This window comes from Protopterus annectens, chromosome 5.part0, assembly GCF_019279795.1.
Source record: "Protopterus annectens isolate FY-2018-M chromosome 5.part0, PAN1.0, whole genome shotgun sequence".
Lineage (NCBI taxonomy): Eukaryota > Metazoa > Chordata > Ceratodontiformes > Protopteridae > Protopterus > Protopterus annectens.
Genome location: NC_056735.1, coordinates 592,905,988 through 593,050,166, shown reverse-complemented (window position 1 = coordinate 593,050,166; position 144,179 = coordinate 592,905,988).

Sequence of the window (144,179 nt, the reverse complement as noted above, 5' to 3'; positions counted from 1 at the left end):
GACAGCACATAGAATTTGAAATATTTAACCAGTGATGGATGCAAGGCCCACACATGACAGTAGATGCAGACAGTGCGGATATATAATATAGTATGATTTCCAGGCCAAGCCCTTCAATTCGTACAACAGTAGACAAAGGATTTAACTTCAAGATAAGTAACAATCAACAATATCAGATGTAGTTCAGCAGCCTCCAATTATACCCTGTAGTCAAGCCCTAGGGCTTACATTCATTACTTGTGGTAATGTCAATGTATCTGTCACATGTATGGACCCTGACCAACAAATGTTGTGGGAGTCCACGTTATGACTGGGATGATAGCAGGAATGCTAGCAATAATTAATGATAGGCCATTACCTAGCAACCCCTAACCGTATCACAGCAGGACAAAGCCTGCCATATATGTGGAGGACAAAGGCAGGAATACAGGGCCATACTTGCAATATTGCTGTTACACACCCTGGAACTTGCTGGTGTTACAGTATGAGTTGCAATATACCCTTATGCAGGAATAAGACATCAGGAACACAAATGGATGTAGCCATGTACTAATAGCATGCAACACACACACTGCCAGTGTAATATCCGACACAGGACCTGCGTGCTGGACAGACAACACATGATAGGCACACCTCTGTCCAGCAAGAGGATAGGCCCACAGTAGTGAGCTATGCAGACAGACTGCATTCCAAGGTAAACTAGCATGTACACACACACACACCCTGTAACACCAGTACTATACAAAGCATAACACCACTCTACTTACAGTCTGTCTGTATGTCCTGATCCTCCTACATATATGTGGCTGCCCTGAGTGTGTGGGTTCTCCTGTAAGAGCTCCTGCTGTCTGTAACATTGATGCCCACACACAAGAAGGATGTCCATCACACAGGGAATGTACAGGGAATATGCCCACATGATGTAGGGATTCATAGTGGGCGGTTGCCATGACAGTGATAATTGGAAGTACTACACATGTGTACTCATAAATAAATAAATAAATATATATATATATATATATATATATATATATATATATATATATATATATATATATATATATATATATATATATATATATATATGGCTATCTGGATAAGTATATGTCCATATATTTCCACCATATGTCCTGGACATGGAGTGTAGCCCTACTCCAGCCCCTATAGTCCCAAAGTTGTAGTGCAAGGGGATGTCAGATATGTGTAGCAGGTATATTACTACACTATTGCTACTGTCATTGGGATTGTCCACACAGACATGGTGTGTGTGGAAGGTGACATCTGCTCATAACATGTGTGCCATTGGCTACTGACAGACATCCTAAGGATATCATTGTAAAGTACCTGCATATATAGCAGGATCAACAGCCATGTCACAGCACAGGGTAAGATACACCTGAGAGAAAGTGCAGAACCACAACCAATGTGAACACATCTGCAGCCACATATGGTACGCTAGCATAATATTACAGGATATGGACTATCTGTTCTACACCATCCTCATATGTGCCACTCACAGAATGACCCTACATATACTGGGCTGCTACACAGATTGGTCTGATGGCTGTCTGTGGTATGGGACATGTGTGTGTGTATGGCCCTACAAACATGTATGGCAAAATGGTACCATACAGTGGGGCAGCATGTAACATCAGATAGAAGTGTGGCTAGAACAATGACATCTACCACAGTCTGTACACAGGCTAAAGTACATATTAACAATACACACACTGCTGACATTCACCATCACTACATAGACCTCAGTACTATACAAACATCCACAGAATGTCCAGGTTATGTCATGAAACGTAACCCCTACTGTACATGACATGTGTAGCAATCTGATATATCACTGGCTTGTTATCAGATATGATGACACTATTTATGGAGTACAGCACATATGCACCACTTCATGCACAAAATATGTACAAAGGTTGACAGAGGTGTGGCTTATAGCACATACACAGGGCCAGTATAGACATGTTGCTGTGATACCCTCATAAATCTACCATTATAATGGGGTTTGGTGCAACATATGTCCAATGAGGGATATGTAGTCAGTAACTGTCACAGCCTTCACCATATACAGACTGCAATCCTCACACTACCTTCTGCATTCCACAGATAGATGCATCATGGCTAACACATGAAGCCAAAGGCACAACAGTGCCCAGTCTGCAGATGACCCTGCAGATGAGGATTCCTCATATACATGGAAATGATATGGCAGGTATTGCGACATGTACGACAGGCATATTCAGACAAACACTGTTAAGCCAACATTACTCCATATGCAGTATAACAGCACTTATAGTCTGTAGTCAGGTCAGGCACATCCCCCCTCCTGTTTGTTGCCCTCTTTCCACAGTGTATGTTGTTAGAGGTAAATCCCCACTCCATCTGAGATGCTATTTGCCAAACAACAGATCTAGTTCCTGCTCACAGTGACAGAAAAGGGCCAACACCACCATGATGTTCCCAGGTACTGGAGTGCGTTTCCATGCAATTGGCTATGGGAATGTTACCACAGCTGTTCCACATGCAATCAGCTAGGGGGGCTGCAATTCATGCAGAGGCCATCAGCTGATCATGAGCATCACTTAAAATACACATGTTGCTGCCTAAGCAAAGCAGGCGTGGGTCTCCACATCCACCAGAGAGGGAGTGTGGGGAGACAGACATAGGTGAATGCATGTCAGGGAGGGGTGGGAGAGTAAAACTGAATCATGTTTGTGTCACACACCTACCAGCATAGGGTATCCAACCCCCGACAGATATGTAGTACTATCATGGTTCAATGCAGTTATTGGATACGCCACATGGGTTATCTGCCAGGGAGGACTCAGAACATATATGTGATGGTGAGTGACATCTGCAACAGGGATATGGTAGATATACAGCAGGTGATGTACACATGCCTGCCTGCATGAACAGGTGCCAGCGTCAACACAGTCACACTCACACAGGGATGCACACACATTAACACACTTGGCAGGGCCAGGAGTGCAACTCATCCCTAGTGGGATTGCCACAACACATCAATGTGCAGGTAACACATGCACCACATGGGTCATACGGAGGTCGTATGGGCAGTGAGTATGAGGGGGTGTCAGACATCAGACAGCATGCTTCACTGTGCCCTGGTTGCAGTGAGTGTGGATGTGGACATATGCACCATACAACACACGAACACACAGGGTGCCAGTTCTGACATTCATGGGTGCATGTCTGCACAGGTGTGTGGTGGTCAACAATGCCAGCAGGCTATACACGCGTAGGTGATGGGTATACCTTGGCATCAGGCCACATGACAATGGTCTGCATTGTGGCTCAGGCCTGTAGTTTTTGCATTTGCCCACACATGTGGGTAATGCATCCTCATCCAGTCACCTGGGTGACTACTGTGTGTGGCCAATGCTGTGCATAATTTGCCATGTATGTGTTCCCTAGTCCATGACTTGTATGGTGTCTAGGATCTGCACACCTCCCACATGCATGTACAGTGACATGTGAAACTGTACCTGGGGTGTTTGGCCCATGCTGTGAACACAGATTATCATCAGATGTGCCAGTCTTGCCCACCTGTGGCAGGAACTGGTAACGGTCAGCAGGTTTACCCTGCACCTGCATTGACAGCATAATAACAGCATTCCCTGATGTCAGTGTCATCTGTCCATACAGGGCATGTTGTCAGGCATGGTGTGTCCATTGTGAGTCACATGTGAAAGCACAGTGGGGTTGCTAACTGTGATTGGCTGGCCTTGATGTCACATGTATGGGTATGGCTTTGCACCCCAGCCTCTCAGCTAAGTTACATCTGTTATCCATTCATGGTTGACATTGTGATATATAATAGGGCCACCATAAATGAAAAAAGCAAAACCCCTCCGCATTGTCCACAGGTGTCACACACTCACAACCACCTCTACATAGGATGCAACTTACCAACACACATGCCTGTCATGTTTGGGAGTAGAACCCCTACCTAACTAGTTTACTACATTACAGCACCATGCAGTTATAGTGCATGTCACAGACATTACTGAAGTACATTTTCCCCAAAGGTGTATTTCACAATGAATGACATCAGCAGGATTACAAAACTAGGGCATGTCAACTGCGCTGCGAGTGACTAGCCTAAAATGCAGACAGTGATACACACACAAAAAATCCACAACTGACATGTGTGGGTATAGAACCCCTGACTGAGGTCTATATAACACTACAGCATGGAGCTGTTATAGGACACACCACAGGGATTGCTAGAGAAGCCCCTCCTTAAAGCTGTATTTCACAATGACTGACATCAGCAGGATTGCCAAAGGAGGGCATTTGTAATGTACTGCGTGTGAGTAGCCTATAATGGATTGCTCCATACACAGACACTGACACACATGCAAAACATCCAGAACTGCCATGGATGGAGATGGAACCCTACCACCATTCTAAATCACATTACAGCAGGACGCAGTTACAGGACGCACTTCAGAGTTTAGTGAGCTACAACCTTCCCAGAGGTTTATTTCTAGGTGGGTGACATCAGCAGCCTTGCCAACATTGAGTATATGAATTCTAAGGAGGTGAGTACTCTAAAAAGCATTGTTCTTGACTCAGTCAGATACACACATTCACAACTGGCAAGTCTGGGGTTAGAATACCTACCAAACTACTTTGTCATACTATAGCAGTATGCAGATACAGGACACACTACGGAGATTACTGGGCTAGTACCTTCCCAGAGGTGTATTTCTAGGTGAGTGACATCAGCAGCCTTGCCAAAGTTGAGTATATGAATTGTACGGAGTGTGAGTAGCCTAAAAAGCATTGATCTCTACTCATTCAGACACGCACACACAATTGCCAGGTCTGCGGTTCGAACACCTACCTAACTACTTTATCACGCAACAGCAGTTCGCAGTTATAGGACACGCTACAGAGATTACTGGGCTATTACCTTCCCAGAGGTGTATTTCTAGGTGAGTGACATCAGCAGCCTTGCCAAAGTTGAGTATATGAATTGTACTGAGTGTGAGTAGCCTAAAACGCATTACTTTCTATTCAGTCAAACACACACAGTTACCAGGTCCGGGGTTTGAACACCTATCTAATTATTATTATTATCACACAACAGCAGTATGCAGTTACAAGATGCCTAAAAAGCATTGCACTCTACTCAGTCAGACACACACAGTTGCCAGGTCTGGGGTTCGAACACCTACCTAACAACTTTATCACATGACAGTAGTACAAAGTTACAGGATGTGCTACAGAGATCAATGGGCTATCACCTTTCCAGAGGTGTATTTCTAGGTGAGTGACATCAGTGGCCTTGCTAAAGTTGAGTATATGAATTGTACGGAGTGTGAGTAGCCTAAAAAGCATTGCTCTCTATTCAGTCAGACACACACACACACACACACACACACACACACACACACACACACACACACACACAGTTGCCAGGTCTGGGGTTCAAACACCTATCTAATCACTTTATCACACTACACAGTGACAGGATGCGCTAAGGAGATTACTGGGCTATCATCTTCCCAGAGGTGTATTTCTAGGTGAGTGATATCAGCAGCCTTGCCAAAGTTGAGTATATGTATTCTACGGAGTGTGAGTAGCCTAAACAGCATTTCTCTATACACAGTCAGAGACAGACAGGCACGCACACAGACACACACTCATACAATTGCCAGGTCTGGGGTTAGTACTACTACCTAACTAGTCTATCACTACAGCAGTACGCATTTATGGGATGTGCCATGGATATTACTGAGCTATAGCTCTCCCAAAGGTGTAATTCACATTGGATGACCTCAGCAGACTTGTCATAATACTGCTATGGGGAGGACAGTGTATGCATGGGCCATACCCTATTCATGTAGGGTTTGACATGCTGCATGCGGGCACGCACGGGGCCATATGTCAAAGGTACGTGCCTACAGCTACTAGATGGCTACTTCCTTGTACAGTCTTCTTGCACAGCTGGCACGTGCACCACATAGTCTGTCATGCTGACAGATACTGGTGGCTAGTATCTGCAGTGAGTTATATCCACACCTGATGTGTTTGGGGCCCTTTGGCTGTGTGCCAGTTGAGACAGGCCCGGATGGCTCCTTGTCATGGTCACCCTCTTCCACACATCTATGCCCGTGTACCTTTGGCTTATTATAGTGTGTTGTCCTTGCATATTTGTCTGTATTCCTATCCACTGTGTGTGCAAGGCAGGAGTGGTGCATACTAACATGTGTCTTCACTGAGAACTGTGACTGCCAGATATGCCTGGTCCACTGGTGTTTGCAGACATTGCCTTCATGTGTTTAAGTGTGTGAGCATGCCCAGTATGACAGTATGTTGTTGACTGACATTGCCGTCATTCCTTGAAGTGTTTGAGCATACCCAGTTTGGCCATCTGTGTTGCATGTGTGGATCAAGCCCAGGTAGTTTGTACTGTGGTGCTAACCTTTGTGTTGTACACCGAAGGTAGCATGGTGTGTCTGCAGGGTATCCATCGGTCATTTGGCATTGACTGTTGCTACATTTCTGCATAGCAAGGGGGGAGACACCTGACTGTTTCTACTGTTCTACAAAGGAGTGGGGGGCACATCTGACTGTTACTATAAGTGTACATTGAATGTGGGGGGCTCACCTGACACTTGTACATATTTGCTAGGACTGTACTGGTATGTCTGGTACTCCATTTCAGTCTGTAGTCTTACCTATCCTGCTGGCTAGAAGCATACCAGTGTACTACAGATCCTAGCTTTGTTTACCTACATATTAGTTTCTGACTTCCTAGCCTTCGCAACTTACATCCAACTGCCTGGCCTGTTTATGTCTGTCTGTGTAGGCCTGGGGCAGGGGTTACCCACAGGGCACATTCAGAGGTCATAGTACAGCATTTGTATTCGTCTTCACCTGTCCTGCTGGCTGAGACTGTTGTTGGGTATGTGAACCTTCCTGACTGGCATGTGTGGCTCTTATGGGCACACATGTCACTCAGGCCATTTCCTGCAATGGGTTTTGTCACCCTGTGTAGTACTGGCTACTATGGTGACTACAGTATGTGCTACATATGTCATGATGCCAATACGGGTGTCTACTGTCTGCTGCCTTGACATTCGGCCACCCAATTCCCTTGCATGGTCACATCCATACCATAGCTACAGGCAACAACACATTCTACTCCATTTGGCAATTGGTAGGTTGATTGACTTACCTTGAGGGTGTGTCAGACTTGAGGATGGTGCTGGAGGGCTGCCCATGTCAGATGCACATAGTACACTCCCTATACATGGTTGGGCACAGGTAGTGTCATGTTTGGCATCCCTTTACTGTCTGTGCGAGTCAGAGAGAGGTGTCATTCCCTGGGTCCCTGCTTTGTCAGTGCATATGCTATGTGTTGCCTCTTTGCCAAGGCCAGGACATACTGGGCATGCCTCCTTCTGCCTACTGGGGCAGGCTCAGGTTGTTCCTCCTCCAAGTCACTCTGTGCCTTTACAGGCCTTTGCATTGGTGTAGGGCTGTGTGGCCCTGCCCCATGCTGTTCCTTCTGCAGCTGTTTCCACAGGATCATATTGTGTAGCATAGCACATACCATAACATTTTGGGTGCATGTAGCTGGTGAATACTGCAGGGCTCCACCAGATGTGTCCAGATACTGGAACCATGACCTGAACATCCCAAACACATGCTCTATTATATGTCTGGCCTGTGCGTATGCCTCATTATGGCGTTGTTGTTCAGGTGTGTGTGCATTTATGATGGGTGTCATCAGCCACAACTCCAGTGGGTACCCAGCATCCCCCACTAGGTGACCATAGGGGATGTCCACATCGGCAAATTTGTGGTACAGCTGCATCAGTTGCCATATGTGTGAATCATTATAGCTTCCAGGGCAGCCAGCACACACATTCATTATAATGCCCTGGGCATCACATTAAACTTGGCAGTTGATGGAGGGGATGTCACTGCGGTTGATGTAGGCCCTACCCTGATCACTGGGTGGTGCTTTGATGCATAAGTGTGTGCAGTCTATAGCACCCACTACCCCAGGGTAGTCTGCTATTTGGTAGAAGAGATGCATATTGCTGGTCAACACCTCACGTGTGTTAAGGAAATATAAGTGCTCACTGGCATGTGCTGATATTACATCCAGGAACTGTTGGAATTCTCTGGATGCTGATGCCTGTGAGATGCCCATGATATCCCCAGTTGTGCTTTGGGAGGTACCTGTGGCTAGTATACCTAGGCCTACACATACCTTGACATCCACTGCGATGGGTTCTACTTGGCCAGTTTGGTGTTGCAAGTGTGGCCTGCACAGCTCAATGATTTGCTGTAGGAGGTCTCTGTCCACCATATAGCACTCCACTATCTCCACCTCATGTAGCCCCTGGTAGGTTAACCTGGGTCTGTAGACTCTTCTCTGTCTCCTCACTGTGGGTTGTTCAGCAACATTCACATCCTCACCACCCTCAGCCTCTTGCACATGTTGCTCTATGTTGCCTGCTGCAGCCCTTCTCATTTTGCAGGTTTGTTTGTTAAAATTTCCCTGCTTGTATACACCGGTGGGGTAGAGTGTAGAAAATCAGGGGAAGGTTTTTCTTAGTTCATAGTAGTGTTCTGGGCTGGGCTGGGCTGGTCTGCTGCTTGTGTAATTAGCTGATTCTGATACATTTCACCTGGCAGCTCAGCTATTTCTCCTTGATTACCTTCCTACTGCTGTTTTCCCTCCCCATTGCCTCCCTGTTCAGATGTGCACAGAGCTGCTATTTCCTGGTTTAACTTCTCTTTTCTTCCTGTACAACCCGGTGGGTGGCGCGCACACCCGCTACACTTTCTAAAGGGTGCTAGGCAAGTTTAGACACACACACCTAGCTTAGCTGTGTTAAGCTATGGGCAATCCCAAGCCACAGGGCTCCAATCCACTTACAGTTTGCCTAACACACCCCACCATGATGTCATCTATATCCTAGTCTTGCACCCAGGTATTTATACTCTTACACTCCTGGGACCTGCCTCATACCCTAGGGAAAACTGAGATTCACTATCCTTCCCCTCATTTGCATGAAATTGCCTGCTAATGCTTAGTTTCATGTGTCACACTGTGCCTCCCCCCTTAGCAACCACTACTCACTGGCCAGGTTGTCTTTTGCCTGCCATTGACTTGCATGGCGGAATACTGATTTTGGTTAGAGTGTTGTTTTTAGGTTTATTTTCTTTTTCCCCACCAGTCCCGTTTGCATACCGCTGACCTATGCTTCAACGGACGGATCGGCGGACATACCATAAAGGTTGTATTTTGTACATTTGGTATTGTTTGCAATGCCAATGGCCTTCTACTTTGCCATTGGCATGCTTACTCAATGCTGTGCAGCCTTTATTTGGAGATGTCATAGCTCTGTTTTGCAGTTTGCAGTGCCGTACTCGGTTACTAACCGAGTACATTTCTGCAGATTACGCTAGTCCTGCACACACTGATTCCTGCTTCCTGGATGGCAGTTTTACATCATTTGCATGGTTTTCACCTACAAATGGGGTGATTTGCATATGGGGGCTGGGAACGTGCAGCACAAGTGCTACAGCGCTCGGGCACGTCATACGTGCACGTACGTGAATTGCTCGGCTGCCATATTAGCAGCATTTCATCTAAAACTACTCAAGCATGCCATGCAAGCTTTTGTGAATCCAGAGGAAAATCTTGTTAACCAAACATCTTTTAGACATATAAATCGAAAAGAAAAGCAATACGCACCGGGTGAAATTCAATACTCTCTTTAATTTAGTGCTTCCATCAGCGGTTGGCTTATGACTTCTTCAGAATAACAGAGAACACTCATTTCAAACATATTTAAATACCCACATTGTTGTCATGTGACTGAATTCAATTAAATTAATCACCTTCAATTAAAATCAACATCAATTAACAATTAAAATCAGCATGCTGCAGCAGGAAAATACACAATTCCCCCTATAGGAATTGTGTTACATCACCCACACTTAAACTTCTTGTATCATTACTTTAAAGATCTTTGAACAATTCAAGACATCTTTAACTGTTGTAAGCAGTATTCCCCATGCTAAAATACATATTTACATATGGAATTCTGCTATCAATTTTAAATAACTAAATATAGACATGGATTCATTAAGCCCTTGGGGGTTAGTGGCATTGCATCTAAGCTGCCACATAAGTTCACGAAATTCTAGGTATATTTCAGATGGACCCCCTCTGTCTTTATTGCCAACCTGTTTAATGCCACTGAATCTAAAATAATGGTCTGGATTCTCTTTAATATGTTTAAATAATACGGTCCTGACATTGTTTTTTCTAATGCCATATAAGTGTTGATAAATACGTTTATTGAAGCTACTGACAGTCTTTCCTATATAAAACTTTTGGCAACATTGACACATAGCTATATACCAAGCTTTAACTGGTGCAATTGAGCCTTTGCTTCAAATGTACCTTCCCAAATCCCTGTATGTAAAAGGACTCATTCTGTAAAATATAAAGACATTGTTTGCAATGCCCACATTTTCTCATCCTGCCTTTGTTCTTAATAGGCGTGTTGGTTTCTATTAGATTTTTTAGGGATTTGTCCCTCTTGTATACCACTGTCGGGCATTCACCTAACTTATTTTTAAACTGTTGTTCCATATCAAACAATATCCAGTTGTTACTTAATATGCCCTTGGTTCTTCCAAACAATGGGCTAAATGTTGATACCACAGAATACTGGAACGAGTCACTTTTGTTATTAATGGGCATAACATTTCATCTTATATTCCCATTACTTGATAAATTTCCCAATAATAATATGAAATAACCTTTGTTTCTCTTGGTAATAATTTCCTGAAAAATGGGGTCAATAAAATTTTTAGGATAACATCGTCCCAATAACATGTATTCTAAAGTCTCAATTTCTTCAGAAAAATGTTGTTATCACTTACCATTCTCTCCAACCTAACTCTCTGACCCTTAACCAAAGATCTTTTTGGTGCACTGGATGTGCACTTAAAAAATGCAAAAGGGTATTAGAGTAGATTCATTTCCTGTATAAAGTAGATTTAAATCTGTGGTTTTGTTTGTCCTTCAAGATGGTAATATCTAAAAAATTAATCATATCATCATTGTTTCCATTGTAAACTCCAGAAATTGTGTACTGGAGTTTAATGAATCAAAATATTCCTGCAGCAAGTCATGAGTGCCATCCCACAGGATGAGGATATCATCCAAAAAATGTCCATAAAATAGACATTTCTTGAATATTTCCATCTTGAAAACCACAGTGGTATCCCATTCACAAGGACAATGTTTGCAAATAGGGGCGCACATGATGCCCCCATTGTTACACCAACCTTCTATCTGAAATATTGCCCCTCAAATAGTATGAAATTATTTTTAAAGTACCAATTCCATTAATGTTTGAAACATTAATATTCTAGAATGTGTTACCCCAGAATATTTACACAAAAATTGTAAAACATGTTGAGCCCTTCTTCATGTGGTATTATGGAAAATAAATCTTTAACATCAGTGGTGGCAAATATAAAATGTTCACTAAATAACTTGTGTTGAATTTTCCTGAGACAATCCCATGAGTCAATCAACACATGTGGAAACTGTCTTAATACATTTTTAAGACTCAAATTAATAAATTTTGCCAAGGAATAAGTCTTAGATGCTTTCGCATTGACTATGGGTCTCAAGTGGGGGTCCATAAGGGATTTATGAATCTTAGGTATGCTGAAAATTGTTGGTGTACATGAATGTTCTTGTTGCATATAATCATGCTCTGCTAAACTTATTTGGTTATTTAATAATAAACCTATCAGTATTGTGTCATTATATCTACAAGCAGTGTTCAATTGATTCAAGGATACCTCCTCATACGTTTCACTATATAAGTGTGTAAGCAGATTGTGTATGTATAACTCCTGAGCCATAGCTACTAACCCACCCACCTTGTCAGGTTTCATTAGCCTGATATTTTTGTCCCTTACAATATTATCTAATAGCTGTTGCTCTTCCTGGGTAATGTTATTGTTGTAACATTTATTCATGGATCTATTACTTAAAATAGTTTCTCTAATCTACAGGGTGCATAGTTTTTCATAAACCTGTAATATTGGATGTAGGGGAGGGTTAAATGTGCTGCTCTTCTTCTACATTTCATGAGGACCAAATTGTTTGTCGTTGTCAAAATATAGCTTAAGATTAAGCTTCCTAACAAATCATTTAAGTTCAAGTAATACATTCTCTACATTAGGATTTCTCGTAGGAACAAAATTCAGTCCCCTTTGAAATAAATCAGCCCGATTCTCTTGTAATAGAGGCTGAACTTAAATTATAAATGTTATAATCTCCCCTTGAGTTACTGATGATTTTATTGTCGTCAGCATCTCTGTCTACTTCTCTGTTAGTGTCTATGCTTATATTCCCTATCTCCTTATTTGTCCCCTCCCCCAGCCCCATTGATAACCCCCCCTCTGTGGGTAGGGGTCCATTCTCCTCGTATTGTAATTGTACTGTCTCTCTCCCACCTCCTCCCTTTGTTGTCTCTGGTTCTGTAAACTTTTGGAATGTCTCAGGGGTTCTCCTAAAGGGGCACTCTGTTTGTCATTGCCATTATTACCCATCCCCTCTTCTATTTCATCCTCATTATATTCAACATTATCCATGATGTTGATGTTGGTATGCCATGCCATGTTCATACTCTTCTATATCTCTGTTAAGTTTTTTATTTTTTTATTTTTAATAGATACAATCACTTTATATATATATGTGCATTTATGACTCACAAATAACCATATAACAGCAATTGTACATAGATAGATAAATATGTTCAGTGTATATATATATATATATATATATATATATATATATATATATATATATATATATATATATATATATATATATATACATACACATATATGTATATATAAATACATATACATATCTAGAGCTATATCAATGGCCATATCTATCTCTCTGAATATGGAGGTTTCACGTATATAATTATGCAGATATACATATATAGATATATATAAATATATATATATATATATATATATATATATATATATATATATATATATATATATATATATATATACACACACACACACACACACACACACACACACACACATATATACATATATATATATATATATATATATATTTAGATAGACATGGTATATAATTTCCACATGGGAACGGAATCCTGACCCACTCTGTACAACATAACAGACCATGAGCAGAGTTAATGGGTGTGGTGGCACAAATGAGAGACACCTGGTAATTACTGCTATGTAACTCCCCCCCACCAGCCCTAACGGATATGTTGTGCAATCTAATATCTAGCACATGCAGTACTTGACATCAGGAGCCACCACAACACAGTTACAATGCTCCAGCAGTAATCCAAGTCACCTGTACATGTCAGAGCAATATCTGTAACATATTATGCAGAAAAGTCATTCTGCCGCAGCGAATGTACAATGTTGAAGGGGTACACATTACAATGGTACAGATATGCACACACATCTATACATTGACAATCATGTTCAGGTATATATATATATATATATATATATATATATATATATATATATATATATACATAGATAAGATATATGAGATATATGTTTATATACACACATATACACAGACAAAAGGTATTAGTAGCCATACATATGTAGAAGTAGTGTGGATATACTAGGTGCAATGTATATCCCTCAGCCACAAGCCCTGTAACTGGTACCTGTGATGTGTAGTGTCAGCCCCACAAAGGGAATACTTGCATTACACATATACCCACTCACAATTCAAAGGACATGACACAACACACAGGTATGCATAAACAGGCAGTCTTTATTTGTGTGCCATACAATAATGTATGCCATTACTGACAGCACATAGAATTTGAAATATTTAACCAGTGATGGATACAAGGCCCACACATGACAGTAGATGCAGACAGTGCAGATATATAATATAGTATGATTTCCAGGCCAAGCCCTTCAATTCGTACAACAGTAGACAAAGGATTTAACTTCAAGATAAGTAACAATCAACAATATCAGATGTAGTTCAGCAGCCTCCAATTATACCCTGTAGTCAAGCCCTAGGGCGACATTCATTACTTGTGGTAATGTCAATGTATCTGTCACATGTATGGACCCTGACCAACAAATGTTGTGGGAGTCCACGTTATGACTGGGATGATAGCAGGAATGCTAGCAATAATTAATGATAGGCCATTACCTAGCAACCCCTAACCGTATCACAGCAGGACAAAGCCTGCCATATATGTGGAGGACAAAGGCAGGAATACAGGGCCATACTTGCAATATTGCTGTTACACACCCTGGAACTTGCTGGTGTTACAGTATGAGTTGCAATATACCCTTATGCAGGAATAAGACATCAGGAACACAAATGGATGTAGCCATGTACTAATAGCATGCAACACACACACTGCCAGTGTAATATCCGACACAGGACCTGCGTGCTGGACAGACAACACATGATAGGCACACCTCTGTCCAGCAAGAGGATAGGCCCACAGTAGTGAGCTATGCAGACAGAGTGCATTACAAGGTAAACTAGCATGTACACACACACACACCCTGTAACACCAGTACTATACAAAGCATAACACCACTCTACTTACAGTCTGTCTGTATGTCCTGATCCTCCTACATATATGTGGCTGCCCTGAGTGTGTGGGTTCTCCTGTAAGAGCTCCTGCTGTCTGTAACATTGATGCCCACACACAAGAAGGATGTCCATCACACAGGGAATGTACAGGGAATATGCCCACATGATGTAGGGATTCATAGTGGGCGGTTGCCATGACAGTGATAATTGGAAGTACTACACATGTGTACTCATAAATAAATAAATATATATATATATATATATATATATATATATATATATATATATATATATATATATATATATATATGGCTATCTGGATAAGTATATGTCCATATATTTCCACCATATGTCCTGGACATGGAGTGTAGCCCTACTCCAGCCCCTATAGTCCCAAAGTTGTAGTGCAAGGGGATGTCAGATATGTGTAGCAGGTATATTACTACACTATTGCTACTGTCATTGGGATTGTCCACACAGACATGGTGTGTGTGGAAGGTGACATCTGCTCATAACATGTGTGCCATTGGCTACTGACAGACATCCTAAGGATATCATTGTAAAGTACCTGCATATATAGCAGGATCAACAGCCATGTCACAGCACAGGGTAAGATACACCTGAGAGAAAGTGCAGAACCACAACCAATGTGAACACATCTGCAGCCACATATGGTACGCTAGCATAATATTACAGGATATGGACTATCTGTTCTACACCATCCTCATATGTGCCACTCACAGAATGACCCTACATATACTGGGCTGCTACACAGATTGGTCTGATGGCTGTCTGTGGTATGGGACATGTGTGTGTGTATGGCCCTACAAACATGTATGGCAAAATGGTACCATACAGTGGGGCAGCATGTAACATCAGATAGAAGTGTGGCTAGAACAATGACATCTACCACAGTCTGTACACAGGCTAAAGTACATATTAACAATACACACACTGCTGACATTCACCATCACTACATAGACCTCAGTACTATACAAACATCCACAGAATGTCCAGGTTATGTCATGAAACGTAACCCTACTGTACATGACATGTGTAGCAATCTGATATATCACTGGCTTGTTATCAGATATGATGACACTATTTATGGAGTACAGCACATATGCACCACTTCATGCACAAAATATGTACAAAGGTTGACAGAGGTGTGGCTTATAGCACATACACAGGGCCAGTATAGACATGTTGCTGTGATACCCTCATAAATCTACCATTATAATGGGGTTTGGTGCAACATATGTCCAATGAGGGATATGTAGTCAGTAACTGTCACAGCCTTCACCATATACAGACTGCAATCCTCACACTACCTTCTGCATTCCACAGATAGATGCATCATGGCTAACACATGAAGCCAAAGGCACAACAGTGCCCAGTCTGCAGATGACCCTGCAGATGAGGATTCCTCATATACATGGAAATGATATGGCAGGTATTGCGACATGTACGACAGGCATATTCAGACAAACACTGTTAAGCCAACATTACTCCATATGCAGTATAACAGCACTTATAGTCTGTAGTCAGGTCAGGCACATCCCCCCTCCTGTTTGTTGCCCTCTTTCCACAGTGTATGTTGTTAGAGGTAAATCCCCACTCCATCTGAGATGCTATTTGCCAAACAACAGATCTAGTTCCTGCTCACAGTGACAGAAAAGGGCCAACACCACCATGATGTTCCCAGGTACTGGAGTGCGTTTCCATGCAATTGGCTATGGGAATGTTACCACAGCTGTTCCACATGCAATCAGCTAGGGGGGCTGCAATTCATGCAGAGGCCATCAGCTGATCATGAGCATCACTTAAAATACACATGTTGCTGCCTAAGCAAAGCAGGCGTGGGTCTCCACATCCACCAGAGAGGGAGTGTGGGGAGACAGACAGAGGTGAATGCATGTCAGGGAGGGGTGGGAGAGTAAAACTGAATCATGTTTGTGTCACACACCTACCAGCATAGGGTATCCAACCCCCGACAGATATGTAGTACTATCATGGTTCAATGCAGTTATTGGATACGCCACATGGGTTATCTGCCAGGGAGGACTCAGAACATATATGTGATGGTGAGTGACATCTGCAACAGGGATATGGTAGATATACAGCAGGTGATGTACACATGCCTGCCTGCATGAACAGGTGCCAGCGTCAACACAGTCACACTCACACAGGGACGCACACACATTAACACACTTGGCAGGGCCAGGAGTGCAACTCATCCCTAGTGGGATTGCCACAACACATCAATGTGCAGGTAACACATGCACCACATGGGTCATACGGAGGTCGTATGGGCAGTGAGTATGAGGGGGTGTCAGACATCAGACAGCATGCTTCACTGTGCCCTGGTTGCAGTGAGTGTGGATGTGGACATATGCACCATACAACACACGAACACACAGGGTGCCAGTTCTGACATTCATGGGTGCATGTCTGCACAGGTGTGTGGTGGTCAACAATGCCAGCAGGCTATACACGCGTAGGTGATGGGTATACCTTGGCATCAGGCCACATGACAATGGTCTGCATTGTGGCTCAGGCCTGTAGTTTTTGCATTTGCCCACACATGTGGGTAATGCATCCCTCATCCAGTCACCTGGGTGACTACTGTGTGTGGCCAATGCTGTGCATAATTTGCCATGTATGTGTTCCCTAGTCCATGACTTGTATGGTGTCTAGGATCTGCACACCTCCCACATGCATGTACAGTGACATGTGAAACTGTACCTGGGGTGTTTGGCCCATGCTGTGAACACAGATTATCATCAGATGTGCCAGTCTTGCCCACCTGTGGCAGGAACTGGTAACGGTCAGCAGGTTTACCCTGCACCTGCATTGACAGCATAATAACAGCATTCCCTGATGTCAGTGTCATCTGTCCATACAGGGCATGTTGTCAGGCATGGTGTGTCCATTGTGAGTCACATGTGAAAGCACAGTGGGGTTGCTAACTGTGATTGGCTGGCCTTGATGTCACATGTATGGGTATGGCTTTGCACCCCAGCCTCTCAGCTAAGTTACATCTGTTATCCATTCATGGTTGACATTGTGATATATAATAGGGCCACCATAAATGAAAAAAGCAAAACCCCTCTGCATTGTCCACAGGTGTCACACACTCACAACCACCTCTACATAGGATGCAACTTACCAACACACATGCCTGTCATGTTTGGGAGTAGAACCCCTACCTAACTAGTTTACTACATTACAGCACCATGCAGTTATAGTGCATGTCACAGACATTACTGAAGTACATTTTCCCCAAAGGTGTATTTCACAATGAATGACATCAGCAGGATTACAAAACTAGGGCATGTCAACTGCGCTGCGAGTGACTAGCCTAAAATGCAGACAGTGATACACACACAAAAAATCCACAACTGACATGTGTGGGTATAGAACCCCTGACTGAGGTCTATATAACACTACAGCATGGAGCTGTTATAGGACACACCACAGGGATTGCTAGAGAAGCCCCTCCTTAAAGCTGTATTTCACAATGACTGACATCAGCAGGATTGCCAAAGGAGGGCATTTGTAATGTACTGCGTGTGAGTAGCCTATAATGGATTGCTCCATACACAGACACTGACACACATGCAAAACATCCAGAACTGCCATGGATGGAGATGGAACCCTACCACCATTCTAAATCACATTACAGCAGGACGCAGTTACAGGACGCACTTCAGAGTTTAGTGAGCTACAACCTTCCCAGAGGTTTATTTCTAGGTGGGTGACATCAGCAGCCTTGCCAACATTGAGTATATGAATTCTAAGGAGGTGAGTACTCTAAAAAGCATTGTTCTTGACTCAGTCAGATACACACATTCACAACTGGCAAGTCTGGGGTTAGAATACCTACCAAACTACTTTGTCATACTATAGCAGTATGCAGATACAGGACACACTATGGAGATTACTGGGCTAGTACCTTCCCAGAGGTGTATTTCTAGGTGAGTGACATCAGCAGCCTTGCCAAAGTTGAGTATATGAATTGTACGGAGTGTGAGTAGCCTAAAAAGCATTGATCTCTACTCATTCAGACACGCACACACAATTGCCAGGTCTGCGGTTCGAACACCTACCTAACTACTTTATCACGCAACAGCAGTTCGCAGTTATAGGACACGCTACAGAGATTACTGGGCTATTACCTTCCCAGAGGTGTATTTCTAGGTGAGTGACATCAGCAGCCTTGCCAAAGTTGAGTATATGAATTGTACTGAGTGTGAGTAGCCTAAAACGCATTACTTTCTATTCAGTCAAACACACACAGTTACCAGGTCCGGGGTTCGAACACCTATCTAATTATTATTATTATCACACAACAGCAGTATGCAGTTACAAGATGCCTAAAAAGCATTGCACTCTACTCAGTCAGACACACACAGTTGCCAGGTCTGGGGTTCGAACACCTACCTAACAACTTTATCACATGACAGTAGTACAAAGTTACAGGATGTGCTACAGAGATCACTGGGCTATCACCTTTCCAGAGGTGTATTTCTAGGTGAGTGACATCAGTGGCCTTGCTAAAGTTGAGTATATGAATTGTACGGAGTGTGAGTAGCCTAAAAAGCATTGCTCTCTATTCAGTCAGACACACACACACACACACACACACACACACACACACACACACACACACACACACACACACAGTTGCCAGGTCTGGGGTTCAAACACCTATCTAATCACTTTATCACACTACACAGTGACAGGATGCGCTAAGGAGATTACTGGGCTATCATCTTCCCAGAGGTGTATTTCTAGGTGAGTGATATCAGCAGCCTTGCCAAAGTTGAGTATATGTATTCTACGGAGTGTGAGTAGCCTAAACAGCATTTCTCTATACACAGTCAGAGACAGACAGGCACGCACACAGACACACACTCATACAATTGCCAGGTCTGGGGTTAGTACTACTACCTAACTAGTCTATCACTACAGCAGTACGCATTTATGGGATGTGCCATGGATATTACTGAGCTATAGCTCTCCCAAAGGTGTAATTCACATTGGATGACCTCAGCAGACTTGTCATAATACTGCTATGGGGAGGACAGTGTATGCATGGGCCATACCCTATTCATGTAGGGTTTGACATGCTGCATGCGGGCACGCACGGGGCCATATGTCAAAGGTACGTGCCTACAGCTACTAGATGGCTACTTCCTTGTACAGTCTTCTTGCACAGCTGGCACGTGCACCACATAGTCTGTCATGCTGACAGATACTGGTGGCTAGTATCTGCAGTGAGTTATATCCACACCTGATGTGTTTGGGGCCCTTTGGCTGTGTGCCAGTTGAGACAGGCCCGGATGGCTCCTTGTCATGGTCACCCTCTTCCACACATCTATGCCCGTGTACCTTTGGCTTATTATAGTGTGTTGTCCTTGCATATTTGTCTGTATTCCTATCCACTGTGTGTGCAAGGCAGGAGTGGTGCATACTAACATGTGTCTTCACTGAGAACTGTGACTGCCAGATATGCCTGGTCCACTGGTGTTTTCAGACATTGCCTTCATGTGTTTAAGTGTGTGAGCATGCCCAGTATGACAGTATGTTGTTGACTGACATTGCCGTCATTCCTTGAAGTGTTTGAGCATACCCAGTTTGGCCATCTGTGTTGCATGTGTGGATCAAGCCCAGGTAGTTTGTACTGTGGTGCTAACCTTTGTGTTGTACACCGAAAGGTAGCATGGTGTGTCTGCAGGGTATCCATCGGTCATTTGGCATTGACTGTTGCTACATTTCTGCATAGCAAGGGGGGAGACACCTGACTGTTTCTACTGTTCTACAAAGGAGTGGGGGGCACATCTGACTGTTACTATAAGTGTACATTGAATGTGGGGGGCTCACCTGACACTTGTACATATTTGCTAGGACTGTACTGGTATGTCTGGTACTCCATTTCAGTCTGTAGTCTTACCTATCCTGCTGGCTAGAAGCATACCAGTGTACTACAGATCCTAGCTTTGTTTACCTACATATTAGTTTCTGACTTCCTAGCCTTCGCAACTTACATCCAACTGCCTGGCCTGTTTATGTCTGTCTGTGTAGGCCTGGGGCAGGGGTTACCCACAGGGCACATTCAGAGGTCATAGTACAGCATTTGTATTCGTCTTCACCTGTCCTGCTGGCTGAGACTGTTGTTGGGTATGTGAACCTTCCTGACTGGCATGTGTGGCTCTTATGGGCACACATGTCACTCAGGCCATTTCCTGCAATGGGTTTTGTCACCCTGTGTAGTACTGGCTACTATGGTGACTACAGTATGTGCTACATATGTCATGATGCCAATACGGGTGTCTACTGTCTGCTGCCTTGACATTCGGCCACCCAATTCCCTTGCATGGTCACATCCATACCATAGCTACAGGCAACAACACATTCTACTCCATTTGGCAATTGGTAGGTTGATTGACTTACCTTGAGGGTGTGTCAGACTTGAGGATGGTGCTGGAGGGCTGCCCATGTCAGATGCACATAGTACACTCCCTATACATGGTTGGGCACAGGTAGTGTCATGTTTGGCATCCCTTTTACTGTCTGTGCGAGTCAGAGAGAGGTGTCATTCCCTGGGTCCCTGCTTTGTCAGTGCATATGCTATGTGTTGCCTCTTTGCCAAGGCCAGGACATACTGGGCATGCCTCCTTCTGCCTACTGGGGCAGGCTCAGGTTGTTCCTCCTCCAAGTCACTCTGTGCCTGTACAGGCCTTTGCATTGGTGTAGGGCTGTGTGGCCCTGCCCCATGCTGTTCCTTCTGCAGCTGTTTCCACAGGATCATATTGTGTAGCATAGCACATACCATAACATTTTGGGTGCATGTAGCTGGTGAATACTGCAGGGCTCCACCAGATGTGTCCAGATACTGGAACCATGACCTGAACATCCCAAACACATGCTCTATTATATGTCTGGCCTGTGCGTATGCCTCATTATGGCATTGTTGTTCAGGTGTGTGTGCATTTATGATGGGTGTCATCAGCCACAACTCCAGTGGGTACCCAGCATCCCCCACTAGGTGACCATAGGGGATGTCCACATCGGCAAATTTGTGGTACAGCTGCATCAGTTGCCATATGTGTGAATCATCATAGCTTCCAGGGCAGCCAGCACACACATTCATTATAATGCCCTGGGCATCACATTAAACTTGGCAGTTGATGGAGGGGATGTCACTGCGGTTGATGTAGGCCCTACCCTGATCACTGGGTGGTGCTTTGATGCATAAGTGTGCAGTCTATAGCACCCACTACCCCAGGGTAGTCTGCTATTTGGTAGAAGAGATGCATATTGCTGGTCAACACCTCACGTGTGTTAAGGAAATATAAGTGCTCACTGGCATGTGCTGATATTACATCCAGGAACTGTTGGAATTCTCTGGATGCTGATGCCTGTGAGATGCCCATGATATCCCCAGTTGTGCTTTGGGAGGTACCTGTGGCTAGTATACCTAGGCCTACACATACCTTGACATCCACTGCGATGGGTTCTACTTGGCCAGTTTGGTGTTGCAAGTGTGGCCTGCACAGCTCAATGATTTGCTGTAGGAGGTCTCTGTCCACCATATAGCACTCCACTATCTCCACCTCATGTAGCCCCTGGTAGGTTAACCTGGGTCTGTAGACTCTTCTCTGTCTCCTCACTGTGGGTTGTTCAGCAACATTCACATCCTCACCACCCTCAGCCTCTTGCACATGTTGCTCTATGTTGCCTGCTGCAGCCCTTCTCATTTTGCAGGTTTGTTTGTTAAAATTTCCCTGCTTGTATACACCGGTGGGGTAGAGTGTAGAAAAATCAGGGGGGAAGGTTTTTTTCTTAGTTCATAGTAGTGTTCTGGGCTGGGCTGGGCTGGTCTGCTGCTTGTGTAATTAGCTGATTCTGATACATTTCACCTGGCAGCTCAGCTATTTCTCCTTGATTACCTTCCTACTGCTGTTTTCCCTCCCCATTGCCTCCCTGTTCAGATGTGCACAGAGCTGCTATTTCCTGGTTTAACTTCTCTTTTCTTCCTGTACAACCCGGTGGGTGGCGCGCACACCCGCTTACACTTTGTAAAGGGTGCTAGGCAAGTTTAGACACACACACCTAGCTTAGCTGTGTTAAGCTATGGGCAATCCCAAGCCACAGGGCTCCAATCCACTTACAGTTTGCCTAACACACCCCACCATGATGTCATCTATATCCTAGTCTTGCACCCAGGTATTTATACTCTTACACTCCTGGGACCTGCCTCATACCCTAGGGAAAACTGAGATTCACTATCCTTCCCCTCATTTGCATGAAATTGCCTGCTAATGCTTAGTTTCATGTGTCACACTGTGCCTCCCCCCTTAGCAACCACTACTCACTGGCCAGGTTGTCTTTTGCCTGCCATTGACTTGCATGGCGGAATACTGATTTTGGTTAGAGTGTTGTTTTTAGGTTTATTTTCTTTTTCCCCACCAGTCCCGTTTGCATACCGCTGACCTATGCTTCAACGGACGTGATCGGCGGACATACCATAAAGGTTGTATTTTGTACATTTGGTATTGTTTGCAATGCCAATGGCCTTCTACTTTGCCATTGGCATGCTTACTCAATGCTGTGCAGCCTTTATTTGGAGATGTCATAGCTCTGTTTTGCAGTTTGCAGTGCCGTACTCGGTTACTAACCGAGTACATTTCTGCAGATTACGCTAGTCCTGCACACACTGATTCCTGCTTCCTGGATGGCAGTTTTACATCATTTGCATGGTTTTCACCTACAAATGGGGTGATTTGCATATGGGGGCTGGGAACGTGCAGCACAAGTGCTACAGCGCTCGGGCACGTCATACGTGCACGTACGTGAATTGCTCGGCTGCCATATTAGCAGCATTTCATCTAAAACTACTCAAGCATGCCATGCAAGCTTTTGTGAATCCAGAGGAAAATCTTGTTAACCAAACATCTTTTAGACATATAAATCGAAAAGAAAAGCAATACGGCACCGGGTGAAATTCAATACTCTCTTTAATTTAGTGCTTCCATCAGCGGTTGGCTTATGACTTCTTCAGAATAACAGAGAACACTCATTTCAAACATATTTAAATACCCACATTGTTGTCATGTGACTGAATTCAATTAAATTAATCACCTTCAATTAAAATCAACATCAATTAACAATTAAAATCAGCATGCTGCAGCAAGGAAAATACACAATTCCCCCTATAGGAATTGTGTTACATCACCCACACTTAAACTTCTTGTATCATTACTTTAAAGATCTTTGAACAATTCAAGACATCTTTAACTGTTGTAAGCAGTATTCCCCATGCTAAAATACATATTTACATATGGAATTCTGCTATCAATTTTAAATAACTAAATATAGACATGGATTCATTAAGCCCCTTGGGGGTTAGTGGCATTGCATCTAAGCTGCCACATAAGTTCACGAAATTCTAGGTATATTTCAGATGGACCCCCTCTGTCTTTATTGCCAACCTGTTTAATGCCACTGAATCTAAAATAATGGTCTGGATTCTCTTTAATATGTTTAAATAATACGGTCCTGACATTGTTTTTTCTAATGCCATATAAGTGTTGATAAATACGTTTATTGAAGCTACTGATAGTCTTTCCTATATAAAACTTTTGGCAACATTGACACATAGCTATATACCAAGCTTTAACTGGTGCAATTGAGCCTTTGCTTCAAATGTACCTTCCCAAATCCCTGTATGTAAAAGGACTCATTCTGTAAAATATAAAGACATTGTTTGCAATGCCCACATTTTCTCATCCTGCCTTTGTTCTTAATAGGCGTGTTGGTTTCTATTAGATTTTTTAGGGATTTGTCCCTCTTGTATACCACTGTCGGGCATTCACCTAACTTATTTTTAAACTGTTGTTCCATATCAAACAATATCCAGTTGTTACTTAATATGCCCTTGGTTCTTCCAAACAATGGGCTAAATGTTGATACCACAGAATACTGGAACGAGTCACTTTTGTTATTAATGGGCATAACATTTCATCTTATATTCCCATTACTTGATAAATTTCCCAATAATAATATGAAATAACCTTTGTTTCTTTTGGTAATAATTTCCTGAAAAATGGGGTCAATAAAATTTTTAGGATAACATCGTCCCAATAACATGTATTCTAAAGTCTCAATTTCTTCAGAAAAATGTTGTTATCACTTACCATTCTCTCCAACCTAACTCTCTGACCCTTAACCAAAGATCTTTTTTGGTGCACTGGATGTGCACTTAAAAAATGCAAAAGGGTATTAGAGTAGATTCATTTCCTGTATAAAGTAGATTTAAATCTGTGGTTTTGTTTGTCCTTCAAGATGGTAATATCTAAAAAATTAATCATATCATCATTTGTTTCCATTGTAAACTCCAGAAATTGTGTACTGGAGTTTAATGAATCAAAATATTCCTGCAGCAAGTCATGAGTGCCATCCCACAGGATGAGGATATCATCCAAAAAATGTCCATAAAATAGACATTTCTTGAATATTTCCATCTTGAAAACCACAGTGGTATCCCATTCACAAGGACAATGTTTGCAAATAGGGGCGCACATGATGCCCCCATTGTTACACCAACCTTCTATCTGAAATATTGCCCCTCAAACAGTATGAAATTATTTTTAAAGTACCAATTCCATTAATGTTTGAAACATTAATATTCTAGAATGTGTTACCCCAGAATATTTACACAAAAAATTGTAAAACATGTTGAGCCCTTCTTCATGTGGTATTATGGAAAATAAATCTTTAACATCAGTGGTGGCAAATATAAAATGTTCACTAAATAACTTGTGTTGAATTTTCCTGAGACAATCCCATGAGTCAATCAACACATGTGGAAACTGTCTTAATACATTTTTAAGACTCAAATTAATAAATTTTGCCAAGGAATAAGTCTTAGATGCTTTCGCATTGACTATGGGTCTCAAGTGGGGGTCCATAAGGGATTTATGAATCTTAGGTATGCTGAAAATTGTTGGTGTACATGAATGTTCTTGTTGCATATAATCATGCTCTGCTAAACTTATTTGGTTATTTAATAATAAACCTATCAGTATTGTGTCATTATATCTACAAGCAGTGTTCAATTGATTCAAGGATACCTCCTCATACGTTTCACTATATAAGTGTGTAAGCAGATTGTGAGCCATAGCTACTAACCCACCCACCTTGTCAGGTTTCATTAGCCTGATATTTTTGTCCCTTACAATATTATCTAATAGCTGTTGCTCTTCCTGGGTAATGTTATTGTTGTAACATTTATTCATGGATCTATTACTTAAAATAGTTTCTCTAATCTACAGGGTGCATAGTTTTTCATAAACCTGTAATATTGGATGTAGGGGAGGGTTAAATGTGCTGCTCTTCTTCTACATTTCATGAGGACCAAATTGTTTGTCGTTGTCAAAATATAGCTTAAGATTAAGCTTCCTAACAAATCATTTAAATTCAAGTAATACATTCTCTACATTAGGATTTCTCGTAGGAACAAAATTCAGTCCCCTTTGAAATAAATCAGCCCATTCTCTTGTAATAGAGGCTGAACTTAAATTATAAATGTTATAATCTCCCCTTGAGTTACTGATGATTTTATTGTCGTCAGCATCTCTGTCTACTTCTCTGTTAGTGTCTATGCTTATATTCCCTATCTCCTTATTTGTCCCCTCCCCCAGCCCCATTGATAACCCCCCCTCTGTGGGTAGGGGTCCATTCTCCTCGTATTGTAATTGTACTGTCTCTCTCCCACCTCCTCCCTTTGTTGTCTCTGGTTCTGTAAACTTTTGGAATGTCTCAGGGGTTCTCCTAAAGGGGCACTCTGTTTGTCATTGCCATTATTACCCATCCCCTCTTCTATTTCATCCTCATTATATTCAACATTATCCATGATGTTGATGTTGGTATGCCATGCCATGTTCATACTCTTCTATATCTCTGTTAAGTTTTTTATTTTTTTATTTTTAATAGATACAATCACTTTATCACTGTTTACAAATATTGCTCTATACTCATCAATTTTGAAGTTGAAACATAAATCAGTAGTAGTTCTATTATTCAAAACACCTACATGTTTTGTGAGCTCATTTAATTTTCTATTATTATCTCTCACCAGTAAGTCCAACAATTCAAGTCCATGTTTGTTAAATATGTTGAGCAAGTCTTTGTGTAGTTCAGACCCATTCTCCAGTCCTTTCGGAAACTTCCATAAACGTAGGCCCTTAGGAATCTGTTGCCTCCTTATACATTCCTTCAGGTAGCCATTCTCTATTTGAAGTTTACGTAACTTCTGAAGTTCTTGTTACTACCACAATTGTATTTCTGAAATAATCTAACCCATCCATAACCTTTGAGTAAAACCCTGTCTCCCTTTAATATGTGCTTACACTGCGTGCACTGCCCACATTTAGTCATTTGTAGTAGTAAAAAAGTAATTTATGCCAGCATTTGTCAGACTTGTATGTGCTTCTATATCAGAAAAAACAAAAATGCTTTTAGAACCCGCATTTATCAACATATTTATGATATAGATAAATGTAACATTACAAATGCATTAGCCAAACATATCAGCCTTCACCCAGGTCACTACTTTGAGTTTATAGTTCTTGAACAGATCATCATAGATGAAAGGGGTGGTCCTATTGCCCATTTACTGGAGTATAAATAACTATTATGGCAAATGAGGGTCAATGCCACCACTAGCCCAGGGCCTAATGATATGGTTTAACTTAGCATTTTTTTTTAAACTAAAAGCAGACTTCTGCATTTAAATATTCCATGTTTTTTACAACCATGACAAGAATGTTATTGATTTTATCTGTTCTTGGTTATGTAAATATAATTCTAAAGAGATATAACACTTATGGTCAAAATTTACATGACTTGCTAGTAAAATGCATCAAGAGAGCCTGTACATTTAAATTTGGATGTACTTTTCACAGTTTTTTTAATTGATTTATTGCACTGGTTATATAAGACTCAGTGTGTAGCTTGATTTTATTCTGAGGAAGTCATAGTTAAAAACTGACGAAAGCGCTCAGTAAAATTTTACTTTTTCTGGTCGTCCAGTTCGCTTTTTATTTTGTTAGTTTTGCTCCTTTTGGTTTACTAATAGAAACCAGGCAGGATGAGAAAATGTGGGCATTGTAACCAATGTCCTTATATTTTAGAGAATGAGTCCTTTTACATACAGGGATTTGGGAAGGTACATTTGAAGCAAAGGCTCAATTGCAACAGTAAAAGCTTGGTATATATAGCTATTTGTCAATGTTGCCAAAAGTTTTATATAGGAAAGACTGTCAATAGCTTCAATAAATGTATTTATCAACACTTATATGACATTAGAAAAAACAATGTCAGGAACGCATTATTTAAACATATTAAAGAGAAGTCAGACCATTATTTTAGATTCAGTGGCATTAAACAGGTTAGTAATAAAGACAGAGGAGGTCCATCTGAAATATACCTAGAATTTCGTCAACTTATGTGGCAGCTTAGATGTAATGCCACTAACACCCCAGGGCTTAATGAATCCATGTCTATATCTAGTTATTTAAAATTGAAAGCAGAATTCCATATGTAAATATGTATTTTAGCATGGGAATACTGCTTATAACAGTTAAAGATGTCTTGAATTGTTCAAAGATCTTTAAAGTAATGATACAAGACTTTTAAGTGTGGGTGATGTAACGCAATTCAAATAGTGGGGAATTGTGTATTTTCCTTGCTGCAGCGTGCTGATTTTAATTGTTAATTGATGTTGATTTTAATTGAAGGTGATTAATTTAATTGAATTCAGTCACATGACAACAATGTGGGTATTTAAATATGTTTGAAAGGAGTGTTCTCTGTTATTCTGAAGAAGTCATAAGCCAACCGCTGAAGAAAGTGCTAAATTAAACAGAATATTGGATTTCACCCAGTGCCGTATTGCTTTTCTTTTGGATTTATTCGGTTTTACTGTTTATCTTTTAGACATATATTTGTAAATAAAGATGTGTCAAATTAGACTAGTACAGATGATGTGAATGTTGTTGTTTTATCTTTTAGCTTTTCCTGGTTAGGGGTCGCCACAGCGGAACTCCGGTCCGCTAATGATTGGCAGTAGATTTTTACGTACTGAGTTGCCAGTTCTGATGCACAACCTTCAATGAAGGTACGCCCATTCACGCATGTCTCCACACAGAAGACGCTCTAGCTGAGAATTGAACAGGACAACGTCTTGCTGTGAAGCGACAACGCTACCACAGCACCACCACCGCAGTACAGTACAGATGATGTGAATAATATTTTTTTTTGCCAGAGCACAAAGTATTGTCTCATTGAATTGTTATTTTGAATCACTGAAAATATTTACTAAATGACTTCACAGTAAAATAAAAAAAAAAAATTGAAACCAAAACTAAAATATACCCCCAGATCCAGCAGGCGCTACACAGTCTGCAGGGACAGTCCAGGAGCTCCAGGAGGCAATATGTCTGCCGTGCGATCCAGGAATAAGCTGCAGGGACGTGCATAAGAGCTCCCGCACTATTCCTGCACAGACGCAGCTCCTGTATGCAAATTACCCCATTTGCAGGTGAAAACCATGCAAATAAGGTAAATTTGTGATCCAGGAAACTGGCAGCCAGCCATGCAGGACTAGTGTAATCTGCAGAAATGTACTCATTTAGTAACCGAGTACATTTCTGCAAACTACAAAACAGAGTCATGAGAGTTCCAAATAAAGGGTGTATATAATGTCTAAAGCATGCCAGTGGCCAAATATATGGCCATTGGCATGGAAAAGAGTTTAACAAAATAACTTTTATTTTTTTAGCTGATTTCAGCTGTTTAAGCATTAGGCAGTGACATGCAAATGGGATCAGGCCAAAAATATAAAAAATAACCTGAAATAAGCATTCTAACCTAAATAACTATTTTGCCATTATACTCACTGGCAGGCAAAGGACAACATGTCCAGTGAATTGTGGTTGTTAAGGGGGGAGGCACAGTGTGGAACCTGTAACTACGCACTCCTTGATCTCTCTCTCTTAAAAACAGGCTGCCTCGTGGTTTTGGCATCTTTTCAGGCTTGCTAGCTGTTGCTGAAGCACCTACCAAGTGGAGAAAACACTGAGAGAAGAAAAGGAGCCACTTTTGTCATTTTAAGTATTTTCTTCTGATTTTTTTGTTAAGTTTTACTGCTTTGCCACCTACTTTTTGGCATTTTCCGGCTTGCTAAAGTTTATATCTGTAACAGTAACAGTACTTGGAACACATCTAAAGCCTGTTTACTGCATTTCCTGTGTTGCACTTAATTTAAAATTGCTTTTTTCTCTAAAAACTGCATTTTACCTGATTTTGGCCTAGCACTCAAGTGTGGGGTCATTTATTGCACTGTTGTGATTATTTTGCTGCTTGTGTATCTCTGCTACCTTTAAACTACAACAAAAAGAAAAAAAAAAACAATCTTGCTTTTTTCCCACTTTCTGAAAGTTAAGAAAGTTCAGTTACAGATTTGCTGTTCTGAACTGTTTGGAAGTTTCTATTAGGCCAGTGCTTGCTTGGGCTAAAGGGAAGTCTCTGTGTTCTCCAGTGGGAGTGGTTAACACTGAACAGCCTAACTGTCCCTGGATGAGTGGTTACTACCTAGAAGCTGTAGTTTTATTGGCCATTTTGGGTCAATTCTAAACTCAATCTCTCTCTCTTAAAACCAGGCTGACTCATGGTTTTGGCATCTTTTCAGGCTAGTTGTTACTGAAGAACCTACCAAGAGGAGAAAATGCTGAGAGAAGAAAAGGAGCCACTTTTGTAATTTTAAGTATTTTCTTCTGATTTTTTGTTAAGTTTTACTGCTTTGCCGCCTACTTTTTGGCATTTTCCGGCTTGCTAAAGTTTATAAATGTAACAGTAACAGTACTTGGAACACATCTAGAGCCTGTTTACTGCATTTCCTGTGTTGCACTTAATTTAATTTTTTTTCCTCTAAAAACTGCATTTTACCTGATTTTGGCTTAGCACTCAAGTGTGGGGTCATTTATTGCACTGTTGTGATTATTTTGCTGCTTGTGTATCTCTGCTACCTTTAAACTACATGAAAAAGAAAAAAAACAAAACAATCTTGCTTTTTTCCCACTTTCTGAAAGTTAAGAAAGTTCAGTTACAGATTTGCTGTTCTGAACTGTTTGGAAGTTTCTAGAAGGCCAGTGCTTGCTTGGGCTAAAGGGAAGTCTCTGTGTTCACCAGTGGGAGTGGTTAACACTGAACTACAACAAAAAGAAAAAAAAATCTTGCTTTTTTCCCACTTTCTGAAAGTTAAGAAAGTTCAGTTACAGATTTGCTGTTCTAAACTGTTTGGAAGTTTCTAGAAGGCCAGTGCTTGCTTGGGCTAAAGGGAAGTCTCTGTGTTCACCAGCGGGAGTGGTTAACACTGAACAGCCTGCCTGTCCCTGGAGGAGTGGTTACTACCTAGAAGCTGTAGTTTTATTGGCCATTTTGGGTCAATTGTAAACTAGATCTCTCTCTCTTAAAACCAGGCTGCCTCGTGGTTTTGGCATCTTTTCAGGCTTGCTTGTTGCTGCTGAAGCACCTACCAAGAGGAGAAAATGCTGAGAGAAGAAAAGGAGCCACTTTTGTGATTTTAAGTATTTTCTTCTGATTTTTTGTTAAGTTTTACTGCTTTGCCGCCTACATTTTGGCATTTTACGGCTTGCTAAAGTTTATATCTGTAACAGTAATAGTACTTGGAACACATCTAGAGCCTGTTTACTGCATTTCCTGTGTTGCACTTAATTTAAAATTGTTTTTTTCTCTAAAAACTGCATTTTACCTGATGTTGGCCTAGCACTCAAGTGTGTGGTCATTTATTGCACTGTTGTGATTATTTTGATGCTTGTGTATCTCTGCTACCTTTAATCTACAACAAAAAGAAAAAAAAACAAAAAAAATCTTGCTTTTTTCCCACTTTCTGAAAGTTAAGAAAGTTCAGTTACAGATTTGCTGTTCTGAACTGTTTGGAAGTTTCTAGAAGTCCAGTGCTTGCATGGGCTAAAGGGAAGTCTCTGTGTTCACCAGTGGGAGTGGTTAACACTGAACAGCCTTACTGTCCCTGGAGGAGAGGTTACTACCTAGAAGCTGTAGTTTTATTGGCCATTTTGGGTCAATTCTAAACTCCTTAATCTCTCTCTCTTAAAACCCTAAAACTCTCTTTTTGCACAGTTTTGCGCACTGAGCAGAATCGGGCAGCGCCGCCTAAACAGGTTTAAACTATTCCACTGTAGACAAAGTCTGCTCTTCACTTTTTCCCTTTGAACTGTTCAAACTCTCAAAGTAATCACTCTATTCTCTTTCTAAAGCCCTGCACTTGCTCAGCTCTTATAAGGAAACACTAACTAACTAAAGCACTACACCTTCCTAGACTTCTCATAAGTATTAGTCTCCCGGTTGGTCCTTCCTGATCAAGTGAAAAATCAGTTCCCTTCCCTAATCTGATCAGTGAAATAAACAGTTCCCTATACTAATCTGGTATGTCCAAGGGTCAATTTCAAGGTTACTCTCCAGTCCAGCTGGTGAATCTGGGAATTTTGAGGCAATGTTACAATTGCCTTATGTACACAGACAACCCTCTCCTCCTTCCAACAAACTCTCATACATGTGAGAGATGCAGTTACACAGCCAAACTGGAGGCAGAGCGCTCTCAACCCAAGACTGGCACAGTCAGTCAGGAGGAAAAGGTAACCACCCACACCACAAATCCAGTCTCACACAAACCTATTGCATCTGCATACCCAACACATAAACACACAAAAACATACTCAGAGGCTCTAAATAAAAATCTGCCTAAACAGCAAAGACCTCCTAAACAGCTATCCAAGCAACAGCCACCCCTCAACAATACCCACAAATCACATATCTCACAAAATCAGTGTGCCTCACAGTCACAGCCCATAACGCTAAACAACATACCAAATACACTTGTTATAGGGGCCTCTATTGTCCAGCACACTGACGTCCCACTCACCAGATTGAACAAGGAGAAGGTCACTGTAAGCTGCCTGTTGGGTGCCAGGATCCGCCACATAACGCAAGCACACAGGTCACTCCAAAGCAAGTACAAGTATGACTCCATCATTGTCCATGCTGGTGTGAATGACCTGAGACGTACCTCCCTGGACTACATGAAAAGAGACATAGAGGAGCTCTCTGACCATGTAACCCAGGCTGGTATGTCTCTGACCTTGAGTAGCATCTTGCCCTCACCAAGAATGATGTCACAGTATAAAGACAAAATGATCAGTTTCAACAATTGGCTAAAGTATTGGCATCATTCAAAGGGGATCCAGTGTCTGTCAGCCTGGGATGACATGCTCGACAAGCCACGTTGCTTCGCAAGGGACGGCTTGCAACTGTCACCCTTAGGCTTTCATATACTGGACAAGGCTCTTGCCACCCCCATAGTGCCTTTTTTAGACAAGGCTCAAAGTACAAAACCACTTCCATAGACAACCCAAAGATAAAAAAAACTAAAGGTAATGCTACTCAATGCCAGAAGTCTAAACCTCAAGATGCATGCACTCGAGACTCTCCTCAATATGGAGAAAATCGATGTCTGTGCAGTAACAGAAATCTGGTTCAAGGCTTCTGAGAGCACCCCAACACTACCAGGTTATAACTCATACCATGCAATTCGGCCCCAAATCTCGGGCTGTGTATCTCTGCTATCTTTAAACTACAACAAAAAGAAAAAAAAAATAAAATCTTGCTTTTTTTCCCACTTTCTGAAAGTTAAGAAAGTTCAATTACAGATTTGCTGTTCTGAACTGTTTGGAAGTTTCTAGAAGGCCAGTGCTTGCTTGGGCTAAAGGGAAGTCTCTGTGTTCACCAGTGGGAGTGGTTAACACTGAACTACAACAAAAAGAAAAAATAAATCTTGCTTTTTTCCCACGTTCTGAAAGTTAAGAAAGTTCAGTTACAGATTTGCTGTTCTGAACTGTTTGGAAGTTTCTAGAAGGCCAGTGCTTGCTTGGGCTAAAGGGAAGTCTCTGTGCTCACCAGTGGGAGTGGTTAACACTGAACAGCCTGCCTGTCCCTGGAGGAGTGGTTACTACCTAGAAGCTGTAGCTTTATTGGCCATTTTGGGTCAATTGTAAACTCAATCTCTCTCTCTTAAAACCAGGCTGCCTCATGGTTTTGGCATCTTTTCAGGCTTTCTAGTTGTTGCTGAAGCACCTACCAAGAGGAGAAAACGCTGAGAGAAGAAAAGGAGCCACTTTTGTGATTTTAAGTATTTCCTTCTGATTTTTTGTTAAGTTTTACTGCATTGCCGCCTACTTTTTGGCATTTTCCGGCTTGCTAAAGTTTATATCTGTAACAGTAACAGTACTTGGAACACATCTAGAGCCCGTTTACTGCATTTCCTGTGTTGCACTTAATTTAAAATTGTTTTTTTCTCTAAAAACTGCATTTTACCTAATGTTGGCCTAGCACTCAAGTGTAGGGTCATTTATTGCATTGTTGTGATTATTTTGCTGCTTGTGTATCTCTGCTACCTTTAAACTACAACAAAAAGAAAAAAAACAAAAAAATATTGCTTTTTTCCCACTTTCTGAAAGTTAAGAAAGTTGAGTTACAGATTTACTGTTCTGAACTGTTTGGAAGTTTCTAGAAGGCCAGTGCTTGCTTGGGCTAAAGGGAAGTCTCTGTGTTCACCAGTGGGAGTGGTTAACACTGAATAGCCTGCCTGTCCATGGAGGAGTGGTTACTACCTAGAATCTGTAGTTTTATTGGCCATTTTGGGTCAATTCTAAACTTGATCTCTCTCTCTCATAAAACCAGGCTGCCTCATGGTTTTGGCATCTTTTCAGGCTTGCGAGTTGTTACTGAAGCACCTACCAAGAGGAGAAAACGCTGAGAGAAGAAAAGGAGACACTTTTGTGATTTTAAGAATTTTTTTCTGAATTTTTGTTAAGTTTTATTGCTTTGCCACCTACTTTTTGGCATTTTCCGGCTTGCTAAAGTTTATATCTGTAACAGTAACAGTACTTGGAACACATCTAGAGCCTGTTTACTGCATTTCCTGGGTTGCACTTAATTTAAAATTGTTTTTTTCCTCTAATAACTGCATTTTACCTGATTTTGGCCTAGCACTCAAGTGTGGGGTCATTTATTGCACTGTTGTGATTATTTTGCTGCTTGTGTATCTTTGCTACCTTTAAACTACATGAAAAAGAAAAAAACTAAACAATCTTGCTTTTTTCCCACTTTCTGAAAGTTAAGAAAGTTCAGTTACAGATTTGCTGTTCTGAACTGTTTGGAAGTTTCTAGAAGGCCAGTGCTTGCTTGGGCTAAAGGGAAGTCTCTGTGTTCACCAGTGGGAGTGGTTAACACTGAACTACAACAAAAAGAAAAAAAAAATCTTGCTTTTTTCCCACTTTCTGAAAGTTAAGAAAGTTCAGTTACAGATTTGCTGTTCTGAACTGTTTGGAAGTTTCTAGAAGGCCAGTGCTTGCTTGGGCTAAAGGGAAGTCTCTGTGTTCACCAGTGGGAGTGGTTAACACTGAACAGCCTGCCTGTCCCTGGAGGAGTGGTTACTACCTAGAAGCTGTAGTTTTATTGGCCATTTTGGGTCAATTCTAAACTCGATCTCTCTCTCTTAAAACCAGGCTGCCTTGTGGTTTTGGCATCTTTTCAGGCTTGCTTGTTGTTGCTGAAGCAACTACCAAGAGGAGAAAACACTGAGAGAAGAAAAGGAGCCACTTTTGTGATTTTAAGTATTTTCTTCTGATTTTTTGTTAAGTTTTACTGCTTTGCCGCCTACATTTTGGCATTTTACGGCTTGCTAAAGTTTACATCTGTAACAGTAACAGTACTTGGAACACATCTAGAGCCTGTTTACTGCATTTCCTGTGTTGCACTTAATTTAAAATTGTTTTTTTCCTCTAAAAACTGCATTTTACCTGATTTTGGCCTAGCACTCAAGTGTGGGGTCGTTTATTGCACTGTTGTGATTATTTTGTTGCTTGTGTATCTCTGCTACCTTTAATCTACAACAAAAAGAAAAAAAAAAAACAATCTTGCTTTTTTCCCACTTTCTGAAAGTTAAGAAAGTTCAGTTACAGATTTGCTATTTTGAACTGTTTGGAAGTTTCTAGAAGGCCAGTGCTTGTGTGGGCTAAAGGGAAGTCTCTGTGTTCACCAGTGGGAGTGGTTAACACTGAACAGCCTGCCTGTCCCTGGAGGAGTGGTTACTACCTAGAAGCTGTAGTTTTATTGGCCATTTTGGGTCAATTCTAAACTCCTTGATCTCTCTCTCTTAAAACCCTACAACTCTCTTTTTGCGCCATTTTGTGCACTGAGCAGTGTCGAGCAGCGCCGCCTAAACAGGTTTAAACTATTCCAGGCTCCACAATGTCTGCTCTTCACTTTTTCCCTTAGAACTATCATTAGCAGGTCATTAGCAGAGCTAAGCAAGGGGGTATGTCTGAGGCTACCTAGCACTCTTTACATTGCCTAAGTGGGTGTGCGCACCATGCACCGGGTTTTAAAGGAAAAAAAAAGGAAACCAGGAAATAGCAGCTCTGTGCACATTTGAGCACTGTGTTTAAACAGGAAGGCAATGGGAAGAGAAAACAGCAGTAGGAAGGTAATCAAGGAGAACTAGCATAGCTGGCAGGTGAAATGTAAAAGAATCAGCTAATTACACAGGCAGCAGCCCAGCCCAGCCCAGAACACTACTATAAACTATGCAAACACCTTCCCCTCTGGTTTTTCTCACATACCCTACACCACCGGTGTATACAAGTGGGGACGTTTTAACAAACAAAAACAAAAAATAATAGGGGCTGCAGCAGCTTTCATACATCAACATGTGGAACAGGCTGAGGGTGGTGAGGATGAGAATGCTGTTAACCAATCCACAGTGAGGAGATGGAGAAGAGTGTGCAGACCCAGGGAAACCTACCAGGGGCTACATGAACTTGAGAGAGTGGAGCACTATAGGCTGGACAGGGACCTTCTACACCAAATTGTTGAGCTGTGCTAGCCATGCCTGACACACAGAACTAACAGAGGGGAACCCATCCCAGTGGATACCAAGGTATGTGTAGGCCTAAGAATACTACCAACAGGTATCTTCCAAAGGCCAACTGGGGATATCATGGGGATCTCAGAGGCATCAGCATCCGGGGTACTCCACCAGTTCCTGGATGCCATGTCAGCACATGCCAGTGAGCACGTATATTTCCCCAACACCCGTGATTTGTTGGCCAGCAATCTGCATCTCTTACACCAAATAGCAGAATACCCTGAGGTAGTGGGTGCTATAGACTGCATGCACATATGCATCAAAGCACCAACTGGTGAGCAGGGTTGGGTCTACATCAACTGCAAGGGCTTCCCCTCCATCAACTGCCAGGTCAAGTGTAATGCCCATGGCATTATAATGAATGTGTGTGCTGCCTTCCCTGGACGCTATCACAATTCCCACATCTGGCATCTGACGCAGCTGTACCAGGGATTTGCCAATGGGGACATCCCTTACGGTCACCTAGTGAGGGATGCTTTTTACGTACTGGAGCCGTGCCTGATGACACCCATCAGAAATGTACACACACCCAAACAAGAACTCCATAATGAGGCACACGCACAGATCAGAATTATAATAGAGCGTGTGTTTGGAATGCACAAGTCATGGTTCCAGTGGTTGGACACATCTGGTGGAGCCTTGCAGTACTCACCAGCTACATGTACTCAAATTGTCATCATATGTGCCATGCTACACAATATGATCCTGCAGAAACGGCTGCAGCAGGAACAGGATGGGGCAAGGCCACACAACCCCCCACTTTTGCCAAGGCCTGAACAGGCACAGAGTGACTTGGAGGAGGAACAACCTGAGCCTGCTCCCGTAGGCAGAAGGAGGTGTGCCCAGTATGCCATGGCCTTGGCAAAAAGGAAATGCCTAACACATACACTGATACAGTAGGGACCCAGGGAATGACACCTCTCTCTGACTTGCACATACAGTAAAAGGGATGCCAAACATGACACTACCTGTGCTCAACCATGTATATGGAGTATACTATTTGCATCTGAGATAGGCAGCCCTCCAGCACCATCCTCAATACTGGCCAGCCACAAGGTAAGTCACTCTTCTTACCAATTGCTGAATGGAGTACTATGTGTTGTTACTTGTATCTATGGTATGGATGTGAGCATGCAAGAGAATTGGGTGGCTGAATGGGATGCCAGAAGATAGTAGATACCTATAGTAGCAGCACCAGATTTGTAACAAATACTGGTGTCACCATAGTTGCCAGTACTACACATGATGACAAAACCTACTGCAGGAAATGTGCTGGGAGACATATGTGTCCATATGACACACATATGCCAGTCAGGGAGGCTCACATACCCAACAACAGTCTCAGCAAGCAGGACAGGTGTAGACAAACAGAAACAAAGGCTGTGCTAAGGCCTCTGAATGATGGCTATGGGTAACCTCCCCCCCAGGCCTACAAAGACAGACTATATCAGGTCAGCCAGTGGGATGTTAGTTCTGAAGGGTAAGAAGTCAGAAACTGATATGTAGGTCAATCAAACCTAAGACCTGTAGTACACTGATATATCTCTATTCAGCATGATAGGTTAGAATACAGAATGAAATGGACTACCTGACATAGCAGTGCAGTCATAGCAAATGTGTAGAAGTGTCAGATGTGCCCCCAATCCAATGTAGACATGTAGTAACAGTCAGATGTGCCCCCCTCCAATCCTATGTAGAATTGTAGCAACAGTCAGGTGTGCCCCCCATGCCTATGTAGACATGTAGTCACAGTCAGGTGTGCCCCCCCAATCCTATGTAGAAATGTAGTAACAGTTCGGTGTGCCCCCTATCCAATGTAGACATGTATTAACAGTCAGGTGTGCCTCCCAATCCCATGTAGAAATGTAGAAATGTAGTAACAGTCAGGTGTTCCTCCCAATCCCATGTAGACATAGTAACAGTCTAGTGTGCTCACCTGAATACGATGTAGACATGTAGTAACAGTCAGGTTTGCCCCCCCACAATCCTATGTAGAAATGTAGTAACAATCTGGTGTGCCCCCCAATCCAATGTAGACACGTAGTAACAGTTTGGTGTGCCCCCCAGTACGATGTAGGAACATAGTAACAGTGAGGTGTGCCCCCCAATCCTATGTAGAAATGTAGTAACATGTATGTGTAGGTATAATACCAGTGGAGCACAGATTACCTGAGGTGGCCAAAGTAGAAGGATAGATTGTAGAATGTGTACAATATGCAGGTATGCGTGTTAGGTTGGTGTGTGTTTCATATTGTGTGAGAGTGGTCAGTATGTATGCATGGTGAGGTATGTCCTGGTGGCCATTGTCTAGTACTGCCAATGACAGGGCCAAGTCTTCACAACTGCAATGCCAAACACAATGCTCCACAGTATAACATTCTAGAAGTAAGCCAATGTAAATGTATGTATGTAAATGTGTCACCATCTGAAAGATGGACATGGCATAACTGTTGGGCCACATATACAAGCAGTACCCAGGGGAAAGTACCCCAGACAGACAATGCATAATGCGTAACCATTAAATTGACACACCCTTGGAATTGTACATACAGGTTTGCAGCACATTATCTGGGCTTGTAGTAGGGAATATGATGTCATCTGGCCAAACACTTGCAGACCACAAAGGTTGTAGGAATGATGTATTGAGAAACAGCTGATGTCCCTGCAGAAGCCAGCATAAGTGGAATGCCCCATGCATATCTGTGAGTCAGATGCAAGTAGTGTCCATAGCACACATGCACCCAGCTCACCCAACCGCCACCCACAGGTACCTCTCTGGTCTTATCCCTGCTGTTGGGAATGGGTACAAGATGACCCCCACCTGTGTATGGCAATAGCGAAAGAATGCAGCATGCAGTGCAGGTGTCCCATGTAGGTGTGTCCCTAGCTGTAAGCAGCACCCTGCCAGCATCCACACCACTTGATCAATACTGACAAAGTACTGGCATGAACACCTAGCACACCTACCCTGTCACCCCAGGGGAATATACTGTATTGCAGTCTGGGACTGTAGGACTGACAGAATGCAATGACTGCTACAGCTGGCCTGCATCACTACCAAATGGCCTACAGTGCTTTGCCAAAGGCCTGTGTCTCACCCGTACTGCCAATGTATGTTATGTCATGGACTCCCAAATAACAACATAAAACAGTCCACAGAACACATATGCAAGGCCATGTGGACAAATCACAGTAACATGTCCACCGTGCCCCACTGCATGAACTGTGGACCAACAACAATATACTGCTGTGATGAGGTGATAACTACAGGGAAAGTATCAGAGAATGTTTGCATAATGTATGGAAGAGGATAGAATAATGGGGGGTGGGAGCATGGGCAGCATGGAATGTGGGAAGTCCGAAACACAGCCATGTGCACATACTATCCCTGGTTGCAAACACAAGAATGGGTGGCTACAAACCTGCTTGTAAAACACAATAGGCGTAATGTCCTGACTTATGACCCCTGTCTCTGGGTAACCTGTGTGAATCTGTACCACTGTGAGGTATCGCCACAACAAGATAAGGCCATACTTTCATGTTGATGGATGTACAGGTATGGCATCCTCTGCCACCAATGTACCAAGGTGCTGAACCAGTTACACAGATCCAGCAGCAAGAGTCTGCAGTTCCCCCTCCAGAATGGCATTAGTTTACAGGAATATGTAGGTGTTTGATCACAATACTGGACACAGCTGCATTCACCCTGTGTACCCCAGGACATCACTGCAAAAATGTCTACCTGACAGTAATTAATGACATAAAACATCACAGTATATAACAATACACATGTCTGAATATCTCTGCTAACACCAGGACCATGTAGCAGAAGTAACGCAGACGCAATTACTTACAGTACCCACTATCCCTTACCCACTTTGACTCCATATTGTCATCTGATCTACAGATATCTTACAGAAACAGTTTGTTAGCTGTAGGTGAAGAACACAAACATCTGTACTGGAGTACAATCTACCTGGAGTGGATCCACACTTTCAATACAGAAGGGCATACTGGGCATGCTCTCACACCTAGAGAAATGTAGGCAATGTCAGACAACAAAATACTGAAAGGTCATACTAGGCATGCTCACACACTTAAAGAAATGAAGCCCATGTCTGGCAACAACAGTGGCCCATACATATCTGACAGTTGCAGATGTTGGTGCATACACTCCTCAGTATGCACCAGTCATGCTTTGCACACACATTAGATAGGAATACACACATATATCCAAGGACAACACACTATAATATGCCAAAAATACACATACATAGATGTGTGGAAGAGAGTGACAGCGACAAAGAGCCTTCCATCATGAGGCCTATCCCAGCCAGCACACAACCATATGATGTATAAATGTCACTCACCGTAGACATTGGCCTCTGGAATCCCTCAGCATTATAGACACTGTGGTGCTAGTGCTAACTGTGCAACATGACTGTACAAGGCAGTAGTCATCTAGCAGATGTATACACATACCTGTGGAATATAAACCTGTGTGTGCCTGAGTGTGGTGTGTCTGCCTCTAGATGAATGGGTTATGGCCCATGCACACAAACTGCCCTTCCCATTGCCCTACTATGGCAAGCCTGTTGATGTCAGTCACTGTGAAATACACCTTTGAGGAAGTAACACCTCAGTTATCTGTGTTGGTGTCAGACACTTTGAAATACACCTTTGGGGAAAAAGTAGCCCAGTAATCTCCATTGCATGTCCTATAACTGTGTAATGCTGTAATGTGATAAAGTAGTTAGGTAGGAGTTCTATTCCCAGACATGGCAAGTGTGGATGTTTGTGTGTGTGTTCTTTGGTCTGTGTTGGGAGCAATGCTTTTGAGGCCATTCACAGTTACTACAACCTCCAGTGCCCTACTTTGGCAAGCCTGCTGATGTCATTCACTTTGAAATACACCTTTGGGGAAGGAGTAGCCCAGTTATCTCTGTGGCACGTCCTATAACTGCATAATTCTGTAGTGTGATAAACTCGTTAGGTAGGAGTTCTAATCCCAGAGATAGCAACTGTGTGTGTGTGTGTCTGTGTTTGTTATTCATATCCTGTGTGGAGTTGGCTGTGAGTATGCAACAACTGGACTCATTGTGGAGTGGGTTTTGCAAATGTCTTATATGGTGGGCCTATTATATGTCACAATGTTCACCTTACAAGGATAACAGATTTCAAATAGCCAAGAGGCTGGGGTGCCAATATATACCCCTACATGTGATATCAAGGCCTGGAGAACAAATTAAGCAACCCTTGTATTACACAGAGGACACTCTCAACCCATGTCTCATACACAAACACACTTGCCTAGGCATCAACCGCTTTGTTGGTAGAACCCTGCATATTGCCAACAGATAGTAACCATGATGTGAATGCAGTGGACTACACCCTGTCCCATCACTACAATAGGCACATAATTTCAGACAGTGCACCTTCACTATGTTCCTCAGTGGACACCTGCAACAACTGTGGTGTCATCAAATGTGACCCACAAAGGACATACCATGCCTTAAACACATGCCCAGTATGGACAGATGCCACTGACACAAGGGAAAACCTGTATCATGCTATCAATGTAGGTTCAGGGTGAACCTGGTGTCCATTACCAGTTCCTACCCATGAGGCCAGGACTGGCACATCTGATGATAACAAGCTGTGTAGACAGCATGAGCCACACACCCCAGGTACAGTTCCACATGTCACTGAACATGCATGTGGGACATGTGCAAATCCCAAACACCATCCATGTCATGGACTATAGAACACATACATGGCAAACATTGCACAGCATTGGCCACACACAATAGTAACTCAGGTGACTGGATGGTGAATACAATACCCACCTGTGTGGGCCAATCCGGACACTACACCACTGAGCCACACTGCAGACTATTGTCATGTGGCCTGATGCCAAGGTATACCCTTCATCTAGCCTTGTACAGCCTTCTGGCACAGTTAGCCACTACACACCTGTGAAGCAATGCACCCATGCATGTCAGTACTGGCACCCCGTGCCTGTGTGTGTGTGTGTGTGTGTGTGTGTGTGTGTGTGTGTGTGTGTGTGTGTGTGTGTGTGTAGAGTATGATGCTTTGGACCACATTCACACTCACTACAACTCCCATTGGCCTACTGAAGCATGCCATCTGATGTCACACACCTTCACATACCCTTTGCCCATTTATCATCTGGATAACCACTGTGGTGCATGTGATACCCGCACATTACTGTATTGTGACAAACTAGCTAGTTAAGAAGTCTATTCCTAGCCCTGACAACTGTGTCAATGTGTGTGAGTCCCTGAGAGTGTGTGGCTGTGTTGACGTTGACACCTGTTCATGTGGACAGGCACGTGTACTACACCTACCTTATTGCTCCTATATCACTGTTGCAGATGTCACTCACCATCAGATATACCTTTGTACAGCTCCCCAGCATGTAAGCTATGCGGTGCATGCAAAAACTGCACAGACATGTGATAGCAATACATAGTCAGTTAGGGATTTAAACCCTGCACTGGTAGGTGTGTGAAACAAACATGATTAGGTTTCACTCACCCATCCCATCCCTGACTTATTTTTTCTCTGTCTATATCTCTCACTCCCTCTCTGGTGGATGTGGAGAAGTACACCTGCTTTGCTAAGGCAGCAGCTTGTGTTTTGTAAGTGATGCTTATGATCAGCTGATTGCCTCTGCATGAATTGCAGCCCCCTCTAGCTGATTGCATGTAGAACAGCTGTGGTAATATTCCCATAGCCAATTGCATGGAAACACACTCCAATATTTAGGAACATCATGTGGGTGTTGGGCCTTTTCATTCACTGTGGGCAGGACCTCAGTTTGGTGTTTGGCAAACAGCATCACAGATGGTATTGGGATTTACCTCTAACAACATACACTGTGGAAACAAAGCCAACAGACAGGAGGGGGATGTGCCAGACATGACTACAGAATGTAGGTGTTGTTCTTCTACATTTGGAGTAATTTAGGTTTAAATATGACTGGTCTACATAATTTAATATCTGTCATGACAGTGTTATGTGTTTGAGGAAACTCCCACCTGTAGGGTTATCTGCAGACTGGGCAGTGTGTGCAGCTTTATGTGTATGTACATGAAGACATATATCTACATATGTATATGTATATATCCGTATTCCTGTCGTGTAAACATCACAGTTGTCTATACCTTCCCAGATGTATCTCACCGTATGTATCTGATATGTGTATATTTAGATATAACAACATATGTGATGCAACAGTAATATCAATAACAAGTACTACACAATTGTGGAAGTCAAAGCATTTGTTTAATACTATTCAATAAATGTAGTGACAGATCTATTGGAAAAAACAGCTGTTTTCCCAGCTGTCATGGTGTAGTGGTTAACTGTTGTGACTATGGTGTCCAGGGTCCTGCAAGGGCTGTGTATTTTGTTACAGGGCAGAACAAGGGCTGTTGGATACAGACTGGTTACGGTGGGTTTGAGCAGCTTTAAGTGTGTTTGCGCAGGTTTGCATGAAGCTAAGCGGTGCTAAGCTACGGTTAAATGTACAGGCACTTACACCGTGTAGGCTTCACTTACCAGTGTACAAATCTGCTTAGCTGTTATATTCCAGCAATGCTGACACCTGCTAAGCATAGCTCAGCCCTGGTAACAAGTGCTCACATCCCAGTCTGATAGCATAGCAGGGTAATGACATCTGTAATAAATGTATGTAATGCCATGTACAATACATGCATCTATGTGCTGTCATTACAGTAGCAAGAGGTGTGAGTGTCATGTCTGGGACACTCAAGTATATAAGACCTGCACAGCACTGTTATCCATGTGAATGTGTTGCATGCAAGGGTAGTAATCCAGTTCACGTGCTGTCACACTGGCATGTAGTGTACCATGGTGGTACTACTGTTTACAGTGCTTTCCCAGGCAAGAGTCGATTGCTAAATGTCATACTGACAAAAAGTACACCTGCAGGTATAGCTGGACTCTGAGGCCTCACTTTCGTGTTCCTGTTGTGTGAGCTGTGTCACAGTATATATCCCCTACTGGATAATGATCTGACATGTGAAAAGTAACTGTAGACTACTGTCTGTACAGCATATGTCAGTGAGGGCCTCCAACGTGTAGTAATGGCATACATATTGGTGTCAGACGTCTATCTGTTGACACATTCATCCTACTGCATAGCTACTTGCCTAGATTACGTCTGTCAGTCCCTGTACATATGTGCAGATGGTAGGTATCCAGCTTGGATATGTACAGGCAACCTATGCTTGACTGACACTGACATGTCTGCCCAGTTGTGTTATAACTGGCACATATAGGAGACAACACCCTGTAAGCACCACATATCATGGGTGCCTCCACTACACTACTACAGTCAACAGAACATGCTTGGGTACAGGTCTCCACCACAGACACTAACCATGTGTTATAATACATGTTGAATATATGTCAATTAGTTCACCTTAGTGGCCATTTGCAGATGGAAACCAAAGGATTGGCTGATGCATGTCAGTCTCACTCTGAGGGTCACCACAGTGGTGTCTGTTGATAGATTGCCTGCTTGCACATGGCAGGTGGCATGATACCACACACATCCCCCACACTACCCATCTCTCCATGGACAATAGCCAGGTACACACCTATGACCACCTGCAGTGATGCACCCCACTACTGACAAATGTGTACATGTGCATTACTGAGGATAGCAGTGACTATGTGTTAGTACACCTGTAGTTGGGAATACCATGAGGGCTTTCACAACCATCGCAACACCCATTGCCATAGTAAGATGTGGCTGCTGCTGTATCAGACATTACATGTACCCTGTTATGCTCTTCTCCCTATGGCTACATGAGCCTTGCAGTACAACACAAAAGTGTTGTACAAATGGGTCGATAGGCATGGGATACCCATTGAGTTCTGGCAAGTGTGTGTATGTGTGCATGTCTGTATATCTGTAGGGTACAGCATTCCGAGGCCACATACTCCTATTACAATACACATTGCCACACAGTAGTGCAGATAGTGTTGTTGCTGCCCATAGGTGAGGCATGACAATGCAACATCCTACAATGCCTGTTGCATGTGCATTAAATTCATATCAATGTAGTACCTCTGTTGGGATGTACAATGTGTTGTATCACAGTTGTGGGCAATGTGTGATGGTGGGTACAATATCCACTGTGGGATGTGGGTGCTGTGTACACTGTCATTACACCATGGTACATCCGGCATATGTCCCATGTACCACTGTATGGTGACCACTGTCACCATTCAGGTAACTGATACCACAATCCAGCCCAGTTATGCATGTGCTGTGTGCAGCCTACCTGTAACACATTGGGCACACTGACAAGTTAATTAGCACTGATAGGCCCAGGTCTCTCAGATGTGTGTCTGTCTATGTGTCAGTCCATTACCATATAGTACATGTCTGGGGATGTTCTGCATGTAAATGTAATGTGGAACACACCTCACCCTAAACGCTGTGTGGTGTATGCAATGAAAGCCACACACTTCAGTAGCACTAGATACTTAGGTAGGGGTCTAGTCCCAGTGTTGCCAAGTAAGAGTGTGCATGTATGTGGATGGATCTACATCAGGTCACTGATTATACATGTCCCAGTAGGTCACCTGTCCATGTGGCACAGGCAATAACTGTTATACAAACTTGTGACATGTGTTCAACTGTACCCACGATATTTCACAGCCATAGTGTAACCACAGTGCCATACCACTTGTGGAATATGACTGCAGACCATCCTCCTGCTGACACATGTACACCTACAACACAAATGGATAACATTATGGAAACTACAATTACTCAGTGTTACTAACAACTATAATGCATCATGGCTGCACAGCTACACTACCTGACATGTATGCATTAAACATTACTCCTGACAAGATGTTACACAGCAGTACATTGGTACACTGTAGTACAGTCACCGTGTGCATCAGAACCATATTAGCCTGTCCCTGCATCGATGCTATGGATGACAGGGATGTGGCACAAATATAATCATATGCACAGGGTGTGTTGTTGGTTTGCCAGAGACCAAGGGTGGGCCATATGTTTGACACCATATATGTGGGTGAGGGGTGTAATTAGTTGAAATGGGTGAGGTGATGTGGTGTGTGTAGGTATGGGGTTCCTCTAGGTCATATAGTGTGTGGGTATGCATGCACACAGTTCTGCCATGTAGCTGCCCTATACATGTGTTTCTTGGACAGCTGCAGACTGTACCTGGCAGGGTGTGCAATTCACCATCTCTGGCCATGGACACGCAGACTGTGCCTGCCAAAGATTCCATGGGCATGTCCAGGTACAAGCCTTGATGTGTTACTCTCCCCTGATGATGACAGATGTCTGATGGAACTGGGTCCTTCCTGGGACTGGCCATGACCATGTGCATGTGGCCTGCTGTGGTATGGTGTGGACAGCACCCTCCCTGCAGTGCTGAGGCTGGTATTGCCACTATGGGAGCACCTTGGTGTCCTAGCACATCTACGTCAACCGCCATCTGTTGGTTTTGCTGGCCTACATCTACACGGCCATCACTGTACTCCCACCACATGTTCAAGCATGGAGAAACCATGGTCGATGAGGCCCACCATCTCACCCAACCATCTATCCATGACCTCGGTATAATCACTGAGGGCACCAGAAAGTTCATGGAAGTTGTCGCTTGCAGATGAGAGAGCAGACCACTGCAGCCTGAGGCCCTGTCTGGTGTACAGTTCCATACATGCCTATGCCCTCATGACAGTCTGAAACATGAGCCTGGTGATACCAGTTGTGGCGCTTCTGCCAGGGGCATGATGACCAGCGGCCCTACCATGAGCACCCCGGTACATCTGCCTATGTGGTGCCCTGCCAGACATCTGGCTATACATGCTGTGACCATACACATTAGGCATAGATACCACTCTCTCCTGTGCACTGCCACCAACCGCCAACTGTCCCTCTGCTATGGCCACTTTTGATGGGGTATGTATAGGCACTGTAACTGGGTGTGGGGTTGGGGTGCTAAGAGGGGGTTGTCAAATGATGGTGCAGTTTCAGCCTCTGACAACCCTGCCTATGCCTCAAATGTACTATCATCATCTTCAGTGTCTGTATGGACACCAACATTAGGTTGCATGCAGGAGGGACCCTGACCCACCTCGCCACCTGTGGGAGAAAACAAAAAATGCACTTTAAGACCTGTACAGCATTGAATAACAGTACAAACACACACATACACACACACACACACACACACACACACACACACACACACACACACACACACACACACACACACACACACAGACATTCCACCTTAATGCCTACCTGTCCCTGATTTTACAGACAGTCCCGTATTTATTCACATAGGTTCCCCATCCTGCATCACACTTGGTAACATACACTCATTAATACCACTCATTAACGTATCATTCCTCTAAATGCCTAGACAAATAATCACAACACAAGACCTGTTATTCGATTACCTCCTTGACTTGAGTGGAGTAGGTTTTACATGGCCTCACTGCTGTCATCTAGAGATCACCCTGGGTATGTCCGGACATCATGAGCGTGGCCCCTATATGTTAGGAGCTACTACGTTCACACCATAGTGTCACGCACTGGAGTGTCATATGTATCTATTGCTCAGTACATGCCAGATCTGCTGCTCAATCAACTTATCATGTGAACAACAGTAATATATGGATACACTCCCTGGTGTTGTCTGGTAATTCTCCAATGCATCTGTAGTGCTGCATATGTGGGTAGTCATTTACATCTCTGCTTATTGCAATATTAAGAGTATAGCTGGTGTCTGCTTTCCCTCCCAATGCATGTTCCATGCTACAGACCTTATTATATTATCAGCTGTCCTGTGATTACATATCAGACAAGTATTCCTGGAGTCTCATGTGTCAAGCCATGTCCATGTACTGCACAATCTCAAAGGGAAGTACTGCCATATGACCAACCCCACAATCACACATGTGCATACATGGAAACCCACACTACATGCATCAACCCCCTCCACTACACCAGATAGCACTTGCAGACAAAATAACCCCCCACCCACACACAAACCTACAGGTGAGGTTGCACAAAGATAGTACACAAAGTCCTCCTATTAACCATCTGTCAACATGCATAACATATGGCACTCAACAGCATGCAGTGCAGCTATAGTCAATCCATGCTAGCAACAGTATACATGTGTGTGATGCATGAGCTGTGTTAGTAGGTGATGCCCCTTCCCTGGAAAACACTGCGCCCATGTACACAGTATTGATCTGCACCTGTTCTGCATCCTGCCATGCACTGTGCACCAAACCTCACAGGTGTACAAACCATTGCTGAATGTGTATTACTGTGTCAGTTATGTCAGCTCTAATGCTCACAACTCCTATGTGTTTGAGTAACACATACCTGGGATGATATGTGTATAGATGTCATTTGTGAATGCCTGATGTCTGGTTTACAGATCTCAATATCAGCAATGCATGTATGGCCAATACAATACTATTACACTGACAACCGTCAGACCTTACTGTGGCAATGGGGAGTGTGCACACCCTTATTGATATTATGCACTCTTCCTTGATCTGCCATAGGACCACAACACCGCATATATAAACAGTACATGAGCCTGATATGTGACATATGTCCTGTACATTCACATGTGGTGTCTAAGAAATGTGTTAGGTGTGCAGATGCTGACCACAATGCATACACTCCATGGGTGCATATGTGTGCATGCCCTTATCATGATGGCTTGTTGCACCTATTGTTATGTGTACTACAGCAGTCACTATTCCTGGCAGGGGTACACTAGCATGGGCCATCTGCACTTGCCAGTATATGATCAGTCTGCCCTACACATGTCCCCCAACTCTGCATGATTGCAAGGTCTACTCATGTGCACATCCCTTGGAGTTCACAGACTGCCGTCACTATTGCTGTGGATTTAGGGTTATGTCTGCCACAGTTCCAGAACATGACTGTGTGCATATACAGCCATTATCAGCATTCATAGGATCCCTGCTTCAGTGCACTGGTGTGTCATGATGACACATCCTCCCCACCTTCAGCCTTTTTGCAGATGCTTGACAAGTATGGCCTACACATGTGAGTCAGTTTGCAGTGTCCCAAACACTGAACACCACATGTAACAGCCTAATCCCAGGTAATAACGTGGACCACAGTATTATGTTATGCCATAGTGTAGATCTGTAACAGTTGCCATTGTAATACTGGTATATACACTGTTGTAGCACTGTATAAGGGTGATGTTTCACACATGTACCTACTGTAGAGTCTATATTAGAACATCAAAGTTTCAAAACTTCGAATGTTCTAATATTGAACCCTATTCAGCGAAAGCTGAAAATATCAAAGCAAAAGAAAACTGATTTTTTTCCTAGGGAAAGAATTCAGTTGTCCGTTTTTGTTGCTTCGGTATTTTCAGCGCTGTGGTGGAAAGTTACGGGTCAGGTTCAGGTAAGTGTGCGATTGAGTGCGGGTTAGGTTAGTTAGGGTTAGGGTGCGGGTTACGTATGTGTGCAATTGTGTGGATGTGAGGTTTAGGGCAGGTTAGGTGAGTTAGGGTTAGGGCACAGGTCAGGTATGTGTGCAATTGTGTGGACGTGAAGGTTAGGGCAGGGTAGGTGAGTTAGGGTTAGGGCATGAGTGAGGTGAATGTGCGATAGTGACAGACCTTAGGGTTAGGGTTTGGGTTGAGGTAAGTGGATAGTTAGTGGTGTGTGTATAGTTTAGTGAAGAGTTAGGTGTCAATTTTAAGTGTATGTGTGTGGATTGCTGTTTGTTTGGTGTGCTTGTGTTGTGTGTATGTGTTTTGGAACAGCAAATTTTTTCCCTAGGAAAAAATTTGCTGTTCTGTATGTTTGATGTTTTCAGCTTTTGCTGAATAGGGTTCGATATTAGAACATTCGAAGTTTTGAAACTTAAGTGGTCTAATATAGACCCCCTACTGTAGGCCATGTGTTCCAGCATTATGATCATCCCTGTGGACACATTTTGCAATGACAGGATGTCAGTTGTCTTGCAGGTGTCTGACATACTCTACAGATACCCCATCATGGTCACCACTCCGGTGCAGTGCATTTAACAGCAACAATACGTGAACATGTACGGCATGCATTATTGGTAGGTGTGTTAGATGTGTGCATGGAATATACCATGGCCATTACATGTCCGGTGTATTGGTAAACATGAACATAAACCATACTCACCAGCTACAGGCTGCTGCCTTGGTGGTATACCAGAGGGACCTACATAAGAGTGGGCGAGATATTGATGTCAGTGGCCACAGCTGTGGCATTTCTACAGGGTGGGTGCAGCATTACAGTACATCAACAGTACAAGTCCACAATACTACCACTTATGCACATCTGTTTATTACTACTACATAGCAACATACTACATATATGACATCTCACATATGCATGATCTACCTGTACAGAAGGCAATGCATATGCAACAGTGATCTATTGATGTGCTCTTTGGCCTACCTGCAAGCTCCACAGCTGGTGTGTGGATAGCACCCACTTCCATGATGGTATCTGCCACTTGCTGGGTGTGTAGGCGGCCAGGTGCCACAAGGCTGGTGAGGAGCTCCTCAACACGAGTCAGGGTGGGATGGATGGCATGACCCCCGCTTTTGTGAGGTGATCCACCCAGACTGCAGCAGCACACCGATGGGCATTGCGAAACAGGTCAGTACAACAATGCCGGACCTGCTCATAACTGCGGTTATGCAGTCTGACATCATTGACCCTGTGGACTAGATCGTTCCACAGGGCAGTCCAATTCTGCTGCTCATGGGCAGTCCTGCTGAACATAACTAGATAGTGCTGTATAAGGTGGTTTAAAATGACCTCATTTTCTGCCACTGAATATCCTGGTAAATGGCCATGGGACATCTTGCCTGAAAGACATAAAGATGGAAACAGGTCTGAGCAACTCATACAGCAAGGTTACCATAGCTCTTAATACACGTCTCTGTCATCCCCCACCATATCAGCAACAACAAACTGTTCACACAACTCAATAGGTATGGCTACAGCTTACCTACCATTTGGACATATATAGTGTTGAACCACACTTTGTGCTATGTGTTTGTAGCCATGTTCCCTGTGTGGACACTATCATTGCTGGCCTGTTACGGACTATTTCACCTGCATGCCATTGTCAGGGCCACTATGGTTCCATATATGCATGGGGTATGCTTGCTATGTGATTGCTGAACATCTGTCATTCTGTGTTATTGGGAGATATCTATGCATGCTGTTGGACATGTTCGGGGATTGTGTGGACTATTACTACCCACATATGTTCTATACCAGTGACACAATAGCATGTTTGGGGAATAGCTTCCAGCAGAACCACCTCTCCCACCTCATCTGGCCATGTTACCAGGCCACATCACATGTGGAACCAACCCTGGGGCCTCCTCATGTACTGGCCCAGCACTACCTTCAGGTGGAACCTCCTCAGGGGATGTTGTCCCACCCTCTGGGGGCACACACAAACATGATCCTGTCACCCGAGGTCAGTTCCAGTGTCTATTCCATAGGGGGCTCCACAGAAACCTGTGGAATGTGCTACAGCACCTTGAGGCACCCAGTGTACATTCACAGGATCCACATGCTCCTTCTGATCAGCCTCCAGGCCAGGCACTTTCAGGGCCATGGAACTGCTGTTGTGACTAGCAATGGGTGGGTCCTTTTTTCCATCGTTTCCATATGGGGGCTCATGATGCTTCCACATCGGAGACCCCACACACCATCCAGGGTGCTTACCCACCACATGTGTCAAATACCAGCCCTGTAGGCTGTCCTCTATATCTACCAACCTGAACCACCTCCAGAAATATACCTGTTATCCTTCCCCATATTCCCATTCCCTGCTTCACAGACAAGGGCAATGTGGTCCCAACAAGGGGTTGACATGTGACATACCCGTCCATGTTGCACACACTTACAGCTGTATATATCTGTGTGTATTGCTATGTGTAATGTTCCCTCACAAATAGCATGCAGCACTTTGATGGTAATATAGGGGACATGTATTTACATACGTGTGTGTGTGTGTGTGTGTGTGTGTGTGTGTGTGTGTGTGTGTGTGTGTGTGTGTGTGTGTGTGTGTGTGTGTGTGTGTGTGTGTGTGTGTGTGTGTGTGTGTGTGTTTGTATATATGTAGACATATATATATATAATATATATGTGTGTGTGTAGATATATTTATGTTGTATATAAATATATATATATATACACACACACACACACACACACACACACACACACACACACACACACACACACACACACACACACACACATATGCATAATTGATATGGGGTACATTCAGACATCAGGTCCACAATCTCTAACTTTCCTTCCTGTACAGCTGCACTGTTCTGCCTTGCTACATCACAGACAGGTGCCACATATGGACGCAGTCTAACATTAAGGGGGTATATATAGGGCCAGATTGCAGGTAAGCATATTACACACCTATGGCATTTCAGCATGCTACAATACATGTTAACCTGAGTTTTTTGCAAGTGGTGGGCTCTGGAACCCACATGTCCATCATTATGGCATTACTTCCACCACCAGCCATTGGCCACAGTAATATACATCCTTTCCATTGCACAACACACACTATGTTGGCTTACATCTTGTCAGTCAGTGCTGCTCTGTACAGTTGAAGGGTATAGCCCACTACCCACAGGGACAGACTCTATTGTCCATAGCAGTTGTTCAGCTGAACATTATTACAACAACAACACCTGATGGCACATATGTATCATTCCACATCATCTGTCCCAGTATTAAGGACCAAGTACTACAGTCAATTACATGCATATATACTTCACATACCTGTTGTGGGAATGAGGTCTGTTGAGGATGGCTTCCTTTTTGGAGTTTTTTTTTCTCCTTGGCCATGGCCTTAGTCTGCTTTCTTTGTTTCTGTTTTGGTTTTGATTGTGGATCTGGTTTCTCTTTCTCTCTCTCTCTCTCTCTCTCTCTCTCTCTCTCTCTCTCTCTCCAGTAAATGGATTTAGCTGCTTGGAATAGATTGCAGCATGGCTTTTGTAGGTGATGCACATGATCAGGTGATGGCCTCTGCACACCAATCAGTGTCCTCCCCTTGCTACCTGCATGCAGCATGCTGTGTAGTACTTCCAATTACTACTGTCATAGCAACCCAATACTATAAATTCCTACATCATGTGGGAGTGTCCCTTTACCTTTCCTGTATGGTGGACATCCTTCCTCTGTGCGGGCAGCAGTGTTACAGATAGCAGGTAGCAATACTTCTTACAAGAGAACTTGTACACTCAGGCCAGGTACATATTTGTATGAGGTTCCAGAACTACAGACAGTGTGTGAGTAGTGTTGTTGTATGCATTGTATAGCACCAGTGTTACATGGTTTTTATTTATTATTTTATTTATTTTACATTTGTTAACCGGGATGGTCCGACTGGATACATGTCCTTTTTCAGCGGAGGCCCGGGGAGAAAAGCTCCAACAGAGTTACATTGATAATTAGGTACAGTAAATGAGCTGAAAGAACTTAACAAAAACATAGGCTATTTACATACAAGTACAAGACTGCCATTACTATTTCTGAGATTACTACAAATGTAACATTAATAACATATTAGCAAGGATGGTAGGCAGTATAATGACATAGAGTTAGACAGGATACCTATTTCTTTATCACAGTATACAAAGTACTTATCATCTTAGCTAGTTGTTTATGTTTTAGTTAATGGCACAGAGCTAGTCTGGGTTTGAGCAAGGACATAGCCAGTGTGACTTGAAGTGGAGTTTTAGACTATTTTTGAATTGACTTAGAGAAGTTGCAAGCGTGTTGTTATTTGGGAGAGAGTTCCATATTTTACCAGTGGTGTTGGCAAATAGCGCGTCACCACCTAGGTTGAGAGATTTAGTTGTTTGGACAAGGAGTCTGTTTGCTGAGCAAAGGCAGCTTATATTGGAGTAGGGAGTCATTAAGTTTTTTAGTGCTGGGGTATTCTCAGGTTGTTTAAGGATTTTGAAGGCCTCTATGAGTTGGGACTGGTGAAGAAGGTGTGGGAATTCTATCCATCCAAGCTTTTTCAGGTTAGTACAGTGGTGTGTTCTGTAGGGTAGGCCTGTAACGAACCTGGCAATGTGATTATAGCAGGATGAGAGCTTGGCCAGATCAGATTTGTTAAGGTGAATGAGGACAGGAGAGGCATATAGTAGGGTAGAGAGAAGGTGTGAACGGGCTGTGGCTTCCCTGGCATTCGGGGTAAGGAAGGCTTTAATTCAATATAGGGTCCCAAGTTTCTTGTTGACTGACTTAATGGCTTGGTTGATATGTATATCAAATCTGAGTTTATTGTCAATGTTTACTCCTAATAGCTTTGTATAGGTGTCTGGGGAGATGATGGTCCCATTATTGGATTTTATAGTGAAGTTTTCAGTCGGAGATCTATTGGTTGGGTAGAAAAGAAGTAACTTGGTTTTGTTTGGATTTAAGATCAGGAGATGGTTGGCAAGCCAGTTTTCGACTTTGGTGAAGCTATGTTGGGTGGTAGTTAGTAGATTTGCAAGAGAGGCATTGGAACATATTATAGTCGAGTCATCTGCATATTGAATGCAGGTGGCTTCAGGGATGACTGTTTGGATGTTGTTTATGAAGACTGAAAAGAGGAGAGGTCCTAATATGGAACCTTGAGGAACTCCTATGGTATTTGGTAGTAGGCAGGAGAGCTTGTTTTGCCACATTACTGCTTGTTGTCTCCCAGTGAGGTAAGCTTGAAACAGTCAAGGGCTGTAGTATCTAGATACAGGGTTTTTAAAGTATATAGAAGTAACTGATGGTTTACCATATCGAAGGCTTTCAATAGGTCCAGGAAGAGAGCGGAGGATATTTTTTTATTATTCCGGTTAAGATTAATGTTTTCAGTAAAAGAGAGGAGGGCAGTGGTTGTACTATGATGGGGTCTGAATCCATTGAGAGTCTGTGAGTAGTTTATTTTGGGTTAGATAGAGCATTAGTTGGTTGTGCATGCACTTTTCCATAATTTTGGCAAGTGGTGATAGTATGGCTATAGGTCTATAGTTGGATAGTTCTGTGGATGAACCTCCTTTGTGGAGTGGAATAACAGTGGTTTGTGTGTACATACTAGTTTAACATGGAATGCAGTCCGTCTGCATAGCTCTCAACTGTGGACCTATCCACTTTATGGCCAGAGGTGTGCCTTTTATGTTTTGTCTGTCCACCACACAGGTCTTGTGTCAGATATATCACTGGCAATGTGTGTGTTGAGTGCTTTCAGTACATGGCTATATCCATTTGTGTTTTTGACTTCATATTCCTGACTAAGGGTATGTTGCAGACTTTCCTGTAACACCAGCAACTTGCTTAGTGTATGACAACACTATTTCGCATATGGGCCTGTGTTCCGGCCTCTGTCCTCCACCTACTTACCAGGCTTTCTCCATATGACATGCTGTCAGGGGTTGTTATGTAGTAGCCTGTGAGTATGTCATGCTGCCATTCCTGCCATCATTCCACTGCTGTTGGGGTCCCCACACATATTGCGGGGTTGCGTCCATGGATGTGTGGGCTTCATTTGCACAATACATATGTGCCCTCCTGCAGTCCAGAGGTCAGTGTACGTAACAGTGGTATATGCCCCTGTATGTCAGTCTATGGGGGTGGAGGATGCACCATAACTAACCTAGCCTGTTACAACATGTGAGGGATATCAGGAGTAAGCTGCCTTAAAGTATCTGGATGTACATTACCATACAATTCACCTTGGGAAAATGCTGGTATACTGCTTCCTGCCATACAGACTGTTCTGTTTGTCAGTGTGATTGTGATGGTTTCAGTTATGCATTGTTATGTAATAGATACATCCCATTGTGTACAGAGTGTAGACAGAGGCTGCTGGACTATACATCTGCATTACTCACTGTTGATTAATTGTTATCCTGTGGCTCAGTCTGTCTTTACTGTTGTACTACTTGAAGACCTTGGCCTGGATAGCAACATATGTTATGCTTTCCAGAATACTGTATTAATTGATCTGTTTGAGAGTTGCATTAATCTGTTTATATGTATTTCAAAGTCTAAACAGCTATATGACATGGCATATGCAACTTTAATAGTACACAAATAAAGCTTTCTCATGTATGCAAACCTGTGTGTGGTGTTATATCCTTTGGCCTCTATGTGGGTATATGCTTCAGGCAACAATTGTCTTTTGTATGGGTGACTCTTACAGTGTCCATTTGTTAAGGTGGCAACTGTAAGAATACTGGCTTTTCCGTATGGTGTGCACCCTCTAAATATGCATCTTCCTAGAAATATCTCTCTGTGTGTATGTGTAGTTACACACAGATATATATATATATATATATATATATATATATATATATATATATATATATATATATATCTTAGGAATGTTTATTGCTTCTACACTGTACATTCCCTATGGTAGCCAGACTTTACTGCATGATATGTTATTGATACCAGCCTGACATCATACAGGTGGGATGGATTACTGGTAACATCTTGTGCCCATCTTGTGTCGGGTCCTGGTTATGGGACTTGCAACAGTTGCTATTGTATTGCAGGGCAGACATGTTTGGCTGTGGGGGGGGTAGCTGGGGCTCCCTTACCCCCATTAACGGTGCATGTGGTCATAAATGTATTTGTTATGTTCTCTTTTATATCTATGGCTATATATCTGTAAATATATATATATATATATATATATATATATATATATATATATATATATATATACATATATATATTTATTTATATATCTATTTAGATATATATATATATATATATATATATATATATATATACACACACACACACACACACACACACACACACACACACACACACACACACACACATATGCTATTGTAACATGATAGCAACTTTTTTGCTGACTGTAATTGGACTTTGTTACATTTCATTCACTGAGGAGCTTTTTTGCCTTGGTATCTACCAAAAATGAGCCAAAAGCTCAGTCAGACTAACACGGGTAACACATGTAAAATAAATAAATACATAAATAAATATGTACATCTACATGTTTAAATACATTTCCTGTACTGTTGAATGACTGTGCTGGATGATATTTTGTGAAAACTTCAGGGTTATGTATGTCTGGCATAGCTTAGTGGTAAATCCCTTTGGCTATGGTGTGCAGGGTCCTGGGGTCAAGCCTTGCAAAGGATTTTGTTGCTGGGCAGAACAAGGGTCACTGGATACAGAGTGATTAAGGCACATTTAAGCAGTTGTAAGTGGGTTTGTGCGGGTTTGCGTGGAGGTAAGTACTGCTAACTTCTGGTTATAGTATTTTATACTCAGCTTCTAAATTGTTTAACCTGTGTAGGCATGGCTTACCCCTGCACAAACAGACTTAAACCCGCTTAGTGCTGCTTAAAAGTGCTTACTCCCTCTTACCTCTGCGCTAATTTCTTTAAAAGAAATGAAAAAGGGTTGATAGGAAAGTGAGGAAAAATGGGCACAAAGAGGAAAAGACAGTAGGGAAAATAGTTAGGGATGTGCAGGAAGGGTGTAGGGAAGGTCTATAGCTGCCCATTTCTTCTACAGCAACAGCTGTGCATGTACACTGAATTTGGAGATAGATTTGGACACTCATACCCTTAAGAGAGGGGTGAGGACAACAATAATATGTAGTTAAGCCAATTAGACCAGATTACATGTGTCCAGTGGACACATGTGCAAAATGGACACCTATGTATGGGGCAAGATTTTTTTTTTTGGGAACAGATTGCCCTTTTTTCAGTTGAGAGTGGGATGTTGGGGAGGGATAGTAGTTATATTTGGGGAGGTAGGTCTGGTAGGTTAACAGACAAGATAAACAAGACGCATACAGGGGCGGTATATGACATATGTGGGGTTACACTCCTTAATGGGAAGGGGTGCTGGGAAATCAGAAGCACATGAGTCCCCTAGTGGAAACAGTGGGACTGAGGTCCCTACCCATGGGCAGTCACCACTGCACCTTCACAGCCCCGAAAGTGGCTGTGCTGGGGGCTGAGTAGGAGGGCCAGTCCAACCTTCTAGTTGTGAGACATGGCCCTCAAGCTGGCATAGCAGATCTCCAATCTCTCTGAGGAGCTCGCTATGTACCACAACCCGGACCCTATCTTTGCCCACTCCTGGGGGGTGAGCCCGATTCCCTAAGGTAGTTCTACCCGAAGGTTGGTGCAAGACCAATGGACGAGGAGGTCCTGGGACTGGCCCCAGATGTGCTGGTGCCCTGTGCTATGGCCAGCTGAGGTGGGATAGGTGGATCTGCCTTCCCAAATGTGCTATGATGTTTAAATTTTATCAGCATATGTGGGTTAGTAATAGTCAACACATTCCAGGATTAGGTATAACAGCATGCATAGATATTCCCATTAACACAAACTCCGGATATGGAACAGTTTCATAGAAAACAGAACACATGCATATATGGGACCACAGTGGTCATTACAACAACATGCAGGTACATTGATGACAGTATGCCACCAATGTGGGAGTATTTCAAGATAGCACATGCATAGAAACAAATTGAAATAATTACCAAAAATAGGACATATGTCCCAACAGTAGAGTTAATGCAGCACATACCAATTGTGTTGTGTATTTAGTTTATTGTTGCAGATATGGTGGGGGCAGGGACGATGTCAAATAACAACTAGTATATTCCTGGAGTTCGTAATACTTTCCTAGTCAGTGCTGTGATCTGTACCTTACAGGTATTAATACACTACCGTATTGCCTTAGTCTGGACAGTGGTATGGCTGTCGACAATTATATACACAAACTGGTTTCACCTGCAATATACACCTCTTACCTGGTATACCTGTGGAGGTATTGTTTGTTAACACTACCTAACTGTTTCTATACATACTCCCAGATTCCAGGTTGATGTTATGCACACACCTGTCCATCTCTTTTTGCACACACTCTGGGCATGTGTTCACCACATACAAGTGAACCGGGACATAGTTCGACTATTGCCCTCTTAAACCTTAATGACTTGTACAATGACAGGTTTGTTTTATTTGACATTTTCCAAATATGTACAGGTCTGACAGTCAGTTATATGACATGAAATGCTGCCTACATGTCAGAAATTAGCACACTGATATGGCAGGGGGCAGGGTAACAGCCAGCAGATATGGGCCAAATAACTGGACATTCTGGACATTTTCTGTACACTTGTGGGGCATGATTCTGCATACAGCTTACTGCCACTCCCAGGATTCCAGCCATGGCTGTGTCTGCTAAAAATAAAACATTGTCCATCACAGATGAGTGTGTTATATAGGTATTGCTGTGTATCTCTTGTCTGATTTCTATCTATAATTATCCTGTTGTTTTACATGCTGACCTTGTAATTATAACACTCTTATACAGGATTTCCTAGACAGCTGTATTATGTAGAACACTGTGGGTGACAGTGATGAGTAATACCTTATTATTTTGAGCAACTGCAACACTAACAATGCCATACAATACCAGAGTAAACAGTACCAGTACAGGATATCAATCTTTTATTTATAGGCACAGTGTTTATATCTGACAAACCTGTGGGAGCAATGTTTGTTAGCACTACCTTCATGTTGACACACAAATTACCAGTTTCCACAGTAGTACTCTGTTACTGTACATACTCTGGTCACAGCTTGGCAACATGGGAGTGGCGATGGGGCATACATGGCTACTTATTCATAACATTTTGGGTGGTTGCTAGAGTGACAGGTTTGTTGTTACAGCTGTCTGACAATCAGTTGTATATCTTTTTTGCTGCCTAAATATCTGGGATCATTCCACTGATTTGCCAGGGGGACAGGGTGACAGGCAGCAGCCATGGGATGATTTACTGGACATTTTGGACATTTCTGTACACTTGTGGGGTATGATTCTGTATACAGCCTACTACCGCTCCCAGGATTCTAACTGTGGCTGTGTGTGCAAAAAGTACAACAGTTCATGTCCCAGTTGAGTGTGCTATTTGGATTTTGTTACCTGTCTGTTCAGTGTTTTCTGTCTAAGTCTCTCTCAGTTGTACTTTTTGACCTCTTGGGATTACAACAATCATATAAAGACATTCCTACACAATTTATTTATGTAGCACAGTGTGGGTAACAGTGCTTACAACAGTACTATTAAGTGATTGCAACTCTACATTACCATATGATACCAGAGTGAACACATGCAGTCCAGCAGTTAGACCTTAACTGTCAAGCTATTATACATTTATTTACATACAACCTATATGAGACTCTTCCTGCCCTATTCTCTGGTGTATGCAGTACATGCCTTAAACAATACAGGTTTTATATAGGCAATTAACTTACTACTACTTTTAGATTTACTTCCTATGACAGTGCATGCAAGAGTATTACTAACCTGCCTCACGTCGCAACCGCTGCAGTCTACAGCCATAAGCTTCCTTGTTTGCAGCCCGCTCTCCTGCCACTGTGAAAGACATAAGAGGAATATTTAGCCATACCTATTCATAATATACATGAGCTGACAATTATTAAACAAGTAGTGGACTGATACTTACACATGGCTGGGACATCCCCTGTCCTCCTATCTTCTTGGATCCACTGATCCAAGAGATCCCCTTTCTCCGCTTCAGGTCAGCATAGTGATGCCTGACCTGCTCTCCAGTTCGGGGTATGCCTGTGGCACTGTTGAGGTGACAAGTGAGACAGTCCCGGGCTTCTGTTTTGTATTGGGAACCCTGGTACCTGCCCTGCAGCAGTCTCTGGTTATGGTCTTTCACAAGGAGTCCTGCCATGACTCTGGACTACTGGATGCCCCAACGCTGTACCTGAAAGTGCGCACCCTCTCCCATTCCAGACATAATGCCTACAAGGGGAAGCTACAACCAGTTATGAGATGTATTCCCGCCTGTTGAGTTTAAATAGGGCCAGTTTCCTGCACTTTGCCGTGATTGGACGGTTTTGAAAATGCTAAGCTATGAGCAAACCTGCTTACCTAAGGCTGTCATTACTTAAAGGGGTATACCAATAGGCAGAGTGAGTTAGCTGGCCTACACATTGCTTACACCTACTAAGCTGGGCTGTGCAATGCTTAGCGTTGCTTAATATTTAATTTGCATTATATTTGCATTGTGGCATTGATTTATTATTCATTACATGTTATATATGTGTTTGGTATCCATGTGATTTGACATGGAAAATGGATTGTACTGGAGTGGGACTCGAACTGGGAATGACTGCTCATAAGGCGAATGCTCTGCCCACTACACTATTGCTGTACTGCTTCATTTGCATATATCTTGCTTTTTATCCTCTTGTGCCATTTAAGCTGCATTAACCATGGCTAAGTGATGGGCAAACCCACTCACCTATGGTTAAATTTTATCTGTTTTATAAAAAAAAAATAAACACTTCTTTATATTTAATGTTTTAACTATTGCTCTTGTAAACATGGGGGGGATGTTGCTGGGGGTATTTGAACACCTATGAGTGGTCTCACTCATTTTTATTCATACACTGCTGTTCCTCATTGCAGGGTCGTGTATATTCTGAGGGCTGTGCTGTACATGCTCCATGTCCGTTTAGGAGCACAGGCAGCATGCCTTCATTAATATGCATGGCTCGCTGCCATTCTGCTCCTAAATGGCCACTTCTGTGCAGGATTAAGCTAGCCCTGCATGGAAGGATAGTGAATCCGGTGGCCAAAAGGGGTCAAAGTTTGGGACACAAGTTGATTGAGTTACTTTGTATATGGTGTTTATAACCCTGTTTATATACAAACCCTAAGCATTGAAATATTTCTATGTGGCCATTGTGGTTGTAGTGATAATGTTACTGATATGTTTCAGATTATTAATGGTAGACATTGTGGGACAACGTTATTGTAACTGTACCTATGTTGTGTATTTCTTACATTGTCCTTTCTATTTGTTTTAAATTTGGAAAACCAAGACAAAACCAAAAGACAGGATATGTGACCATCTAAGGGACATTCAAATATGCAAGAAGGATAGTCTTGTTACTGAAAATTTTCCAATATTTCTTTCAAATAATACAAACAAACTACAGGATACTGTGTTATTACATGTGAAAAGTAAATGTATTGGGGGTTTGACTCTAATGAAATGTTGCTGAAGAAGGAATGGTATGTATTTTAAAACTTATTACGTTAAAACCATATGGTCTTAACAATGAATCAAGCTAAAAATGTTTAATGATTTTTTTGATTTATTGGTGTTTGCAATTATATATGAAATGTATTTAATGTGTTTTCTGATTGTTTGATTTATTATCCCTGAAGGCTTTGCCAAGGCACCAGAGTTGTTACGTCTAAATAAAGCTGTTGTTTTATAGTGCTTATATTTTGTTTTATTGATTCACTTTAGTTCTTTAACAAAAAATCTATCTTGCCAGAAACTGTCAGTAAATAAAAACAATCCTGATAATAACTCTGCTATGTATATTCTATTGTCAAAAAACACCTTTGATAATAACATACACTGATACATGCCATACTCAATAAACTGATCCTGAAAGGTTTCAACAAACTAATTGTTGGATATCTTTCAGGTATGCCATATATGTGTGTTTTTGTGTGTGTGTGTGTGTGTGTGTGTGTGTGTGTGTGTGTGTGTGTGTGTGTGTTATATATATATATATATATATATATATATATATATATATATATATATATAAATTATCATAAATGATACTGCCATTATGCCCTTCTCTTCCATAAGCATTCAAATTTAATTGCCACTTGTACTCTGCATAATAAAGATCACCATCCCTGTTACTGTCCCACAGATTAACAGGTACATAATCCATAACTGCAGTCGCTTAGGTTACTTACCTTTTTCCAGCAATGAAGGTACTCTCCCATACTGCATGCACTTGATTTGTAGAACAGGTGTAAGCACCATAAGATTTTTCCTGGCTGCATTTTCTCTTTCTGAACAGTCACAGCAGAATCTTTGTTAAATGTGTGTTTGTGTTAGGTGTTCCTGTGCCAGCCACTTGCACTCCTTAAGCTTAGTCCTGAAATGCAGCACATAGTGCATATCAGATACATGAAGAAATCACATTCATATTACAACTCATAATGTAAGTTTAGAGACGCCTTTCAAACAATGATCATAAACAGAGACTAATGTGTGCAACCTTGACTCAGTGACTGCATAGAGAAGGTGAGACTGGTACATACCCTACTCTTGCTTAAAATGGCTTGCAAATGCTCTCAACATGATCTTAAGACCAGAGACAAAAGTTCCACCAAAACATAAATCTGTAGATAATAAGAGTTAATTTTAAACTGATTTATCATACAGCACTTTCAGGAATAAGTAAAACATTCTGAGACAATGGTAGTTCCCTTCCATCAGTCAATATTTCCTGAAGCAACTCACACTAATGAACATTTTTAAACAGAGTCTTGCCTCCCTTTCTTCTTCAGTAGAGGACAAAGTCACTGTCTCAATGTGCCTAGTAGCATAGTTGACTGTCATTACTGCATATCTCTTACCTGTGTGCTTGTAGTATTTAAGGTCACAGAGGCCATGAATACCATCTGTCATGGGTTCTAATTAATATGGAGATGCATCAAAGTGGACTATTCGTGGTTTCCTGCCTTTTTACTCTTATGACACTGCTACGATATCTTGTTTGAACAAAAACATTCTGTACACCTCTTTCTTGTATATTTAGCACCTGTATGACACGAAAATGGAATTTCGTATATTCTGAAGAGAATTACCCAGTTGTAGGCCTTTGGGATTAGCAGTTGCTCTATCACTGATCCCTGTAATCCTCCTTCAGGACTACATTTTCTGTACAACAACTCATTGTTGTAATATTCAGTTTCTCCTTGCCTTTAAGAATCATTAGTTTTCTTGGTTACCTCCCTTAAAGTTTGTAAGGTGAGATCCCAGAACTGTGCTTGTCTCAGTTCTGTCTGTGTCATCTTTTCCAGTTTAACCTTCAAAAGAATTGTAATGTCTTTTGACAGCAGTGACTTAGGTTTCTGTGCCATTCATCTTCTTCCTGAAAGTAGCCTGATCCAAAGAAAGTTCAGTACCTTTAGAATGTTGTGGCACAGATTCAGTCCTACTGCTGCTACTTAAATCTCCATTTCAAGTAGCTATATAGCCAAACTCATTTGGAGATGAGGGCACTGGATGGGTCTCATCTTCACTGCCTTCTCCACATAGCTGTCTTCATACCTGACTGAATGTGATACAATTTACACATGCACTGTGTCATCATAATCATTTACAGTAAAACATTTGTAGGGATATCATCAACACTGCCTTCTATGTCTTATCCTGTTTTTCTTCCCAGTCCAAATAAACTCTAGCCACTGGTACCTAAAATGTGTCTGTATGATGGCAATATGTGAGCTGGACAGCCTGTGAAATTATGATAATTTTCAATGATTCTAGCTTAAGAATATTTATGTTTGATGCAGTATCCCTCTTACCAATGGTTTATTTACCACCTACAAGTATAGACTAAAGGCCATTGTGATACTATAGAGTAGTTGCAGTTTCAATGCATCAAACTAGTACTGTAATACTGCTTCTTCCACATCTCTCTTGTAGCGTTTGTTCCTCACCATGAAATTGTGTAGACATTTGGATTCAGTATTACCCAGATTGTTATACTAAAAGCATTTATTCCCAAGACCTTGCTGTGTAACTGAAGCCTTGGTTTCTTCTGTTGCTTGTGGAAACTGCTGTAATTATTTAGACTGTCCCACACTGGTTCTGTTATACCCACATATAGTGCTAGGTCCCCCTTCTTGTGAAGCTGTGCTCTGATAATTAGATAGACATCATCATTTTTCTCCTACCTCTTCAACTGAGATAAAAACCTCATCTGACAACTGGAGTCATATATCTTCAGGCAAGTTACTGAGTACTTCTTCCCTTGTCATAAGATCTCCCAACATTTCAAGAGTAGTAACTTTCCATTGACTTACCCAGTTGTAAAAACACGTCTGCTTCCAGTGCTATCAATGATATTGGCTTCTGGTTTTGGTTTTCTTGTTTCTAAACCATTTTAGTCTGCTTCAGGTGTACCTTTAACATATTTAAAAAGTATATGCTTTGTAAACAATATATAATAGATTGTACAGAACATCAATAAAGAACTTTTTTCTCAAACAAAAATTTATAAATCTGTCTAGGAAATGACAAGACTGTAATATATGATACTAAAGATAGCATAAAACTGTTTGCTCATATAACTCAGGAAATGTAAGAGATAAAACATTTTTTTAATTCAATTGTTATGCTCAAAACTTAAGAGGAAAATGTTCCAGTTGTCAGGTAATACACGTTTCTACTGTAAGCCTTTATAACCCATTCAAACGTTGTTTTCTTAAAAAGAGAACTATTTATTTAAGTCATTAGAAAATGATTTCCTGTATCTTAAAAAAATGACATCAATGGTTAAAACAGTAGACCTGAACCAGAAATGTTCTGTATCTACCCCAAATCTAGAATCTATTGTTTATGATAAGGGTCATTATTTTCTAAAAGGCAATTATGCGGCATCCCATACCATTTTATCTGATGTTCCTAACTGCTGGACACTCCCACAATATATGCATATCATCCAGCCACTCTGTTGGCATCCCCAGTACTCATCTGTAATAGACTGGTCTCTACTCTTAAGATTTGAAGGAGAGACATGCCATTGATATGTGGCTTTGTACTGTGTGAACAGAAAGGCAGGAGCATCTATGTACATTCAACAAGCATTGCTAGTGGTAGTTCTTTTTATGATTTTGAAGCTGTTTAGTTCAAATATCATCTAACACCTTAGTTTTTTAATCTCCTCATTTTCTATATAATATGGGTGAAGATGAACTTGGTATATTGTAGAGTTAAAGTTTAGTGTGTGTGTGTGTTTGTTGGGGGGTTGCGTCACTTCTCATGTCAGGATCAGGTTATTCTGCACATGATTCTTGTAGCTAGATCTTACAGTGCCTATTGAAATCTTGAAAGAAAAAGTGCATGTTGAGTGGATGTTAATTCTTCCAAATGTTTTTCTCTAATCTTCCTGAGACTCAGATCTAACAATGACTCTCCAGACTGGCTAGACCTTCTTCAGTAAAGGATCACTCTAATTACAGGGAGCAACCAAATAGTTTCAGAATTAATCCAGTACTGCAGCAACTAACTAAATAATGCAGCAACAAAATACTTGAAAAAATCTATTAAGCAAAGGTCCCTTTCATAATCATCAGGGCAATTTTCATTATAAGAAGTGCAGGGGTTTTGGCAACCCAAATTAAAGTAGAGATGACTTTCTGGAATTGATTTGGGTAAATGGACTTCAATGAGAGAGATGCTGAGCTACAAAAACTAAATTGGTGGAGCACAAAAATGTAATGGCATTGACCTTAGCAATAAAGGATAGAAAAAGATGAATGCGGTTATTCTACATGGGAAAATGTTATAATAAAAGAGCAAAATTTACAACTAACTGGCCAAGTAAAACGGCACAGTGGTGCAGCGGTTAATGTTGGCGCCTCACAGCAAGAGGCTCTCCGGTTCGATTCTCGGCTAGGGTGCCTTCTGTGTGGAGTTTGCATGTTCTCCCTGTGTTCGCGTGGGTTTCCTCCTGGTACTCCAGTTTCCTCCCACTTTCCAAAGACATGCATCTGGAGCATTTCTCCCCGGGCCTCCGCTGAAAACAGGCTCTGTGGAACCTAGTCGGACTTTCCCGGTCAACAAATGTTAAATAAATAAATAAATAAAATAAATAAAAGCTGTCATTGTCTAGCACTCAGCCAGCTAAACTGGTTGCAATTACCCAACTATCAAAAATTCAGTTGACTTTAACTGGCCCAAAGTCTATTTCATTTCCCAAACAAATGCCCATCACTGAAGACAGTTATGGTACTCCACATCTAGATCTCTCAGGTCTAAGGATACATATATTGCCCAAGACCATTGACCAAACAAAGACATGGTGAAGCAATGTATCATTCATATGTATCCACATGTTGGAATACTGTCCCACAAGACCTAAGACAAATCATAAATTCAAAATACTTCATATCAAACCTTATCTATGCTTCTGATGCTCTTTTCTTGATTAAACATAGTTACATCTCTATCCATAATCAGAAGACTGAATAGTTAAGCCACAGCTAGAAATTCTTACCAAAAATCTGCTATCTCATAGTAGTACCCTGCACATTCTGTAGCACCTATTAACATAATGGACGTTCATAACATTATCATTGCTACCTAGTAAAACAGAAATGTAATACTGTGAAACATAATGGAATTTAAGATCTACCTCTTTTCTGGTTTCTTTTTCCATGTGGTGTGTGATATATAACATGTGTTGTTTTGCATTGTATTGTATCTGTAGTGCATTGTATTGCATAACATCTTGTTAAGATTTAACAGTGGAACGTTTCTCCCTGGACCTCCAATGAAAAGGACCTGTAAGCGCCCAGTTGCACTTCTTTGGTAAACAAATGGTAATAAATACATAAATAATAAATAAAAAAAATAACATATATTTAACCTATAATATACAAGGTTTACTTAGATCTCACTGTGGTGCTCTAGTTTGCCCAGTAGATTTATGTTCATATACTTGTGCACCTCGAGCAAGAAATTTCAAAACATGTTAGTTGAGGGGAGGGTGCATTCCTTTACATGCAGAATTAAGAGAAAATTATAACAATGTGTTCATCTTTGGGGTAAGGCCCAAAATCATGCAAAAGATTTCCAATGATAAGAGGATTACTTTTCCATGAGTCTGTGGGTTTGACAGGCATTGAATGCCACTGTCAGTACACTATGAAAAAACAATGTAGCGGCTTGCATAGATCTGCATTCCAGTGTATGCAAACAGCTGCCTAAGATACATTTCCATGGTTTTAGTGGTAACAAAAAAAACAAAGTGGGGAAAGAGGGCATTCCTGAAAGATTCCTCTCTCTTTCCAAACTGAAACTGAGACTAGCCAGTTTCTGATAATGTGCACTTGAGACAAACCACTGGATTCAATAAACTCCTTGTAAGTTCAGCGCAGAGCCTACACAGCGTGTTTTTTTGTACCTGATACTACTCATCATGTGGCATCCCGCCATGCATATTAATGATGTGTGGCGCACATAAGCAAGGCTCACATCAGTGTTGTTGTCCATGAAACCTGTAATATGAATGCAGATTGTACCTTCCAACCTGTTAGTACAAGAAATCTGAACAAAGACTAATATAATGGGGCATCAAAGGGCCAAAAATAGTGACAGATTTACCATAGTGTTTCTATAAATGTAAGAAAGTAAGTAGCATCATGGGATTTGTGTTAGCATGCATTTTCTGAAGGATTTGAAGTGCAAAACTGAACTGTATGCCATTATGAACTGACTTCAATCTTCAGTGATTTTCCAGAAAACCACACAGTTTACAAGGACCAGCCCAAAAATGTAATGCAAACGTCTGGACATTCTGCAAAATTCTGGACAGCTGGGAGATATGTTGCAGATATCATTTCTGTCTAAAGTTGTTTGATGCAAAAGCAGATTATAGGACAGCACAACAACTGCTTTTCCCTTACTTGAGTTGCATACATTAACCTTTGTTTGGGGCACTGCCATAGATTGTTTTTCTTCATTTCAGTTATGTCTTCCTTTTCCTTTCCTTTTTTTTTTTTTTTGAGGCCAGTTTTTGTACTATGCATTGCTTACCACAAAAGTGTTTGGCTGTGATCACCTGATTTGCATGAAGCTCAGCAGTGCACAAACTGGAGGAATGGACCACGCAGGGTGCAGGCAGGACCCAGACAGCCACAAACATAAACTGGATGCATTCAATTAATGCTATTGGCCATTGCACAAATAAAGTAAGCAGCGTTGTGCTGTGACTAATAGTGAGAACTTTACAATGAATACAAAGATAGGGCAAATCATGTCACTAATCTTGTGGCAGCAGGTGTTAAGTGTTGGTATGGACTGCAGGTGGTACGAGGTTCTAGTACAGAGTGTGCAGATTTTGTTTTACTGTTATGAGATTGCAAATTATAGCAATGAAGTGCAACATAAGTATAGGAGAGCAGTATTTATTAAATTATTTATTTATTTATTGCATTTGTTTACCAGGAAAGTCCACTGGGCCAGAAATTAGCCCATTTTCAGTGGAGGCCCGGGGAGAAAAGCTCCACATGTAATTACTTAAAAATTAACATATAATACAGAATACATCAGGTAGAGACAGTACATTAGATAAGTAAATAACAGCATCCAATAATATGGTAACTACATACAGTAGTATGGTAATAACAGTATATAACTTGGTAATATCAGTAAAAACGTTAAAATCGTGGTAGAAGTATAGAAATAGAAAGTTTAGATGGTAGGTAAGATTGTTAGCTGATAGAGGAGATTATATTAAAGGGAAAAAGAAGGAGGCAGAAGGCTTAGAGTAGTGGTGGCACTGGTTAAGTGTCAGCAGAAGGAGTTGATGTGATTGAGAGAAGGGAAAAAGTAGACATGGTCTATTGGACTAGCACAGTTACACAAATCCCTGTATACCAAATAATCTTGAAATTGCAGTGCTTGCTACTGTTGTACATTGCTTAACATCACACAAACATTGTGCCCGGCAGTGCGCACTCTCACCTACCATGTCTGCGTGATGGTAAGTGATGCACAACATTTTCAAATGTTGCAAAATCAAAATGCATGCACTCTCATTAAGCAGGAGATATGCAATTGGTGGGAAAACATTATGATACAAAATACAGTTGGTGGGATATGATCATTCTACATTGAGCCTAAGCTATGGTAGACATGTCTGGTGTTGCTGGTGAGGGAGTGTGCCTTTGGGTGCAGAGGTGGGGTGTTCAGGAGATAAAAGCCTTTAATGGACTCCTAGTTAAGGAGCATGGGCTCTGGTTGCTGCAGCGGGACTATTCAAGCTCAGAATACAAGTCTGAAGCCTGGAATAATATTGCCAGGGCTTTTATCAGTGCTACAGGTATGCCCACACTTCTGAGCAATGCAGACATCACTTTGATGGCCTCCGGAGAAGGAAGCGGGATACCCTTGACCACTGGAGCAAGGAATTTAGTACATGGGTCACCCCACAATTACAGTGAGTAATTGCAAGAGTTAAAAGCTGAATATAGTCAAGACTTGTATTCATAATGGTATTCTGTTCTGTTTTCCACAGCTGCCATGCAGCGGGCCTCAAATGTCATGTCCCATGCCATAAATTTGTTAAGGATGTGAGAAGCATGTGGAATGTATGCATCAGAACTGTACTGTTCTAAATAGTAATTTAATAATAATAATAATAATAATAATAATAATAATAATAATAATAATAATAATAATAATAATAATAATAATAATAAATTTATAGTAATTTAGTAGCATTAAAAGTTAAGGACCACTTAGTTAGTATTTAATACAGTTGTAACAAATTGAGCATACATATCTCAACTGTAAAATAAATTAAATATGCCTTGGTCTGCAGCACAAAGCAACAGTTCCATATTCTCAGATAACAGTGAGCATGCATCTGTAAACTGTAAAATGAAAGCATGCATGTAATAGTCTTTATGACAAAATGACAAAACAGTATTAGAGAGTAGTTAGTGGTTGTAGGTTCAAAAAGCACACTTCCCAAATACACAATTCTGTACGGTTTTCATCATTCCTGCAATGTAACTTCAGACCTCTACACTAGTGGCACAAATTGCCTTCTGTGAAGTGTAATCAACATAAATGGAACATGAATATGTGCAATATATGCACATAACATGGAATGGTGGTTGCAATCTGTACTATAGTGTGTCTCTGTTAAGCACTGGGTATTCTTAACAGTAATGAAGACATTTGTTAGTAGTTTCTAGTGTTAGAAGTAAAGGCAACAGAACAGAGTCAAATACTTGCATCAATACTTTGTATGTCACATAGGAAGTTACTGATATTCTCCCCTTTTTTTCCTCACATCAACCCTTATCTTCTCTCTCTCTTTTTTAATTTTTTATTTTTTTATTTTTTTTCCACAGCAAAGTGTATCTTTTCAGGCATCTTTGGAGTGTGGTTCTTCAAGGCCTTCTGAACTGCTTAGATTTTGTTCTACTTTAAGTGTTGAAGGCTGCTTCCCTATTTCCTTTTGTTTTTTTCTGTTCCACAGGATCCTTCTGCCCCACCCCACCAGCTACAGCACCATTGCCCAACACATCTGGTGTGCAAACTGGTAATAGCCCCTCTGCTGCCCCAGAACTAGCCGGCCCCTCAGGTAGTTATGTTTTGGAGAATAGGCCTGTGGCTCCTTCTGGGAGCAGTGGCAGAGGTGCTGACTTTATCACTCAAGAGGAACTGCCAGAGACATTACATAGGATTCTGGAAAGAACTGCGGGTGCACCCCTAAACCGGATGGAGCACCTGCTCTCCAGCCTCATTCAGAATACATGATGGAGGCACAAACATCAGGCACTGCAGTCAGAAACACAGTGAGGTGATAGTGATGACAGTCCACTCATTCCACTCATTGAGGAATAGATTATCACCCTCAACCACCTTGACATGCATGGAACCTGGGATTCAGACCTTTGTCCCAACAATGGTGTTCACCCACCACTTGTGTCCTTCACTATCCCTGTCTCTTGTCCTGTCTTGTCTGTCTGTAATTGCTTCCTCACCTAGCAAAATTACCTCACCCAAACATTACTACATCCCTTCCCCAACATTCCTCTCTCTTTCAAAAAAAAAAAAAAAAATGGTCGCCTTTACAAAAAAAATGTGCCATACACAGCTCTTCATTTTGCACACAAGTTTTCAAGACACACTTGATTCAGTACAATTGGCTATGCAACATAATTGTGCTGTGGTCACCCCTCCCTCTGGAGGTGACATTCCAAATTCAGCTGATATTTTGCATATATGACCATTTTTATTGTTGAAGAAATGAATAGGTATGGTTCTTTGTTACATCTTTCCTGCACATTCCTGCTCTCCTTTCACTTTGTTTTCCCCCCTGCTTGCTCCCCATTTCACCACTTTTCTGTCTTCCCCATTTTTAACTTTATTGAATTATTGTGCGATGGAGCCCATCATACACCAATGCAAAGCAACAGTAAATGGCAGCAATATAAGTTGATGTATTTAAAGTATCATACAGACTTGTAAAATTACTTCTTACACCTGTATTTGAAGCCAGGAACATTTGCCTCCAAAACACTGCATTAACATATGCTGCCACAGGAGTCAATTAGGTTGTAAATGCATTTTATACAATCAATAGTAACTGACACACTTTAGCAAGGATTTTCCTTTGTACTCCCATGTGCTTGCTCCCCATATCACCAGTGTTGTATCTTCCTCATTAATTTTGTATGAAGCAGCATTGCATGATCCTCAGTAATGTTTTATAAAGTGTTATCATATAATACTCATTTAGTTTTATAAACCATTAGTGCATATCCATAGCTTTCATTATTTTTTGTGCTATTCCTACCCTAAGATATATTGTCCTTGTATGAATCTAATTCTAGACTGAATTTCCCATCTATTAACAAGGCAGTCCCATGTTGAGGGAGTAAATGTCTTCAAGATATTATAACAAGGAATTTGTGTCACCCTACTGGTGCCAATAATTCCTGAGTATGGTGTTGCTCCTTGAAGGTCTGACTTTTACTATAACACATTTGTCTTTTGTGTATTTTGTGTCAGTAAATGAGGATTTCAGGATCAAATTGACATTACTGTGAAGTAATATGGTGGCTTCCCTCTGCACAGACTTGAAATACCTTACCTCTTCTAGTATTTATAAGCAACACTGGAATCTGTGCTTTTTAACTTAGTTCTTGAAAAGGCTATATTAGGTTTAAATCTCATAATTAGACAGACGGGCTGTTTGCTTAAAAGACAACTACACCATAAACAAAATATTTGCTTTGCCCAGAGTTTATTTCCAATCTTACATAATGATCTTCATACTATGATCACATATTACCAAGACATGATTAGCAGTTTCTCTCCCTCTGTGGCACTTTTGCCTGAGTCACCTTCCTTAATACACACCATCTTAAGATTAAATGAAAAGCAAAGACATTTTTGTTTGGAATTTGTCACTCTGGATTTTGCATCTTTTTGTCTATCACACATGAATGTTTTTTTTTTCAAAAGAAAAGATACACACTAAGGTAATTGTAACTTCTTTTTGTTATGTGAGAGCTGTGCAAGTGTGTGTGAAAGTAGATAGATAGATAGATAGATAGATAGATAGATAGATAGATAGATAGATAGATAGATAGATAGATTTGTTTACCAGGATGGTTCAACTGGGCAACAAAGCCCCTTTTCTGTAGAGGCATGGGGAAAAAAGCTTGAAATACAAAATTAAAGTAACAATAGTCACAACAGTCAAAATGGAAAGATACAATAATAATATATATGATTATATGATATAACCTTGACTTAAACAATCACCAAGCCTCACAATAATGAAGAAAAAAAACATTGCAAATACAAAATTTCAAGAGCATGTAAAGCTGACACAAACAACATTGCTCGTCTACACACATAAGAATAAAAAGGCAGGATGGGGCAACACCGCTGTGTCATCCCCATGTGAGGGGTGAAGCCTGCAACACCTCCAAGTTTATACATACTACATCAATAGTTTCACAAATATAGAGAAAGAAGAAATAACCTAAAGAAAAATAAAATCAGTTACTGCACATAGAAACACTGCATCGGCAATATATTATCCTAAAAACACAAACACTATATACAAACACAAACACACACACACACACACACACACACACACACACACACACACACACACACATCTGCTACCAAACCACAACCTCCTATAAGCCAGACCTTTAACAAAAGGAACAATCAGACAATCACAGCTGCTTTGATATATTGAGCAGCTGACATTCCTCACATTTAACAAAGGGTTACTTGCCAAAACTGAAAACATTGACATTTCCAGCTTTCAAGGTTATAAACTGCATTGATTGTATATATATGGAAACATATTGACTCATCAAACATAGTTTCAACAATGGGAAAAAGTTTTAAAACTTCCTGCTGAAAGTACTTTTGGCAATCATTTTTTTTTTTTTGCAGGGGGATAACTCACTTGCAACCCACACATCCCAAACGTAATATAAATCCCAGGTTTTTGCCCTGATTACTTTTGTCAGTGAAATGAGGCTGTCAGTGAAATGGGTTTCAGTGAAATGGGATGTTGGTGAATAGAAGTAGACCCATATATATATATATATATATATATATATATATATATATATATGTGTGTGTGTAAAACTCCGAGATCACACTACAGTGAGGAAAAAGGTAAATTTCCTGATCCCCACTGTAGTGCGAGCTGTTATCAGAATGTTGATCCCATATTAGAGAATACAGACAATCATTCATTAATTAGGATTCAAATATTTCCAGATCGGCATTATGGAAACTGGAAAACATGCATTCGGCCATCCCAGTTTTACTTAAGTGCCATTCCACATTTTAATATTTAACTATATATATATATATATATATATATATATATATATATATATATATAAATGCCTGGGAGGGTGCAGAGGGCCTTGCCCCTTGTACAAATAGTGTTTTCTGTGTTTATTTTATTATTATTGGTGTTTCAAGTGATCTTGCTTGACATTTTTAAGTTCAGTTTGATGACTATTAGAGTGAGTCTTACAGCCATATAGGTGTATGGTTCTACCTGACTTCGTCGACAGCGCAGAAGACCGACAGCGGAATTCGGAGCTCCAGAAGATCGAAAACGAAGAAGACCGACGCGAATCGCGAGTGGCAGAACATCGACAATGCAGAAGACCGACACGACGGATGACAACACCAACGCCGACATGGGGAAAGGCTGTGTGAGTATGCGTAGTGACGGACGTTAGGTGCGAGGCAGGTAAGTGTGAGATTGACGGTCTGTGGGGATAGGGGTGGGTTAAGTGAGTTAGGGTTTATAGGGGTGGGTTAAGTGAGTTAGGTTAGGGTTAAGTGAGTTAGGTTAGGGGCCGGTAGGTAAGTTAGTTAGTGAGTTAGGAGGGTTAGGGGGGGTGGTAAGTGGGTTGTGTGTGGGCTTGGTATTTTGGTGTGCTTGTGTGTGGTGTGTGGTCTGTGGAGTGTTTTGTGGTGTGGGTGTTGATGTGTTTGAAGTTGGTGTGTGTGTTTGTTTTAATAATTGTTATTGTGGTGTGTGCAGTGTATGGGTTTGTGTGTTTGTGGTTAGTTGGTTCGTTCGCTTGTTTATGTGTGGTTTTTGTGTTCAAGTTGTATGATATGGTGTGTGTGGTGATGTGGGTTGTTGTGTGTGGTTTCGGCTATGTCAGGTAGAACCAGGTGTATATATCTATCATCATTGCACTGCATTACATGCTATCATCTAGTTAGAACTCACACATTAACTAGCCCATATGCAACTTCTTCTAACCCATAAATTATTATATAGCTCCTCTACTTGTCCTCCAATCTTCTCAGCCCTTCATCACTCAAATTGCCATCTGCAATCTCAGGACAAAAATCTGCTTGAAGTCTATAAACCAATAAAAACAGTATGAGACAAAGTCTTTACTCACACTGCATAGCCAAATAATGGAAGTCTGTCCCAAATTCAATCATAAATCAATCAAGCCTACATCTGCTTAAGTCCTCTCTCAAATAATTTCTCACTAACTCATAGTTATGTCCATACACCTGTCCAGTATGATCTACATAAAAAAACACTTTTTTTCTCAGTAACCTTTCATTGTACTATCTGTCTTTACCCTTTCAACATTTGTCCTCTTCCATTCTTATGAAGAACTTGTATTATCTTTTTTGATTGTTTACTAGCATAACAGACTATACTGCTAATACTTTTGTATATAGTGACTGTCATTTTTAATTGTAATATTTTATTATTACATCACTGGTGTCTTCTCATACTTTACTGTATCCTTTGTATTGCACTGTCACATTGTATGTATATTCCTCCATCCAGTGGTCGAGGGTATCCCTCTTCCTCATCTGGTGGTCTCTGTAGTGATTTCTACATTGTTCAACAGTACGAAGGATATGGGTAGCATTAGTCAGAGATTAGACAAGACTATTCCATGCCGCTGACTTGTAATGCATGGCATGATAGTCCCTCTACAAAGGCCTGGGCCCATGTTTATTCATTAGATGTCCACCAAACACTTTGGACTCCTGGACACCCCATCTTTGAGCATGGAATCTCAAAAACTCTCTGTTAATGTCTGCCATCCCTACCACAGAGTAAAACTAATGTAGAATGATGATTTCTCACCAATTGCAGGTATCACTCTTACTAAGAGTGTGTAATTTTTGGTTTTGCAACATTTGGAAGTGTTGCTCATCACATACCATCACGTAAACATGGTGCTCAAGAGTGCGCACTGTTGGGCAATGTGGTTGCATGATGGCCAATAGTATGAATTGAATGTATCCAGTTTATGTTTGTGGCTGTCTGGGACATATCTGCTACCAGGGTGGTCCAATAATCCAGTTTGTGCACTGACGATCTATGTGCAAACAAGATGAGCACAGCCAAAGCCATTTGTGCTAAACGATGCATCACACAAACACTGGCCCTCCAAAAAAATAAATAAATGAGAAAGTTTTGAAATGAGGAAAATCAATCTATGACATACACTGTACAATGTTAGTACACATGTGATACATCTACACAGGTCTGATCCCAACTCTCACTCCAATGCTCCTTCAGAAAACAGGATGGGTGCCTTATCCGTCTTTGCCACACAAACAGCTTTGAAGCAAATAAATGAATTAATTCCTCACACAACCAAGTGCAACTGAATGTACACTCATATCAAGGCATAACCTGTTATTTGTACATGTTTTATATTTAATATATTTGGATGTAGTGTACTTAGTGATCACACAACCTGTTATGATTATTCCTTGAAAATATACATCTCTGTCTTACCTTTCTGTGTTTTCTTAGTCATTCATCAGTTAGGCTGTCTTGTTGCCATGCACTGTGAGACTCTGCATTGATGGAACACTAAAGTGCTTTCAGCTACACTAGTTCCCCCCAGCAAAAGTTACATCCTGTGTGTTGGCCAACCTCCAATCAACCCAAGGCTGTCCCGTTGCCCTGCACTGTGAGACCCTACAAAGGTGGAACACTAAAGTGCTTTCAGCTACACTAGTGTATGTTAAGAGTTGTATTTAATCTGTCCTCCAAACTGAAGACTGTTTCCCGTTTTACTGTATACGTACACAATACTGGGTGCCTCCCCATTTCTCTCTTCCTATAGTACTCCTATGTCAATTACTTAAAACTACTTTCTCTTGGAAAACGTTTACCTATGTTCCTGCAGCCTATACTTCTTTTGTTTTTCCCTGCAGAAGTGGTGGTCCTTTTCACCACTCTGTACTAGATTAGTAGCTTAACATTTGTAGTTATTAGGAAAATACTGCACCACATTGACCTGGAATTAACTTAGCTGTCTTAGTTCAGATTTTTTGACTCACAACTTTGCATTACTTTGTGTCTACCCCTTCCCCACCTTGAACCTGCACACCTCCCCTCTCACTCCTGCTTAATTACAGAGGTATCAAAAAGCCTGATGTAGAAAGGCACCATCTTTTGACTTAGCTTTTCTGCCTTGCTTCATAGGATTCCCCAGTAGTGTACTTGTATGTAAGTAGCCCACTGCCCTCTAGGTGGCTCCATACAATTAGTGTATCCAGGTGCCCCACCTACCCACTAGGTGGCTCCATACTATTAGCTTTAGGGTCTCTAAATCCCTTTACCTACTCATTGAATCCACCTAACACAGTTCTTTGTCTTCTCTTTATTATTGTTCTCACTCACACTGTGGTCCCAGTATAACCATACAAATATTTCCTTATATCACTCTGCTGTAATCCCACTTCTATCTTTTTTAAGCCTCTTACCTTCTTGTTTATCTCACCACACTTACCTTCAGACTTCAGCACTACACTGATTGATTGTTCTCCTTGATCCTCTTCTTCTTCTTCTGGCTCTATCCACTCCGTTCGCCCTGCGGGCTCACTCTGCTCCCCTACCCTGCCCCCAATTCTCACCTGCCCCCAGTTGTCCTACACTTATTATCACCTTGCCACTCCCCCTCATCTGACACCACACCCACTCATCAGAATCAATCAGCATTAACCAATCATTCACAGGACCCAGCCCTATTACTCAAACTCTCTCCAGTCTCTCACTATATGCTAATTATAAACACCCAACTCTATTTTAATCAAGCATTACTCAAATACCGCCTACAATGCCTCTACATACTTTTAACAAATCTTCAAAATCTAATCCTATTTACTGCCTAATACCCCCACTTATAATTATCTATCTTCTCACAGCCTATGAATAACAACACCTCCTTGACACCCACTACCCTAGAACCAAAACCAGTACTACTAATCAGCCACATAATTCTAACCAACCACTATCACACCTCTCATCAAACTCTTCTAATGCAAAAACTCAACATCCCATTTGTGCTTCACATATTACTCTTAGAACTAAATACTACCACAAACTGTTATTAAAATTCCAGAAACTCGCTATTAGATTACTACCTAACCTCATAGTGGATGGTGACATCCACCCTAACCCAGGACCAACCCCACCTGTTACTATCAGCCCCAGAAATAATACCCATACTAGCCTACAAGACTAAAATAATGCCCCCAACTCACTCCTTTTGTGTCACCTAAACATTAGAAGGATAAACAAGAAAATTCACTACTTACATGCCCTCCTGGATGTCCACTCCCCTGATATTCTATGCCTTACTGAGACCTAGCTCAAGCCTACTTCCATTGATAATGAGATTATACCCCCCAGGGTACAATATATTAAGACTTTATTACATCTCTAAGAAAGGAGGGGGGTAGCCATCTTGTATAAATCCACTCTCGAAGTATCCAAAACTAGTACCCCAAATGCCTTGTTTACTAACTTGTTTACTAACAATGCAGAAATACTCATCACAAAGGTCCAACTCAACAAACACACATCTATAAACATTGCATGTATCTCTATTCTCCCAGGTGACAACACAAATACTTTGGAGTATGACTCTCCACTAACTGCCCCCAGGCATCCATTCTCTGGGATGTTAATATCGACTGGAATACTTGCTCTTCAGACAAAAATTTGCATGGATTCTCCTAGATGATATCTTCCCCAACCAGAATCAATAAGCCTAACAAAAAGGAAAGTATCCTAGACTGGATATTAATAAGCAACCTACTCCAGATATATAAAACAGGCACCTTACCTGAGGACTTTAGTGATCACTTCCTGACCTATATAATCAGAAAAATAAATGACATCCCTCAACAATCTTCCTTTAAAACCATTAGAAGTTGTAAGAACTTTATTCAGACTAAATTTCAGAATGAACTTAACACATGAGACGGGTTCAACCTATGGCTACTTCCACTAGATGAAGCGGTCTCATACTTTAACTCTACATTTCTTGCTATCCTGGATAACCATGCTCCCCCATGCACTATCAGAACCAATAACAAAGTAGCACCATGGCTGTCTAATAATACAAGATAAAAAATTAATAGCAGAAACAAAGCGTGGACCTCCTGGAGAACCACTAAATCCCCAAAAGACCACCTTATATATAAACAGCTGAGAAATGATACAAAGAAGTCTATTATGCTATACAAAAATAATTACTACTGTAATCTACAACAAAAGCACCAAAATCAACCACAAAAATTCTGATCAGGCATAAACAAACTTCTCCACCCAGGCCAATCAACTACTCCTATCCCCTTAACTACCCTCCAACAACCTTCTAAAATTGTTGCTAACACCTTTAACACTTTATTTACAGAAACTGTGCAATCTCTAGCCAGTAAGCTATCTCCCTATACCCCAAGTACCACCAACCCAATACCTGATAATAAGATCCCTTCAAGCTTGATCCAGTACCAACATCTTTTATTAAGTCCCTACTTAAAAAACTGAAGCCCCCAGTTCTTTCATGGGGTAGATGCAGGCTGAGCTACTGTTATGGCATGAACAAGAATATGTTGCTCTTGTTACTCTCCTTGTTTTACATCTTACCTGTTTGATCTTGTGGGGGTTATGAAGTTGGACACTGCAATGTGTTTCATTACTTTCTAACTACTCTCTATTATGATTTCCCATTACAAATATATGGTGCCAAACTAAGGGCATGCAGTGATCATCAGTACTTTGGGGAGGTATCAATGTCTGAATCTTTGATGCCTGAGGCCTACTACTTGGTAATGGACATATACAAGTCAAATAACTCTCTGCTGTCACATGTTACATTAATTTGTGCATAAATCTCTCATCTTTTACTTGCTTATAGTAATGAGTTCTGAAACACAAGGACATGCCCTAATATTATTATACAATAGAGTACATGTTCAGGACATGCCTTGTAAATGCAACAGTTGGCACAGTGTTAATTCAGGGCTGACTGTGATGCAAACAGTATGCAGCCTGTACTGGGCAGGTAAAGGCTCTGGTTCTGATGTGAGGCTGGCAGTGGTTGCAGAGTTCCTGAATTGTGTCCCTGTCTACCCTGTAGCACTCTACAATGTCCATGTTGTATATGTTGTGATAAGTTAAATGTGACCTGAAAACTCTTTTCAGTCTCAGCCTAAGCCTATTGGCAGCAGCAGCATTGCCTGCAGCCTGTAGCACATACACATGGAGTTAAGCAGCAGCTCCTAACATTCTGTCTGGGTAGACTTTTTGTGTCTGCACTCCACTACTTTTGAAATCCACAGAAAAAAATGGCATGGAGTATACATGGTTGCTTTATAACTTGTTGAATAGCTCCACCTGATTAGTTGATTAGAACGCAATGCAGCTGCTTATGCTTTTATTAGCATCTCTGAAACACAGGTTAAGATAGATGCAATTCATTAATAATCTAATCCATTATAAACAGGCAAATATGTAGCTAGCCAAACTGATGGCGAGGACACTTGTTACATGTTTGCAGGATGTCTCAAAAGCCAATTTGTTCTTAAAATACCTTTATAGAAGAGTATTGAACTCCAGGAGTTATGCTTCCATTTTGTTACCTACATGATACATATGCTGGAATATATTAATGAATAATGTGAAGCAAAGGCTTTTACAGTTTTATCTGTATGCATTAGTTAGAAGTGTACTGATGGCATGGTCATGTTTGTCAAACCATTTCAGAAGTACATATGATTGACAATACATGAAAATAGAAAGCTGCCTAATACATATGTACAAATGTTTCAGGTATAGGTCCTTTGAAAGCATGTTTAGCATTTCAAAGATGTTTTATTAGTAAAATGGTTCATGTGCCTGTTATTTTTCTGGGTGGGAGGGAGCAAAGAAAAGTTACTGTTATGTCACAAATTAGAATGGACTGTTCTTCTGGGGGGATGACAGTTGAGTTACTACTATGGCACATACAAGGACATGTTGCTCTTGCTACTGTCCTTGCATCCTACCTGCTGTTAGTATTTCACATTTGTAGACTATTTTATGTTTTTCCAGCAGATACTTTTGACTACCTACCTTTACTGTTTTATCTGAAAACAGTTACTTTGTAGTTATGTGATACTTAAGTGTATTATAATTCTGTTGTCTTTTAAGGCCCAAACAATGTCAGTAAGGTGCAGACCCTCCTTCAGTGAAGCAGAGAACATTATCAACATTGATGGTCTCTGTCAACATGGGGCATCTCTGCTGGGAAGGGTTCAGCCCAATATGCAAGAAAGGCTGTGAGTATGGCAGAAGATTGTTGCCAACATCAATTCTGTGGGCAGCCACTGCCATGATCACCTCTGCATGGAGGCGAGCAGCTGCTGTTGCCTGAGACCAAAGGGTAACCAGGGGAGGGCCTGCTGCAGAACCACCTCTTACCCCCAATGAAGAGTTTGTGGTGAATATCCAATATGAGAGTTCACAGCAGAGTGGACCACATCATGTCACTGATGTGGGCTCCACTCCTTCTGAGTCCCAAGTCTCTCAACAACAGGCACTGTTATGATTCCATCATGGTCCATGTTATTCTGAATGACTTGATCCATACCTCACTGGGCTATATGAACAGAGGCATGACTGAGCTCTCAGATTATGTGTCCCAGGCAGGCATGTCCTGAGCCCTAAGCAGCATTCTACCTTCACCAAGGATGATGCCTCAGTATAAACCAAACATGATTGACTTCAACTATTGGCTTAGCTTCTGGTGTCATTCCAGTGGATTTAGTATCTGTTAGTTTAGGAAGATATGGTTGACAGACCACGCTGCTTTGCCAGAGATGGTCTTCCTTTGTCACTTCTTGACTTTTGATTACTGGCAAAGGTGCATGCCTCCCCCATAGTGCCTTTTTAGGCAATCTCAGAACAAGTAAATTCCTGATGTAAATAATCCACTAGAGATAAACCCAAGGTTATGCTGCTTAATGCAAGGGACTTAAATCAGAAACTGTACTCACTGGAACACTCCTTACTTTGGAAGATGCTGATGTATTTGCAGTCATAGAGAAATGGTTCAAGGCCGAAGATAGGCCCCTGACCATGCAAGGCTACAATGCCTTCCACACTTTCAGACATCAAAATAAGCATGAAAGAACCAAAGAAGGAGGTGTATATAACTTCATTAAAGACAAATACACCTCAAGACTGGTCAAACAGTATGACTCCCTAGAGCTACTTCAAAACCAACTAACTGTAGGTAAAACCCCCTTCCATATCATTGTTAGCTATAGGTTCCCCACCATGAACCATGAGAGCCACTGTGCCTACTTAGACCTACTTGAGACACTCACTATATAGCCAAACACATTGGTCATGTGAAATTTCAACTATCCTTCCATCGATGGGAGTCATAGATGAGCACAAACATGCTCACCCTAAGGTTCCTGGTCATTTGTTAATACAAATGCTGTGGAACAGATAGTTTGTACTCTCACAAGGGAGTCGAATGTCCTAGACTTAGTATTTACCAACATAGGGGATCTCTGCCCTACCCCCTGTTTTATGCCCTTCCTTGTAAGGTCTGATCAAAATTCAATCTCATTCAAATTAACAATTATACCTGCCCCCCCCCCCAGAGCAAAAAGGATGAAAAATGTCTCCAGAGCAAACTATAGCCACCTAAGCAATGCCATAAATAGTTGCAAACCCCCTACTACCACTGTCAACAATGATTGCAATACAGAGGTGTACACAAGTTCCCTGTATAACCACCTATATGAATGCACAAAGTCAGCTCTGTCTGCTGAATGGAACAAGATTCGCGCAAAAAAACAAGCCAGCATAGTGGGCATCAAGCATATGTAGGTTATACAATAAGTGGAAGAAACTAATATCTAAGAACAAGAGGGAACTGACTCAGCAGAAGAAGAACACCCTCCACAGCTTGAACAAGCAAATTATGTTCATAGGTTCATAGGTTCATACTAGGCTATCTGCCCGAGGGCATTTACAAGCCTAGCCCATTGTTTTGTGACTTACGCCACCCCTTTAGTATGGGGAACTATACCCATTATTTTGCTGTGCCTCTGTCGAGCAGTGACACTGAGGTAATCCCTGGGGTATATCTGTGATCTCCCATCCATTGGTCAAGATTTCTCTTGAACAAGGCCATGTAAAGTCCTCTAAAGGCAATTGCAAAGCTAAACTACCATCCTTAGCTAAAGATACTCACAAGGCATTCTCTAGCTACATCAGAAATTTAAAAGGGAAGACCCAGCTTTGTGATGAACTAGTTAGATGGTACCATTTATAGCGACCCTGAGGACATTACTAACCTGCTAGCAGACGGATTTGGTGCAAACTTTACCTCCTGTCACCACCAGACATACCCCAAAGCATACCTGTTACCAGTCCTCTACCTAGTATCTCCAAAGAGCAGGTCATAACCACATTCTCCTTGACCAAAAACACAGCTTCTATGGGACTGTATAAATAACATCCCAGGCTGCCTACTAAATGGTCTAAAACAGGGCCTAGCAGAACCACTTGGCAAAATCATCAGCCACAGTCTAAGTACTGGCTTTGTCCCAGCAGAGTGAAAAACAGCAACAGTAATTCCCTTGCACAAAAGGGGTCCATCAACCGGCCGTGGGAACTATAGACCCATATGCCTAACCAGCCTTATCTGCAAGGCCGTGGAGGGAATCATCATGGACCTTATCAACAAAGACATAGGTGATCTTCAAACTCTTGACCCAACCCAATCTGGCTTTGTTAAGGGTAGATCATGCTTATTAAACCTGGTGGACTTCTTTGAGAATGTCACCAAAGCCCTGGATGAAGGCAAAACAGTACATCAAAGTCAAAGTCAAAATCAAAGTAAACTTTATTGTCATTTAGGATTGCACAAGTGCAGCCTAAATGAAATTCTGAGTATCAACTCACCAGATAGTACAAATGAAGCAAGGATAACTAGAACAACAGTATAACATTTCAATTTAAAGAAAATATTCAATACAGCACCCCAGAAGGATAGCGAAACCAATAATAACAACAAAAACACACAAGCCCCTCACCCCAGACAGTCATAAGAAGAACACTGTACATAGCAGCATGACAAAGTAGGATTGCACATGTTAAGATTGTCATCCTTTGCTCATCTGCATCAAACAAACAGCAGGCAATTGCATGTGAATAAGAAAATATAATGCTGTCAAAGAAAAACAAAAACAGAAACAAACAAAAAAAATATATTGCATACTTTTCAGCTGAGCTACATATTGTAAATGATTACTGACTAAATAATCTCTGGCTGGCATCAGAGTTTACAAGTCTCAACACTGTTGGGTAGAAGCTGTTTAAGTATGTGGTGGTCCTGCAGTGGATATTCCAATATCTCTTACCCAAAGACAGTTGTGTAAACCAGCTGTGTGCAGGGTGAGAGGGGTCACAAATTATTTTAGATGCACATTGAATGCTTCTTGCTGCTAAAAGATCCTGGATTGATGGTAAGTTTGTGTCCATGATTTTTTGGCAACTTGCACCACTCTCTGTAGCTTTTTCTTTCTGCTATTCTACTGTTCCCAAACCGAACTGTGAAGTTACTAGTGAGAATGCTCTCAGCTGCTGCTCTGTAGAATGTGGTTAGAAGAGTAGGTAGGAGCTTTGTTTTTTGAGCCTTCTGAGAAAGTGGAGATACTGGTGTGCTTTTTTGACCAACTGTTCGGTGTTCACAGCCAAAGAGAGATCCTCCAAAATGTGCACCACCAAAAACTTTGCAGATTTTACTGTTTCCACCTCTTCACCATTTATCATAAGTGGTGGGTGTATTGTTGACCTTTTCCTGAAGTCTATAATGATTTATTCTGTTTTATTGACATTCAGGTCAAGGTTGTTCTTAGCACATCAGTTAATCAAGAGAATACCTCATCTCTATAAGCTCTTTCATCCTCCCCTTTGATGAGGCCCATAACCATAGTATCATCTGCAAACTTAATGATGTTATGGGTGTTGCATTTTGCAGAACAGTCATGGGTGAGGCTGGTAAACAACAGAGGGCTTAACACACAATCCTGAGGAACATGGGTGTTGAGTATTATGCATCCTGAGGTGCTGTTGCCTGCACATGCTTTCTGCATTCTGTTCATCAAGAAGTCAAGGATCCAATTGCACATGAGCCTACTAACTCCAAGATGTACAAGCTTGTCAATAAGCTGCATATGAATCACTGTACTGAATGCTGACCTGAAGTCAATAAACAGCCTGACATATTTGTTTCTTCCATCCAGATGGTCAAGTGAGAAGTTGACTGCCATTGAAATAGCATCTGCAGTGGATCTTTTAGCCCGATAAGTGAATTGTAGAGGGCTGAAAGTGGATACCATACATAGAGCCTTTCTTGACTTAGCCAAGGCTTTTGATACAATCTCCCAATCAAGCATCATTGAGAAACTCACACAACTGGGAATTAACAATAATCATACTTTGACTTAGGAATGGGGTCCATTCATGTTAATTTGACAATATATCTCATTTCCTCTCTGTTTTTACTGGCTTGTGTGAGTAAGCACAAAATTATCATTTTGTGAAATCACTCCCCTTCAACTATTTAAATTTATTGGCCATCCTGCTGTATTCCATAGTACCAGAATACAAAAGTGACCACCCCCTTTCAGTCTATCTTGCTGTATTAAAAATAGTGACTCTCCACTAAAACTTACCTTTTTAGACAAGCAAAACTTAAGGTACCTACTTTCACACCTAACTCCTCTACTGTACACTGCAGTGCTTAGGAAAAACCTATTTTTTTTCCATCTTACCTTTAAGCATCCCTGTGACTAGCACTTGCTTTAAAACCTGCTGGAAAGCACTAGAAAGACTTAAATGGATACAAGCATTCAACTCTCCTTGTTAATAAGGAGAAATTAATCGTAGGCACTAAACAGCCTATAATTGCTAAGTACCTTGCTAAGGTAAGGCAAAACAACTCTTGAAGTTTATAAAAAAAGCACCAAGCCAGGCATGTCAAAGGGTTAGCTTCCAGTGATTTCTGCTGTCCACCTGGTGAATCTGGGCATACAGGGACAATACAGCAATTGCCTCATGTACACAGACAACCCTCTCCTGATACTACCCAACACTACAACCTGCCAGAGATGCACTTACATAGTCAAACTGGAAGCAAAGCTCTCTCCATCCAAGATTGTGCTAGACAGTCAAGTGGAAAAGGTTAACACATGCACTACACCTCAAACCAACATAGCCCTTTTAAACCCACACCACCAACACCCGCACATAGCAACACTAAATCCACATATGTGGAGGCCCTTAACAGTAACCTGCCCAAGCAATAAGGACCTCTGAAGCTGAAACTCAAACAAACACCAATCACAACCAAAGTGTCACAAAGCTCACAACACCAGTGTGCCACCCAACAACAGCCCCTAAGGCAAGACAACATACCTAACACTTTAGTCATAGGTGACTTTATAGTTAGGCACACTGAAAATTACTGTCAGCTGCCTGTCGGGTGCCAGGATCCGCCTCATAATGCATGTACTCAAGTCACTCCACAACAAGTACAAATACGACTCTGTCATTGTCCATGTTGGAGTGAATGATTTGAAACATACCTCCCTGGACTACATGAAAAGAGACATGGAAGAGCTCTCAGATCATATGGCACAGGCAGGTATGACCCTAGCCCTGAGTAGCATCCTGCTTTTGCACAGAATGATACCACAATATAAAGACAAAATGATTGACTTCAACAATTGCCAAAGCTTCTGGTGTCATTCAAAGGGGATCCAGTATCTGTCTGCCTGGGACGACATGATCGACAGACCAGGATGCTTTGCCAGAGATGGTCTGCACCTGTGACCCCTGGGATTCAGGCTACTGGCTAAGGCTCTTGTCACCCCTATAGTGCCTTTTTTAGGCAAAGTTCAAAGGACAAAACCACCACCATAACAGGTACAAACATGCAAAATCTGAAGGTAATGCAACTCAATGCTAGAGGTCTAAACCTCAAAATGCACTCTCTCGAGGCACTCCTAAAAATGGAGAACATTGATATCTGGGCAGTAACTGAGACCTGGTTCAAGGCTCCAGAGAGCACCCTTGCAATACCAGGGTACAACTCTTACCACACATTTTGGCTGCCAAACCAGGACCGAAACACTAAAGGTGGAGGAGTGTCCATTTTCACCAATGATATCTACAACACCAGGCTAGATGCCCAACACAATGCGTCTGAAATTCTCCAGGTGCAACTAACACTAGGTAAGACTGCAATCCAAATTGTAGCTTGCTACAGATCCCCCACAATGCCCCAAGATTCTCTCTACACCTTCCTAAACCTACTGGAAAATATTAAGATACAACCAAACACCCTAATACTGGGTGATTTCAACTACCCTGCCATTAACTGGGAAAATTACTTGTGTACCAACACCTTCACCCAACAGTTCTTGGAATTCATAAATTCCAACGCCCTGGATCAACTAATCCTTAGTCCCATCAGGGGCTCCAATATCCTAGACCTGGTCATTACCAACATGGGAAATTGATGCTCCAAACCTATGGTCACCTCCTCATTGGTCAGGAGAGATCATAAGCTAATCACCCTTGGCATCCACATCCCACCCCCACCCCCCAGTAAGGAATCCTCCGTAAAACAACTTCTCCAAAGCCAACTTCATGCTACTCAAGTCAGAACTGACAAACTTCATAACACCCATGCAGACGAGAACTGAAAATTCAACTGCTGAATCCTACACTAAGGCACTGTATGAGCACATCCACTCGTGCATGAAATGTGCCATCCCCAATAGAACCAAGATGCTCTCCTCCATAAAAGAAAGCCAATCTGGTAGTCCCTTGCCATAAACAAACTTGACAACAAAAGGAAAAAACTGTTGCAGAAAAGAGGAAAATCCCAGGATGCAAAAAACTCCCTTACCAGCCTCAGTAAGAAGCAGAGATCCCTCATAAAAATCCTACAAAGCTAGTTATGAAAATAAAATTGCCAAACATTCCAAAGACAGCCACAAGGCATTCTATAGCTATGTTAAGAAACTAAATGGCAATGCTCAGATCTGCTCTGAGCTACAACAGAATGGCATTAAATATACTGATCCCAAGGATATTGCCAATATCCTGGAAGATCAATTCAGTGCAAACTTCACCCCCTCTCACCCCCTAAAGGGCCCATCTCAATACCGAAAGATTGCCAAATTCTGGTAATAATGGCCACACAGGTAAAAAACACACTCTCCAAAGCTAAGAATACAGCATCCATGGGACTAGATAACATCTCAGGCAGTGTACTACATGAACTACAAAATTAACTGGCACCTCACCTACGTGTCCTGTTTAATCATAACCTCACCTCAGGCTTCGTGCCCACTAAGTCGCGCACAGCTACAGTTATCCCACTGCACAAGAGGGATCCACCTTGGATCCTGGGAACTACTGCCCCATCAGTCTGACAAGCCTGATTTGAAAGGCCATGGAACGTATTATCATGGTACTTCTAAACAAAGACATTGGCAGCCTTCAAACACTGGACACCATGCAGTTTGGGTTAGTGAAGGGCCGATCTTGTCTCCTGAACCCAATTGACTTCTTTGAATCAGTCTCCAGAGCTGTGGACAAGGCTAAGGTGGTCCACACAGCCTATGTGGACCTTGCCAAGGCCTTTGACACCATCCCCCACTCTGGAATCATGGATAAACTTACTAAGCTGAGCATTAATCCCTACGTCACTCAATGGGTTGCCAACTGGCTTACTGACAGAACCCAGACTTTAAAAGTAGCCGACTCCAAATCCAGCTCTAGACAAGTGACAAGTGGAGTACCTCAGGGTTCAGTCCTGGGACCACTCTTGTTTGGCATCTACTTCTCTGAAGTACAGGTCAACACTAAGGTACTCTTGCTAACAAAGTTTGCAGATGACTGCAAACTGGGAGCCATTATTGAATCCCCAAATTATGTGGATATTTTACAAAAGGGCCTTACAGAAACAGATGCTTGGTGCCAGAGCCATGGGCTCAAGCTTAATGCCAAGAAATGTATAGTTATCCCCTTTGGGAAAAAAGATGTACCCGTGAATTACCACATAGGTGGCAGTACACTAAACATCAAAAGTGTGATAAGAGACTTAGGGACACAGGTGGACAGTGGTCTCACCTTTGATAACCCCATCACCACAACAGTCAGGAAATCCTTCTATGTGGCACACTTCATCACTAAGGGATTTTCATCCAGAAAAAATGAGGTAATTTTCCCACTGTGCTCATTCCTCATTAGACCCATTATAGAATACAATGCCCCATTTGGTATGTACCTCTCAAGACATCTGCAACAACTGGAAAGATCAGAGAAACACCTCACTAAAAGAATCACATGCCTAAAGCAGATGCCCCATTGCTGACCATCTAAAAAAACTCCACCTATACTCACATATCGTCTACTCAGAGACAATCTCTGCTTAACATACAAGGCCAGGTCAAACCCAAAGCTTTTTGTCATGCTACGCTTAAAGAAACCCCAATTCCTCAGAGGCACATGCTCCAGGGATCTAAACCTTATCACAATGAACAAAACATGCTGGAGGGATAGGTTCCTGACCCAGAGACTCCCCAGAATCTGGAATAGACAGCCCATACATGTCAAGCAGAGCGCCTCTTTGGCCCTCTTCAAAAGGAACCTTGATGATTGGATGGGAGATAGGAAATTCACCCCAGGGATCACGTCAGTCGCCCTGCTAGACAACGTCCAGGGAAGTAAATACTGTGGGAAGAAATAGCCATGGAATTTTATGGCTAGGCTTGTATAGGCCCTAGGGCCAATAGCCTAGTACCATCCTATAAACCTATGAACCTATTCCCATCATAGTATTAGAAACCCAAGAGACTTGGAGAAATTAAAAAGAAAAAACTGGGAATTAACCTATATGTCACTAGATGGGTAGCCAACTGGCTCACCAACAGAATGCATACAGTCAAAGCTGGGGATTCCACCTCTACTGGCAGACCAGTTACCACTGGTGTTCATTGGTTTATTTATTTATTTTACATTTGTTGACCGGGATAGTCCGACTGGATATATGTCCATTTTCAGTGCAGGACCGGGGAGAAAAGCTCCACATACCAAAAAAGAGACTTAGTGATAAACTCAGCCAGACATGTTTAGAAAAATATAGACAAAGAATACAGAAAGAATACAGGCAGATATCAATATACACAATGTGCAGACTTACATCTGATTGGCAGAGATGTATCAGAAAATGTGAACATAGAATAGAATCAGATCTCATAATTCACAATGCTTAGACATTCAAATGCTATGAGGCATAGATACTTGGCTAAACAGCAGGTTGGGTAGCAAGACATGTATTAGTAAAGTTGTTAGTGAGGTTTAGAACAAGAACACAGCCAATGAGATGTGAGGTATTTTTGAGTTCTCTTTTAAATAGGGGTAGTGAGGTTTCCTTGGTAATGGTAGCAGGGAGTAGATTTCAGATTTTACCAGTTGAGTTAGCAAATATAGCATCGCCTGCAGAGTTGTTGGATTTTTGGGTCAGTATCAATAATTTATCAGCTGAAGGTAATGGCCTGGGGTCTCTATGAGGGGTGAGAATATTTTTGAGGGTAGGGGTGTTATCAGGTTGATGGAGTATTTTATGTGCAAACTATTAGCTGGTTGAACTGTAGAAGGCTAGGATACTCTAGCCATCCCAGTGATTTAAGGTTCTGGCAATGGTGGGTCCTAAAAGCCATGCCAGTAGCGAATCTGGCTATATGATTGTAACATCCTGATAATTTGTTGAGATCAGATTTAGATAGGTTGGTGAGTACAGGGGAGGCATACATAAGAGTAGAGAGGAGGTGTGATCTTGCAATAGCTACCTTAGCTAGGGGGGTGAGAAAAGGTTTGGCTCTGTGCAGGGAACCAATTTTTTGTTGATGGACTTAATAGTGTGATTTACATGTTTATCAAATTTAAGATTGTTGTCTATTATTACACCTAGAAGCTTTGTATGGTCATCAGGGGAGATAATGGTGTCATTGCTAGATTTGATGTTGAAGGAAGGAGGAGAAATTCTATGGTTAGGGGAGAAAAGTAGTAGCTTGGTTTTGTTAGGATTTAGAAGCAGGCAGTGATTAGCTAGCCATGTTTCTACCATGCTGAAAGTGGTCTGGTGAGGGTTAGAAGTTGTGTAGGAGAGGAGACGGAGTATATTGGCATTGAGTCATCTGCATATTGGATGCAGGTGGCTCCTGGGATGGTGGTGTGCTAATCACTTATAAAGACAGAGAAATGAAGGGGACCTAGTATGGACTCTAGTGGGACACCTAGGGTTAGAGGAAGTTGGGATGACAGATTGCTCTGCCATAAGACAGCCTGCTGTCTAACGTTTAGGTAGGAGTGAAACCATTGTATTGTGTGTTGGTCTAATCTGATGGTTTGTAGGGTATTGAGCAGTAGCTGATGGTTAACCATATTGAAAGCTTTTGAGAGATCTAGGAAGAGTGCTGAAGATAATTTGTTGTTGTTACAATGAAGACTGATGACATTAGAGAAAGAAAGTAGAGCCATGGTGGTACTGTGGAATTGCCTAAAGCTGTGCTGAGAGTCAGCGAGCTTTCCATTTTGAATAAGAAAGTGCATGATTTGTTTGTGTATGCATCTTTCATGATTTTAGCTAGTGGTGAAAGAATGGCTATAGGTCTAAAGTTGGATAATTCTGTGGAACTTCCTCCTTTATAGAGAGGTATAACATGTGATATTTTCCATATTGCTTGGATGGATCCTTCTGAGATGGATCTGTTGATCAGACTAGAAATAGGAAGTGCTGTGGCATCAGCTGCTTTTTGAAGATATTCAGCTGGAAGGTGGTTGGCAGCTAGTATAGTAGGTTTTAGCTTTTTGAATAACGTCCGGATCAGGTTGGTAGGTATGGTTTGAAAGCTAAAGGTGGGTTGGGTGCTGGGTGGATCAGGGCCAGATATGTCAGAGCTGGTGTTTTTGTCCGATGGAGTAAGATGGGTAGCTAGAGACTGGATAGTTTCAGTAAAGAAGGAGTTGAAGCTATTTGCAATTTCTACAGGGGATTTATCAAGGGCAGCTGATGGGGTAGGAGTGGCAGAACGGCCTGGGTGGAGAAGAGTGTTAATACTAGCCCAGAACTTTTGAGGTTTTAGCTGATAGTTTTGTTGTAGGAGGGTGTAGTGATTTTTTTTGTCTATAATGACAGATTTTTTGGTTTGATTCCTTAGCTGCCAGTATCTTACTTGGTCCATAGGGGCTTTGGTAACATGCCACCTGGCTCAGTCATTGTTTCGTAGTTTAATTTTTGCTTTTGTAGAAACCACGAAAAGAAAGTCCAAAGCACACAGTAGAACAATACCACAGAAGAATGACTCCAATGCAAATCAGGAAACTTATTTAATCCACTTCAAATCTCGAACCAAAGTTGTAAAATACAGATGAATGTTCTCTCAAGTTATAAAAATACAGAAGAATGTTCTCTCTAGTGCCTCGGCAAACTTGCCTTTACAGAGTAAAATTTCAACAATTCATTACACCTACCCTTATATACATTTAACAAGACACTCCCATTCAATTATTCAATTAAATTCTTCAATTATATATCCATTTGAAAATCTAAGTACATGTTTTTTTTAAAAAAAACATAATATACATTTTAAAAATAAAATTACTACATTTATAATAGACTTTTCCATGAACAGTCATGGTTAAGGCCATTTGGACTTAATGTATTAAATTTCAATATAAGGCATAATTCCTTTTTCCTTAATATTTGTTTTATATGCTGTTCACTAAAATATGATTTATTATAAACACTATCCAACACTGTAACTTTTAAATTATCTGGTTTACCCTCATGATATTTATAAAAATGTAAAGCTAAAGGACTACTTTCTTTTTTATTTTTAATGTCTCTGACATGTTCCTTTATTCTACAGGACAATGTTCCTTTTGTCTCTCCAACATAAAACTTCCCACATGGACATTCTATCCCATAAATAACTTGTAATGAATTACAATTAAATACCCCTTAGTTTCAAAAGAAATTCCATTAATAGTTTTAAACTGTTGTACTATATATCTACAAATGGTACATTTGCCACATTTTCTTGTACCCTGATATTTTACTTGTTTATACATTTGCATGTTTGATACCTTAAAACGACTGTGTACTATAAAATCCTGAATACGTCTACCTCTTTTATATGAAAAATTGATTGTATTATTTTTCAAATAATCAACTTCATTCCTAAGTAAATTCCAACTATGAATTACTTGTTGCTTAACATGTTCAGACAGTAAAGAAAAAGTAGAGACAAAATATATAATATCTTTCTGTTCTCTATTTTTACTACAGTATCTATTTCCATTATTTTTTCTTTCACTTCTAACCTTTTTCAGGCTATATTTTAAATTACTTTCATAATATCCTCTTATTTTAAATTTATTATAACTTAATAAATATTCTTTTTCCTTTATATTAGGGTTACTACATAATCTCTTCACCCTATGAAATTCAGTATATGGGATAGCCTGTATAACATGTGGTGGATGATGACTTGTTCCATACAGTACTGATCCAGCTCCTTGAAATTTCCTGTGCACTTGATATTGTACCAATTCATTACTATAGCCCTTCAAGGTGATATCTAAATAATGGACTATAGTACCAACTTGTAGCCCATCAAATTTTATACTCATTCTATTATTTTGTATTTCTTCCAAGAACTGTTTAACATTTTCTTGACCACCTTTACAAATAAACAATAAATCATCGATATAACGGAAATACTTGCAAACATATTTTACATAAAATGGGTTAGTATATATATACTCATTCTCGAATAAGCCCATAAAAATATTTGCATAACTTGGGGCAAAGGCCGCCCCCATTGCTGTACCTTGTTTTTGCTTATAAATATCTCCGTTAAATTCGAATATATTATTGCTCAAACACATATCTAACAATTCTAATATATATTTAGTAACTAAAGTATTACCCATGAAGTGCTTAATAGCAAATAATCCATCCTTATGTTTTATACTGGTATACAAACTTACTACATCTATTACAGCAAAATACATGTTGTCCTCCCATAATATATTCTTAATACAATCAATAAGACCAAACACATCCTTAATATATGAGGGTAACTTACATACATATGGTAATAAGTAAGTATGAAGAAAATGTGAAACATTATGTAAAAAACTATTTGTAGCTGAAACTATAGGACGTCCGGGAGGTGGAAAAACATTTTTATGTAATTTGGGTAAACAATAAAAACGTGGCATTCTAGGGCTATTAATATTAAATTTTTCTTTTACATCCTTGTAGGAAAAATATTGCAACCTGTAACCTTTGTCTATAATATGCTCATAATTTCTTTGAGCTTCTAAGTAATCATTTAATACAATTTTATCATATACTTCATCATTTGTTAAATGTGCATAGCACATGTCCAAATACTGAACAACAGTTAATATCACCAATTTCCCACCCTTATCTGAAGGTTTAAACACCATATTATAATCTTGTCCTAAATTAATCAAACTATTCCATTCTTCCTTAGTTAAATTATATTCTATTTGCCTTTTATTTTGTTTAAAATAATAAAAATCAGCCTCTATGTTATGTATTAAAGATTTGTATAAATATTTTATACTATAATTTCGCTGTGGAGGTATAAAGTTACTTTTCACTATAACTTTACTAGTATCTAATTCACAACATTCCATACTATTTAATTCCGAATAACATGAATAAAATTCATCATCTGTATTCATTATAATTGAATCAATATGTTCCATTTCCACATGTTCACTATTACCATTTTTATCATTTCTAAAAAAATCCAAAAGATGTAATTTGCGTGAAAAATTATATACATCAGCTTTTAACACATGAATTCTAGGAATCATAGTGGGAACAAACTTCAACCCCTTATTTAATACATTTAAATCGCTCTGTGTCAATGCAAGGCCTGATAAATTAACCACATACTCACAGTTCGATAGATGTTCTTTTTCAGGGTCAAAGTTAGTACCATTTCCCCCTTTTATATAAACGCTGGTTACCATACCCTCCCCTCTGTGGTCCCTGTCCATTCCAACTCCGTTTCCGACTGGAACGGTTATTCTGAAACAAATCTAGTCCCTTGCTGTTCCCAGGATTAGGAAGAGCTGGAAACTCTTCACTATCCGAATCATCTTCCGTGTGCGATAAACCACTTTCTCCCGAAGTTCGTCCTATTCCTTCTCCGCCGCCATTATTCTCTGCTCGTTCAAATTGCACACGCTTCCGGTTGGTCTTGGAATTTGTAGTCAGTAGGAACGCCCTCTTGCTGTCGTAATCGCGTAGATCTCTATGCAATTTGTTCTTTTTGCGCTCTATCAACTCGGATTCATATTCCAGTAATTGCTGATTAGTTTTCACTAAAAACTGTTGCAAATCATCACTTTTAATCTTAGTACAGATGTCTACACATAGATTTTTGATTTCTTCTCTCAGTTTATGTTTTTTTAAAATGTCTCTTTCTATTAATATGCGGACCCATTCTTTACTGCAGCGATGAGCAGCTAGTATCCATCTCTCATGAAACTGCTTCTCTTCAGCATTCGTGAGATCGAATGGGGTAGAGGGATTTTTCACAGTACGTAAACCTTGAGGAGTGATGTCCAACTCCTCATAACGCTGCAAGCTTTGTAAATTTAAAAAAACAGATGTTTCTTTATACAGCAATTTCTCTATTTGTACAAATAAATCTTGAATTTCAGGCGCAACAGCCGTTTCCGATTTTTTGCCAATTCTCGCAAAAGGATTTTGCTGCCACAGTTTTCTGTCCTGCTGCCATTTGTTAATTTTTGCTTTTGTTTCTTTAGATAGCCACGGTGCAACTGTGGCTTTTACACGGATGGTATGGGTAGGAGCATGGTGGTTAAGGATAGCCAGAAATTTGGTACTGAAGTACTCAACTGCTTCTTGTAATGGGAGTCGTTTCAAGACATTCCAATTACATGCTTTGAGTTCATTTTGGAACTTGTCAAGATTAAAGTTCCTGACGTTTCTTATAGTTTTGTAGGTGGGCTGGTTGGGAATGTCGGCTTTGAGCCTAGTAATATAGGTAAGGCACTGATCACTTAGATCATCGGGTAATGTACCTGACTTGTACTTTTGGGGATGGCTGTTAATAAGTACCCAATCAAGGATACTAACTTTGACTCTATTTTTGCTAAATCTGGTGGGGACGGCAATAATCTGAGTAAACCCGTGGAGGTTTTAATGGGTGGAGGGAGTTTCAGAGGAACAGGTGTTCCAATCAATGTTAAAGTCCCCCAAGACAATGGTTTCCTGGGGATAGTTAGAAGCTAGCCAATGTAAGATATTTTCTAGAGTATCATCGTTCATAGGTTTTTACTAGACTAACGACCGCAAGGGCCTTTTTAAGCCTTGTTGTGCATCCCAAATTTCTGACAAGTTCTGATACGCTTGATAAGTGTAAGCATGGGCCTGGGAGGTGAACTCTTTACAGGTTTCCTGTGTCCATTAGAGACATAGGTGCCAAACCAGGGATGAATTTCCAGTTTCCCATCCAATTGTCCAAGTTGCACTTGAATTGGGTTCGGGAGGAGCTCTGCTTCACATGGATGGGGAGCCTGTTCCAGAGACAGGGTAGTCTCTGGGATATGTACCTATATCTCCAGCAAGCCTTATTTATATCACAGGCAAGGTTTAAGTCTTTAGAACAGGTAGTTATGGTGCTGTTTATTTTGTGGATAAGCAGGACGTCCATCAGAGTAGGGTCTGACAATACCATGTATGCCGGGCATAGATCTCCCCTGAAAAGCCTGTAGAAGACAGAATACAGGGTAGGGCCTTGAGGCAGTCTCCATAGGACATTTTACATATACCATGTACCATAAGGATCTGTGCTGGGCCCCCTCCTGTTTGGAATCTATTTCTCAGAAGTCCAGGGGAAATAGATGTCCTGTGGCTTATCATGTTTGCCAATGACTGCAAACTGGTTTCAATCACTGAGTCCTCCAATGATGTCCATATACCACAAGAAGGGCTTACACAGACAAATGACTGGTTCCAAAGCCACAGGCTTAAACTAAATACAAAAAATGTATTGTCATCCCGTTCAGTAAAAGGTAAGTGCTTACAAATTGCAGCATTAACAGTAGCCCTGTTAGCTCAAACTCTGTGGTGAGAGATTTGGGAACACAGGTTGATAGAAACCTTAATTTCAATCATTATGTGTCTGCAGTGGTAAGGACGGCTTTCTATGTTGCACATCTAATAAGTAAGGGCATCATATCCAGAGCTAAGCATATTACAACTCCCCTGAACTCATCCCTCATTAGACCACTAATTAAATACAATGATCCCTTCAGTATGTACCTCACCAGACACCTGCAGCAGATGGAGATACCTCAGAGGTTTCTCACCAGGGCCTTCAATAAATGACCTAAATGGACAGACTGAAGGCCCTATTACTGCACTCTGTATCTTACAGGTTGCTGAGAAGTGACTTGTGTCTGGCCTACAGAGTAGTCTCGGACCCTGCCCTAATGGAAATGTTGCATATCCACAAGTCACATGGGACAAAATTCACTCAGTCTACGGATCTTAACTTAGCCTGCAACATTAACAGGACATGTTGGAGAGACAGCTATGCCTGCAAGAGTTTGACACTCCTCTGGAATGAACTGCCAGTTCAAATATAACAGAGTTCCTCTATAATCCTATTTAAGCGTAACTTAGACAACTGGATGTGAGATTTTAAATTTAGCTCAGGAGTGTCACTTATGTCCCTCTTGGGTAAGGGTACTTGGTGCTGATCATAGGCTCACTATGCAAATATAGACCACATAACTCGGTCAATAAAAGAACAAGGGCATACTATGGCCAGGCTTATAAAGGCCCCAGGGCCAATAGCCTAGTAACCTCCTATGAACCTAAGGTGATATCTGCCTGGGCCTGAGGCCAGTGTCTTATCATGCCATGGTGGGATGACTGCTAATGCGATGATCTGATAAAACTGATGACATCAGCACTATCTGTTGAGTATATGGTGATAACATATCACACTTGTTTCTAACCTTTACCTTCCCTCTTTTTGTATAAAAACACATTGCCAAATGTTTATAACTATACACCTTCCTGTTCCTGCTACATTGTTGTAATTGTTGATTAAATAGTATGTCATAGCCAACCCAACCAAATATTTACAACCATACATACTATTGCTAGCATAACTGTCATTTGTTCACAATATTCATACATATTCACATCGCTTGTTACTAGTTTGTAATTTTATATACTTTTTGTAAATCTATATGTAGTTGTGTTAGTTTTTGTTAGTTGGAGCTTTTCTGCCTGGACCTCCACTGAAAATGGGCCATTAGCCCATCTGGACACTCCCGGTAAACAAATGTAAATAAATAAATAAAATAGTGTTCCAAATGCTGGTGTAAAACATTCTCTGTAATGTCAAGTAACAGCTCTCACACACACAGACACACACACACACACACACACACACACACACACACACACACACACACACACACACACATACACACACTCAAAATTGACTGCATTGAGAACACAACCCCTACCTATTTAAGTACACAGACTACAGAACTCAATATTTTATGCAAACACCACGGCACAAGTCTGACTTTTATATGGCTACATGTGAACTTATATTAGATGACATTGGTAGACCATGTGGGAGACAGGTTGGGAGGCCTGCATAGGCACATAGATTCATAGATTCATATGAGGCCAGTAGCCTAACAACACTAGGGTGTGCAGAGGCCTAGCGGTATAAAAACACAAATACCATTATTAAGCATAGTTGGATGTTTGAGTTTAGCAGAGCAAGGTTGTCAGCACCACTGAATGGCACTGCCCATTAGAAGCACACAACATTATATGTTACACTTTGTAGTACGGTTGATATATGTGTGTAAAAAAATACTGAGCCCCCAGGGTTGTACTACTTGGAGGGGGTGCAGCACATGTATGTATTGTGAATATATGTTGTATCCTTAGACTGTGAATGTGAATCTGAATTTGCAATGTTTCCACATGTAGTTTTATGTCATATGAAGAAAATGGGCAATAAACACCAATAAGAAAGCATCATATCCATAGTGCAGTGAGCAGCAGATTTATGCAATGGTTAACAAAGTGTACACGCATGCGAGTTACACCTGTTTGCATGTAGGTAAGCAGTGTGCGATCCCGAGCCGCATTGCTAAAATCTACCAAGCAGAATGAAATACTGGCAAGCAATTTCATGTATAGGCAGTTGTGTATGTGTTTTTCTCAAAGGTTAAAGCCATGCCAGCCAAGATAGCAGGAAAACATTTACAGGACTTTAGTACACAGTATACCCACAGTCTAACAGTTGATCATAAATGCAATAATACATAGATTACTCAGTAAAAACAGTACTATATGGAATATGGTGTATTCATACCCAGGACCATGTGTATGACAGTTCTACACTTACACCTGTTGCCACAAGAAGCTTAAAAATGTCTATGTTGAACTTCATTGCTGTAAATTGCTATGTCATAGCAGTAAAACAAAGGTTGCACACACTGTACTAGAACCCAGTGCAATCTGTATTCCAGGCCAGGTTTTCATGATGGCTGAGGGCATTAATTGAATGTATCCAGTTACTATTTTGGGCTGTCTGCTTCATAAGTGGTCCACCACACTTTGCACAAACCAGATAAACACAGCCATTCCCAGTTTCCACTGCACTATGCAGAGTATCATGTAAAAAGTGCAATTAAAAACAAGAAGAATAAGAAAGAAACACTTAGTAATGGACACATATAAGTAAAATAAGTGTCTGCTGTCATGTGTTAAGGTGCTTTTTTTAGAAATCCACCTCTATTTACTTCATTACTGCACCAAGTTAAGATATACAAGGATATGCCATAATATTATTAAAGAACAGGTTCTAGGTTCAGGATTTAACATTACAAATGAAGCAGTTGACACAATTTTATTTCAGGCCTGGAATTTCCTTGTCTCTACTCCAATGCTATTGAAGTATTCAGGAACAAAACTGAATGGAGGCTACAGGGGTGCTTTATAGTTTGTTAAATAGCTCCACTATATTGAAAATCCTGCTCATGCTATAATTAGCACCTATGAAAAACATCTGTTTTTTCAGTGAATATTTCAACTCTGTTGGTTCTCATTAGTGTGAGATATGCACTTGCCACTGCATGCACTGATGCTGAAATAAGGTAAACACAGGTGATCTTGCTATTACTTTTCTCTGTGCATGTGATATCACACAAACATGCAGCTCAAAAAGTAGAGGAAAGGTTGCAGACCCTGAACTAGGACCTAGGACCTTCCATACACTGGCTCTACACATACACATGCTGCCACAGAGATAGTTATTTGACAAGCATTGTGAAACATGCCATTCATTCTTCTTTTTCCTGTGGTTGCACTAAGCACCACATTGCACAATGACAAAAATTAAAAAAAGACATTTTGACTTAAAGCAGACAGCGATCATACATTATAACAAATAATAAAGAGGATGAAACAGAATTTGTGAATTCTGCACTGCTTACATGCACTTTTACACTTCACAGACCTACATGTACACCTCTGTAAGTGTAATCTGGCACTCCCCCCTGATACCGTCATTCACTGTTGCCATGCATTCAGCACAAACACTGTGGAAGTGCCAATATGAAGTGAACATCCCTACACATCTTCACTGTGCTGACAGCCCAAATTTACACTGTTGGTAACCATGTGGCCCAGGAAACTGAAGGGATCACAATGCTGTACACTCAAGGGAAGGTATTACTGCGGTATCTATCTGCAGAGAGGAATGCAAGTTTTGAATTGTATGTTTCATGGGGCTTACACTTTTAGCTGTCTACATTAGTTATGAGTGCATTCTTCATTTGAGGGTGGAGGAGCAAAGCTGCAGTTATGTCATGGCACTTAAAAAGGATTTGTTGCTATTGTTAATCCAATTTTCTAGAATCCACCATAATATCATAATGTGTGTGGGGTTACATGTTACAATTTGTTCTGTACAAATTTATAGACTTTTACTTGCCCTCATTTCCATGTAAACTCTTTTCCATGGCTGTATTCCGAAAACTTTTGAATACATGGCCAACAGGAGCATGGCATTTACATGGCTGCTTTACAGCTTGTTGAATCCCTCCACTGTGTTTATTTGCTTCATTAGCTTATAATTCAGCTGCTTATCATGTAGTTTCGATGTCATGGAAGTTTCTCCATTTGTGAGTGACAGCGCACCACTACGTGGAGTTTACTGAACCTAAAATTCTTCATGGCTGTGTGTGCACCGAGCTGCAATGCACACATGGTCAAAAATGATCATTTAGGCTTTATTGAATCCTCCCCATATAGGATAATAAGGGTCACCAGTAAAGGAATGGGTCTTTTATACCAAAGGATTCAAAGATATCCTATAGAAATCGTCATTTGAAGAAGTCAAAGATTCTGAAGATGTTGGATTATTGTTGAATTTTGAAGAAAGAAAAATGTCTATAACCTCCTGACTACAAACCAAGTAAACCTTTATTTATAAAATAGTTTAGCACTTTCATCCATTAATAATTCATGGTCTTCTTCAGAACTTTTGATTACAAAAACATCACTTGCTTTTAGAACTGCTATAAATGATGTGATGGAGTACCTTAAAGGCATGGGAATCATAAAGCACCTTATATGATGTTACCAAAACTATAATTCCTTAGTAAAATAAATAAAACAATATGTAATCAATATAACCATTGCTTAAATAATGAATCAGCCATTCTACTCATTGTGTTTCAATGATGAAAACTATCAGAATACCAAATATTAATGATAATTCAATGATGACAAAATCTATGATGGTTTGAAAATAAAACATGAAATGTAAAAAGTATTATATAACAATAAAAATATATTCTATTGTGTTTTAATCTCCAAAAATGTGCTCAGAATATTTTTGATGGAAATTACGATAATATAAAATATAAAAACATTCTTGGTGTTAATATGAATATATATCTGTGTGTGTGTGTGTGTATGTGTATTTGAACATGTTGTTTCCTACTTATGTAAAATCTATTCTTAAATTGAATTATTAAATAATTGGAATAATGCATCCTATTTTGATTCCAAGAATCATGTTGTGTTCCTAAATATTTTAAAGTTCCATGGTAAGTTTATGAACGCTAGCAATGGAGACATTTTCTTTAAGGCCAGGAGGGTCTTGTGAGTTCACTGAAGTCATAACATTAATTCCCTCTTTTCAAGTATAGCTTCCCATCAGCCACTTCTGGAGTTTGGTGCAACTTTTAACAGAATGCCAAACCTAAACTCTACATGGTTATTACAAACAGATGTATGCTTATAGAAGGCACTATTTCTGTTTAATCTGCATATATCATGATTGTGCTGGCAGATGTGCCTGTCCAAACACTGTTATGTTTCCCCTGTATAAAATGCTCAACAAGGGTCACAAATAGCAATATATAGAACTCCTGATGTATGACAACTACTGGAATCAACTAAACCTACTTTAATATTTGTTTCACCTAATGCAACAAATTGACCTTCCAAAATATATGGGCATTGCCTACATCTGTCACATTTTGTCATGCTTCCCCTTTGCATATATTTACAAATATCAAAAATTTCAAAATCATTTTTTAATTGTTTTCCTCTTTTGTATAAAAAGTCTTGAGACTGATCTACAAATGTTAGGCACTCCCCGCAGAGTATACCATTGGCCAGTGCCTGGAAATTATTTTCTTTACAAGATAGTTTAAAGGGGTGATATCCCAAGATTTAACTTTTAGTATAACTGGAACTTATGGAACTATCATTTGCCATTATAGACTGGCCCAATATAGGATTAAATCTCATAGACCTTAACCTAGTAACTTCATCTTGAATCTCTTTGATAAATTAATTTGGGTAACCCATAACCCTAAACATTTCTGCTATCTTCTGACATTCATGTATAAACACTCTTTCATATGTGGTCATTCTAGAGACCTGAGCATACTGAACCTTTTACCAATCGTTTCTTTTGGAATAATGGATGACAGCTTTGAAAATGGAGATAAGAGTTCAAAAAGTTGTTTTTTCTATATATATATACTAGAACATAACTGGCCATTTTCCTTATATAATGTAAAATCTAGGTAATTACAGTAAGTATAATAAACTGTGCATGTAAACTTTAAATAACTGGGACTTGTATTGATATAATTAATAAATTCATCTAGCTTTGACCGAGATTCCTTCCACAGTACAAAATTATCATCCAGGAATCTCGTATACATACGCCAATTAAGCCTATATTTGGAATTCAACACATATTTCTTCTCCCATGCCCGCATGACAATATTGGAATATAGAGTGGCACATCTGGCACCCATTGCCACTCCATTTACCTGCTTGTAATATTCCCATTCTAAGTATATAAATTATTTTCCAAAACTAATTCTACAAAATTCATTAAGATAGATTAACTGCAGAAACACTGGAACATCTAATCAGGGCCTCAGAAAAAAAATCTAACCCTTCAACCAACGGTATACAGCAAGCAAAATTGACCACATCTATGCAGACAAAAAGTGCACTTTGATCATATTTTTCTGGAGTGTGTCTTCTGAGAAAAATCCCACAAATCTCTTAAAATGTAAGTCTTCTCATAAATAAAAACTTTTAATTTACTGTCAATATAGGCTGCTAGGTAGTGAGTATTAGATTGTCTGGCTGACACTACTGGCAAAGGGCAGATAAAAAATGGTCTTATGTATTGTATGTATGCCAAAGATGATGGGGACTACTGATTTCTTAATGTAAAGAAATTCTCTTTCATTCTTAGGAATATAACCATTCAAAAACAATTCTTCCATACACAAATTAATCTTTTGGTTTGCTATTTGAATCTTGTTATGTGAAACTACTACATACTTGGACATATCTAGCAAAATGTTAAGCACCTTGTTTGAGTAATCCAAGGTATTCATGAGTACCACTACCCGCACCTTTATCAGGTTTCATTATTCAAACAGAATTGTCACCCCCTCAGTTTATTCAATAAATCCCATTCATCTTGTTTCAAATTATAATTAATATAATGTTTTGATGGCTCATGTTCATAAATATCATATCTACACAGATGTTCAAATAAGCTCAGAAGAGGGGATGGGGGTTGTAGGTAATCCTCTTTTTAGAGTATCATCTTGACTCACATCATGATTACCAAACAACACAGATAAATTAAGTTTCTTAACAAAGAGTTTTAACTCCAAGAGGCTTTCAGCTGTATTAAATCTCGTAGATGGAACACATGTAAAACCTTTTTCAAACAACCTGAAATGTGTATCAGAAATTATCTCACGTGAATAGTTAAATATCTTGAACCTTCGCTGGAAGTTTACCACCTGGGACTCCATTGGTGGTAATGAAACATTTATGACTTTTTGGGGCATCCTCTCCCACAACCCCTTGGACCCCTCTGCTTCATCCTCCTTGTTGAGGGAGATTTTGAATTGTTCAAGGGTTGCTGTGACCAACTACTGGACCTTTTAAATCCTAAAGTGGAGGGTCATGAATTGTGGGAGAATCCTGAGGTCCATGAAGGAAAGGTGCATTACTGGCAGAATATTCATCATGTACTGATGCCTCATTCCTATGATACGAGTCTATCTCTGGAGCACCCCTTATGCAGCTATTCCTTCCCCATACTTGGGGACAAGGTACATGGTGTCAGCCTGATAAGCCTTTGCATCTCTTTCTAACTTTTTTTAACTTCCTAGCCTTAATGGGCTCCATCTTCTTATCTACAGAAACAAAGGTCTTATAATAACTGTCTGAACAATGTTCAAACAGTAAATCTTTCTTAATATCTGAATCTAAACATTTGATTTGCAGATTCAAAAGCTCCATCCTTTTATTCTTTTGTTTTATCAAAATGTTCAACAGTTCCAGACCATGTCTGTTAAACATGTCCATTAACTCCTTGTATAAACATATGCCACAACTGACACCATTTAGGAACTTCCACATACAAAGCCATTATGGAACATACCCTTTAGCCGCACATTTCCAAATACATTTGTAATTTCTAAAATTCCAGTAAAAGTTTTGAAAGAAAGACATTTCATCTAACAGTGTTTCCCTTTCATTGTTTATACAAACAGTATGTGGCCCGTGGAAAAAGGACAATTGCGTAAACCATCATTTATTTTAATAGCACTCATTTGTCTGTTATCCATGCAGTTCTTGTCTCTAAAATCACTGTGAACCCCATAGTCACAATTCACAACTAAAGGTTGCGCAGTGTGAACCACACCTATATCTCTCTTGTGCATTGCATCAACAATGTATTTATTGTGAAATGCAGGGTTCACACCTCTGGTGTGGTCTGTTGTACTGCAACCATAATCATCTTTGGAAGAACTCTCATTGCAAAAATAAGGTAACTGACCTCCAGAAGCCAAACAAAGTACTTCTTAATAGTTACTACCGAATTCCACCTTCTGTTCTTTCCTGTTCTCAGTTTTTTTCAAGATATTGGAATAACAATTGAATCAAAGTGCTTAATTCACCCATTAACTGGATACACTGTTTACTCCCAGATAATCTACTAGCTCTCTCATTCTCCACAATGCCACTGCCATTATTGTCAATGTATAGCTCCTGCGAGTCCTGGGATGACATACCGCAATAAAAAACTAATAAAAACAAGGCAATATATGACAGAGTAACCACTGATTAAGAAAGAAAAACTGTTTACAATGCCCAGACTGCAAATAAAGTAATCCTTTATTTATAAAATCGTTTAGTCCTTTAGTCCATTACTATCTCATGATTTTACTTAGTGGAACTAATGTATCCCTAGACCTATTTAGTTCACACCAGCCTGCTTGGAACCTAACAAAGCCTTATTTGGTCTTATGTGGAAGTATTGGAAGTTGCTCTTCCAGACTCATAGCAAAACCTTCAGTATATATTTTGGAATTGTTTATATTAATTAAACTCTCTGGTAGTTAAGGAGATGTGGGGAAATCACCTCCCTTTTTGGGAAGGACAACAACAGATACAACTTGTGATGAACTGAGGAAGTATCCTAGATGTTTTACAGAATCAAACATAAGTTTTTAGGGGAAGCAAACAATTGTATAATTTTGCCATGTAGCCATTAGGGCCTGCACTTCATCTCTTGGTAAGTTTTAATTGCTTAATGGGGTGGGGTGGGGTGAATGAGAAGCTCCACATCTGCTTGTTATGGATATAGTAGTAGTAATGACTGTGGAAATTGTTAAGTTTGTTTGAGCAGGTATAGCTGGAATGATACAAAACATGATACTCTAAATTCATTTTCCCTGTAGAAATGTTCCGATGTTCCCATCTTGTGGAAAGTCTATAGAAATCTAGAGCTTTACACTCTTTCTTCCACTGGAATAGTTGCCCTCCAATATGGGGATAATAACAGTAACTTTTCTTGTACTCTTTAGTGATAGATTAGATTCAGTCCTCAAACAGTAACATTTCTTAATCCTTTTTTTCCCCTTTTTTTTCTAAATAGGGAAATGAACACTGTTTAATGGCCTTAAAAAATCCATAGATCTATCACATTTATACCTGAAAGATTCACATCTCCCCAGTACTGTTAAGACACTCATCCATATATATTTGACAGTTAGCAGAAGTGGGACAGATCTCTATGGGGTTAGTCAAGATAAAATAAGTAGGTCACTGATATTGATTATTAAGAATCTGCAGTTAGACTGTAAGTAGTATAGTTTTCAGTAGTAAAATGACTATACTTTGTGGAAATAAATAAACAGTGGAATCCACTAATGATGTGTCAATGAGTATATAGTTCTTATTCACAGGCCACAAAGCTCTCTATAAGTTTACTAATAGGTGGTCAGTAAAGAAGCTACCCATACCATTCATTATTTTTTGTGCGATTCCTATCCTAAGATATGCTATCCTTGTATGAATCCAGTTCTAGACAGAATTCTCCATCTATTAACCAGTTACTCCCATGCTGAGAGAGTAATGCCTTCAGGAAATCCTAACAAGGAATTTGTTTCTTCCCCACTGCTGCCTGATTGTGGTGTTGCTCCTTGAAGCTCTGAATTTTATTACAACACATTTGTCTTTTGTGGATTTCACAATCTAATTTAGACTACTGTGAACTAATATGGCGACTTCCCTCTAAACAGATTTAAAATATCTCACCTCTTCTAGTATTTATAAACAACTTTAGGATCTGAACCAATGACTGGTGTTGAGATCATGGCCTTAAGTTTAGGTTGAAATTCAATAATTAAAAGACAGATGGGGCTGTTTGCTTAAAAGACAACTATACATTAAACAAGGCATTTGCTTTCCCCAGAGTTTATTTCCCCCCTTAGACAATGATCTACATACTATGATCACTTATTACCAAAACATGACTAGCAGTCTCTCTCCCTCTGTGGCACTTCTGCCTGACTCACCTTCCTTGACACACACCATGTTGGGGTTAAATGAAAACCAGATATTTTTGTTGGAAATTTGTCACTCTAGGTTTTAATTTTTTTTGTCTATCACACATGAAAGTATTTTGCAAAAGAAAATGCACACACTAAGGTACATGTAACTCCTTTTTGTTATTTGACAGCTGTGCAAGTGTGTGTGTGTATGTAGATAGATAGATAGATAGATAGATAGATAGATAGATAGATAGATAGATAGATAGATATTGCATTTGTTTACCAGGATGGTCCAACTGGGCAACAAAGTCCCTTTTCTGCAGAGGCAAGGGGAGAAAAGCATAGCTTGAAATACAAAAATAAAGTAGCAATAGTCACAACAGTCAAAATGAAACAAATTAGGAGAGATGCAATAATAATCCATATGATTATTCAATATAACCTTGACTTAAACAATCATCAAGCGTCGAAATAATGAAGAAAAACACATTGTAAATAGAAATTTTCAAGGGCACATAAACTGACACAAAGAGCATCGCTCATCTAAACTTATAAGAATAAAAAGGCAGGGTGGGGCAACACTGCTGTGCCACCCCCATGTGAGAGATGATGCTCCCAACACCTCCAGACTTATACATACTACATCAATAGTTTCACAAATATGGAGAAAGAAGAAATAACCTAAAGAAAAGAAAAATACAATTATTGCACATAGAAACACTGCATCAGCAATATGTTATCCTTAAAGCACAAATAACACACACACACACACACACACACACACACACACACACACACACACACACACACACACACACACACGCACACACACACACGAACAAACACACATACCTATTACCAAACCAAAACCTATAAATCAGACCTTTAACACAAGAAACAATTAGAGATGCTTTGATATACTGAGCAGCTGAAATTCCCCACATTCAACCAAGGGTTACTTGTCAAAACTGAAAACATCAACATTTTTAACTTTCAAAGTTATAAACTGCATTGATAGTATATACATGGAAACATATTGACTCATTGAAGGTAGTTTCAGCAATGGTAAAAAGTTTTAAAACTTCTTGCTTAAAGTACCTTTGGTGAGCATTTTTTTTTTTTTTTGCAGGGAGATAAACTCACTTACAACCCACACATCCCAAATGTATATATCTACGAGTTCACTTCTAAATCTCGAAAGCTCAAAATCTCAAATCTCAAAAATATTGAACTCAAAATCTTAAAAGCTCAAAATAGTGAAAACTCATAATACTGAATCTCATAATATCGAAAAACATACAGGACACCAAAACTTATTATACTGTAGCACAAGTACATACAGAAACAAATAAAAGACAAACCATATTAGTCTACTCCAACTATAAGCAGGGGTGGCTAGCCCCCTGCACTCCTCACACCCCCTCCTACTTAAATATATCAACTGTGAGATCGCACTTCACTACACCAAGATGAGTTATGTTGTAGTATAGTACATTAAAAGGGAACATGACTAAGGTTATAACAGGCAGTCATGAAGCATGTAATGGTATGTTTGCCATTTTCTTCTGTGAAGTACGGTCTTGGCGTTGATATGTTTGAGTAACAGGAAGTTTTAGAAGAGGAATATGTTTCTGTATGTACTTGTGCTGCAATATAGTAAGTGTTGGTGACTGTGTGTTTTTCGATATTATGAGATTCAGTATTATGAGTTTTCAGTATTTTGAGCTTTCGAGATTTTGAGTTCAGTATTTTGAGATTCCAGATTTTGAGCTTTCTAGATTTAGAAGTGAACCCATATCTCTCTCTCTCTCTCTCTCTCTCTCTCTCTATATATATATATATATATATATATATATATATATATATATACACATATACAAAACTCTGAGATCGCACTACATTGAGGAAGTGGGTAAATTTCCTGATCACCACTGTAGTGTGAGCTGTAATCAGAAAGGTGATCCCATATTAATGAATGCACACAACCATTCACTGAGTATTCGACAATTTCTGGATCTGCATTATGGAAACTGGAAAACATGCATTCGGCCATCCCAGTTTCATTTAAGTGCCATTCCACATTTTGATGTTTAACCATATATATATATATATATATATATATATATATATATATATATATATATATATATATATATATATATATATATATATATTTATAGGAGGGTGCAGATGGCCTTGCCCCTTGGAAAAAATAGTGTTTTCTGTGTATTTATTTTGTTATTATTTGAGTTTCAAGTGATTTTGCTTGAAGTTTTTAAGTTTAATTTGATGACTTTTAGATTGAGTCTTATAGTCATATATCTTTATATATCTATCATCATTGCACTGCATTACATGCTGTCACCTGGTTAGAACTCCCACATTAACTAGCCCATATGCAACTTTTTCTAACCCATAAACTACTGCACAATCCCTCTACCTGCCCATCGATCTCCTCAATACTTCATCTCCCAAATCACCCTCTGTGCTCTCAAGATCCCCACAGGGATCCGTCCTGGGTCCTCTCCTGTTTGGCATTTACTTCTCAGAAGTCCAGGCCAACACGGAGGGACTCTGGCTGACCACATTCACAGACAACTGCAAGATGGGAGCCATTATTAACTCTCCAAATGATGCAGACATCCTGCAGAAAGGCCTCACTGAGACCAATGACTGGTGTTGAGACCATGGCCTTAAGTTTAATGCCAAAAATGCATCATCATCCCCTTTGGGAAAAACTCAGTTCCCACTAATTACCACATTGATGGAAGCCCACTAAACACTGAAGGCATTATAAGAGATCTGGGGACACAGGTTGACAGCAACCTCTCCTTCGACCACCACATTGCTACTGTGGTCAGAAAGTCCTTCTATGTGGCACATCTCATTACTAAGGGTTTTGCATCCAGGAAGAAAGAGGTCATCATTTCCCTCTACTCTTCCCTCATTAGACCAATCACAGAATATAATGCCCATTTGGCATGTATCTCACTAGACACCTGCAACAGCTGGAGAGGCCACAAAAGTACCTCACGAAGAGGATCCTAGCGAGGCCTTAAACACATGTCCTACATGGACAGACTCAAAAAACTCCAGCTATTCTCTGTCTCATATCGTCTACTAAGAGGTGATCTCTGCTTGACTTACAAAGCCATGTCTAACCCAGCTCTGTTAGAAATGTTACATCTAAAGAAATCCCAATCCCTCTGCACCACATGCTCCAGAAACTTCAACCTCATTACCACAATCAGCAGAACATTCTGGAGGGAAAGGTTCATAACCCAGAGACTGCCCAAGCTATGGAATAGACTTCCCATACATGTCAAGCAGAGCACCTCACTAGCCCTCTTCAAGAGAAATCTTGATAAGTGGATGGGAAATAGAAAGTTCACCCCGGGATCACTCCAGTGGCTCTACTTGATAGAGGCACTGGGAACTAACATTTGGCCTCACAATGCCAGGGCACTTCTATGGGCTAGGCTTGTAAATGCCCGAGGGCCATTAGCCTCATACACACCTATGAATCTATCAACTTATAAGACACAAATCTGCTTGAAGTCTATAAACCAAAAAAACAGTATGAGACAAAGTCTATACTCACACTGCATCAGGGGTGGCTCGTGGCATCGGACTGCCGGACTGCAGCCCCCTCAGCTAAAAAGAAGAAAATTAAAAAAAATAACTTTTCTTGTATGACAGTACTGCAGATGTTGTTTTTTTTGTTTAAATGTGAAATTCGAGTCCGTGACTCGGAAGTGCGCGCATGCGCACTTTAACCGCCTCGGGTTGCGGCGGTTTTCAATAGATTTTTTTTAATGTTTTCATTGCAGCCCGGTGGAGTAATTAAGGCATCATTGTGATGCCCAGAAGTCTATGCGGTTCCAAACTGCATAGAATTGGAAGGGGCTCGGACTGCGACGTCCGCAGGCACGTCATGATGTGCTTGCTGGGCTAAATGCTGCTGATTGGTTGAATTTGGTTCTCGCTCTCTTCCCGGGCTTTATGTGGTGGGAAAAGAGCGAGAATCAATCACCTCTATAGATCAGGTATATCTCACTTAAACGTATCAATGCATGTAGTGAGGAAAGAGTTTACTGGTATGCAGACATGATTTGAGAGTCATTGAGTGATTTGTCAATGCAAACCCATTGTCCCTTACTAAAAACAGTAACTATTTAAAGCACTTTGATGTCACATGGAAGCGTAGCAGGAGATACGAGCTACAAGTCACACCAAGGCTAACAAATATGTACAATCTCTTGCTTCATTTGAAAGAAGGTACAGTGATAAATTTATTCATATCCACTTTGAATAATGATGAATTTATATTTCTGTTTAAAGATTTGTATCTTTTAGCCTATTTGTGATGTTTTCAGTCCATGCATTTGCACTGTGTAAATACTGTTTGCAAGAATTTCTTCAATTCTTGCTTTATTGCTATTGACATGTACCTGTCTTCGTCATTGCCATAATTCTTCCTGTATACTCCTATATGTTTGTGAGAATTATGTATATACTGTGCCATTAAGTCTGGAACTTTTCCTAATTCTCAACTGTAAATGATCTCTGCTTAGTTACACCTCTCACAAACAAATGCACAAACATTTTCAGACTTACTCTGAAAAAATCTTGTGTGTGACATAACAGCCTACTGAGTTTTTGGTATTCAATAAAAGGAGTGGTCTATATTTTCTGCCTTTACATATATGTATTTTTTTCTGAAATGGAGGTTAAACTTTTGCATGTGACTGTAAATATGTATAATGACCTGCAAACATGAGTAATACAGAGTAAGACATCAATTTGCATAATGCAGAATGATAAATCTTTTTGCTGTCTGGCCTTTATACAACATAAAAGAGTCGGAGTATTTTTGCATGCCAAAAGATAAACCTTGCTTGAGCTAGTGTATATGCTCTCATAACCAGCTATACTTGATAAAGAATTGTGTTACCAATACTAAAATGATGAATTTCTCTGATGAAGACAGAGTGGCATAATTGAAATGTATTACTGCCATCTCTGCTTCACAATCATCTCCATCCTATCTGTAACAGAAGACCCATAGTGTTATAATCTATAAACCAATGCCAGTAAAATGCACATGCACAAAAATCTAAACTATACAGCCATTGGAAATAATATAAATTGCTCCTCAAAAATTAAATGAATCATGAAAAATATCTATCAGTGCAATGTAACTTCATGCTATAGCAGGAAGACAAAATACTATATAAAACAAAGAAATTTGTGAAACTGACAAATCCACTGGAAAACAACAAATGTAAACAACCAAGCAGTAAGACATCAGTGTAAGCATTAAAAACAAAATAAAAAATTCAGAAATGTTTAATGAAGTGAACCAAGGCATTGAATTTAGACTGAAAACACACAAAAAAAAAAACAAACAAAAAAATGAAAACAATTGAAAAGGTAATGCATTCAAAAAACATAGAAACCAAAACAGGTAAACAGAAATTTCAGCAGAGCATCACCGTGTCTTTTTGTTCTGTCTTTCGGCTTTTCCCGGTTAGGGGTCGCCACAGCGGAACTCCGGTCCGCTAATGATTGGTAGTAGATTTTTACATGCCGAGTTGCCAGCCCTGATGCACAACCTTCAAAGAAGGTACGCCCATTCATGCATGTCTCCATGCAGAAGACACTCTAGCTGAGAATCAAACCGGACAGCGTCTTGCTGTGAGGCGACAATGCTACCGCATCACCATGTCTAATAATATTATAATATAATATAATATAATATAGCTTAATAAAGTAGGAATAAGCCCCTTTCTCACCCACAGAAGAATTACCAGCTGGCTTACAGATAGGATGCAGGAGATCAAAACAGGGGAAGCTATACAAACAAAAAGACCAGTCACCAGTGGAGTCCCCCAGGGTTTGGTATTAAGAACTCTTCAGTTCAGCATCTAAGTCTTAGAAGTAAAAGCCATTACCAAAGGAAGTGTGATCTTTGGAAAAGTGAGGGAGTAGATTACATGGAAGGCTTATCTCAAACAAATCACTGGTGCCATACTCATGGATAAATTAAGCATAGTGTGAGACAAGATCAAGAAAAATTTGAAGAAAATGTATGTTAAAATATTGATAATAATAGGAAACTATTTTATAGATGCAGAAGATGTGGCAGGAGAAAAGATAAACAAATTGATAAATTGTGTGTAGATTCTATAATTTATTCTCAGATGCAACAGATTATAGATATACTTACAAAATCTTATGCAAAACAGTCTGGCTCCTCCAAGGGGTGATAAGTTACCCCTAGTGACATCCAGGTAATATCAGATACGGAAATCAAATTAGATTATGGCTGCGATTCAATAAAGCCAAAACACTGTGTCAAGTGGTTGGGAGGGTGTCCTAATGGTTAAGGTGTTTGCCTTACAAACACAAGGTGCAGGGGTTGAGCCTCACAAGGGATAATTGGCTAGGCTTAAAATGGTTCACAAGGGCAGTTAGCTTAGTACTAATCTATGAACCTAATCTATGAACCTATGAATAGTGTAGCAGCTTCTGCATGGAATATGTTCACTGAGCAATCCAGTAAACAAGGCTGGGGTGTGCATGAGTCTGCCAGCACTATTCTGACACGGCCACCACTGAATAATGCTAATTACCTCATTTGCTGGTGAAAACCATGCGAATGAGGTGAATTAGTGATTCAGTAAGCAGGCAGGCATCCATATTAGAGCAGTGTCCATTGCAGAAATGTATTCGGTTACTAACCATGTACATTTCTGCAAAAATCAAAACAGGGGCATGACAACTCAAAGTAAAGCATGTGTTATGACTATTAGGCATGCCAATGGCCAAAAATATGGCCATTGGCATGGAAAACAGTTTCAAAATTATGAAAATTAAAGTTTTTTTTTTTGGCCAATTTCAGCCATTTAAGCATAGCGCAGTGGCGTGCAAACGAGATTATGCAGAAAATAAAAAAATGTAAAAAGACAATTTTATGTGAAATATGAATTTTGCCATTATAGTGGGTAGCATGCAGAACCAAAACAATAACAGGTAACACTGGTAGCTAAGGAGATAGGCTCCAGTGTAGTGGTGTAACAAGGGACTAAGGCAGTGGGGTATGCAAATGAGTTACATTTATTGAATAAAAAAATGGGAGACTGTGTCTGCCTGCATTAAACTGTGTAGGAGCTATAATGCTATAGTGCAAGCAGGAGAAGCTGCTGACCTTTAAAGGTGGTGTGTCACGCTTGGTGTAAGCACACTGGAGCTCTGCTGCTTTTATTTGTGCTCAGCTAAGCTAGGGGGTGTGTCTGAGCTAGTTTATGAAATGCTAAGCATGTTTTAGTCCTTGGGAAGGTCCTTTCTGTTCAATACTGTTTACTATAGCTGCAGGGGGTTGTGCGCCGCGGGGCTTAAACACAATGGAAATTTTAAAAAAAAAAAAAAAAAACAGAACTGTTTGAGCAGCAGGTTTACATGGTGCACCACGGGGCTTAGAAGGGGTGAAAATGGGAAGAAAGCATGGGAAATAGCAGAATAAAGGCACTCAAGTACAAATAATATAGCTGGCAGATGGAATGTATCATAGTCAGCCAATCACACAGGCAGCATCTGCAGCACACAGTATAAACTATGCAAACACCTTTCAGTCTGCTTTTCCCCACAAACTCTGCAGATGGCCTGCACCTGTCGCCCCTGGAATTCCAGATACTGGCTAAGGCTCTTGCTGCCCCTATAAAGAATTGCCAACATTGAAAGCCTTTCTGTTGCCATGTAGAGAATACTTAACTAGATAATGTATAAGCCTTGGGTATTGAAATGCATATGCCAGTATTTGTAATAAAGGACAGAATTACATTATTTTAAGAGTCTCATTACACTTGGAGACTTCCAGTCATCTCTGCAGGCTTTACCCATAAACCGAATGCCAATCACGTGGTCCATAACCTGTACAGTAATCCTTTTAAGCAATGTATCTTGAGCTTATTTCTTGTTTGCTTTTCATTTTTTACTTTGATCATGTTTTCCCCATGAAACAAGTAGATGTCAGGCAGCAGGTCTTTTTTGAATAAGGAACATTTTTACAAGTGGGGGCATCAGAGATTTCTACTTTCAGCATGTTACTTGGTACTTTAATAAAGCTGAATATAAATTATAATTAGAACTGCAGTGCAAGAAGTGGTTTGAGTTGAGTGCTGCTTGTTTTTCTTATACTTGATTTTGACTGGCATTCCATTAATGTATTTAAAAAAGTAATTTATTTTTTCATGCCTCACAACCTTTTTTGTTTCCATCTAGATATTAAGCTGTCATGCAGCCAATGCATTGAAATATTTTTATTCTTCTACACTTCATTTTGTCTTGATTGGACTCTCATAATGACGGTTTGGCACCCAGGGCAGTATATTTAGTTTTTGTGGTTTGCTACTACAGGTGTGTGTGTGTGGTAGGGAATACCTCAAGCTTGAACCCTGTACCTTGTATGCAGGTGTTAAAGACCTGAATTCCCTACCCACCACCATTTGTAAAAAAAATGCAGATTTTTGCCTCATATTTGATCTGATCTGTTCCTCATAATATCTGTGGTTTGCAAATGTTGCAATGCTTGATATTTGATGGTGCAGTGGTAGCATTGTTGCCTCACAGCTGCAGGTTCTCAGGTTTGATTATTGGCTGGGGTGCCTTCTTTGTGGGGTCTGTATCTTCTCCCTGTGTTTGTGTGGGTTTGCTTTTGTGTCCTCCCATGTTACAAAGACATTTCTGCATTATTTCTTCCTGGGCTTCTGCTGAATTTTTTTTTTGTTCCAAGTCAGACTGTCTTGATTAACAAATGTTAAATAAAATTGACAGGCATTTGAATTTCAGACTTCAGGTTTCTGAATGTTTAATTCCTTGCATATTTGATGGTGCAATGGTAGTATTGTTGCCTCACAGCTATATGTTTTCTGGTTTGATTCTTGGCTGGGGTGCCTTCTGTGTGGAGTCTGCATCTCCTCCCTGTGTTTGTGTGGATTTGCTCTGGTGCCCTGTCATTTTACAAAGACGTGTCTGCAGTATTTCTCCCTGGGTCCCTGCTGAAAATTGTTTTTGTTCTGTCAGCAGTAAAATTGACAGTCATTTGAATTTCAGACTTCATGTTCTTCAGAAAATAAATAGTAACACAACCGTAACACAACCTTTTATTCTAGCAATTTTATAAGTTTATACGATGAATATTTGAAATTTGTCCCTATTTTTGGGACTGGGTTCCCCCGTTATTGGCTTTGTCCAGGTTTTTTGTGCTAAGGTTGACAGCTATGGCAAGAACTGAATTCACTGAATATGTTTGAGGGCTGTATTCCCTCATTACTGGGCTTGTCCAGGTGTTTTGTACTAAGAGGTTGACAGCTATGGTGAGAACTGAATTCACTAAATTATAGCCATTTAAGTTTCAGTCTTCCTCTCTTTTACAAAGCAGCTGATTTGGCATAGTGGTATATTGCTCTGACTGTTTTGCACAGGGACCTTGGCAGTAAAATGTATGGTGGTAATGCAGCATTTCTCTTTCACAAAGCAGCTGATTTGGCATAGTGGTATGTTGCTCTGACTGTTTTGCACAGGGACCTTGGCAGTAAAATGTATGGTGGTAACACAGCATTTTATTCTAGCAACTTTCCAAGATTATACAAGCAATGTTTAATGTGTCCCTGGTTTTTGGGCTTTTGACCCCCCCCCCAATACATTTTGGCTTTTTCCAGTTTTCTTGTGTTGCGAAGTTGAGATGCAGTTGAGTATTGAGTAGATTTTACAAGGAGCTGAGAGCTGCAGGGGAACAGAAGTTTAGTGTTGCTTAAGTGAAGTTGGTTTGCCTTGTTAATAGCACAACAGGTTGTGTACTTGCTTTTGATGCAGAAGACTGTGGGTTCTACTTCCACAAGGGGTGGATGCTGCCGTATTGAGAATGTTCTCCTTGGTGAAGATACTAACTATGAGTCTGTTATCAGTTTGCCATCCATTTCCTCTTGCAATATTACTAGCTTATCATTTTTTTAATGTAATATAGGCAATTTATTCCTGAGGGGCAATAGACACTTTATTTTTCGATAAAACCATGAAATATAAAGGTGTTTGCTAGCAGCAACCTCTTCATTAGTTACAGATTTCTTTAATGTGGAATTATTTAGATGACTTTTACTTCTTCAGAGATTGTTCCTATTTACTGATAATGGACTGTAGAATTGTGCATATTTGCTGATAATGGTGGACTGTACAATTGTGCATATTTACTGATAATGGTGGACTGTAGAATTGTGCATATTTACTAATAATGGTGGACTGTGGAAGTCTGAGTAGACTTTTACGATAAATGTTCTGAACTGGGCAGTTTTGCCATTATGGGTGCATGTGTTTTGTTTCATTGCTTACTGGAAAAATGTTCAAAACAAATTTAAAACGCCCTCTAACAACTGTACTGTATTATACAAGGAATATCATTTAGTACAATGAGGAAGGTGTATCAAAGAGCACATGTATGTTTCATATGCAAGGGGCCTATGATTTGAAAACAGCCCAAATTTAATCTTTATCTGCCACTGGCCAAATGTATTTTCTTTGAATGTGGGTTTCAGTGCTGTTTCATTGAATGTGAGTTTCAAGGGCAGAGAAGTTTTAATGCTAAGTTTTCATTGTGAGACTGCATTGCTTTGTTTAGCAGATGACTTAGTGTTTGTGCTGTAAAATACAAAATAAAACTTTCAAATGAAGTCCAACTCATCATAGAAGTAAAGCAGTATGCACATTAGTGTTTATGGTAAATGGAGTGAAATAGCCAAGTAATGGTTCATTGGAATGGCTGCAGAGGCTCCATTCAACCATGATTTGTCAGGGGGGAAGGGCAGCAAACTCAGACAGGCCCAGCTGAACTATACCTCCCAACTGTCCAGATTTTCAAAGAATGAATAGATTTTTGCTTCTTATTTTTGGTTTGTTCTTCATAAAATTTGTAGTTTTCTGGCAAATCATTTAGGAATTAAGTCACTAAATAATGATACACTGAGTTTCAGACTTCATAACCTTCAGAAAAATGCATGCTAAAGTAAGAACTGTTATTCTATCAACTGTCTCAATTTATACAAGAGCAATTTTTAGTACTGTTTATATGTTCCCCCAATATATTTGGCCTTGTTCAGATTTACTGCATTAACAGGTTGAGAGGTGCATGCAAATACATTTCTTTATAGAATTAGGCATAGCCAACCTCTCAACTGTCCCTGATTTTGGCTCAAAATGTTGCTGTTCCCCCCAATAATCCCTCCGCAAAATAGCAATTTTGTAAGAAAACATGGCAGGTTTACAATTAAGAAATAACTGTAATAATCAAAGTTATAGATTACTTGAAATGCATGTAGTTCTTTTATTTTGTCAGCTGCTCAAGTTAGCAGTACTAATATTAAAGTGTCCCTTCTTTGATAGGTTCCCAGCTGTATTGTGTGGCTATTTTATATTTTTGCATCACATTTTTGGTCCATTTTTTCATAAAATTGTGTTTTTTGGCAAATTAGTGACAAATCATTAAAGACTGAAGTTAGAAAATATTGACAGACATTTGAGTTTCAGATTTTATACCCTTCAGAAAATTCATACTAATGCAAGACCTATTCTATTATCTTTCTAAGTTTATTAGAGCAATACTTAAAAATTGTCCTTATTTGTGGGCCTTTGTCCCACTTCTGTGTATGACTTTGTCCAGATTTCTTGCTCTGAGGATGAGAGGTATGACAAATGTGTCAGGGCCATCACAGTCAGCCAGTAACATTTCAAATTGTGACATACTTGTTGCACCCCACTCCCCCATGTAGTGACTCTGGATGTGTCCAAGCAAGCAAGGAGTAGTTATGCAGTGTAAATGTGCAGTGTGTCCCCCCATCCAAGGTAGACACAAGTACTACAGTGGCTTTTCATCTGTCCTTGATTTTGTAGAACGGTCTGGTTTCTGTCATATTTTTGTACTGTTGATTTATGCTTATTACTCAGATTTATGCTTATTACTCAGAAAGTGCCTGTTGCTCTGTGTTTAAGTAGCAATGCTTTAATGACCATAATGTAAGCTTGTCTGAGATCTTAAGATGCAAGTAAGCTTTAATAAGCATACTGTTAAAGAATTGCCAACATTGAAAGCCTTTCTGTTGTTGCCATGCAGAGAATACTTGACAAGATAATGTATAGGCCTTGGGTATTAAAGGACAGGATTCCATTATTTTAAAAAGCTCATTACACTTGTTGGAGACTTCCAGTCATCTCTACAGACTTTACCCGTAAACTAAACAGAATGCCAATCATGTGTGGTCCATAACCTGTACAGTAATCCTTTAAGCAATGTATCTTGAGCTTGTTTCTTGTTTGCTTTTCATTTTTTACTTTGATCATGTTTTCCCCATGAAACAAGTAGATAGTTGTCAGGCAGCAGGTCTTTTTTGGATAAGAAACATTTTTACAAGTGGGGGCATCACAGAGATTTCTACTTTCAGCATGTTACTTGGTACTTTAATAAAGCTGAATATAAATTATAATTAGAACTGCAGTGCAAGGAGAAGTGGTTTGAGTTGAGTGCTTCTTGTTTTTCTTATACTTGATTTTGACTGGCATTCCAGTAATATATTTAAAAAGTAATTTATTTTTTCATGCCTCACAACCTTTTGTTTCCATCTAGATATTAAGTAAGCTGTCATGCAGCCAATGCATTGAAATATTTTTATTCTTCTGCACTTATTTTTGTCTTGATTGGACTCTCATAATGATGGTTTGGCACCCAGGGCAGCATATTTAATTAAAGTTAGTTTTTGTGGTTTTGAGCATAGCTCCTCCCCTTTCTAGTTGGCCACACCCCCTCCCATTGACCCCACCCATTCAGCTGTCTCCTGCAGCCCCACTTTGATTCGAAGTCACCAGCCGCCACTGCACTGCATAGCCAAATAATGGCAGTCTGTCCCAAATTCATTCAGAACTCTATCAAGCCTACATCTGCCTAAGTCCTCTCTCAAATTATTTCTCACTAACTCATGGCTATGTCCATGCACCTATCCTGTATGATCTACCTAAAAAAATTTTTTCTCAGTAAACTTTCATTTTGCTATCTATCTATTTATACCCTTTCAACATTTGCCTTCTTCCATTCTTATGGAGGACTTGTATTATCTTTTTTGATTATTTACTAGCGTAATAGATTATGCTTCTAATAATTTTGTATATACTGATTATTTTTGATAGTAATATTTTATTATTACATCACTGGTGTCTCCTCATACTTTATTGAATCCTTTGTATTCCACTATCAGATTGTTATGTATGTATGTTTTGTAATTACATCTATACTACTGTTTTATTTGGTTATTTAACTCTCTGGATTTTTTATCCCCAGGCCTCTGCTAAAAATGGGTGTTTATTACAGAGTCAGACTTCCCTGGTAAACAAATGTCAATAAATAAATATTGCAATATAAATACGCAAATGTCGCTTTCTCTTTAAGACATTTGCAATCAATATTTTATGCACGAATTATGCTGGCACATAATTCCCTAAAATATTTGTACCCCATGACCTCCCCTGTGAAGTAAAACATATTCTAGTATAACATTTGGATTGGAGTTTTGAAACAAAAACAAACCTGTGTATTCATCAAAGGGCTTATAGTGAAGTATACCCCTGCTCCCATGACATAGTATTATGAAATGATGCAGAGACATTTTAGTCACAAAGACAGAAGACCTTATCCTTGACTAATTTACTTGTATCTGAATCAGAGTTAAGTACCTTGATGTGCATCACTGCTGATCTGTATGTCGCTGTAGATAACAACGAGGCTGCATTGTTCTGCCTTAATAACTGAAATGCCATTAAGGTACAACAGTTTAGCTTACTTCCCAGTTATTTAGTGGTTTCCTACCCCACAGTCCCAGGACTAGTTGAAGTTCCATTAAGTCATGAGATTTTGAAGACACTAGAGGTTAGCTTACTACCTGTTGTCTAGTGATTCATCTCACACCCTCATCCCAATAACTGTTAAAATGTCATTAAGGCACAAGAGTTTAGAGAACTCCCTGGTGGCAAGTAGCTCTGTACCCAGTGTTTTAGACAATGCTCTTTAGTATACAGGTGTGTTGCGGTATGACATCTACCCTAACCCACACTCACACATGTGCACATCAAATACATACATATACACATACACACATGCGCACACACACACACACACACACACACACACACACACACACACACACACACACACACACACACACACACACACGCCCACTACCCACCCTATTGCACTCACACACTCATCCATTCATTCATTCATACACACACACACACACACACACACACACACACACACACACACACACACACACACATACAGACAGAGATGCACATGCACATCTGAGCCCCTTGACTCCCCTAGTGCTACCTTCCAGGCAGACACACACTCAGATGCTCCTCACACCCTTACATACATTCGATCACATACAAATCTCCCAACCCTACCTTACCACTAAACTCCACAGTACTTCCATCTTTCTTGATGGATGAATTTGGCTCTTTGGGCATGCCCACTATCCAGACATGTTAGGACTAGCTGTACTGATCTACACGCCTGAGCAGTTTCATGAATCACTGTATGCACAAATGCTTTCATTGAGATGGCTGCAGTAGAGACAGCAAATGGCTAATTAGCATATGCCTCTTCCCCCAACTGCATCATTAGCATACAGCTACAGAGCCAAACCTATGCCATGTAGCATGTTTTTTGTGCTAGAGCTCCATGATACAATGTGGTAGGGCTGTATTGCCCTTTGAATGAGATGTAAAACTGAGATACCATCTATTTGAGTTGGTGTTAGCTCAGGTGGATGTAAAGGATCCCGCAACACTTATCAAAAAGAGTAGCAGAAGTACCCTAGACAAATTTCTTCTAGTCAATACCAGGTCCACTGAAAAGAAGACACTGCCTAGTAAGGCTAACTTGGTCATCAAGGAATAAATAAAAAAATTACAATCCTCCAATAGCTCTACATTTTGAGACATTATGGGTAGTAAAAGACCATTTATGAACATATTGTCAGTTCATTTATAAAAGCTGTATGGAAAGTCTGCCCTTTGCTTCTTTAAGGACAAATGTTAAACTGTGCCATACCTGTAATTATACTGTACATCTTAGAATTTCCCAGCAACACACTTTGTTAATATGCAATTTCATTTATGTATTTGAAATCCAGGTTACTGCATATCATATAACATGTTCTACCTAAGTGATGGCTTGATGATAATAAGAAAAATATTGAATATATTTATATAATGCAAACTTATTAAAGAATGTGATCACATTATTTTTCATTTCTTAGCATTTGATATTATGATTCTCTTCTCATGGCCAGCTAAGTAGCAATATAATAAATAGTGTCAGGTGTTATATGTTAACTATTACTTATAACAAAGCAATGGAAACAGATAAGGCAAAAAATGTTCACAATGAATTTGCAGTATGATATGCAAATAAAATTAAGAATCTTCAGAAAAATATAGTCAATACGGTTTGCTTGAAGTTTCACTACTGTTATCCATTTTACAGTGCTGAGTTGCTTAACATTGTAAAGGTACAAGTTGCATCTTTCTCCAGTGATTTATGCACTGTGTAGAATGTATGTAATATTATTCATTTCTGCTTTATATCACATTTACATAAAAAGCAATCAATCAAATATACTTCTAAGTGAATTTATTTCTGAAATAGTTTATTCTACAGCTGGGTGCCTCTTTCCAGAATATATTATGCCCTGCATATGTATCAAAAGCATATTCCAGCTTTGGCTGTTGTTTCCAAATGAATAATATCCCTCATGTCATCTAAACCAAGAATAAACTGCATTATCCTAACTAGTATGCTATACGTTCAGGCTCTGTTTGTCAGAATGTAAATTAAATATGTTCTACATTAAAAATACAGCACAGACAAATAGAACTTATTACCTGAGAATGTCAAGGACAAATACAAATGATTTCATAAGCATGAATGTATCTCTTTCAGCAGTGACATGCATTTTCAGGCACATTGCACTGAATGAATATCTATTTCAGTCTTTTGTGACATGTTAAAAGTATGACACTGTTCTTGAAAGTAAATTCATAATAGAAAAGCAATGGTGAAGCTTTTTTTTAGCTGCATGCAATACAAACAATATATGTTTTTAAACACTATCCATGCAAATAAGTGTTCAATTCCAGACTAGATGAAATGCCTAATTACTATTCCTATTCTGCAGAAGATTTATTTCTCCAAGTAAAGCGGCTAATAATAGCCAGTGAGAACAAATTGTTCCCATTTGTTCATATTCTTCTCAGGGAAAATGATATGAAAACTTTGGCTGTGTTCTGTGATGAAGGCTGCTTTATTAACATCTAATAGCCATGCTATTCTCAGCAGAGGGAATTTCTATAGCAAATTAATGATCACCATTATTAATGGCCCTTGGCTGCACCTCATACCATCAACTCTACGAGCCTTTCATTTAATGCTTGGAAATGCAGATTGGCTTCATCATTATTGGTTAAGCACTACATATTATGCTGTTGATTGATATAAATGTGTTATAAGACAGTGGGAAAAAAACATCTTTTAAAGAATGCTGAATACAGAGAGATGTACATGAACAAACACATTAAAGATGATAATAAATATACTTTCAAAATTTGAGTAGACTGAAGTTATTATGGATTTCCTGTTTCTGACATCATATGTTTCTGCATTTTCGTCTTTAAAACTCTAATCTCAAGGAATTTATTGAGGCAAGTACTGTTTTAAATTTAGTTGGAAACTGTTTTCCTTCCAGGTATGCACTTAAGACATGGCCTGTATGTTATCAATAGGTCATCATTTAAAAAGACACACTATATATGAGGGAAAGAAAGTCATATTTGATAATTATGCATGACAAAATGGCACACATGGAAGCAAGTCAATTACACAAATGCCATAATAGAGCATCTTACACTGAAAAGACACCCCAGGCAATCTCAAAAGCTGCCTGACAGTTTTTGTCAGCTTCTGTGCTATATAATCCATAAAAACTATCAAATGCTGTTAAAATGGGTTTATGGGTGCAGAAAAAGCAAAAATACTTTGAACCACTGCCTTGAGCTACAGGAACTTGCTATTGGTAACACTAACCTAATCACAAATATGCTGAAGATCCTGGTTTAAATCCCATAGTTTTATTGATGCGCTGAATGATCCAAGATAGGCTATAACATACCATAACTAAAATTCATCATAATCCAATGAAAACAATAAAAAACAGGTTATGGTATTATCTCTTCACAGATTACCTCTGTCAGATGTGAAACCCCTGACTACAAATACTGGTCTATCTCTCTCTCTCTCTCTCTTTATTTATTTATACATATATATATCTATATATATATATATATATATATATATATATATATATATATATATATATATATAGTTCCCATTCAAACCATCGAACATTTAAAACATCGAAGTTCAGATCATCGAGACCAGAACATCGAGTTTTAAAACATCGAAGGTTTGAAGGGGAAGAAAAAGGTAAGTGTAGGTGGGAGAATGTTTCTGTTTCTGCAGGGAACCAAGGTGCCCTGCATACTGTGTGTGTCTTATGTGCCATCTGTGTGATGGCACTACAGAGATGGTACGGAAAATCTCCCATTTAGCACTTCTGCATATAGCGCTAAATGGGAGATTTACCTTTACTCCACAGTAGTGCGGTCTCGGAGTTGGAATATTAAAGAAGGGGGGTGTGGGGGGTGCAGGGGTGCAAAGCCCACCTGCATACAATTGTTAAAATGTATTTTTCTTTTTTTCTTTCTTTTTTTTAGTTACACTTGTAACCTTCAATGTTTCAAAATTCGATGTTCTGGTCTCGATGATTAGAAGTTCGATGTTTTGAAATTTCGATGGTTAGAAGTGGAACCATGTATATATATATATATATATATATATATATATATATATGTGTATATATATATATATATATATATATATATATATATATATATATATATATATATATATCTATAGTAGCAAGTAAATGGACCCACTGGAATAAACGGTGCCAATTTTCCAAAAAACACAAGTAACAAATATAAACCAGCACCAGAACATTACTGTTAGCATAAAACTCCAGGTTTACTGTAGCAAAATGGGTCAGTAGTTATCACATCATAATCTCTTTTAGTTGTTAAAAATTCCTTCAACATTGTAGTACCATCCACATGCGGAATGCATGTGAAGACAGATACAACATCCAAGGTGACCAGGAAGTAACTCCCATCAAAATACAAACCATTCGTGGCCTCATATAAGTTGCCCAGAAACTGCTGTGTATCCCTCAGAACTTGCCTCTGTGCATTGAGAACAGGTCTTAACTTTTTGTCTATAAAAACAGAGACTGGCTCTGTAGTTCAGCCTCTGCCAGACACTATTGGTTTGAAAGGGCTCTTTGCATTTATGAATTTTGGGCAGTCCTTGGAGCACCGGGACTACAGGATATTCCACTGTTAAATAATCAAACAATTCCTTAAAGATTAAACCACTCTATAAACAGTCACTCAAACTTGAGTTAATTCTGCCACACACTAAACTGACATATTCAGAATTAATTTCATTATAAACCTCAGTGTCATACAACATTCCCATCATACTATTATCATAAAAATCAGTATTCATCACAACGATGGATACTCCTTTATCTGCAGACTTTATAGTTAACTCTATATCCCTCTGTAACTCCAACAGCACTTGCCGCTGGCTTGCATTTAAATTACCAAACATCTTTCTCAAACCTCCATCATTATAGGCAGCCATTAAGTCATATTCACATTTTTTAGAAAATATTTCAAGTGCAAGATTTAACAAAGGGTGAAAAACACTGGGTCTCTTAAACGAGACACCCACAATAGTATGATTCATGTCAACATACATTACTTTAAGCATGACATTTCTAACAGACTTTTTTAACGTCTATAATAGTGTCACTTGGGCAAGAGCCCTGAGGTGGAATAAATGATAAACCATGCTCCAGTAAAGATATTTTGTGCAACAGTCAACTCTTTTCTAGAAATATTATATATTACCGAACCACATGGTCCCTCCACATGGTTTTTAAAATCTGAGATCTGTCATCGTCCATCAAACACTGCTGCTTCCTCCCTCAGCTCTGGGAACATGAAAATCCATCCATTTTCAAGAAGCTCAGGAATCGGTCTTCACCTCTTTTCCTAGCAGGAACATATCTAAGTTCAATTTCCACTCCATTCCCTTCAGCCATGTTTCCAAGGGACCACAAACAAAGAACAAATGGTAGCAAGCAAATGGACCCAATGGAATAAGCGGTGTCAGTTAGCCAAAGAACACAAGTAACAAATATAATCTAGCACCAGAACATGACTGTTAGCATAAAAATCCAGGTTTAATGTAGCAAAATAGGTAAGCACATTTAATGTGTGAAAGCACTTGCTACCATTTGTTCTTTGTGGTCCCATGGAAACATGGCTGAAGGGAATGGAGTGGAAATTGAACTTGGATATGTTCCTGTTAGGAAAAGAGGTGATGACTGATTCCTGAGCTTCTTGAAAACGGATGGTAATCCATTACTATTAAAGACTGTGATTGGTAGTGGAGACCAGGTGGTTGGAGATGATATGAGTTTATTGAATGCTATTAGAGAACTGGAAAATGAATTGTTTAAACTAAAATGCCTTCAATGGCCACGCCTGCACCTAGAGGCATGCCTGTTCCATAAGGTTATACCTCATGGACTATGAGTTTTAGTTATGCCAACGTATGGAGCAACTCAACCTGATTTATTAAGTAAGTGGCAGAAGATGAACCTAGAACTCAGTTTTAATTACATATGTCTATTAATAGACCATTTTAAACCTTTGGAGAAAGAATTGACTGATTCTATTGATAGAATATATAGTGAAATACTGGAATTACATAAAGAAGAATTCTTAGTGAGAATGGACAGAGTTATTGATAATGTGTCCACCTGTGAGCAAAGACTGAGGGCTCAGAAAATGAAGAAATTAGTAAGAGACACTACTGACTTTTCTAGGGAAAATGTTTTCACCTGGACGAGAAATTCAAGTGTGGCCACTGATGTGGTGGAGCAAAATAATGCTGCCCAGAAAGAGAAGAATATTATAGCAATAACCCACGCCTGGGTGTGGGTAATGCAGGATTTAACCACGGTTGGCGTGGTTTGGTCCCGAGGGCGAAGCCCGAGGGACCAAACAAAGACAACCGTGATTAATTCCCGCATTACCCACACCCAGAAGTGGGTTATTGCTATTATACAATGACATTATTTAAGAAAAGAAATAATTACTTTTCTTAAATAATGGCATTGTATAATGCCTCTTTGCTGCCCTTCCGCAGCATTCTGGTATTCTGTGGCAGTTCTGATGTACTGCGCATGCCTACGCAGTACATCAGAGCTGTGGGCAAAAGCAACGGAGAACGCAAGATCTCCGTTGCTTGTTACATCGCTATGTTAAATGGGTTTAACATGGCAAGACAGCTTTAAAATAAGCAACGGAGATCTCCGTCGCTTATTTTAACTGTCTCGCCATGTTAAACCCATTTAACATAGCGAGACAGGTTTAAAAGCAACGGAAATCGCAAGATCTCCGTTGCTTTTACTATTGTGTCGCTATGTTAAAGGAGTTTAACATAGCGAGACAGCTTTAAAAAAAGCAACGGAGATCTGCGTTGCTTTTTTTAAACCTGTGTCACTATGTTAAACTCTTTTAACATAGCGAGACAGTGTTTTATACTAACGGAAAAAGTCCGGGCGACCGGACCATTTTCCGTTAGTATATTGAGGGATTTACAACGGGCACGCTGGTTGGGCTGGCCAATCAGCGTGCACGTTTTAGAGGAAGAATTGTATAATACTGTATTTAAGACTTCTTCTGTTAATAATCATAATGTAAACAACAATTCTGATAGTAGCAATAATATGGAGTTCACTAATATTGCCAGCACGTCAGCTAGTTCCCCTTTAAATACGGCTTTGCTTTCTAAGCCGATAGATGTACGGCCGAAATCTACAAATGTGGTTGGTTCTATAGAGACACTCCCTTTACCCCTTCCTATTCAACAGAGTGAGAAAACACGTTATTCATGTTCCCAGAGCTGAGGGAGGAAGTGGCAGCGTTTGATGGAAGATGACAGATCTCAGACTTTAAAAACCATGTGGAGGGAACATGTGGTTTGATAATATATAATATTTCTAGAAAAGAGTTGACTGTTGCACAAATATCTTTACTGGAGCATGATTTATCATTTATTCCAGCTCAAGGCTGTTGCCCAAGTGATGCTGTTATATACATTAAAAAGTTTGTTAGAAATGCCATGCTTAAAGTAATGTATGCTGACACAAATCATACTATTAAGGGTGTCTCGTTTAGGAGACCCATTGTTTTTCAACCTTTGTTAAATCTTGTACTTGAAACGTTTTCTAAAAAATGTGAATATGATTTAATGGCTGCCTATAATGATGGAGGTTTGAGAAAGATGTTTGGTAATTTAAATGAGGGCAAACGGCAAGCGCTGTTGGAGTTACATAGAGATGTAGAGTTAACTATAAAGTTTGCAGATAAAGGAGGATCCATCATTGTGATGGATACTGATTTTTATGATAATAGTATGATGGGAATGTTGAATGACACTGAGGTTTATAATTAATTTTGAATATGTCAGTTTAGTGTGTGATAGAATTAATTCAAGTTTTAGTGACTGTTTACAGAGTGGTTTGATCTCTAAGGAATTGTTTGAATATGTAACAGTGGAATATCCTGTAGTCCCTGTGTTCCAAGGACTGCCCAAAATGTATAAATGCAAAGAGAGACCCCATTTCAGACCTATAATGTCTGGCAGAGGCTGGACCACAGAGCCAGTCTCTGTTTTTATAGACAAAAAGTTAAGACCTGCTCTCAATGCACAGAGGCAAGTTCTGAGGGATACACAGCAGTTTCTGGATGATTTATATGAGGCCACAAATGGTTTGTATTTTGATGGGAGTAACTTCCTGGTCACCTTGGATGTTGGATCTCTCTTCACATGCATTCCGCATGTGGATGGTACTACAATGTTGAAGGAATTTTTAACAAATAAAAGTGATTATGATGTGATAACTATTGACCCATTTTGCTACATTAAACTTGGATTTTTATGCTAAGAGTCGTGTTCTGGTGCTGGTGTATATTTGTTACTTGTGTATATATATATATATATATATATATATATATATATATATATATATATATATGTATTTTGTGTGTGTGTATGTATATATATATATATATATATATATATATATATATATATATATATATATATGGGTCTGCCTGAGAATATCGAAAGCTGAGAAGATCAATGACCACATCATCCATCGTCGGAAAAAAAACATCAAAAACTCAGTTCTTTGACAGACTACATCAACAAAGATCTTCCCAGTGGAAGTAGCCTCTTGACCATGAAGGTGAACTTTGTCCTTTTCACAGAGTTGGTATATGTAGTTAAGAGGGGTGTGGGGTGCATTGCTCCATTCATAGGTGTGTTTAGAATGGTGTGGTTTAGATTTTGTGTGTTGTTGACTGAGTGAATACTTACACTGGGAAGATCATTGTTGATTCGGTCTGTCGATGAACTGGGTTTTTGTTTATTTCATCTCAATGATGTGGTTTTCAATCATCTTGGGTTTTGATGTTCTGAAGGAGACCCATATATATTTGTATGTATATATCGATGTCTCTCTCTCTCTCTCTCTAAATATATATATATATATATATATATATATATATATATATATATATATATATATATATATATATATATATATATATATATATATATATAATAGATATAAATAGATATATATAGATACATAGGTTAACTATTAAATGTCCGAAGTGCCTGTGCTCAAGCGGCATGTGGTCAAAAAGCAGTTTCAAATGGGGAGAATGCCGAACCAAAATACGTCGACTACACTACAGCGAATAGGTAGTGTAGTTCAAGTATCCAAGATGGCATTTTGAACGAAGATCATGGTTCAGTGAGGAACAGGGAATTAACTCAATTCCTTACCGTAGTAGCCCCCCTGCAAATTAGTGCAATTAAATTACTTGTGACTGTAGAGAGTAACGGTACATTAAGGTGCATACCTTGGGTGACTGATGTCACCTCCTGCTATGTTGAATACATCGAACTATGGATGTCGATGTATTCATTTTCACCATGGCTGTTGTTTTGAAGTTCTGAATTCAGCATTTTGGGTTGACCGTTGTGACTGGTCGATGAATGCAGTTTCAGAAATTCAATAGTAAACCACACACACACACACACACACACACACACACACACACACACACACACACACACACATATATATATATATATATATATATATATATATATATATATGGTTAACCATCAAAATGTTGAAGGCAACATAATTTGTGATCAAATAAAACCCCAAAAACAAAAACATTTAGCCTAAATGTCAAATGTCAGTAACACGACAAATGACATTCAAAATACCAAACTTCCAGTTTCGAAAGTCCGTATGTCCTTTTACATTTTAGCAGCAGGCCCCCTGAAATTTATATATGCCAGCAACAAGATCGCACTACAGTGAGAAAAATGATATATCCCCCAATCCTCATTGTATCTCAAACTCCATTCACAATGCTCAACTCAAAATAACAAATCAAGCTTTACTTTCATTATTATGATTTTGTATTATTCCAGTTCAGCATCGTGGAACTTTGAAAACTTACTTTTGGCCACACAGTTTTCCAACATGAGCCTTCAAAATTTTAATGGCAAACCTATATATATATATATATATATATATATATATATATATATATATATATATAGATATATATATAGATATAGATATATACATAGGTTCCTAGGTGTGTACTAGGCTAATAGCCCTGGAGCCTTTTCAAGCCTAGCTATAGGATTACCCTGGCATAGTCCCACCCAACCTTAGTTCCCAGTGCCTCTTTCGAGTAAAGCCACTGGAGTGATCCCCGGGGTGAATTTTCTTTTTCCCATCCACTCATCAAGATTTCTCTTGAAGAGGATCAGCAAGGTGCTCTGCTTGACATGTATAGGAAGTCGGTTCCATAACATGGGCAGTCTCTGGGTTATGAACCTGCCTCTCCAGCGTGTTCTGTTAATTGTGGTAATAAGGTTGAGGTCTCTGGAGTGTGTGGTGTGGAGGGGATTGGGATTTCTTTAGATGTAGCATTTCTAACAGAGCTGGGTCAGACATGGCTTTGTAAGTCAAGCAGAGATTGCCTCTAAGTAGGCTATATAAGACAGAGAATAGTTGGAGTATTTTGAGTCTGTCCATATAGGACAAGTGTTTAAGGCCTAGTATCCTCTTTGTGAGGTACATTTGTGGCCTCTCCAGATTTTGCAGGTGTCTAGTGAGGTAGATGTCAAATGGGACATTGTACTCAATGACTGGCCTAATGAGGGAAAAGTAGTCGGAGACAATGACCTATTTCTTCCTGAATGCAAAACCCTTAGTAATGAGATGTGCCACATAGAAGGACTTTCTGACCACAGTGGCAATGTGGTGATCAAAAGAGAAGTTGCTGTCAATCTGTGTTCCCAGATCTATTATAACATCTTCTGTGTTCAGTGAACTACCATCAGTGTGGTAATTCATGGGAAATGGGCTTTCCCCAAAGGGGGCGACGACACTTTTTTTGGTATTGAGCTTAAGGCCATGGTTCTGACACCAGTCGTTGGTCACAGTGAGTCCATTCTGTAGGATGTCAACATCACTTGGGGAGTAAATAATAGTTCCCAACTTGCAATCATCTGCAAACTTTGTCAGCTAGAGTCCTTTTGTGCTGGCCTGGACTTCAGAGAAGTAGATACCAAACAGGAGAGGACCCAGGACTGAACCCTGTGGGACTCCACTCTTAACTAATCGGTAGTCTGACTTGGAGTCAGCAACTTTCACACTGTGGGATCTATTTGTGAGCCATTTTTCAACCCACCTAGTGATACAGGGGTTGATGCCAAGCTTAGTGAGTTTTTCTGTGATTCCTGAGTGCGGAATGGTATCAGAAGCCTTGGCCAGATCAAGGTAGGCTGTATGAACCACCTTGCCTTCATCCACAGCTCTTGTGACTGACTCAAAGAAGTCAACCAAGTGGCGCAGGCATGGTCTACCTTTCACAAAACCAAACTGTTGTGGGAACCAGAGTTTGAAGATTCCTTATATCCTTGTTTATTAGGTCCATGATGATGCATTCTAAAGCTTTGCATATCAGACTCATCAGGCTAATGGGACAATAGTTCCCAGGGTCTGTAGTCACTCCTCCTTTGTGGAGAGGGATAACTGTAGTAGTGCACCATTCAGCAGGGACAAAGCCTGAGATGAGGCTGTGATTGAACAGATCACACAAGTGAGGTGCCAGTTCACTCTGTAGTTCATGTAGAACACAATCAGGGATATGGTCAGGTTCCATAGAAGCTGTATTCTTGGCCTTGGACAGGGCTGTTTTAACCTGTGCAGCAGTAATACTGGGTGCCTGGCAATCTACTAGTATTGTGATTTGTCCTTTGTGGGGGGAAGGATGTAAAGTTGGCACTGAATCTGTCGGCCAGTATACAGGCAATATTTGTTGGCTCGGTATAGCAGGTACCATTGTGCAGTATCTCAGAGCAAATTTGGGTATTGCAGTGGAGTTTCTTTGCATAACTATAGAAGGCCTTGTGGTTGTCTTTACTATCTGCTGCAATTCTGTTTCATACCTACCTTTAGAGAATTTGATGTGGGATCTCAGGTTTTTGTTGAGGCAGATAAGGGAGTTTTTCCATTCTTGGGGCTTCACCTTATTCCGCATCAGTTTCCTCCTTCTGTTGTAGAGTTTGTTTATGGCAGGGGACCACCATTTTGGCTTCCTTTTTTTGGAGGAGAGTGTCTTGGTTCTATTGGGTATGGTGAGATCCATGCATTTGTGTACATGTTCATACATTGCATTGGTGTATGATTCTCCAGTCATGCAACTATTCTCCATTTGCATGGGTGCCATGAAGTTAGCCACATCTGTTTTTAGGATTCCAAAGTTAGCTTTGGATAAGTTATTCATGGTGGTTACCTTTGCTGGGTGGTGGGAGGGATGTGGATTTCCAAGATGATTAGTTTGTGGTGGGATCTAACCAGGGAGGAGCTGACTATTGGTGTAGAGCAACGGTCACCCATGTTAGTAATGACCAGGTCAAGGATGTTGCTACCTCTAATTGGGGTAAACGTGAGCTGGTCAAGGGCATTGGAATTAATGCTTCCGTGAAGGTGGGCATGTGGTTTGTGTTTTTATTTGAAGGCAGTGCTGGTGTGTGTTCCGGAGGGCTATGTGTTCCATGTGGTGTGGTGCAAGTGTTGACCTTCTCCTCTTGACCAGCTATTTCGGTCTTGGCTGAAGAGTGCGTGGCTTCCAATTTGGATATATAAGTGCACCTCTCGCAAGTCTGAGTATTGGAAGAGGGTTGTCGGTGTACATGAGGCAGTTGCTACATTGCCTCAGGATACCCAAGTTCACCAGGTTAATAGTTGAAAGCACAGGGAACTGACCTTTAGACATGCCTGGCAGGGTGGGCATTGATATTAAGTACTAGATCTGTTTCCTTGTAGAACGTTTAGTGCTGGTAGCACTTGTGTGCTACAATAATTGCTACAAGAAGTCTGGTAAAGTGCTAGACTAATACACTAGTATAAGTGCAGGAGAGGAGAGAACTAGTAGATCTAAGGGAAGAATCAAAGAGCAGGCTCTGGCACCACTCAGAAGCTTGTAAACAGTCCTGGATACATCAACGCTGTATCTGGACTAGACTAGTTACAGGAAAGGTGGGAAACAAGATCGAACGTGGGCTTTTAAACCAGAGAGAGATGGAAAAACTGCCCAAACGGCCAATAAACTATAATTTCTGGGCCAGGAACCACTCCTGTTGTGGTAGGCAGGCTACCTACTGCTTACCACTCCCAATGATAAGCTAGAAGGCTTCCCTCCAACTTAGAAAGGCTTGGGGAGCTCAGAAGCGTACAGTCTTGGACAGAACAAATCTGTGTCTGGTCTAGACTAGTTACAGGAAAGGGAGGAAACAAGCGCAAAAGCAGACTTTTAAACGAGAAACTTGAAAGAGATGGAAGAAACTGCCCAAAAGGCCAATAAACCACAAATCTGGGCCAGGAACCACTCCTCTTGTGGTAGATAGGCTACCTAGTGCTTACCACTCCCAATGATAAGCTAGAAGGCTTCCCTCCAGCACAGAAAGGCTTGGGGTGCTCAGGAGCTTACAAACAGTCCTGAATACTGCAAATCTTTATCTAGACTAGACTAGTTATAGGAAAGGGGGGATACAAGTGCAAATGTGGGCTTTTAAATCAGAAACTTGAGAGATATGGAAAAACTGCCCAAACAGCCAATAACTACAATTTGTGGGCCCAGAAACCATTCCTTATGTGGTAGATAAGTTACCTAGTGCTTACCACTTCCACTGATAAGCTAGAAGGCTTCCCTCCAGCACAGAAAGGCTTGGGGGCTCAGGCACTTACAAACAGTCCTGGATACAGCAAATCTGTATCTGGACTAGACTCATTACAGGAAAGGGGGGGAACAAGCTTAGAATATGGATCCCATCAGAAGCTCGCTTGAAGTTTAAAAACTTTGAACCTCAAACAGCTGGGACCAGAAGATCGAAGGTTTGAAACTTTGAACATTTTGAATGGACATCACCGTACAGAGCAGAAAAGGATATTTGCCATTTTCTTCACTGTCGTGTGATATCTCGGAGTCGGTATATTTATTTAACAAGGTGTGGGGGGTCAGGGAGCTTGCCCCCCCTCCCCCTGCAAAAACATTACAATTTTTTTTTTTATTGTTTAATTTTTGAAGTTTCAAACATTGATCTTCTGGTCTCACCCATTTGAAGTTTGAAGTTTTGAAAATTCTGACTTTAGAAGTAGATCTGAAGATCCATATATGCTGCTTCTGAAATCACAAAAAAACTTGGAGAAGAGTAAGAAAATGAGAACAAAGCAAGACTCCCTTCTGGTCTTCTCTAAGACCAGCCACCATGACTTGGTATGAAATTTTGAGTGTTGATCAATTGGGCATTGTCAAACATAATGGTTTGCACAAATTGCACCTGGATAAAGAATAGCATGGTTTACTAACTGATGGGGTCAAGTACATAAGTATCCAGTCATGCTATGATAAGTATAAGAGAATTATCTAATATCACCTTTTAAGCTACTTCTCCTCAGAATACTTTTGCCTGCTGTCCAGAATTATCATGCAAATATTACTGCTGTCCTGTTACCCGTTCTCTACCATGTTTATAAATTACTCTAATGGCCTGTGTGCAAACAGTTTCCCCTCACGTATAAATTCCAATACAGAATATTACTGATATTTCCAATGTGGATTAACAATCTACCTTTCATTTGCAAAATTTTGCAATTCTGTGTTACTTGGCATTGTACTTGCTTGTTAAAATGAGTCCCTATGGATCAGTTCACAACCTCAATTATCTAACAACCAAGCTAACAAACAGACAAACAACAGACAAGATATCTTATTATCTAGGTTTTTACTGCAAGTGCCAACATAGTAGTGACAACTTCTTAGAATTAGATGCTTTTAATAATGCCAACAATGTCACAATTCAATTTGTGTTATGTATACCACACTAATATTTGCTTGTGCCTTTTGTATGTATTGCAGCTGAAATGGGACTTTGACTACTTCAAAGTTGGGCAACTAACAAGCAAATATTTAAACAAAAAGGCATACAAATAAAGAAGTGCACACTTACTAAAATGAAAAAAAAAACAGATTGCCTTTGTGCTAGCATTACAAGCTAATAACGCTCCTTCTTTGATAAGTATAAGAGAATTATCTAATATCACCTTTTAAGCTACTTCTCCTCAGAATACTTTTGCCTGCTGTCCAGAATTATTAATATGCTTGACACTAAGCAACATTGCAAAAGAAAACTACATGAAATGTTAAAGTATGGGAAAGAATTGAAAGAAAATAAGCTCCAAATAAATGTAGAGATAATAATAATGAGAACTTTTATGATTGTATGTCTGGCTAAAGCAAATTCTTAAAGTACATAAAACAGATAAATAGTAATGAGGAATAACAAATAGAATCTACAACTCATCAGAATTAAAACAAATAATTTTAATGTACTGTTTGAAGCCAGATAGCATACGGAATTCCTTCAACCACTTATGAATTGGTATGAAAGATGAGAAACTGATGACCAGTTCCAAATGCTGTAACTCTCCAAACATTTCCTAGGAGCCTCCAATAACTCAAGGGAAGATGAAAATAGGGGTCTGACCTGACAATAGGAGACCAGGAGGCACTTAACATATGGAAGATCCATGAATGTGTATGGCTAAATAAACTAACAGTAAGAATTCCAAGGGAGTATGAGATCAAAATGGCTGCCAGTGTGGAGTCCATAGAATTAAGCTAATAGGAAAGTATTGGGATGTATTTGTAAGTACTTGTGCCGCAGAATTGTAAGCCAGCTGCAAATGGTTGATTTCTCTTTCAGACACGCCAAGTGAATGGAATTACAGTAATAGTGATACAAAAACATGGGAAGTTGTACATAAACTCAAACAGCCAAAATGACATAATGGATTACAACAAACAGAAACCGGGAAAGTCAAAACAATTGCTTTACAACTGGGTCAAGGAATCTGCCCTTTCCCCTCTGTAGTATGATCTCAGAGTTGGTATATATAATTAGCAGGGATGTGGGGTACATTGGGGCTTGTCCCCCTACATCAAATATTTGCTGAGTTATTCAAGATTTTCTTGTTTAGCATTAAGCTGTTCTGTATTTTGGCTATTTAATTTTATGAATGTTTTTCAAAAATTTGAGAGCATGAGTCACCACCAAGCCACCAAGTGGCCTTCAGGCAAAGAACGTACTTGATAGGTGAGAGTTGTCACAGAGATGGAAAAAGGGGATCAGATTCTAAAAGGTTTGCTGAAGGGTCAGCAGACTGCACTGAGTTCAGTGCAAATTCTTGTGGAAAATAAACCCAGGTAATACACAAATTAATAACTGCACAAAAATATTACCTTAGCCTAAAAATAAAAGATGGTTAGCAAGTTTTGCACAACAGAATGTTCATACAGAAAATACATGCATAACAAGCAAGTCCCATAAGGAAATATGAAGATAGTCTCAGGGAATCTGTAAGACACATGTCCAAAAATGTCCATAGCTATCTGCCAATGTGCCATATATGCCACAGCACTGCAGCAAGGAGTTAAAAAAAATATAAACAACTATCAATAATATCCACTGTACATTACACACACCTGCAGTATCCAGTGGATTCTGTATTAATACAGTAATACAAATAAATATATATATTTATTATGTATATGTGTGGAATTTTTGCAATCCACAAAATTAAAAAAAAATGTGCTGGTGAAGAGGCATACATGGCCATATCTCCAGCAGTAACTGTAGCTAACAATATAAACAGAGTGCTGGAGGAACACAAGAAATACACAAACCCCAAGAGAAAGAGTGATAGAAAAGTACAAAATTGGTGAGAGCAAAGAAGGATACATAGGAGGGAAAAGGGAAAAGGAAGGCCATAAAGAAAGTCAGATGACATGGGTAATATTTTTTGGTTAGAAATAGTCCACAATTTTATTTTTTGCTGAAAAGGATTGGTAAAATCTCAAGGTATAACAAATACCATACCACAGAACAGAAAAAGTAGGTAACATTCAAAAGGGCATATTGTGGTACAAAAAAATAAATAAATAAAAACTGTCAAACTTAAAAGGTTGCAGTGGGATGTGCTGTTTTTTTGAAAGCAGCATATCAGTTCAGAGAGTGCCGAAAGGCCTGAGAATTCAAGTAATGCTGATAGGCAGTGATTTGCCAAAAGAGCTCGTAGATAAATGGGTCCAATTAAACCATCGGGCATCGAGTATATGATAATGTTAGTGGACTGTTATAAACAAAAGATACATGAACTTGATGAAGGTATTAAAGAGCAATATTTTTCTCTTAAGAAAGACTCTAGTAAAGAGAACTTTGAGTCAAAGATTTGTCTAATTCTAGACAAACAATAAAGAAAACGAAGTTCTCAGAAAAAGAAAGCTGAAAAAGTTTGAAAGAGATTGTAGTGATTATGTGAAAGGTACTGCAAATGCCTTTAATTCTTTAATGAATGCAGGTGTGAGCACATTGGAAAAGGGAATGAAACTTCCAATGGAGCAATCTGTACCTGTGAGACCTGAAAATGTTGCCAATGGACAGCAAATTAAAAATAGTTTAGTGTCTGCTACGCAAGCGGGTGCATTTAGTACTTCTGTAAGTTTTGCTTCTAGTAATTTGATCCATTTTCAGTGGATAAATGTTTATCAGGACACAGGTACAGGGAAGCGCACGTGGGCAAAAATATCATCAGGGCCAGCGAAGAAAAGCATTCAGAAAAAAAGAAAAGCCTTTTAGAATAACAACAAGTGGAAGAGAAAGAAAAACAACTAATTTTGTTTAAAGGTGCTTTTTCTGAATGTGACTTTAAGATTGTGAATTTATCTTATAGACCATTGAGAAAGTATGAGATTTTTGTTTTAAATAAAGGTTAGAATTTTGCATCTGCATCTAGGGCTCATGTTTGTGAGACTGTGAACAATTTAAGAGATTATGTAAGAAGACTGAATTTAAAGTATTTTTTTTAACAACTGTGATAACTCTGTGAATGTTTTTCAGTCAAATGTTTATCATAAGCCAGGTTCTTTTAACCCTCCTTTGAGACCTGAATTGGAGGTGTTTCAAAATGTGATGGAAATGCAGATTAGAAATGTATTGTCTAATAAACCTATTAAAAAGTTTTTTTTAATTTGTCATATGATGAATGACTTGCATTAAATGACATGACTAATGATGAGAATATTGTATTGTTGAAAGCTGATAAGGGCAATGCATTAGTGATGCTTGATAAAAATGCATATTTAAATGCGATGTCTGTTTTGTTGCAAGATAATTCTCTTTATAAAGAAACAACATTAGATTTTATTAAAAAATCATATAGGTTTATTGGTGCAACTATAGAGGAATGGTTATATGAAAATAGAATTACTCAAAAGGAATCCAGTTTTCTTGTTAAAGACAACCCTGTGGTTAGTAAAATTTACGGTCTGCCAAAAATACATAAGGTTTTAGATGATCCGCCGTTTAGACCAATTGTTACTAGTGGAGGGTCAAAAACTGAGGCTATGGCTATATTCATTGATAAAAAATTACAGCAGGTTGTTAAAACAGGAGACACTTATATTAGGGATACTTTTGCCTTTGTGAGTAATATAAAAAAGGTGAGAGCATAAGAAAGAGATATTATGGTGACAATGGATGTTAATTCTTTATACACCACCATAAATAATAACATAGGGGTAGAATATGTTGGGTTAGAGTTGGCAGAATCAAAGTGTTTTAATACTGAAGAAATTAATATTGTCTTAGAAATTTTGATATATTATCTTATAATTTTTTGGAATATAATGATACATTCTACCAACAAACTAATGGAGTAGCTATGGGGTCAGCTTTGGCCCCAAGCTATGCTAATTTGTTTATGACCAGATGGGAGAAGGTATATATTAAAGTAAAGAGTTATTACAAAAATGTTTTGTTTTCTGGTCGTTTTATAGATGACCTTTTTTTTTATTTGGAGGGGTGACTTAACTGAGTTATAATGTTTCTTGCAAGAAATTAATGCTGCATGTGAATATTTTAAATTTACTTGGAATTATAGTTATTCAAGTATTTATCTCTTGGATGTTGAGGTATATAAAAAAAGTGATAAATTTTATACAAAAATATATAAAAAAAGTGTCCAAAGTAATGCATATTTGGATTTTAATAGTATGCATCCAAGTTATGTTAAATATAATATTGCAGCAGGACAGTTGAAGAGTATAAGTGACTTAACTGACTGTGATAGGAAATATGTAGAAGAAAGGGAAATGTTATGTCAAAATTTTGTAGTTAGAGGGTACCCAGAATCATTGATAGAAAACAAAAAAGAAGAAAGGGATAGCATTAGGAAGATGCAAAGGTCAATAGTTACACATGCAAATATAGCTAATTTTCAGAATGATAGGAAATCAACTAAGAAAAATAATATAGATAAAGGCTGCACTTTGGGCATGGTTATACCTTATTCAATTGATGGTAGACAAATAAAAAGTCTATTGAAAGAGAACTGGAAAATTTTAATGAGTTATCCAGGAATAAAGAAAATTGTTGGTGAACAGTCTGTTTTTGTTAACAAGAAAGGTAAAAATCTAAAAAAAAATGTTTTTCAAGATAAGATAAAATATGTACAAGAAAAAAAGTGAGAAGTTGATAAAATGTCTAAATTGTAGTTTTTGTAAGTATATATTTATAAGGGACATATTTCAATTAGTATTATTAATATGACAATATATGTTCAAAATGAAAATATTTGCATGATGAAGTATGTTGTATATCTGTCTAAGTGTACAAAATGTACCTCATATTATGTAGGTATGACAACAAGAGAATTATATAAATGGATAAAAGAACATCTATATGCTATTCAAAGAAACAATATTAATAATGCCTGGGGTAGACATTTTATGAATAAGAAGTGTATTGGTAACCCTAAGTTTATGGTTATAGACAAAGTATATAATTTTGACATGAAACTATCAGCAGATGAAGAGTTAAAATGGAAGGAATACTGCTGGATAGTTAAGTTGAATGCAAGTCACCCACCTGGATTAATTAAGAAAGAAAATTTTAAGATATATCTAAAAAAGAAAAAACTTAAACATTAGTATAATAAGGGTTTTGTAAATTGCACTTATTGTGAATGGTCATGAACATTTTGATGTTTAAAAGTGAGTTGTCCTTTAAGGCAATTGTTTAATTGTTTTCATTAATGAGTGATGAGTTTTATATAAAAGGGAATTACTCCTAAGTAATTTTATTCAGTCTGAGGAAGTATTGATGAAAGCTCTTACTGAATAAGCTGCTGTGAATCTGGAAATAAAGCTGCTTGATTTTATTATTTTGCTGTTAGATTCGTTGTGTGCTGGTTTTCTCCTTTTGTTTATATTATGGTACATAGTCAATACACACACTGACATAGACTGCACATGAGTGGTTATGGGAAGTAAACAAACAGCATAAAGATGCAACCCAAGCATGGACCAACCTGTTAAAATGCATAATTAATGCACCAATGCACACAACAGTGCTGTGTTGTTGGTAACTGTGAGTCTTACAAATGGATCAGGAATGATGTTATGCAGGGACTAATATCTGGAAAAAATAGAAAATGAGCACAGACTGACATACATATGTAGCCATGTATTTGACTGTTAACACTGTAAATGCAACTCATGCATCATCAGGGCAGATCAGAGCCTCACAATCAAAGTACGTTCATAGAAGCAGAGGGCAGATTATAACCTCCAAACATGTATTCAACTTGCAAACATCTATCCATTAAGCCAAAGAACAGCCTTGCAGGATGTAGGACAAATGGCTATATTGTTGGTATGTGAGCATAATAAATACATTGTTGGTCAGGAGATGTGTCACAGCATAGGCTTAGAGAATATTACAAACTAGTGACAGCAATGTTGTTAGTCAGGTATGCAATGAAAATATCTGTAATCCATGCAGTGTGGTCAGCATGTATATCTCCAGTATGTTGCAATCACATGTCCAACAATGACCTACAGTGGTATGTTACTGCGCATTAAGTCCATGGTGTGTGGATACAGTTGACCACTGCAGTGAATCACAACACGATGAACAACATCAATTGTGTAGAGCAGCAGAAAAGCAGGAATACTGACACTGATGTCACATAAACTCATGTAATACATTAATACCACATAGGTGGAAGCCATGCATTTCACAACATAACATAGCTGTGTGTTGCTCATAAGTGAAGTCTCTGTTTGGATAAGGTGAAGTGCCCCAACATCACAGTACTGTCACAGGCCACTGATGTACCCATCACACAAAGGTATACATGATTGCCTAACCATCCCGTGCATATGCCATGCAGATTTGTTTTATATGGGAAAAAAGTGTTAAGTGGGAAGGCCTGAGGTC